Genomic DNA, 144,179 nt, shown 5'->3' with positions numbered 1-144,179 from the left:
AGCTGCTGTGAACTGAATTGAGTGCTATTGACAGCTGACATCCCAAAGCAGCTGTTGAATGGTAGCCTCTGTCATTGTTGACTTCATAGTACTTCTGACCATCTTGAATAGGCATCAACCAGAACAAGGTAGATATGCCCATTGTTTGGCCAGCAAAGTCAACATGTACTCAACTCCAAGGTCTGGTAGCCTGAGGCCATGGTTATGGATTGGTTCTGCTTGAATTCTTCGCAGTCATAGAGGACTGAGTACACTGCTTGAGTACATAGATGTGATATGCCCGGTCAGTACACAAAGCTTCTTGTCAGAGCTTTCATTCGATTGATGCCTGGCTGACCATGGTGGAACTGTTTCAGTACTTTAGATCAAAGTGTTCATGAAACACTGTTCTGTCTCCAAACATTAGGCAGGTGTCCACAGTTGAGGGTGAAGGGTGTGACATCTTCCTCAACCTTAACTAGCCATCCGTCAACGAAGCATCTGGAGATGCGGTGAAGAGGATGTGCAGCCATTTCTGCTCTGATTGTGTTGACTGTGACTGGAAGACCTTCAGCATCCAATACAATCCAGCAGACTTTGCAACCAATTGAAATTGCAGCCACAACTGTGTTCATTTTCAGTAACCCACTGACTCATAAATCTGGACAAGGCATCTGCCTAACCAAATGCCTGGGTTGATGTGGACTTGATTTCAAAATCGTAGGCTATTAACATCATCGCCCACTTTTGCAGACAGGGGTAAACATGGAATGCCTTAGACCCAAGTAGGACAACAGTGGCTTGTGATCAGTAAGAAGAGGGAGGCATCTGCCAGAGAGCATCTTGTGGAATTCCTTCACAGCAAAGATGACTCCCCAAGGCTTCCTTCCGGGTTTGTCCATAGTTCCTTTCTGCTGTGGTCAATGATCTGACTGCACACATAACAAATTTTTCAGAACCATCTGGGAAGATGGAGGATTTGACTGCTCCCTCCCTGTTGTTGGATGCATCTATCATGATGCTGATTGGCACCCCTGGGTTGAAATGTGACCCAGATCAAAAGCCTCTTGGCATTGTTCAGACCATTTTCATGTAGCACCCTTGTTGAGAAGGGCATTGAATAGCTCCCTGAGCCAGTGCAGTGCTGGGAGAAATGCTGAATAATGGCTGATCATGTCCAAAAATGATCGTGAAGTTCAGATATGAGGGTAGAGGCATCTTTAAGATAACAGTGATGTTTTTGGGATCTGGGCAATGACCATGATCACCTATGATGAATCCCAAGTGCTTGATTGAAGATATCAGGAAGCTGCATTTTTCTGTCTGAAGGTGCAATCCAAAATCTTGAGGTTTGTTCAAAATGTGTTGACATAGTTCTGTCTGCTCCATACCCATCACAAAGATACTGTCAAGGTAAGCAGCAGCACAATCAATAACTCAGTCCATAAGATGTTAGAAAATCGAAGGAGTTGCCTTTATCCTAAAAAGACAGACAGAGGAAGAAAAACAAACCCTTGTATGTTGTAATGGTGAGAAACTCCTGTGAGCTTCCCAACATTTCTATATGGAGGTAGGTTCCAGCAAAGTCCAACTTTGCAAAGTAACGACTACTCGTCAATTTTGTGATGAGATCTGCTGGTAGCGTCATGGGTACTGGTGTGTCTCCGGAGCTGCACTGAAACCAGTTGAAAATCTACACACAAGCTCACTGTACCATTGACTTTCTTGATAATGATGATTGGAGCTGCTTAACATGAGTAGTTGACATCTTTGGCCACACCAGTTTGTTGCAGAAAATCTAGCTTTTGCTCCATGATTAGTAAGGCTTTGTATAAAATCCATCCTTTGGGACAGAGGAATGGCTGTGTCTGAATAGAGAAGCAGTTTTTCTTGCAGTTTGGTTCAGCAACTTAAACCTCCTTCAAACATTCCTGTATTGTACTGTTGCAGTTGGTGTATGATCTCACATATTGATGGTGGTGTGGTGTCAACTGACATGGTTTCAACAGCTAAATCTTTTGTATTGATCTCACCCAGAGGAATGCTCCAGAAATCCAGTTTGTCTATCCAGTCAATGCCAAGGACATTCAGATCTGGCTCGCCCATTAGGAAACACGCACTATTGACTTGGTTACTGTTCAACTCCACCATACAGTGCAGTTCTCCAATCATCTGGAGTCTTCCATCTTACATACTGCAGGTGGAGTGATGAGTTGATTTGACTGTTGGGGGACCCAAGTGCCCACCACATGCATTTGGAGATGATGGTGATGTCTAATGCCATATCAAGTTGTAACTTGACTAACTGATTGTTGATAAGTACATTGACGTACCTTCTGGAAGTGAAGTCAACTTTGAGCATAAGCATTAAACTCCTTGTAGATTTTGATGGACTTTGAAACTTTTGTCTTTTGTGTTCCACTGGCCTTGAACACAGTGAAGGATGGTAAAAGCCTCCTTAGTGAAAACTATTTGCATTTGCTGCAAGTAGCTTCTTGTATTGGCAATTTAATACACCACAGTTCTTACAAGCTGTATTTGGCCACTTGGAGACCTGCTAAGTAATATCTGGGCCACTCAAAACTGCCTTGACTTGATTCTGTTTTACCAGTTTGGAATCGTGTTTCGGGTTGATCAAGTGCTGACATTCTGGAGTGACAGTTTGTAGAATCATATCAGGGTCTTGTTTCAGTCCAGTCAGGAGCCATTTGCAAACATCTGCATTGCCTGGTGTCTAAAGCCCACAAATAAAAGTCAGACATTTTAACTGGAATTAAGTTATGTAACCCAACTTGAACTTTTCACATTCGCAATTGATGAAACCAGCATATGTGGTGAAGTCATTGGCATCATGTTTAACATGCTTTAGGCAATGGTAGCTAACACTGGAGGGAGATGATTGCTCTCCAAAAATGCTATTTAGCTGTAGGATAGTTCCATCAGTGATAAGTCACATGGGTTCTTGGGCAGAATGAAGTTGAAATAATGTTAATGTTCAGCATTACCGAATTTTCAGAGCAAAGTGCATGACTTGAGTCATTTTCACAGGCAAACTTTATCTGGAATATATCTTAACGTTTGAATGTTAAGATAAGTGGCACAGTATTGAAAGTTGTTAACAGATGCAACAGCTGTACCTTCAAAACATTAACCTAATTCAAAGGAAGACGCAAGAGTCCGAAATGCAAGTCTAACTTCGAATTTACTTTAAGTGAGGCACGTACGTATTTGTAGTAACCCGTAATGAATTAAACTAACAAGAATGCTTAATCAACCTATATATATATTATACACAAAATTACTCATACTATTGAAGTATTAAATGCACAGCAACTAACTCGCATGAATTCTGCGCAGTGTTTAACACCGATGTCGTTTCACTCACTGATGACCTGATGGTAAAGGTTTTGATTAACTTCAGCTAAACCACCTCAACTTGAGCTTGCTGCTGTTATAAGATTGCACATTAAGCCTTCTGCTGAAATTGCCACATCAATACAATACACCACCTCACAGCCAATTTGTTGTTTGCTCGCCCGTAACGACTGAAGAGACCTGAAGCCAGGAAAAAGAACAGAGCTGGAACTTGAAATAAGCCTTTATTCAGGAAAACCATGCAACCGCAAAGATCTCAAAACTCAACAGCAGATCCCAAAGCACGACAATTTACATGGTCAAGAACATTCATGGTCAGTACTCCAAAGGGTCTCGGCATGAAGCATTGACTGCTTACTCTTTTCCATACAAGCTGCCTGGCCTGTTGTGTTCCTCCTGCATTTTGTGTGTGTGTTGCTTGGATTTCCAGCATCTACAGAATTCCTTGTGTTTCCATTCCCAATTTCCTTATTTCCCCATACTTCTGCATTCCTCATACCTCTCACACATGTCCATCAACTCCTTGTCAATAAGCTATGCAAGGGGGCAATGGGTGATGGCCAATTAATCTACCAGCATGTCCTTGAAATGTGAGAGGAAACTAGAAAATCTGAAGTTGATCCTTATCCATGTGGTGAGTCATGACCTCAAAAATATATCAACTGCTTTGTCAAATGTTATTTCCCTTTCATAAAGTAATTTGACTCTGCCCAATCCTATTTTACCATTCTCTTGTTAACAGTGAGGCCAAACTTGATAAATAGCTTATATAATCAATATGCATGTTATTCAAACTCATTGACAATATGATTTGAATCATTTTTGGCAATATTTCTGAGGATGTTCTACCAGTCTGGGGTGGCCAGTGCGATCACGTTTGCTGTTGTGTGCTGGGGCAGCAGGCTGAGGGTAGCAGACACCAACAGAATCAACAAACTCATTCGTAAGGCCAGTGACGTTGTGGGGATGGAATTGGACTCTCTGACGGTGGTGTCTGAAAAGAGGATGCTGTCCAAGTTGCATGCCATCTTGGACAATGTCTCCCATCCACTACATAATGCACTGGTTAGGCACAGGAGTACATTCAGCCAGAGACTCATTCCATCGAAATGCAGCACAGAGCATCATAGGAAGTCATTCCTGCCTGTGGCCATCAAACTTTATAACTCCTCCCTTGGAGGGTCAGACACCCTGAGCCAATAGGCTGGTCCTGGACTTATTCCTGGCATAATTTACATATTACTATTTAACTATTTATGGTTTTATTACTATTTATGGTGCAACTGTAATGAAAACCAATTTCCCTGGGGATCAATAAAGTATGACTATGACTTCCAGATATATAATCATTAATGAATCTACTGAAATTTTCTGGAATAGATTTGTGCATCCCTCTGAAAATCATTGTGTCTAACTGGGTTGAGTTGTTCTCCGATCTTGGCAATTTACTGGCCAACATTTCATCACCATGCGAGGAGACATTGTCGGTGCACTGTCAAACAACAGCACACTGACGATGTCCCCTTACATGGTAGTAAAATGTTTGCAAGTCAATTGCCAGGATGGGAGAACAACTCAGCTCAACTATCAACCACCGGATCTATACATCTTCAAACTGTTTCCTCTCGTGTGGAATTTTCTCACAGGAGTATATTTTAAAGAATGTTGCAGGGAAGAGAACTGGCAGAAGCTGACAAGTTAACACACTGTTTCATACCAAGTTTAACTAGGTTGCCCTCAGTCAGATGCATTGGGCAGGTCCCGCTGTTCTCACTTGTCGCTGACACTCTCTTGCCATGATAAAGTTAGGAATAGATTACCAGGCAGCCAGAGGAAGAGGTTCAAGTGAGTACTCGAGCCCTTCTTGTAGAAATGCAACTTTCCAACAGATTCCAGGCAAACTCTGGCTCATGGTTGCTGAAAGTGGAAAAGGAACATTGTACTAACAGAAGCCATGAGTAAATAACAGAAGGAGCAGGCCACATTACAAACAACCCATCTGCCATCTTGTCAGGTATCTCCCACCCTGTCTATGGAAGAGCATGCAGTTCCCACATTAGACTCATTGGCCACCTCAGAACTCTCAAAACCAGAGTGAAAGGAAGTTGCTCACCATTCTGAGGTACTGCCAAAGAAGGAGATTCAAATCCAATCCATAATGATCAAATATGAATATATTCCCTCTCTCTCCTTTGTGAAAGTCCCAGAAAGTTTGGGCACTCTCATCCCCTTCCAGAAAGGATGTGGATCAACTGCACAAAATTACTGCAATTCAACTAAACAGCACAAAATTGCTTGCAATTTCCCATAAATTGACAGTTAGATTGGCAATTGCACTCAGTAAGGTTAGGACTATTGCTGATGGAGGAAATGACAAAAAAATTACAGTGCTATATTAAGTATGTGCTCTTCTTGGGTTGAGGTTAAACTACATTACTGAAACATTATTGAAGGAGATTTAGAGCGCATTAAGCCATGTTATTTATAACCTGAGTGAGTGTGAGGTCAAAAATGAAATTTTTCTATTTCTCAATACTGAGAAATCTCTAACAATCCTTGACTACCCTTTCAAATAAAATATTGATTGTGGAGTTTTGCTAAAGAATTAGAAAACCACATGAATTGCAAATACTAAAGGACTAAAAATAGTTTAAGAAAAAGCTATAAACAATTCAATTGCAGAAATGTAAAATACTATTTATCATGATGTACATCCTAACTTCATAGCCATCTTCCATAAAACATTATGTATTGTTCTGTTGTATGGTACATGTGTTCTCTTTATAGTTGATTATTGAATTTTCCATGTGCATGTTGATTCTCACCTGCAATAAAAGCCTAATACAAAATGCAATGATATAAAACAGTAATATAGTTCAATTATTTTGTATACCCTCTGCTAAAACATAGGAAATGTTTATAAATCCAGATACTTGTACACATTTGCATAGCTCAATCAAGTGGCAGATTGCATATTTGCTTTATGATGTTTTACTGATAGAACCTCTAAAGCATGTCAAACAGAGAAAGGAGATTTTATATTGATCAGTCACATCATTAAATACCAGTAGACCTTGTACAAATTTCAGTCTTAAGTGCAACATTTTTATTTGTGATAGTAATAAAGCATTAACTTATTTTAAGTTCTCCCTGCCTCCCCCTTCCTCTATTCTCCACTCTGACCTTTTACCTCTTCTCACCAGCCCATTGCTTCCCCCTGGGTCACCCCCCCCTTCCCTTTCTCCTGTGGTCCACTCTTCTCTCCTTTCAGATTCCTTCTCCAGCCCTTGATCTTCCCACCCACCTGGCTTCCCCTATCACCTTCCAGCTAGACTCCTTCCCCTCCCCAAACGCTTCTATTCTGGCATCCTCCCTCCCCCTTCCTTCACAGTTTTGAAGAAGGGTCTGAACTCAAAACGTCAATTATCTATTCATTTCCATAGATGCTGCCTGACCTGCTGAGTTCCTCCAGTGTTTTGTCTGTGTTACTTTGGATTTCCAGAATCTGCAGACTTTCCTATGTTTACAACATATATTAAGTTTGATTTCTGTTTCATCCTATTTTTATTGCTGATTTTTAACAAAACAAAGATCAAAATATTGTTCTCTATTTTGTTGATATTGTTAAATTGCTACTTGGCTCTCTCCAGCTATAGAGCACATCTACCATTCAATTGTGTGATGCATAGCCGTGGATTATTTTAAGAAGGGGGTAATTGTGGGACACTAATTGAAAAATCAAAAGCAAACCTGCAAAAACTGGAAATCAGAAATAAAAACAGTTCCAGCCTATTGTGTCTTCATTTCACAGGATCACTGCCTGGCTTCATCTTTGCCTGAGCTCTATTAAACTCTACTGCTAAATTTCATGAAGATCTCAGCATAGCGTTTGAAACAAACTTGAACTGCCTATATTTTCAATTAGTGGGTAAAGTTGTCAGGCAAATGGAGCTCATCAGCTATGGTTGACAGCTCGTCTAAGAGAGGGAAAATTCTGATCTCAAGCCTTCACTGCCTTGTGGCTATACCCACTCATGGTGAAAGCCTCAGAAATAGAACCAAAGGAAAAATCCAGAGCTGGTGTCTCTAAGGCAGTCCTACATTGAGTTCAACACTGACTGGAACTGCTGTGACACTGCTAGTGCCAAACTGTATCGGTCTCTGCCATTCCTTTGGGTGCGTTGGCTGTGTGGAGAAGGGGCAACAGTTTGCTCTCCATAATGTACTGCCCTGGCTTTCGTACTGGCTGGCTTATCACATATATAGCTAGGACGCAATAGCCATGGTTGACCTCACCCAACGGGGGGCCTCCTCCTCCTGAGGTAAGAACAAGAATATAAGAAATAAGAGCAGGAATAGGCCATCTGACCCATTGAGCCTGCTTCACCATTCAATGAGATAATGGCTGATCTGATCATGGAATTATCTCCACCTACCTGCCTTTTCCCTATAACCCTTAATTCCCCTACTATGCAAAAATCTATCCAACCTTGTCTTAAATATACTCCCTGAGGTAGCCTCCACTGCTTCATTGGGCAGAGAATTCCACAGATTTACCATTCTTTGGGAAAAACAATTCCTCCTTTATCTCCATCCTAAATCTACTCCCCTGAATCTTGAGGCCCGTAGTTCTAGTCTCATCTACTAGTGGAAACAATTTTCCAGCCTCTATCTTATCTATCCCTTTTGTAATTTTATGTTTCTATATAAAATTATATAGAAATTCTTCTGAATTCCAATGATTCATAAATAATTTTTTTGAATGTTAATTGTTCATGCAATGTTGTACTGACTATAATTCCTGACTCCAAAAGATACCAAGGTGACAGTGAGGTGGAAAATTCAAAAGGTTAGTAAAGCAGATTGGGAATAAAAGTGGTAAATGTAATATAATCCTAATGTATTGGCAGAGTACACAATAAATCGGGGGATGTGGATTGGTGAGAGGACAAAAACTCATTGGAGATTGAGTGCAGAGCCTTAAAGGTAGAAGGATAATGTGGTTCAAAACGTATTTAACAGTGTAGCAGTTGGCAGGACGCTGTTACAGTTTGGAGTTTAATCCCAGTGTCCTTGGTGAGGAGTTTGTATGTCCTCCCCGTGGAATGTGTGCTCTCCAGTTTCCTCCCACAGCTAAAGACATGCTGGTTAGTAGGTTAATTGCTCCTTACAAATTGTCCACTGATTAGGCTGGGGTTAAATCAATGGTTGCTGGACAGCGTGGCTCAAAAGGCCAGAAGGACGTATTCCACGATGTATCTCTGAATTAAATAAAATAATTGTATATGTCCCTAGTTGTACTGGAGCTCGATTACTTTGTACAGTTGAGATCATAGGGAGAGAGTGAGAGAGAGAGTATTAATTCAAGATGCTGTAAAATTTCAAATCAGGTAAACATAAAGCTAGAACTGGGACAAGGTGGAAATTTGCTCCTTCCCATTTTGTATCCAAGGCACATGCATTCCAATAACACAAAGGAGATACTGATTTGCTGCAGCGTCTGTAAATGTATTATGTGCTTTAGAGACTGTGCAGGCAAAGTTAAGTAATCAAATCACAGATGCCACTTTGTTTGGGGCTATCTTAGTTAGCTTGCCAGTGCAAGTACATTGAGGTGAAGTCTAACTGAGAACTGGTTTCAGCAGATAGTGTCAGTGAGTTGGGTGAGAGGGGGTGCCAGGCATGGTTTAACTGCAAGGCTGCCTTTAAATGATCTCTTGGGTTTACCACCTGATTATATTGGGAAGAGAAGACTTGCCAACTTGCTGCTAGTATTGTTTTACAAGTCATTGAGGGTCTATTAAAAACACCAGTGTCCCTCCAGATAGAAAGTGTAATTCATTCAATTTTTTGTAGTGTCCACTGAAAATGTGTCATATGTAAGTGAACTGAGTGCTCCCTGGAAATCAAGGTTGGAGAGATGAGGGCAAAGTGAACATACAACAGTTTAGCATAGGAACTGGCTTTTCAGCCTCCTATGTCTGCCCCAGCCATAATGCCAAACTAATTTAATCTGCCCATACACGGTCCATGTTCCTCTACTCCCTGTCTGTTCATGTGTCCACCTAACTGCCTCTCAAACATTGCTACTACATCTTCCATTATCACCTCCCCAGACAGGGCATTTCAGATACCTACCTCTTTCTTTGTAAAAGACTTGCCTCACAAATCTCATTTAAACTTGCCCCTTCTCAGCGATAAGCTATGCCTTCTAGTATTTCACATTTCCATTCCTCAGAAAAGACTGACTAACATCTCCTTATCCATTATTGGCAGAAGACTGAGGTAGGTGGATGGTAACTGGGCCTAGCGGTGAAGATTTGATGGGCCGAATAGCCTAATTCTCCTCCTGTGCCTTGCGGTCTTAAGATTACCATCTCCTGCTGGACTTGAGTCCAAAGCAGGAAATATTTCAAAGTCTCAAGGAGTGCTAACAATGTGTATATGTTTTAAACTTTACCAGTCTCGCAGCAGTAGATCTTGCAACAGACCTATCTTTCCTAGTACTGATCAAAATCAGGTTTAATATCACAGGCATGAAATTTGCTGTCTGGTGGCAGCTGTACATTGCAATACATAATACAAATTATAAATTACAGTAAGTATACTGTATACACAGTATAAAAAAGTAAATTAAATAAGTAATGCAAAAAGAGAGAACAGAATACTGAGGTAGTGTTTATGGGTTCATTGAGCATTCAGAAATCTGATGGCGGAGGGGAAGAAGCCGTTCCTGAAAGGTTGAGTGTGGGTCTTCAGGCTCCTGTACCTCCTCCGGGATGGTAGCATTCAGAAGAGGGCGTGTCCTTAATGATTCCACCTGACATCCTTCTTCAACCATCACGTGATATAGTGCACCCACATATAATTCATATATATGGTCACCTCTTGCTTGTTGCCTTCGCAGTAACTGTGGTAGAAGAAATTTCTCTGGTGATTCATTCCTTACTTTACAGTCCATCCCTTGCTCAACAACTCCACTCCTCCTTCAATGATTGTCTTCCTCTCACCTAGTGAAATACATGTGCCCATATGCAGGGTCTCTCCTTTTTAAAATGAACTCATAACCCACTCTATATAAGAGCTTTCACCCCCAGTTTTCCAATGCCATACAGGATTTGGGTACTGGACTGCCCCTTGACCTTGAAAGCTCTTGGAAGGTCACTGGCCCCCTTGGAAGGTCACTGGAAGCTCTTGGAAGGTCACTGGAAGCTCTTGGAAGGTCACTGGACTGCCCCTTGACCTTGAAAGCTCTTGAAAGCTCCTCTAGCTTATAGTGATTTTGGACCGCCACACTACTCCTCTGTTCTTACTCCTCTCCTTTGCACTGTGTGCTATTTTCTCCAGCAGGCAGTACTTTTTTCTCTTATAGAGAGTGGGTTATGAGTTCATGACTTCCTATGACGCTCTGTGTTGCATCTTGGTGGAATGAGTCTCTGGCTGAATGTACTCCTGTGCCCACCCAGTACATTATGTAGTGGATGGGAGACATTGTCCAAGATGGCATGCAACTTGGACAGCATCCTCTTTTCAGACACCACCGTCAGAGAGTCCAGTTCCATCCCCGCAACATCACTGGCCGTACGAATGAGTTTGTTAATTCTGTTGGTGTCTGCTACCCTCAGCCTGCTGCCCCAGCGCACAACAGCAAACATGAAAGCACTGGCCACCACAGACTCGTAGAACATCCTCAGCATCGTCCGGCAGATGTTAAAGGACCTCAGTCTCCTCAGGAAATAGAGACGGCTCTGACCCTTCTTGTAGACAGCCTCAGTGTTCTTTGACCAGTCCAGTTTATTGTCAATTCGTATCCCCAGGAATCTTCAAGTATTCATGGACCCTTCAGTCATCTGATGGTGTAGGGGAATGTGTTGAGTGTGTCTTCAGGACTCTGTACCTTCTCCCTGATGGTAGTAATGAGAAGAGAGCATGCTATATGAAATGAACTCTTAACGTTTAGCTCCCACATGCATCCCGCAGAGTAGTGGTTGAGTTCATCTTTTTCAGAATGGCTCTTAACAAAGGCCTTTCAGGTTGACATTTGCCTGTGAGGAGAATTCAAGGCAAAAACACTTTGCTATTAAATGAAAAGTCTTAATATACTGTGTGTGCTAATAATGTTATGTGTTTTATAGAAGTTTATGTTTATTTTTAAATGTAGTTCATCCAAAGTTGGCTAAATTCTTTAAAACTAGGCAATGGGACTGGTGATGTGGTTAATGTGAGTGAGTAGTATGAAGGATTCTGAAATATTACAGTAATGGCAGTGAAGAGCTTTCTCGGGTACTGGTGTCCAGGGCTTCTGAATCAATAAGCCCATTTTTTTGCAGTATATTCCGATACTTCTCCTTCACCTTCATCTAACTTTGTCATGTGCATTAGATATACTTCCAGTTATTTTACCTTCTCCAACTGCAGTCTTTTCAAACCAACCACACTGGAATAGACTGCTCACTAAGTAACTTTGTGGAGCATTTTGTAGGGAAACCCCAGGCCTATTGGGTGATTGAACCTTTGCTTGCAAGGCAAGCTATGTGGATGGTGCAGTTCCCTTGATTCCTTTATCATTATACTTCCTGTGTTATTGAAAAGCATTTTGTCACGGTAAGCACTGGCAACGACTGAACCCAGATATGGAAGAGTGACGGAGACACATCTAGAGATGGAAATAAGAGCTTATACAGAGGAATTGTCTATTGTCTACTGAATTCCAACAGAACATCAGCGGCACGACTGTGCAACACTGCGAGATGAATTATTCTCAATGCACAAGGACCCTGTGATGAGCACTAATCGGAAGTTTGCTTTAAATAATCAGAGGATGTGGAAAACCCATGCCAGTCACAATTAACTTGACAAGATTAAACAGAAGGCACAAGGGCTTAACAACTCTTTTTCAGATAACAATTAGTAAATACAGGTGCTCGAGAAACCGAGAAGGCAAACAGCTTGCCACAGGTGCCCGCAGGGCTTATGATACATGTGGTCATGGGCCCCAAGTAGCAATCTCCTTACGTTTTGAAAACCTGAAATGATGATAATAATTTCATTGTGACAACTACCTGAAAAACTATAGAAACCTGTGTGATCTTTCTGTGGAGTGACAGAACCTCCAGATGAATTAAGTTACTACATCCATAATTGGAAGCTTGAAGGCAGTATTAGTTCTATTGTGCTGAATGTGAGGGAAGCTAGCAAAGAATTTTGGAGTTTGCATCTATGGAATCACTCCAAAAGGAGACTATTTGCAACTTGCATTAAATAATTGAGCAATGAAGTAGGTGAAATACCCTCAAACAGTTTTGAAGTAACTTGAAGCAAGAACGTTTACAGCAAACTAAGACACCAATGGTTACAGGTAAAGATTTGCTACCTGGCATTGGTTGTTAGATTGTGTTGACATGGTCAGCAAAGGTTTTTCTGGTGCTCTTTAATCATGACTCCAGAGATTTGAAAACGTATCTAGATCAAAGATGAGGGTTAGCTTTATTTGTTTCATGTTCATTGAAGCATACAGTGAAACGCATTGTTTGTGCCAAATCAAATCAGTCGCCACACCACTGCTGCCAACATAGCAATCTCGCAACTCACTGACCCTAACCTGTATGACTTTGGAAAGTAGGAGGAAACCAAAACACCTAGAGCAAGCCCAGGTTGCCTCAGGAAGAGCATACAGACGACTCTGTATTGAACCTTGATCTTGCAGCAGGCAATGCAATAGTGTTACGCTAAGAGAAGTTAAATGAGAGGACTATTACTGCAGATTAGTACTGATGGGGATCTGCACTGTCAGAGGCTGTGACTTTTGGATGGAATGTTTAAATTGAGACTCCATCTGATGGTAAAATGTCCCTTGCTGCTACGTGAAGAAGAGCAGTTAAGTACTACTGGCATCCTCACTTGCATTCATCTTCTATCTGACATCGCACCAAAACAGATTATCTGGTTAATTGGTTCTTTGCTGTAATTGTGACTTGTTGAGCACAAATAAACATGCAATACAATACTTTGAAATGACTGTATTAATTTTGAAAGGATTTTGGAATATCCTGCACTTGTAAGAAAATGCATTTTCTTTTTTTCTTGGTAATCACGCAGAGTGCTTGTACCAAAGCCATATCAGCTCATCTTTCCCAGTCATCCTCGCTCTCTCTCTCTCGATGGTGAGTGGGAGCCTGCTGGACCTTCACTGGGGGAGCTCGGGCAAGCGATGATGCACATTGAAGCAGCGAGCTGTTGGTCTCCCCTCTGGCTGTTGCAGGAGCGATATCTCTCTCTCTCCCACACTAGTGAGAGCGAGCGCCTGTCTGAGATGTCAAATGTTGGGATGGACAGTAGTTTTTGTTGGACTCTGGATCATGATCTCTGAGGGCTTTGTTATTGCTTGCGTGGTTGGTGGTGGAGGGTTGATGCTTTTGCTAGAGCAAGTGGGGGTAGAGTTGATGCTTTTGCTGCTGCATCTGTGTGGGAGGGGAGAAGGGGGTTATAGTCATAGTCATGGTCATACTTTATTGATCCCGGGAGAAATCGGTTTTCGTTACAGTTGCACCATAAATAATAGTAATAAAACCATAAATAGTTAAATAGTAATATGTAAATTATGCCAGTAAATCATGAAATAAGTCCAGGACCAGCCTATTGGCTCAGGATGTCTGACCATCCGAGGGAGGAGTTGTAAAGTTTGATGGCCACAGGCAGGAATGACTTCCTATGATGCTCAGTGTTGCATCTTGGTGGAATGAGTCTCTGGCTGAATGTACTCCTGTGCCCAACCAGCACATTATGTAGTGGATGGGAGACATTGTCCAAGATGGCATGCAACTTGGACACCATCCTCTTTTCAGACACCACCGTCAGAGAGTCCAGTTCCATCCCCACAACATCGCTGGCCTTACGAATGAGTTTGTTGATTCTGTTGGTGTCTGCTACCCTCAGCCTGCTGCCCCAGCACACAACAGCAAACATGATAGCACTGGCCACCACAGACTCGTAAAACATCCTCAGCATCGTCCGGCAGATGTTAAAGGACCTCAGTCTCCTCAGGAAATAGAGACGGCTCTGACCCTTCTTGTAGACAGCCTCAGTGTTCTCTGACCAGTCCAATTTATTGTCAATTCATATCCTCAGGTATTTGTAATCCTCCACCATGTCCACACTGACTCCCTGGATGGAAACAGGGGTCCGCGGTACCTTAGCTCTCCTCAGGTCTACCACCAGCTCCTTAGTCTTTTTCACATTAAGCTGCAGATAATTCTGCTCACACCATGTGACAAAGTTTCCTACCATAGCCCTGTACTCAGCCTCATCTCCCTTGCTGATGCATCCAACTATGGCAGAGTCATCCGAAAACCTCTGAAGATGACAAGACTCTGTGCAGTAGTTGAAGTCTGAGGTGTAAATGGTGAAGAGAAAGGAAGACAAGACAGTCCCCTGTGGAGCCCCAGTGCTGCTGATCACTCTGTCGGACACAGTGTTGCAAGCACACGTACTGTGGTCTGCCAGTCAGGTAATCAAGAATCCATGACACCAGGAAAGCATCCACCTGCATCGCTGTCAGCTTCTCCCCCAGCAGAGCAGGGCGGATGGTGTTGAACGCACTGGAGAAGTCAAAAAAACATGACCCTCACAGTGCTCGCTGGCTTGTCCAAGTGGGCGTAGACACGGTTCAGCAGGTAGACGATGGCATCCTCAACTCCTAGTCATGGCTAGTAGGCGAACTGGAGGGGATCTAAGTGTGGCCTGACCATAGGCCGGAGCATCTCCAGAACAAGTCTCTCCAGGGTCTTCATGATGTGGGAGGTCAATGCCACCGGTCTGTGGTCATTGAGGCCGCTGGGGCGCGGCGTCTTCGGCACAGGGACAAGGGAGGATGTCTTCCACAGTACAGGAACCCTCTGGAGCCTCAGGCTCAGGTTGAATCCATGGTGAAGTACTCCACATAGCTGAGGGGCAGACTATCATTTGAGGTTCTAACATTTCCTGTCATTCATTCCTTGGGGTTTTTTTTTCTGTTTCGAGGATGTCTGTGAAGAGTAAGAATTTCAGGTTGTATACTGTATGCATTCGCTGATATTAAATGGGACGGTTGAAAAGTTGTGCGTAGAGCTTCATATGTTATTCAGCACAATCTAGAGCAGGGGTTCCCAACCTGGGGTTCACGGACCCCTTGATCAACGGTATTGATCCATGGCATAAAAAAAAGGTTGGGACCCCTGATCCAGAGCATTTTGTCATTCTTTTCTACAGAGGGTGAATTTCATTCCCTTAGTTTGGGTTCTGCTAAGAGTCTTTTGTTTGTCTACAGCTGGAAGAGGTAAGAGCTCATTTATGTATAACTATGTGAATATAGCTGCAGGCTGTCAACCAGTTGTAAAAATGCCAGTCAGAAGATTTATGTGATGACTATACTTTCTGCTGCTATTAGTTAAAAAATACTGAAAATAAGAAGCAGATTACATTGTACTGCTGAGGTAAAAGCTGAAATTTGTGAGAAACAGCTGTTCAAATGGCAGCAGCTATTTCAAAGTTAAACTGGATGAATAGCTGGAAGTTGATGCCGGAAATACTGTTCATTAACTTGGTCACCTCTGTAAAATTGCCTGAGAATTGTATTGTTACAAGAGGTGCTCTGGAACCTTCAGTAGTAGAAATTTTGAAGGCTTGAGATCTGGACAGGAAGGAATTAAGTTATTTTACAAGCTTCCACAGTTCTTTTAGATTGGGAGCTGAATTTGTGTTTGATCTCAATAATATGAATAAAACAAGTAATGAAATGATGATTATAAAGGTTTTGGGGTGAAATTGTTTGTGGTAGCTGTGAGTTTGTGTTTGATCTCATATGAATAAAACAGGTAATGAAACAATGATTAATAAGGTTTTAGGGTAAGATTGTCTGTTTATGTGGAGATGACATTTTTGTGTACAAAGAGCTTACATAACATATTTTGGTAGGATTTCCCTTTATTTTTCTACCCATTAACTTTAATGAATGTTGTATGTTAGCGGAAAGCCTGCCTAAACTTAGATAGTTTAGGGGAATGGGCAAAGAAGTGGCAAATGAAATACAATGTTGGAAAGTGTATGGTCATACACTTTGGTGGAAGAAATAAATGGGCAGACTATCATTTCGATGGGGAGAGAATTCAAAATGCAGAGATGCAAAGGAACTTGGGAGTCCTTGTGCAGGATACCCTAAAGGTTATCCTCCAGGTTGAGTCAGTGGTGAAGAAGGCAAATGCAATGTTGGCATTCATTTCTAGAGGTATAGAATAAAAAAGCAGGAAGGTGATGTTGAGGCTCTATAAGGCAGTCGTGAGATCACACTTGGAGTATTGTGTGCAGTTTTGGACTCCTTATTTTAGAAAGGGTATATTGACATTGGAGAAGGTTCAAAGAAGATTCACGAGAATGATTCCAGGAATGAAAGGGTTACTGTATGTGGCAGCTCTTGGGCTGTATTCCCTGGAGTTCAGGAGAATGAGGGGGGATCTCATAGAAACATTCCAAATGTTAAAAGGTCTGAACAGATTAGATATGGCAAAGGTATTTCCCATGGTAGGGGAGTCTAGGACAAGAGGGCACGACTTCAGGATTGAAGGACGTCCATTTAGAGCAGAGATGCAGAGAAGTTAGTCAGAGGGTGGTGAATCTGTGGAGCGGCTGTGGAGGCAAGTCACTGGGTGGATTTAAGGCAGAGATGGATAGGTTCTTGGTTAGCCAGGGCATCAAAGGGTATGGGGAGAAGGCAGGGGAGTGGGGATGACTGGAAGAATTGGATCAGTGCATGATTGAATGGCGGAGCAGATACAATGGGCCGAATGGCCTACTTCTGCTCCTATATCTTATGGTCTTATGGTCTTAATTGCTAATATATTCCCTTATCATAAAACACAGCGGATTAGAAATGTTGAAGAAAAGTATTAGTTCCTGATGAAGGCTCTTGGCCTGAAACGTCGACTGTAGTGTCCTGACGAAGGGTCTCAGCCCGAAACGTCGACTGTACCTCTTCCTAGAGATGCTGCCTGGCCTGCTGCGTTCACCAGCAACTTTGATGTGTGTTGCTATTAGTTCCTGTGTTTCTTAGTCTAAAAACACCATTGTATGAGAGACAATGAAGGTATTTAAATGTAGTAACTGTTACTGCATGTGAAACCTAATAACTGATTTCAGTTGTTTTAAAGCTTGTCTCTGTTGCAGTGTGAAACCATTGTGCTGGTACTAATATCTAACTCAAAATGGGATAATGAGATATTTATAGTCATAGAAATTAGTTTATCCAAGAACACTAGACTCACCTACCAGAACATTACGTCTCTAATCATACTTGTTGGGTTTTACGGCAGAGTTGGTCTCTTTTACATGTCTATATTTAGTTTTGAATATTTCATGTTGGTTGTTCTATTCCACGATCTTCCAACAAACTACCCACAGAAGTGTACATTTGTCAAAGCCCTCTTCAAAATCTATATTTATTTGGTCTATAATATATAATATTCTATATGATATTTATGATACATTGTATATTAAATGTGATCGAGCACAGTCCACTTGAATTGCCACTTCTGCTGGTTGATCAATCGCAACACCTCCTGTCGAGAACCATAATATAAGTTCTTTATTGAGTTTCTTAGAGCATTTTCTGGAGTTGGGGTGTATAGTAAAATATTAACTTCAACAACCAAACTTTAGACCTGAACACGGACTGCAGATTACATTTGAAATGCAGTTCTGGACAATAGGTTTCTGGATCTGTGAACAACAGTTAATTGAAAATCCAGAGAAATGTTGATTAAAATTCACTTTGGGTGTCTGAAGTGTGGGTACGAAGAAGGAGGTGTGAAAGTTGTATGTAATTCAAAGGAAGCATTGTAGGTACATTGTAACTATAGAATTTCCCTTTGATCTTCAGCATATAAAATATCATACAATGTTGAGTCAAACAGGACTCTTCCTCCAAGAGGATCTCAATTCGATGCCTGCTGCTCATTTTTGTTGAATAAACCACTTTATATCCACTAGCTTCAGTGTCTCCCCAGTGATTCTGTTCACATTACAACAGAGTTGTATTACCACTGTGAAGACCAGCACAAAACATGGCTGTGTCAATTCCCCGGCACTCTCCTCAGTCTTCCACACCATAATGTTGCACTTTGTCTCCAACAAACTGCCCGTAGAGATAGAACTAATATTCAGAATTAATAACGACAAGGTCACCCAGATTTCAGAAGCTGAGCTCCAGTATGCAGAAGTTACATATGTTTGTGACACTTGGAGGCTGAGATTCAAGTCATCATCACCTGGTTAACTGATACATACAAGATGATGGGGCTTAAACTCAATATCCACATGTTACAGGTCCTCCTGCTTTTAAAAATATTTTAACTCAAGGTGGTTTAATGTCATTTCCTGTACACAAGTACAAAGGAGAATGTAATGATTGTTACTCTGGATCCAATGTATCACAAATAAAAACATAAAAGATAAACAATACAATAATATGAGGAGTGATTGATAAGTTCGTGGCCTACGGTAGAAGCAGTCAATTTTAGAAAACCAAGCACATTTATTTTTCAACATAGTCCCCTCCTACATTTACACACGTAGTCCAGAGGTCGTGGAGCATACAGATCCCTTCTTTGTAGAGGTCAGCGTCTTGGACCTCCAGAAAGTGGTCCACAGCAGGGGTGATTGATAAGTTCGTGACCTAGAGTAGAAGCATATGAGTTATACATCTCTCGTTACATGCACGTGCAGTTCAACTCTGAGTGATTATGCAGAAAGTTTGAAGTTAATAACTCATCTCCTTCTACCTTAGGCCACGAACTTATCAATCACCCCTTGTACAAAAGCACTAAATATAAATGCATCAAATAGATTTTATATGTCAATTGATTACATATCCGTAAGGTGATGGTGATGCTAGGCTGTACATTAGGTGACTGACAGGAAATAATAAAGTAGTGTTGGGGTGGGTTGGTGGGTGGAGGTGATGACCGGCCTTACTGCTTGGGAAAAGTAACTGCTTTTGAGTCTGGGGGTACTGGTGTGGGAGCTATGTAGCCTCCTCCCTGATGGAACTAGGGCAAATAATTTGTGAGCAGGGTGGGTGGGATTCCTCATGATGTTACTGGCACTTTTCTGTGTGTACGTATCCTTGCTGGCAAGTAGGAGAGTGCCACTGCTGTGTTGGGCAGTTTTCATTACCTGTTGTGGAGCCTTCCTGTCTGTCCCAGTGCAGTTTCTGTACCAAGCAATAATGCAACTTGTTAGGAAGCTCTCTACTGCACATCTGTAGAATGATTTGAATATTTTATCCATTAAAAAAACCAATGATAGAACTTAACACACCACAGGCAACATTATCATGAAGAGCCATGGTAAATCCGTTACTTGAGATTTTCAGATCATTCTCTTCGCAACCTTAAAGCAAATAATTCATAAGGTTCTAATACAGACTTCATGTACGTTGTCAGGAGGCTTCTCACCTGCAGCTTCAGCACGTACCTCAGCACTCAGTTGTGACCCTCGAGTCATGCCCATTTGCAGCACTCAGTTGTGGACAACACGTTGCTCTGGGTCAGCAGTGAGTTTTGGACAGACCTTAAGAGTGTTTTTCAGGGCATTGATGTTTCTCAGTGACAATTGGTATTTGTCCCAGAGTGTGGCTTGAGGCCAACATACAGAGTAACCAATATGACAATCATACATGAAGTATCTGGTAGGAGGACCTTTCTCATCACCAGCCAGACACATTCTGGTTGTTTGAAAAAATGTCAGATAGCCAACTAGGAGATTCACGCCATATTGTCCACGGTCTCATTTTCTTCAGACTTCTGACTATCGATTGTTTTGATTGTCAATGGGGTAGAGGTGTCATTTCTCATCCGCACAGATTGTTAAGGAATTTGAGGATCCAGTTGCAGAGGGAGGTACAGAGGCCCAAGCTTTGGAGCTTTTTGATCAGAACTGTAGGAATGATGGTGCTGAACACTGAGCTGTAGTCAATACACAGCATCCTGACACGGGTATTTATATTGTCCAAGTGATCTGAGGTTGTGTGAACAGCCAATCTGCCATAGGCCTCTTGTGGTGATTGGCAAATTGCAGTGGATCTAGGTCCTTGCTGAGACAATAATTAATTCTAGCCATAACCAACCTCTCGAAGCATGTCGTCGTCATAGATGTGATTGCTACTGGATGACAGTCATGAAGGCTATCCTCCCTGCTCTTCTTGGGCACTGGTACGACTCTTACTCTTTTAAAGCAGATGGGAACTTCCAACTGTAGCAGTAAGAGATCGAAAATGTCTCTGGACACTCCCATGAATTGATTGATACAGGTTTTCAGAGCCCCATCAGATACTCCATCAGGGCCTGTCGCCTTGCGAGGGTTCACCCTCCTGAAAGACAGTCTGACATCGGCCTCTGAGACGGAGATTGCAAGGTCACCGGGTGCTGCAGGAGTTGCTATTCTTACTGACTGCAGTCAAGGATCTAGTTACAAAGGGAAGTGTTGAGTCTCGTCTAGGAGTTTAGAGATGAGTTTTCTTGGAGTTGCATTCAATACACAATAGTATGACTCGATTTTGGCCTTTGCTCTCCAGATGCTCCAGAGATGAATGTAGGACCAGAGAGATGATATTCACCGTAGACCTGTTTCAGCAGTAGTTGCAGTGGGTCAAGGTTGTCTAGGAGGCTGGAGTTAACGCATGCCATGGCCGCCTACTTGAAGCACTTCATGACAGCAGCTGTCATCGCCACTCGGTGGTTGTCATTATGGCACATTTCCTTGCGTTTCCTAGGTACCAGGATGATAGTGGTCTTCTTAAGGCAGGTGGGTACCTCAGAATGAAGCAGGAAGAGTTTAAAGATGTCTGCAAATACCCCTGCCAGCTGATCTGCAATGGATCTAAGGACATGACCAAGGACGTCATTTGGGCCAGATGGTTTCTATAGGTCCGCTCTCTGGAAGACTCCAGAAGTCCACAATGGTGACAATGGGCTCAGATGCACTGGATGTTCTCAGGGTGTGCAGTGACATTCCAATCCCTTTCTGTTCAAAGCGTGATGAGAATCCGTTACACTCATTGGGAAGGGATGTGCTGTTGTTGATGATGCTGCCTGACATTGTTTAGTAGCCTATGATAGCACGTAAGCCCTGCCACAATAGACGACTGGTCTGGGACCCAATTTTGGACTAGTGTCGTCTCTTGGCATCCCTGATATCTTCACAGAGGTCAAATCTTGATTTCTTGTAAAAGTCAAGGTCACACGATTGAATGCTGCAATCCTGAAGTTCAGCAGAGAGAACTTCCAAGTTTGTCCATGTTGTTTGGTTTTGAAACACCTGAATTATCCTCTTTGGTACACAGCCCCTAACACACTTCCTGATGGTATGGTGGTGGCACACTCATCAGGCTGGCTGCTGAATCTTTCAACATGGACCAGTGTGCCAGCTCAAAGTAATTGTGTAGAAGCTCATCTACTATTTCAGAGCAGCACTCTACTGCAGGACTTTCTGTACTGGATCCACACCTTTTAGTTTGTGCTTGTTTGCAGGGAGGAAGAGTTCAGCCTAGTGGTCCAATTTACCAATGCGTGCGTCTGTAGGCATTCTGCTTTATGTTACATGGAGCTCCAGGATTTTTATTCCTACTCTGAAGGTTGTGTTCCTCAATTTCATAATTGCTGTGAAATTGGAGATTAGTCATTTTACATTATGGACAATATTTTTCCCCATAAGATGACTGAAACATAATACTGGTTTATTTCATTAGATTTATTCTAGTGTTTTGGGGGCTGTGTTCTTTTCAGTTTCCCATGGAAACTAGGAAACCAGGAATGTTTTTGTTTCCTAAGCCTGTTTTTTTTTCCTGTAAGAATGGAAATTGGTTTTTGAAGGATCTTATAATCCTCTATTGGTGGAAAGTAAATTAATTTGTCAAATCTGAACTTCTGATGCAGAATTTCAATGATTTGTAATCAGTTTGTTGAAGCAAAAAGCCAAATACATTCATACTTTCCAAAATGAATCTCAAAGTCCAGATCACAGTCAAGCTGATAATTTCTGTAGTTGTTCCCAAAACTATTTTAATATATCTCTTAATATTATTTGCAGTCAACATGCTTTGTTTACAAATTATAGCTCTAGAGGCCTTTAAAAGTAGGTGATTTTGATAAATCCAAATTATTATGTTACACAGTGCAGATGGATTACCTTCTGACTTGGTTAAAGGCATTTTCAATTTTGTTATATTTTTCATATAAGAAAGAAAAGGCTATATAACGAACATTCCTACATGTCATTTTAATTAATCAGTAACAGAAAGTTCAAGAACAAGAAAACTGGGGAAATTTTGACATTTGAAGGCAACCTTACATGCTCCCGTATATATAACATAAGAATTGAATGCAATGTATTAATTTGAGCTGGTAAGAATGGGGCTAAATGTGCTGTGAGGTTTCTCTTATCAAGAAACAATGAAAGAAAATGGTGCCAGATGTTAATCATTAGAATTTAATAAAAGCTGGAGGGGATGGAACTAGGCTGAAACACTATCAAATTATGGATATCTATTTTAAGAGTACAAGGCAAACAGCAGTGGTTAACTTGGGAGGAAAAAAACCTGCAAAGCTTTAAACCTAAAATAAAAGCAGAAAAGTGCTCAACATGAAACGTTACCTCAACTTATTCTAAAATACCACCTGACTAGCACATTATTTTCAGCATTTTCTGTGGTTAACTTTATTTTTGTCTCAGAAGTTAAATTATAGAATTATAATACAAAATTAAAATGTACCAAATAATGACTTTAAAATGTTTTACTATTAATACAATCTGTTTAAGGTAGTACCATTGTATTTCCAACTGCATTTAAAATCACTAGCTTTTGCTTGTTGTAAAATCAGGAGGAGTAGAGAACCAGGGATAGGTATTTGTTAATGACCTGAGTTATTTTGCTGATGTTAAACATTCAGTGAAACTTAACAACGTCAATAAATAAAACTCCCACATCAGACAAGCTAAGTGGAAATCCAGACTGCTGACATGTGATTTATATTTTGGTATTTTCTTAATGACCTACAGGAAAGAAACAGGCTCTCAGAGCAGATGGCCCCTTAATTTCAGTATGCAATTGCAGTTTGCACAGTCAAATAATGAGCCACAATTATTTACTATTTATCCTCACTTATCTAAGATATTCTTAAATACGATTTCTAATAAAGATGTAACTGTGTGCAACAGGTGCTGATATTTTGTACAGTGATCTTCAGTACCACAAGGTGAGAGTTCACAAAATTTGCACATTTTCTCATGACATCAGGTTAATGGCAGCTCAGAGAAAAATCCAATTTCCCCAGTAATTTTCCCCATAACCTACTCTCCACACATTCCCAATAGTTCTTCTATCCACTTAGGGACAAATTATGACAATTAACCTCTGAAACATATGTTTGAGTTCTGGGAGGAAACCTAAATGCTTGGAGCAAATCCGCTTGATGACAGAAGTAACTGCACAACTGTACCTGCCCCATTAACTTGGTCTCATGTCCAGTGCCTCACGGCGGCCGCAAAGTCACGTAGACAATGAAAATTATATGATAATTCATTTTCCTGAAGATCCTGCACCACCTGCTACAATGGTGGAAGGAATTATTCACTGATGTTTAGTCAGAGTATTGCCCCTTCAGTCACTGTGAGATGAGACAAATATGGAAAAGCAGTAGATCAAAAAATTCATTATTGAATATGCCTGGTTGACTAGCATATGTTGGTTAGATGATTGTATTTACTTATTGTATAAGTCTGATCAACGGGAATCTTCTAAATATCTCTTAAAGTGATGATCAGCATCCGTCATCAGGGACCCCGCCACACAGGTTGTGTTCTCTTCTCACTGCCGCCATAGGGAGGAAGGTATCGAAGCACCAGGACTCACACCACCAGATTCAGGAACGGTTATTAACCCCTCAACCATCAGGCTCTTGAATCTAAGGGGACACTGTCACTCAAATTCACTTGCCCATTCATTGAAATGTTCCCACAACCTTTGGGCTCACTTTCAAGGACTCTTCATCTCATGTTATCAATATTTATTGTTTATTTATTATTATTATTATTTGATTGTTTTTGTATTTTGCACAGTTTTTTGGCTTTTGCACACTAGCTGAATGCCCAGGTTGGTCGGATCTTTCATTGATTCTATAGTGACTATTATGGATTTACTGAGTATGCTCACAAGAAAATGTATCTCAGGGATGTAAACGGTGACATATGTGGACTTGGATAATAAATTTACATTGAATCCTGCTCTGAGTTGCTCTTTAAAATGCATTGGTGTGTGCTGCCATCTAGTGGAGACCTGTGGCAATTATTAACTGCATTTCGAAATTCTGTTTGTATTTTAATATCTTAATTTTTCATTTTATATATTTATTTGTTTCATAATACAAATAAGGATGGTGAAGGAAAGATGGTAAGTGATTGATAAAGGAATAAAAAGGGAGCAATAACCTTTGAAACTTGGAGATCAGAATCAGGTTTAATATCATTGACATTGTCATTATATTTGTTTTGTGGCAGAAGTACAGCGTAATACATACTATAAATTACAATGAGAAATATATATTAAAATGTTTTAATCAAATAATTAGTGCAAAAAGAGAGCAAAAGTAGTGAAAGTGGGGTTCATTGTCGATTCAGAAATCTGATGGAGGAGGGGAAAGAGCTGTTCCTAAAACATTGAGTGTGTCTTCCAGTTCCTGTACCTCTCTAATGACTGTAATAAGAAGAGGATGTGCTGGGTGATTAGGGTCCTTAATGATGGATGCCACTCTTTTGAGATACCTGTATCGTCTTTCAAAGATATCCTGAATGCTGGGGAGGCAAGTGCCCATGGTGCAGCTGGAGTTGGCTGTGTTTGCAACCATCCGCAGCTTTTTTCCAGTCCCGGGCAGTAGCCCCTCCATACCAGACACTACTGCAACTATTTAAAATTCTCTCTGCGGTCCAACTGTAGAAATGTATTAGAGGTTTTGGTGGTGTATCAAATCACCTTAAATGAAAAATACCTGCTGAACCATCTTCTTAATAATTACCTCCCACATGGATGAAAGAAAAATGGGGGGTCTACATGGGTGGGAAAGGCTAGGTTGATCTTAGAATGCGTTAAAAAGTTGGCATAACATTGTGGGCTGAAGGGCCTGTACTGTTCTGCAGTGTTCTATGTTAGCACCCTCTGTGGATGCTATGAGTCACCTGAAGTTTCAAAATGACTTTCAGTTTTCCTGTGCATGTTATGTAGAATGCCACATAAATAGTTGCAGTGACATGCATAATGGATATCCTCTGTAGATATGCAGAGGAGGGAGGTGTCAATCAGCGCATGACAATGTTTTGATACCTGTGCATCTACTTTATGGATCAGTAGATTCATTAGGTTCAGGAACAGTTATTACCCCTCAGCCACTAGGCTCTTGAACCAAAGGGAATGGGGCAAAATGAATTTGCCCCATCATTAAACTGTTCCCACAACCTATGGACTCACTTTCAAGAACTCTTCATCTTGTGTTCTTGATATTTATTGCTTATTTATTTATTATTATTATTTCTTTCTTTTTATATTTGCACAGTTTGTTGTCGTTTGCTCACTGGTTGAATGCCCAAGTTGGTGCAGTCTTTCATTGATTCTGTTCTGGTTATTATTCTATTATGGATTTATTGAGTATGCCCACAAGAAAATGAATCCCATGGTTGTGTATGGTGACATATATGTACTTTGATGATAAATTTACTTTGAACTTTTAGTGCTCTATTGATATCCTTTCTTAACCTTACACATCTGAACACACAAGGAAGAACTGATCACCTGCCATCTGAGGTCTCTGTCAGTCATGATCTACCATGGATCTTGTGTCCTGGCTGTCTAGATATGCAAGCCTGGGCAGTGCAATATGAAGAGCAAGTTGTTGGCCATGTAGCAGGCTCCAGGCATCTGATGAACCCAGAGGATTGGCAGAAACCCCCGATACAGTTTGGCACCAGCAGCGTTGCAGGAGCTGCCTGTCACAGTTGAACTCACGTAGGGCCTCAGGGACCCCAGCTCCATACTTTTCCCTGGGGATTTACTCCTGAAACCTTCCTCATGAGTTGGTACAGCTGCAAGGCAGCAGAAGTTTGAGATCAGAGTTTTCCTTCTCTTAGATGAGCTGCCAGCCACAGCTGATGAGTCCCATTTGCCCAAAGAGACTGTTTTTAAGATGCCAGTAACCCTCATGTGCTCATTCTCCTGACCGTAGAAATGGTTCCACTGTGCTTAGTAGCTAAGCCACAAATGAAGGTCAGGAGCTGGACTTGGTTGTCAGAGGCTATTTGAGGTGCACACCATTGGGAACATTTATCACCTCTCAAGCAACCTTGAGGAACCAACTATCTATAAAGGTACCTACTATCTATAAAGTAATAATCCACAGTTTGAGTTGGTTGGCTGTTGAATTCTGGATGAGCTGTGATGTTGATCGAGCAGCATCTTTAAGCCTCAATGAGGAAAAAGTGTAGACATCATCTGTGCAACAATAAGGACACCCTCGATAAAATGCCTCCTGCTACAGGCAGCCTTAAGAACCGTATTACTAAGATCAACCAAAGTGGGTAATGCCTGACTCCTTCCAAGTCAAAAACTGAGATATTTGTAACAATTCCCAATTTGAAAATTTTTGAGGTGTTTAAATGACATCAAGGTTTCATTTTTGCCAGAGAGATGCAGGAAAAGGGAGAATATGAAGTTCCAGCATTGCTAGCTTCACTGTGTTGGCATGAGTGTCACCTTCACCTCTTCTGAACCATCCACTCCATGTATATTGTCAGACGTTAACTTGACCTGCAAGGTTAAAAGAGTGTAGATTTAGAAAAAATAAATATTGGGATAATTGCTACCATTGTATTCAGACCCATCCTAAGGGTGAACGCTGGTATGGCTCCACCAGTCTTGACCTTGGTGCTGTCTCTGGAGAGCTTTCTCTCTGTGACTACTGAGGTTTCTTTGGATGTTCCAAATTCCTTACGCAATCCAAAGACACAGTGGTAGGTTGGTGGTTAGTTGGCAAGTATCGCAAAGTGGCAAAAGAATCAAAGGGATAGTGTTGGGCACATGAGGTAGGATAAGTGGCAAGTTAACAGGGGAATGAGACAGCTGGGATTTACATGAATCTGCACTGCAGATTCTACCTTCTACACTGTACTAAGTAAACAATTCCACTTCCCACTCATAAACCCTATCCTTCTCCTTTGCTAGCATGCAAACTGAACCCAGAAAGTACAGGGTAAGCTGCCTCAAATATTATCGCCTAGCAGCATTCTTATTTGCTGTGATGAAATGCTTTGAGAGGTCTGACATGACTAAAATTAACTTCTGCTTCAGCAAGGTTCTGGGCCTGCTGTAATTTGCCTATCGCCACCACAAGTTTGCAGTGGATGCAACTTGACTGACTCTCTGGTTGGTTTCAGACCACACAGACAACAGTAATACCTACATCAGGCTGCTGTTTATTGAAATAAAGCTCATCCCTTCGGTATTAATCAATAACCTTCATAACCTGGGCCTCTGTACCTCACTCTGCAGCTGGATCCTTGACTCATTGGGTCATTGACATATCTAAATCCTCGCTGACAATCAAAATCGGTGCACCACATAGATGGGCACCTAGCCCACTGTTCTAATCCCTCTACATTCATGACTGTGTAGATAGGTACAACTCAAAATTCCATCTATAAAGCTGCCAATGACACCACGGTTGTTGGCAGAATCTCAGATGGTGACAAGGAGGCATGCAGGAGTGAGGTAGATCAGCAGGTTGAGAGGTGCCACAATAACAATCTTCACTCAACATCAGTAGGACCAAAATATTGATCATGGACCGGGAAGGGGGAGTCGGGAGAACACACATCGTCCCCATCAAGGGATCAGCAGTGGAAAGAGTGAACAGCTTCAAGTTCCTGAACATTGACGTATCAGACCTAAACCAGCTATGAGAAGCAAGCTGTGTGATTAACCTGTGGCTTTTGACTAATTTTCAGAATGACAGCTATTTTTGTGCTGCCTGCTTGCAATAGTAGACACTGTACAGCAAGCACTACAATGCTGACTACTGGCAGCACGTATCAGAGGGGATCCAAAGATTGTCATCCCTAGCGGAATGATAGCTAGTGACTGAAACATTGCTGGCTTAACGTTATGCAAAGAGTGAATCCAACCTGAGCTGAAGGGAAGAATGCCACAATGGGGGAGGAAGTAGATGAAGTGGTTTTTTTAAGATTCAGCACTAGAAGATTAAAAAGTATGAGTGATATACACAAGGATTGGGCCCAACATATTGATGCAATCACAAAGCAGATATGCAAGTGGCTATACTTTCATTGAGAGTTGGTACGTCACCAGACTTGAGCAAATTTTTACACATGTGCCTTGGAGAGCATTCTGTCTGGTTGCATCACAGGGTCATAAGGGACTTTAGAGGGATGTAGACTCAGGCAGTTCCGTCAATGGTACGCCTTCCCACCATGAGGACAGCATCCAGCAGCAACGCCTCAGGAAGGCAGCATCCATCATTGAGGACCCTCACTATCCGGGACATACCTTCTTATTATTATATCATACCATCAGAGAGGAGTTACAGGAGCCTGTAGATGCGTATTCAATGTTTTAGGAACAACTAGATTTCTGAATAGTACATGAATCCACAAACCCTCCCTCACTATTCCTCTTTCGCACTATTTATTTGTTATTTTAACTTGATAATACTTTTTAAAATCTTGTACTGCAATGCTGTCACAGAATAATAAATTTCACAGCATATGTCAGCGATAATAAAACTGATTTTGATTGTTTTGCAACTTTGATATCACATATGAACCCAAATTGGACATATTCCTGCACCACCATTAATACTGCCTGCTAACATCATCATAACATTTTTCAAGTCCATCTTTTCTTCATCTTGTCATGCATACATTTGTTACCTCTAGAGTTAACTAACCCATTTCATTGCTGTTCTATTTTTCTCATTCCACTTGTTATAAATTGAGTTACCAATCCCTTCTTCAATGATTTAACTCCCAGAAACTTCCAAGTCATCTGCCAAAACTACACTCCCTGAATTCCATTTAAGCATTTTATCTTGTTTCAATTTCCTCAAATCTCAGACCCTCTCCATATCCATGTAATCCTCTTCAGGCCTATAACTCACGTAGATATCTTCACCCATCTAATTCTGTTTTACTTTCTCTCTATGTTCTATTCCACTACTGGCAGTGGTGCCTTTAGCTCTGTTACATATCGTAACTCCAAAACATAAAACAAGAGAGTCTGGAATGTATGTCTTAGATTTGTTTTTACTTTATTGCAATACACATGTATGATGTTGTGGCATGATGATATCTGCCATGCATGTACTTTTACATATAACCTATAACGAATAATTTAAAAGAACAAGAATACTTAATCAAACAATATATTTACAATATTACTCAAAATTACTGATATATTGTGTTACACAATACTTCTCCCTGCTTAGCTGTAAACTCCAATGCAGCTTAGAATGTATCTCACATTATATACATATATAACATATGTGTACATATATGTATACTGTATATATACAACCTCTATATAGACAACCGCAGCACAGGGAATTTTGAATTGTCCCATTCAAGCCTAAAGATTTAATTGCTGTGGAGGATTTATCAGTCTTTCTTTCCTACCAAGGGGAGTCATTCTGCTTGGCAGGTGAGACTTGTTGCTATGGAACAATCTCAGGCTCTGAGGCCTCCTCCATTGTGGTTATAGAGGTTGATTCTGGGACTGCAGGAAGTGGTTATGACAGCTCTGAACACCTTTCTTCTGGATGTTTTGGCATCCCGAACAGTGCATAGCAAGCCTCACTGGATAACATGGCTCATAAAATGTGAGTAGAATGTCTGACATCACCATTTCCTTTTGCCTTTTGGAAAGCCACTTCACACCACATTGTCCATTGCAATTTTTTCCCAATTTCTTCCTGAATTTGAACTAGGAATTGTAAAGTCAATGAATTTTAGCAATGGAAATGTTATTGAAGATAACGTAGTATCTGCAAATGCCCTTGATGTCTAAGGATAGAGATCTTTGTTTAGGCAGAATGGTATTCAGGAATATCTTGTCACTAGGAAATGAAGCAATTGATGAAAGAAATCACTTTTTGTTTTCAAAATATACAGCCATGCAGTAATTGTTGTTCATAGATGATGTGAGATTTTACCTTCTCATATCATGGTCATGATGTGAAATGGAAAATTCCAATTCATATCATGCAATGTAAAGGAATAAACAGGGTGTACATTGGAAGGTGTGCATCCTTGAGGGAAAATTAGAGCTGTTGAAATTCCTGTGACTTCACGCCTCCTGTGTAACTGCAATGTAGTGATCAAAGGAAGGCAGATGATATCAATACAACCTTAATTGAACAAATTGCCCTGATCTTACGAATTTCAGTCAAGCTGATTCAAGGATGGGTACTGCATCCAGTGCTGGGGACTAATCAAGTCAGTTATACGAACTGGTAATAATATTGAGGTTGTTGAGAGCCTATGCGGTTATATCACCTAGATGTAACTTGAATATTCCATCACAGCTTGGGATGCAATTACTTAATTATAAGCTTTCAGGAATGAGATTGTAAATTGGGTAGTTATTTAATGAGCTCAGTTCAACCACAGTACAAGTAACAAATCACTCGATTAGGAGGATGAATGAACACACTAAGAACTTAGTCTTATTTTTGTGGAATGCCCTGGTTAAGGTTTCTACTGTTATGCTGTGGGGTATTTCATTTTAGTAGTTTTGCTTCAGGTATGATAGAATCGGAGGGACAAGAGGGGGAGGTGTTGCATTGCTCGTCAGAGAAAATATTACAGTGGTGCTCTAGCAGGATAGATTAGAGGGCTCATTTAGGGAGGCTATTAGGGTGGAATTGAGGAATGGGAAAGATGTCTTATAGGGGTGTATTATAGACCACCAAATGGGGATCAAGAATTGGAGGAGCAAATTTGTAAGGAGATAGCAAATATTTGTAGTAAGCACAAGTTTGTGATTGTGGGAGATTTTAATTTTCCACACATAGACTGGGAAGCCCATACTGTAAAAGGGCTGGATGGTTTGGAGTTTGTAAAATGTGTGCAGGATAGTTTTTTGCAGCAATACATAGAGATACCAACTAGAGAAGGGGCAGTGTTGGATCTCCTGTTAGGGAATGAGATAGGTCAGGTGACGGAGGTTTGTGTTGGGGAGCACTTCAGATCCAATGATCACAATGCCATTAGTTTCAATATAATTATGGAGAAGGGTAGGTCTGGACCTAGGATTGAGATTTTTGATTGGAGAAAGGCTCACTTTAGGAGATGCAAAAGGATTTAGAAGGAGTAGATTGGGACAATTTGTTTTATGGGAAGGATGTAATAAAGAAATGGAGGTCATTTAAAGGTGAAATTTCAAGGGTACAGAATCTTTATGTTCCTGTTAAGTTGAAAGGAAAGGTTAAAAGTTTGGGAGAGCCATGGTTTTCAAGGGATATTGGAAACTTGGTTCGGAAAAAGAGAGATATCTACAATAAATATAGGCAGCATGGAGTAAATGAGGTGCTCGAGGAATATAAAGAATGTAAAAAGTATCTTAAGAAAGAAATTAGAAAAGCTAAAAGTAGATACGAGTTTGCTTCGGCAAGTAAGGTGAAAATAAATCCAAAGGGTTTCTACAGTTATATTAATAGCAAAAGGATAGTGGGGGATAAAATTGGTCCCTTAGAAAATCAGAGTGGATAGCTATGTGTGGAGCCAAAAGAGATGGGGGAGATTTTAAACAATTTCTTTTCTTCGGTATTCACTAAGGAGAAGGATATTGAATTGTGTAAGTTAAGGGAAATAGATAGGGAAGTTATGGAAACTATGATGATTAAAGAAGAGCAAGTACTGGCGCTTTTAAGGAATATAAAAGTGGATAAGTCTCCAGGTCCTGACAGGATATTCCCTAGGACCTTGAGGAAAGTTAGTGTGGAACTAGCAGGGACTTTGACAGAAATATTTCAAATGTCATTAGAAACGGGGATGGTGCTGGAGGATTGGCATATTGCTCATGTTGTTCCATTGTTTAAAAAGGGTTCTAAGAGTAAACCTAGCAATTATTGGCCTGTGAGTTTGACGTCAGTGGTGGGTAAATTGATGGAAGGTATTCTTAGAGATGGTATATATAATTATCTGGATAGACAGGGTCTGATTAGGAACAGTCAACATGGATTTGTGCGTGGAAGTTCATGTTTGACAAATCTTATTGAATTTTTTGAAGAGGTTACAAGGAAAGTTGACGAGGGTAAAGCAGTGGATGTTGTCTATATGGACTCCAGTAAGGCCTTTGGCAAGGTTCCACGCGGAAGATTAGTTAGGATGGTTCAATCGTTAGGTATTAATATCGAAGTGGTAAAATGAATTCAGCAGTGGCTGGATGGGAGATGCCAGAGAGTAGTGGTGGATAACTGTTTGTCAGATTGGAGGCCGGTGACTAGTGGTGTGCCTCAGGGATCTGTACTGGGTCCAATGTTGTTTGTCATATACATTAATGATCTGGATGATGGGGTGGTAAATTGGATGAGTAAGTATGCAGATGATGCACTTTGGAAGGACAAACTCCAAGACAGAGTACAAAGTAAATGGCAGGCTACCTGATAGTGTGGAGGAGCAGAGAGATCTGGGGGTACATGTCCACAGATCACTGAAAGTTGCCTCACAGGTAGATAGGGTAGTTAAGAAAGCTTATGGGGTGTTAGCTTTCAAAAGTCGAGGGATAGAATTTAAGAGTCATGATGTAATGATGTAGCTCTATAAAACTCTGGTTAGGCCACACTTCGAGTACTGTGTCCAGTTCTGGTCACCTCACTAAAGGAAGGATGTGGAAGAATTGGAAAGGGTACAGGGGAGATTTAACAGGATGCTGCCTGGTTTAGAGAGTACGCATTATGATCAGAAATTAAGGGAGCTAGGGCCTTACTCTTTGGAGAGAAGGAGGATGAGAGGAGACATGATAGAGGTGTATACAAGATATTAAGAGGAATAGATAGTGGATAGCCAGTGCCTCTTCCCCAGGGCACCACTGCTCAATACAAGAGGACATGGCTTTAAGATAAGGGGTGGAAAGTTCAAGGGGGATATTAGAGGAAGTTTTTTTACTCAGAGAGTGGTTGGTGCGTGGAATGCACAGCCTGAGTCAGTGGTGGAGGCAGATACACTAGTAAAGTTTAAGAGACTACTAGACATTTAAGGGGGGAATTTAAGGTGGGGGGTTATATGGGAGGCAGGGTTTGATGGTCGGCACAACGTTGTGGGCTGAAGGGCCTGTAATGTGCAGTACTATTCTATGTTCTATGATACTAAGATAGGTGGAGTTGTGGATAATGAAGTAGGTTTTCAAAGGTTTTCAGAGAGATTTAGGCCAGTTAGAAGAGTGGGCTGAAAGATGGCAGATGGAGTTTAATGCTGATAAATGTGAGGTGCTACATTTTAGTAGGACTAATCAAAATAGGACATACATGGTAAATGGTAGGCCATTGAAGAATGCAGTAGAACAGAGGGATCTAGGAATAATGATGCATAGTTCCCTGAAAGTGGAATCTCATGTGGATAGGGTGGTGAAGAAATCAGAGCATTGAGTATGGGAGTTGGGATGTAATGTTAAAATTGTACAAGGCATTGGTAAGGCCAAATTTGGAGTATTGTGTAGAGTTGTGGTTACCGAATTATAGGAAAGATATCAACAAAATAGAGAGAGTGCAGAGAAGACTTACTAGAATGTTACTTGGGTTTCATCACCTAAGTTACAGAGAAAGGTTGGACAAGTTGGGTCTTTATTCTTTGGAGCATAGAAGGTTGAGAGGGGACTTAAAATTATGAGGGGGATAGATAGAGTTGACGTGGATAGGCTTTTTCCATTGAGAGTGGGGGAGATTCAAACAAGAGGACGTGAGTTGATAGTTAAAGGGCAAAAGTTTAAGGGTAACATGAGGGGGATCTTCTTTACTCAGAGTGGTAGCTGTGTGGAACGAGATTCCAGCAGAAGTGGTTGAGGCAGGTCCGATGTTGTCATTTTAAGTTAAGTTGGATAGCTATATGGACAGGAAAGGAATGGAGGGTTATTGGCTGAGTGCAGGTCAGTGGGACTAGGTGAGAGTAAGCATTCGACACGGACTAGAAGGGCCGAGATGGCCTGTTTCTGTGCTGTAATTGTTATATGGTTAGTTTTCTGTAAAAGCAATGTGTCCTGTTGGTAGAACGTTTTGGTTTTGGCTAAAGATAAGAAGGCATGTTGTTCAACTTAGGAATGTGGTGTCACCCAGTTGGTATGGTTGAATTGCGAGAAGCTTCTAGAGAGAGCTGGAAGAACAGAGATTTGTGACATACACTGGTGGGGTTCGTGGTCTTTTGAAGGGAGATGTGGAGAAGAGAAGGTTGGGAGAGGTGGCCATAGGATTTCATCCAGCAGGAAAACACGACTGCAAGGAGTGCTTCACAGACGAAGGAGTCCAAGGTGGGAAGACCTACTGGTGATTGGTGATTAGAATTCAGTACCATGTGTAATGGTTATACCCAGCTTTTGGAAGAGTTGAGCTCCAACAGTCATGTACACACGTAGAATGTTCTAACTGTAATAGGCCCTTTTATTTCTTTTTTTTTCTTTTTCTTGATAACTATTTGATAAAGCTGGAAAAGGAAAAAAATATACTTTCTTTATCATTTTATATGGTGTATGATCTGTTGGTTCTTGCGACCGATAATTGCATTTGGGCAGTATTTACACAGCATTCGCTCAAATCGGGGTTCTGTTAATCTGAACATCCTACCTTTCCTGTTTGGTTGAACCCCAAATCATACTGACCCTAGACGTATATTGCATACGAGCCCGGTGAGAGAGTTACATTTGGTGTATGTGTTATAATAATATTCCTTCCAAAATAAAGATGTATCAAAAGTTTGTAGTGCTGGGAATTGCAAAGGAGTTTTTATAGCTACTTTTATTGAGACAAAGTGATACTATTCTGCATATGGCTGTAAAATCCTAAACCCATAATTGCTGGATTGAGAACTCTGCATAACGTAGTGTAGAGTATCAAGGTTACTAGAGATGGAAAGGCTTTTGTTATTTGCTTCCTACTCCATAGCTTTGTGGCCACTAAGTAATGAAAAATATTAGCATGCATCTGTCAGTTAATTAATAGACCATAAAAGTAATGGATCTTTAATGGACCAGAGCATTTTAAATATAAAAGCTGAATTTGCAGATTATCCTATCAGTGAATAAATATTGCACGTACACACAGTGCGGAGATACTTCCAAATCAGCCCTACAGCAGTTAATCCAGCATTTATCGTATTATGTTAATTTACTTTTCCTCCTTTGGAACAACCATGTGAAGGTGATAAAAGTCATTGCAATATGCATGACTGTAGATCCTGTCAAAAAAGAGCAAATCAAAGGACAAATATGTTTTGATGTTTGCGGTAAAACCAAGCCATACACATTACAAATAATATTAACTCCTACCAATGGTCGTTAACAGAACCAAATAACTGAGCTATGCAAATCTAGACACTATTGGGTTCAGCAAGTAATTTGTATTGAATTAGTTGGAGTCAGAGAAGGTTGTTATGATTATCTGGGTAAAAATCCACAAAGTGTCCACAGTTTCTAACCTGTGTCTCTGCTGATAACTTTTGTATGGTATCAGTAATGCAATGCCTTCTTTGACTCCTTCCTGTTGTCATATGTAACTAGTGGGAAAGATAGGAAATGCAAAATATCCTTTAGCAATAATAAGAGACATGCCCTCTTCTCATTGCTACCAGGAACCTGAAGGCACACACTCAAGGATTCAGGAACAGCCATCAGATTTCTGATGGACATTGAACCCATGAACACTGCCTCAGTCCTTCTTTTATATATAGATACACACTTCTTAATTAATATACACACTTCTCAATTAGTTAACTTTTAGCTTGTGTGTGTATTGTCTGTACTATTCTATGTTCTATGTTACTCTGTTATGTTGATTGGTGGAGGAAAACAGGGAGTTTGAGGGAGGGACATGCTTCCTTCCTGCAAGTAATTTATGACCAGAAATAATTCAAAAATCTATGTCACGCTGGGGACTAGATATAGGGCCATACATACACTGCAAGTATGGTAACAGACAAAGTGGTATATCTGAGTTTCAAAACCCACTGAAGATTCCAGCTCCAAGGTTCATTATGTGTCAGAGATCTGCATTATGTAAATAAAGAACAAAACATCATAACAATGTCTTATGGTCCAGCTTCCCTGATTTTCAAGGGAATGCACAAAAATCTATAATTCCTGTAATTGGCTGGATTGTTCAGACCCAAACTAGTCTAGTGTTCAGGGGATGTGGTAATAAATGTAGAAGCACGACAAAGTAATTTAAGTAATTTATTATCATAAAATTTTAAGCACGAATAAACCACATAAAATACCACGTGGCAAGTCACAAAGATTTCAGGACTCACAATTCTTGTTCACCACTTGATTATTGCTGCTCTTAGCGGAAACTCCAAATTCTGGCTTACTCATGAATCCACCTCTGGGTCCTCAGTTAAAGCCCAACAAAAGCGGGGAAAGGCACTCCAATAAATACTAGTTTCACAAGCATAGAGAAATCATAGGACAGACAAAATCTTTGATCTTTTATCCTCATGCCATTAACTCAGCCTGGTTTCTTTCATTCAAACAACACTTGTGTCCATCACCGTGTTCAGCACACCCTCATAAATCAATTGGACACTTTAATAGACTCTCCTCATCCATTAGTCCACCAATGTTTTGGACACAACATTCCTCAGACTTACAAAAGAACATTGATATTACATGTAAGTGAAAAGACTGAATCCAAAAACAAATCTGTCAAGCCAACTTGACAGCCATTCATATTTTAATGGTGCCTGGGGCTACGAAATAATCCAGCTGCTGTCAGCAAAAATTCTATAGACATTAAATGTAGACACTCTGCAAATATTACCCACTAAGAGACATATGCACCCCACCTGCTAATGGTTCAGAAAGAATAAATTATTATTTGAAACATTCATCCAATATTTTACAAAATTTAATAGCATAGTACCTCATAATCCCAAAGGATCAAATGGCTAATTCTTACTGTTTTTATCTTCTATATTTCTACATTTCTAAGGTGTAGTGAAGTCACTATACATCGTTTTAGTACTTCATAAATTCAATTAAGTCCATTTTATAGTCATTAGTGAATACTGTATATTGTACATTGCTTTTTTGATTGCTTCAGTATTTTTACTTAATTGGACATGAACCTGATTTCCTTATTCCACAGGGAAAGAAGTTTAGAATTATAATAATTTTAATACCACTGCTGACATGATGATAGTCTTCCCTTTTTCCCTGTCTTTGTGTTAAGGGAGCTCAATCCACTGGTGATCTGATGAGGCATGATTTCTATTAACTGTTGGGATTGCCTTTCCTTCAGAGCTGTGTTTAAAGTAAAACCCCTTTAAGCATGAACAGTAGATTCATAGAGTTGTGTAGCATAAAAGCAGTCCCTTCAGCCCACACTGTCTATGCCAATCATCATATCCATCTCATTTCTCTCACAACCAGGAGTTCCCAACTTGGGATCCACAGACCCGTCCATTAATTGTAGGGGTCTATGGCATAAAAAAATTTGGGAAGCCCTGCTCTACTCCTGGCTCATTGTATTACCTGTCCAGATGCCTCATAAGCTATTACTATTCCTGCTTCCTTCACATCCTGAGGCAGTTCATTCCAGATACCAATCCCTTCTAGGTGAAAAATTTACCCCTCAGATCCTCTTTATACCTCCTCCCAGTCTCTTCCTCATGCTCACTATAATTGTTGATTCCCCTTTAACACAAGTTTTGTATTCTGTCTACCCTTCTGGCCTGAACTTAGCTCTCTACTGTCTAGTATCTGCTTCAGCTGTTTGGTATAATAGAGTCACAGAGAAGTACAGCGCAGAAACAGGCCATTTGGCCCATCCAGTCCATACCGAAAACCATTTAAACTGCCTAATCCCAACAACCAGCACCATGATCATAGCCCTCCATATCCCTACTATCCATGTACCTATCCAAATTTCTCTTAAACATTGAAATTAAGCTTGCATGGACCACTTGTCCTGACAGCTCATTCCACACTCTCGCGAGCTTCTGAGTAAACAAGTTTCCCCTCATATTCCTCTTAAGCTTCCCACCTTTCGCCCTTAACCCATGTAGTCCCAGCCTACCTCAGTGGGAAAGCCTGCTTGCATTTACCTTATCTATGACCCTCAAAATTTTGTATACCTCTATCAAATCTCTTCAATTAAATCATCTTCAATGTTACAAAATCATACTCATGAATGATATTCCAGGTGGTTGAGCACAACTTCAATACTGTAGTTAAAATACATTATACTTTTCACTTTAGCAGTGTTTCTGATGAGAAATCAATTTCAATGAAATTCAATATTTACAATAGAGTTGCATTTCTAGTCTGTAGCTGCATGTTTTAAAGCTTCTCCACTTGTATCCCCTCACTGAAATTAGCTACATGCATATTGACATGAAATGTCATGTGCTAACAAAATTCCTTGAGATACACTGTGGGAGCTTCCAACTGTAGTCTCTGGATTATTTGGATAGGTAGAGGATAACACAGGTAGAAAATATGGAGTAGTTACTATGTCTAAAGTCTTCTTAGGACAGATATACAAGGCCTATGTTATTGCCATATTGTGCATATTATAATCCTGCAGATAATCAAAAAACCAGTCACAGTCATAGAAGGAAAGACAAACTTAAAGTTCAGCTTCAGTTTTTTTTGTTCCTCTCACCTACTTAATTTTTTGTCCTCATAACTTGTTACGAAAGAGTCATTGGTTCTATTATAACATGTTGTGATATTATACTTTTGGTTGGTTTCCAGATTTGCAAGTCATGTTCTGGCTCCATTAATGTATATACAGTCAGCCACTCTTTTTATATGTAGAAGAGAGATTGGGAAGTAAATGCAAATCTAAATTGGCATGACTACAATAGAGAATGCATAATTTCACTGTATATATTTTGGCAGTGCATTTATATGCATTTCCTGTTAATGCAGTGTCGGATCTCTGTTTAATTTTTGATGCTTAGGGTTCTTCCAGGAGTCAGGAATGACAAACAGACTTAGTTGCAATAGTTCAGTTTATTTGAGAGTACAAACAAAGATACAAATACTAAGCAAACTAAATAAAGAGCTCAGAAACAATGCTGAGAGGTGAATATAGATAGCACTTCTGAAAAATCTATCACTTTTATAGATAAGATAAAGAAAATTCCTTAGATGGAACTGAATTAGTGAATAGGCCACTTAATTAAAACAATTACATCACGTAGGTAATGTGCTAGTACTTAACCAGTGAAAAATGAGGAAGGAAATAAACTATTAGTTTAGCCACTATACTGCTTTCTGCCAGTGAGTGTGAAAGATACATGAGTTTGTTAAAAAGTACAAATCTTATTAAAAGTATTATTCTTAAAAAGTTGTTTCCAACAGTAGCAATATCCAAAAGTGAAATAAGTACCAATAGAGATCTTCAAGCAGTTATTTTGGAAGGATCCTTGTGCGATAGAACTTTTTATCAGAAGAAAGGAGAGGACGTTGAGTGATCCCTAAAATCTCCAGCGGAATTCTGTATAAAGAATTATTTTTTCCAAACCACATTATATCAGTAGGATTCTGAGACCATGCCCTATGTGAACTCTCCCTCGGAATCTTGGGATAACGCCTGAAGTTAGGGTGTTCTGTATCTTGGTTTCCCTTGTAAGATGCCTGATATATGGTAATACCAGATCCACTATTCATTTCAGAAGCTTTCCCAGGGTCCCAAAACTCAACGGTATGGGCAGTCTGCTTTGTTGTAGAGACCTTTTTCTGCCCTAGTCCCTATGAGTGAAAATATAACACAGAATTCAAAAGCAGAGAGCAATGTAATCAGATAAAAATAAATCCATTATTTCCTCAGACAGACCATTATTTCATCACATACAGACCATCAGAAAAGGCCAGAAGCCACCTGAATTTCAAGTTGTCTGCAATGCATGAGTCTAAACACTTAATAATAGCTCCATTTCTCACAGCTGGTCATTCATTATCTTTTATTTTACTATGCTTGATCAAATTAATCAACATTTATATTTAGGAATTCTGAAACAATCTTTTGAAATAAAAAGCAACATACACAAAATGCTGGAGGATCTCAGCAGATCAGGTAGTAACTAGAAAAATGAAAAAATAGTCAATGTTTTGGGCCAAAACCCTGCATGAGGACCAGGCTCATTAAGTTCCGTAATATTTACCATGCATGAAAACTGTTGTAGTTTTCAAACAGCGTGTGCACCACCATGGTTTATGCACTATTTTTGGAGTCCCTCACAGAAGAAAATTTATTTTTATTATTTACTTATTGAGATACTGCATGGAATAGGCTGTTCCAGCCCTTTGAGCCGCATTGCCCAGACGTCCCCGATTTAACCCTAGCCTAATCACAGGACAAGTTACAATGACTAATTAACCTACCAACCACTATGTCTTTGGACTGTGGGAGGAAACGGGAACACCTACAGGAAACCCATATGGCCATGCGGAGAACGTTCAAACTCCTTATAGGCAGCAGCGGGAATTGAACCTGGGTCACCAGTAATGTAAAGTGTTGTGCTACCACAATGCTACCTGTGCTACAATTTGATTCTAGTCAAAGGCTTTCTAGTTTGTAACCTCCAGTAGGTTTAAATCACAACTGAAGCTCTACCCAATTCACATGTGGGGAATGCTGAAATAATGTCTGCTATCAAATGGGGTATATGATTTTTAATATAATAACATAGAGGTCTTTGCATTGTTTTCATTAACATTACGGGGTTATTAGCTACCAAAGAAACATGTTCAAATGAACAAAACCAATTGGGGAAAGATATGTTCTCACATAAAGCAATAAAGCAATTAGTGTTATAAATAGCGTTAGAGAGTGGGGAATCTGTGGAATTCTTTGTTGCAGGCAGCTGTGGAGGCCAAGTCTTTATGTATATTTAAGGCAGAGGTTGATAGATTCTTGACTGGTCAGGGCACGAAGGGATATTGGGACAAGGCAGGAGATTGGAGCTGAGAGGAAAATTGGATCATCCATGATGAAATGGCGGAGCAGATGCGATGGGCCAAATGGCCTAATTCTGCTCCTATATCTTACGGTCTTATGGTCTTAAATGAATAAGTACTCACCAGGTACAAGAAGCAAATCAGCACCTTGGGAGGTCAACATTATAGCAAAATTTTCATTCTTATGAAGAGTAGACAAGCAGAAACAATGGGGAAATTTAAAAATATTTAGCAACAACATCAAATATTTAAATATTTAGAAAAATTAAAACTGTGCTGTTCCATTGCTATAGAAAGTAGGCAATGCTGGACATGGAGGAAGTGATTATATCATTTTATGGTAGAAAACATTACATTGATGGACTGTGTACATATCGAAATTTATTTTAATGCCTTATGAAGATCAATTGCAAACACATATTTAGTGCACTTTACACACTAAGAGACCATAGTATACATCCTATCCCTCAGTATCCTCTCTAGCTTTCTTACCACTTACATGAGGCTCACTAAACTATAATTACCTGGATTTCCCTTTTAGAACAAAGGCACAACTTTTGTTACTGTCCAGTCCTCTGGGACTGTGTCTGTTGCTAGTGAGCACACAAAGATTCTTGGTAAAACCCTAGCAATCTCTTTGTTTGTTACTTTCAATATTCTGGGATATACACTTTCAGACCCTGGGGAATTATGCACCTTAATGCTTTTTTCCAGAAGACCCAGCCCTACCTCCTCCTCAATCTCAAAATATCCCAGCAAATTAGCATGTCCCACTGGTCTCACTCTCCTCCAATTTCTTCTCTTCAGTAAATACCAATGCATAGTTCTCATTGAGTAGCACAACCACTCACTCTGACACCAAGATCAAATCCCCTCTTTTATCCTTGAGTGGAACTACCCTCTCCTTAGTTATCCTCCTTTTCTTAATATAAGATGCCTTGGGATTATCCTTGATATTCATTGCCTCTTTTGATCTTTCTAATCACTGGCTTGAGTACTTTCCTGCTATCTTTATATTCCACAAGGGCCCAGTCTGATTTTAGCTTCCTCAACCTTATGTATGCATTATTTTCCTTCCGGACTAAATTTAGGACATCTGCAGCCATCCTTACCATCTTTGTCCTCACTCCATACTGGAACATGCTGATCCTGATCAGTGGTCTTTAAATAACTCCCACACGTCAGACGCAAACAGCAACCGATCCAAAACAATGTCACTTAGCTCCTGTCTTCATCTGCCCTCCCCAATTTGGTGCCATCCCACAAGATACAATTATAACCAGCTCATAACACTGTTAAAGCATAAGGAGTTGTGTCACTATTCTCAAAATATTCACCCTTTATTAGGTCTGTCATTTGCCCTGGCTCATTTCCCAAAACCAGGTCCAGTACGTTCTCTCCTCTAGATGAACTCTCCACATATTGTTTCGAGAATTCTTCTTAGATACACTAAAGAAATCCTGCCCACCTATTCATCTTGCATTACAGAAGTTCCAATCAATGCTGGGGCAGTTAAAGTCCTCCTCTCTGACAACCTGGTTGTTTCTGTGGCTGGGTTGTCCAGAATTATCTATCTGAATATTTTCACTTAGTCTTCTTGCTCAGAAGGTGAATATGCACAGTAGTCTGGGATCAAAACTGTGGCATGGACTGAAAACAGCAGCTTGGATTCTGTAATAATAACAGCACCAAACTATTAGTATTCTCTGCAACACACACAACGTGCTGGAGGAACTCAGCAGAGCAGGCAGCATCTATAGAAATGAATAAATAGTCTTCTTTTCAGGCCAAAACCCTTCATCAGGACCAGAAGGGAAGGGGGAAGATGCCAGGAAAAGAAGGTGGGGGAAGGAAAGGAGTACAGACCAGAAGGTGATAGACGAAGCCAGGTGGCTGGGAGATGGGGGGATGAAGTAAGAAGATGGGAGGTGATAGGTGGAAAAGGTAAAGATAAAGAGGAGAGTTGACTGTGGGAGAAAGGTAAGAAGGAGGGGCACCAGGGGGAGGTGATGGGTGGGTGAGGAGAAGAGGTAAGAAGGGAGTGAGAGTTGAATTAAAGAGGGAAGGGGAGGGGGTAAAAACTACCGGAAGTTCGAGAGATTGATGGTCATGCCATCAGGTTGGAGGCTACCCAGATAGAATGAGGTGCTGCTCCTCCAACCTGAGAGTGGCCTCACCGTGACAGTATGGAGGCCATGGACTGACATGGCAGAATGGGGATTGGAATTTAGAAGGTTGGCCACCAGGAAATCCTGTCTTTTGTAGATGGAGCAAAGGTGCTCAACAAAGCGGTCGCCCAATCTATGTTGGGCATCTCCTTAGTCCTTGTTACTGATTACTACCCGTTTTTGTTACCTATCAATTCTCAGCTTCTTACATCACCTGCCCCCCCTGCCCTCCTGGCTTCACCTATCACCTTCCAGCTTATACTCCTTCCCCTCCCCTCCCCCACCTTCTTATTCTGGCTTCTTCCCCCTTCCTTTCCAGTCTTGATGAACGGTCTCAGCCTGAAATGTTGACTGCTTATTCATTTCCATAGATGCTGCCTGACCTGCTGAGTTCCTCCAGCATTTTGTGTGTGTGTTGCTCTGGATTTCCGGCATCTGCAGAAACTCTGTGTTTAGACCATAAGACAAAGGAGCAGAAGTAGGCCATTTGGCCCATCGAGTCTGCTCCGCCATTTTATCATGAGCTGATCCATTTTCCTATTTAGTCCCACTCCCCCACCTTCTCACCATAACCTTTGATGCCCTGGCTACTCAGATACCTATCAATCTCTGCCTTAAATACACCCAATGACTTGGCCTCCACTGCCACCCGTGGCAACAAATTCCATAGATTCACCATCCTCTGACTAAAAAAACTTCTTCGCATTTCTGTTCTGAAAGGGCGCCCTTCAATCCTTAAGTCATGCCCTCTCGTACTAGACTCCCCCATCATGGGAAACAACTTTGCCACATCCACTCTGTCCAAGCCGTTTAACATTCGAAATGTTTCTATGAGGTCTCCCCTCATTCTTCTAAACTCCAAGGAATACAGTCCAAGAGCGGACAAACGTTCCTTATATGTTAACCCTCTCATTCCTGTAATCATTCTAGTGAATCTTCTCCGTACCCTCTCCAACGTCAGCACATCCTTTCTTAAATAAGGACTTAATACTTGTATTCTCTGCCAGTATTCTGTGAAACTGAAAGCAATAACATTTCTGCACCAGTAGAGTTTAAAATGGGAATCCTCAAATTGGAGTCAGCAATTCAGATCATCTCTTTCAATTAAACACAAGAAAGTCCGCAGATACTGGAAGTCTAAAGGAACATATACAAAACTCAGCAAATTAGGCAGCATCTTTGGAAAAATGAATAAACAGTCGACATTTCGGGCTAAGACCCTTCTTCAGGACTGGAAGGAAGGGGGATGATGCCAGAATAAAAAGGTGGGTGCAGGGGAAGGAGGATAACTAGAAGGTGTTCTGTGAAGCCAGGTGGGTTGGAGGGAAAGGAATCTGATGGGAGAGGAGAGTGGTCCATCAGAGAAAGGGAAGTTGGGGGGGATCCCGGGGTGGGAGGGGGTGAGAAGCAGGTCTTCTTTGATTAATGCTTAGGGTAGGAGGCAACACAAATTTAATGCTAAATTGCCAGCATTTCTTCAGGTTAGTGTCAGTAAGTTTGGAATCCCTATAAATGTATGCATGAGTGAAGAATCCTGAAATCACACCCCACAGTTCAGCTGAAATTTCCTTTTATGCTCTGATGAGACTGCTCATAAAGTCAAGGGTGGTTAAGTGTGTACGTTATAACCACTCCCTGTCTCAGGAGATCTGCACTAGGTAGCTACAGTCAGTGCACTGGACAGTAGATTGAGTGTCAGTGTGGAAGCTTGATATTGATTTTTCTAGTTCAAAAGATCAGACAGCTTCAGAGAGGAAATGACAGAGCTACTGCATCCAAGTCTCTCTCTAGAAAAGGAAGATAATAGTTCAGAGACTTGGCATAGTGGTGTAACTAGTAGAGATGCTCTGCTAGAGATACTCGCAGAACCTGAGGCTGGGGTTCAATCCTGACATTGTGTTCTGTCTGTGTAAAGTTTTCATGTTCTCCTCTGGCCACTTGGGTTTCCTCTGAGTTTGCTCTGGTTTTCCCCTACATCCTGAAGATTTGTGGGTTGGTAGCTTCATTGGTCATTGTAACTTGCCCCTTTTTGTCTAAGTGAGTCATATGGAGGTGGGATGTAATGTTGAAAAGACTGGAAGAAAAGAACATAGGACTGGTGTAGGATAATGAAAATGGGTAATGGGTAATTGGTACTTGGTCGGCTGAGGAGCTTGTTTCCACACTGTATCTCTCTCCTTATGAGAGGCAAAAACACAATTGAAGAGAGCAGAATTCAAACGGCTTTAGATGGCAATGAGAAGAAGAGGGGCTGATGCTGATTTCTACAGATGAATCAAAGGCAACGTTAATGAAGTTAATTTTGCTTTAAACAAGTCTTAATTGGTTTTAACAAGCTTAATATAAAAATAAAGTCCCCAGTAATTTCAGATCTAGTTTGAGGCGAAATTGGCAACTTCATTTCCATTATTATCTCCATTTTCACTGTTCTCTGAAAATGCAATAAAATTATCAGGGAGGACAGAGTCTTTAATCATCGCAGGGGTGGCCCCAGAATTTCATAAGATGAGCAATTAGAGATCAGCATTTGCCTTTAAACATAAACAAATTTTGAAATTTCATATAAGGTTCAATTTAATCATTCTTCTGTACATCAAGTCAGAGAAAAACTCAGCACAGAAACAGGCCCTTCAGCCCATCTAGTCTGTGCTGAACCATTTAAACTGTCTACTCCCATCGATCTTCTGCCAGACCATAACCTTCCATACCCCTACCTATCCAAACTTCTCAAACATTACAATCAAGCTTACATGGGATGCACCTCTTGTGCTGGCAGCTCGTTCCATACTCCCATGGCTCTCTGAGTGAAAAGTTTCCCCTCATGTTCCCCTTGAACTTTTCACCTTTCATCCTTAACCCATGATCTCTAGAGGCAGTCCCATCCAATCTCAGTGGAAAACACCTACTTGCATTTACCCTATCTATACCCTTCATAATTTTGCATACCTCTATCAAATCTCTTCTGAATCTCCTACATTCCAAGGTCCTAACCTATTCAATCTTTCCACTCAGGTCCTCCAGACCAAGCAACATCCTTGTAATTTGTCTCTGTACTCTTTCAACCTTATTTACTGTACATCTTTCCTTCATGTAGGTGATCAAACTGCACACAATACTCCAAATTTGGCTTCACATGTTGAAGGTAATTACACTGCCTCATCAATATTGGTAATAATATTCTATTCCATGCATGAATAATATTTCTTAAATGGAATGGTTTGTCAGGAGTCAACAAATTAAAGTCCAGTACTTACGAAGGTAAGATGCTCGCCTGTGTGCCTCAAACTGTATTTATTGTCATGAGCTGAAAATGGAAATTTCCCCTGCAATAGATTCTGACAAAATATAAAATGTTTCAGTAATGGATAACATTTACATCAATCAAATGTGATGGAAAAAATACAGTTTAATTCACAATGAAGGTTATGGGTTCAAACCATTTCCTGGACTTCAATGAGTCATAGCTTCATCACTGCACTTAATACCTTTAAATGCAATGCCAAACTGAGGTCAAAACCACTCTTCAGGTGAACAATCAAGATTCAATGACACCACTCAAGTAGCAGAAAGAATCAAAAAAACTATATAAAAAACTATAAAACTACAAAAAAAAACTATAAAAAATGACTTCATATATCTGATATTTCTGTGGGGATGCTGAGCCCTGTATTTGCCAACAGGGAAACATTGCAGTTTTCATAAGTTGTAAATAATTTAGGATGCCTTGAAACCTTAGAGAAAGTTATAAATCTAGATTATGTGTTCACTTTTTCTGCAGCTAAAATTTAACAAAGCTGCAAATCCATCCTGTTTCTGAATTTTAAGAATTACCATCATCGAACTTAAATGCCAGTTTAATCTCTACTAAAGTTGTAAAGTACACAATGCCATTGCTAATCTTTGAGAAGCTATTGTTTTCATAGCCTGAAATATGAAACTAGCTTATCTTGTTTGATGTTGGTAGTCTTTAAACTTTGCCAATTTAATAGTTTTCACTTGAAAACTAAAGAAAGAAAAGGAACGTAGTCTTATTCTAATTTTAAGCTTGTGACTCAGTAATGAAGTTGAAATTTGTACTGGCACACGAAATATATAACATATACTGACAGAAACTCTGTTCCCTAACCAATACTATTCCTCGTTCTGGCAACTATCTTCAGCTTGTAGCAAGCTGCTCACAGACTTGGCATCATTCTTGATCCCTGAAGTGAGAACAACTTAAATGAGTAATCAAGAAACAGTGGATGCTGCAGGCCTGAAGTTATAAAATGGAGACATTCGGCAAGGCAGGCAACATCTGTAGGAAGAGAACCAGGGTTAACAGTACACTTTAGTTCTAATGAACTAAATATGTAATTTTTATTCAATTTTCTCTCCACAGATGCTGTTTGACCTACTGTGCATTTTCAGAATTTTACATTTTCTTCTCAAATTCATAACATCACTACATGATTTGTTTTCACCTATGTAACATCACTCCTCTGCTGCTGATAACTTCATCTACATTTCTGCTACCTGTAGAATAGACATACTCCTGGAGATTGATACGTTCTTGATTAATTAGAGCATCAGCAGTTAGGGGGAGAAGGCAGGAAAATGGGGTTGAGGGGAATAATAAATCAGCCATGATGGTATGGTGGAGCAGAATTGATTGGCCAAATGGCCTAATTCTGCTCCTAGGTCTAATGGTCTTCCATATTCTACCTTCCAGAAATATAGTCATCTAAAATTAAGCAGTCTGTGTCCTGACTAATTACTAATTCTGTTCATCCATTGTTTTCTGCTGCGTGCATTACCCTATGTTCATCTCCTGGTTAAGTAACCTGTCGATTTCATCGATGTAATTTCCTCCAGCATTATAAACCTCATAGAGATCTTCACTCCTCTGATTCTGAAGTCTTGAGCAACTGTTATTTTAATTGTCTCACCAATGGCAAAGTTCTTTGTTCTGGAAATTTAACATTAGACCTTTCTGCGTCTGTTTGCCCCTTTGAAGATGTTTGACAAAATTTTCATCTTCTGCATAATTATCTTCATATGCAGCTGGGGGTAACTTTTGTTCCTATACACAGTTGCAAACTGATGGGATGATACACTGCATAAAAGTGACTAATCAATATGTTATTTTTGGTATAGCAAAAATGTTCTCAACAATGAGTTGAGGAAAACTAAATTTTAAAGCATAAATAAATGGGACCTCAATCAATAAATTGTGCATTTGAAAAGATGAGAAGTGTTGGATAGAATCCTGCATTATTTTCCATATATAACTATTGGTGAGAGAACTTCCTGCTGTCTGATTTAGCACAATATCCATAAGTTTCAGTCCACTTGAGATTTGATTTTCAAAACTAACTTCTGCTGATGACAGCATTATTACAAAATAATTTAAGGAATTGCCCTGATGTGCAGCATTAGTTCAAATGTAAAACAGTTCATTGCTCTACCTGGGCCCTGACACACCAGCGGACTTAATCAATTAGGGGGATGTAAATAGGGGAAACCTCTAAGTTATTGACTAAGCATCATCAATCTTGTACAGCTGATATTTCAGTACTTATTCATGCAGAATTCCACTTGAAAGAAGAACATATAGTAGGAAAAACACTGAATGTAATCCTTGTTAAGTTCTTCAATATTCTATAAAGCAACTTTTGCTTTGTTTCTGGAAATAGAGAATCCATTTTGAGTGTGTACTTCCCATTGTCACAATTTGCCAAATAAACCATTTAGGTATATTAACCATGCAACAGAAAGCATGAAATTTGACATTAATATTGATAATCAAAGCCAAATTTTAGAACACATTTATCCTGTCTGGAAAGGAAAAGAAATATTCTCCATTTTGACACACCAGCTGTTATGCCACCAAAAACAGCAGGGGTGTCAAGAACTAGCACATTTGTTGGATTGGACCATAATTAAATTGGAGATATTGTGAATTGTAAATATTTGATTTAATCATGTTTTAAATTCAAAGCCCAATTAACAAAATTGGAATACTTTCCCCTTCATATTACGTGGCAATGCATTAGTTTTTGGCAGAACCAACAATAACTGGGCAAATGTCATCTGAAATGGTCTCTTTTGAACAGAGAGCACAAATAGATTTGCAGAAAAAAAAGCTAGTTCTGGAATGTAAATTAATTATATAATTCTAATGGAAAAGTTTCTAATGCTATGATCTTCATAAGCTTACCTCCTTACCTTCTCATGCACTTTGAACAATAATGGTAAACTATCATTTAACTTGCTTGGAGAAAAAATACTTTCATGTGTTGTAATGTATTCAACTTTTGTGGATTTAGAAACAGTAGCAAATGGAGATTCTTGCACATCTGAATGGGGAAACTGAAAGAACAGGACAGGACTGAATCCGATCACTGGTTTGCCGTATCAAAATGCAACACCTCACATTTCTCTGAATGAAGCTCCATATGTCATTCTTAGTCCCACTGGCCCACATTATCGAGATCCTACTATCATCTTGGACAACACACACAAAATGCTGGAGGAACTCAGCAGGTCAGGCAGCATCCATGGAACAAAGTAAACAATCGACATTTCAGGCTGAGGCCCTTCATGAGTTCTGAACCACCAGGTTCAAGAACAGTTACTATCCCTCAACCATCAGGCTCTTGAACAAAAGGGGATAACTGCAATCATTCTATTTCTGGTGTTCCCACAACTGATAGTCTCACTTTAAGGACTCTTTACCTTATTATTTCATACTTGTTATTTATTGCATAGCTTGTTGTTCATTGATCCTGTTTACAGTTACTGTTCTATAGATTTGCTAAGTATGCCCACAGGAAAAAACAACTTCAAGGTTGGTATGTGGTGACATGAATATACTCTGATAGTAAATTTTACTTTGAACTTTGAACCAAGACTTGTGATAAACACCAGCTGTTCATATGACTATCCACCATCTGCCCCCATGGCTTCATGAGACACTGATCAGGGGGCTAAGCAGGTGCTACACCTTGCCAAAGGGTGACCTGTAGGCTAGCAGAGGGAAGGAGTACCTTACACCTCCTCTGGTAGAAACGTATCTCCACTCCACCTTCTGGCTTTATAAATACAGGTCTTCATTTCCTATTTTACTTGCAGTTCCCCAGTTTGATTCTTCCTCTTGGATTATTGTATAGATTTTGTATAGATTATTGTATAGATTTTGAATTAATCTCAAAAGAGATGGCAATGTCACGTAAAACTATCCAATGGGCGTTCCCACCAAATGAACCAAGAGATGCCTCGGAATCTAGAAGTAAATCATCCATGTTTGAGCACAAACTTCTGATAAGCTATTGGCAAAAAATAATTCTGTGTTGTCTTGGTGTTTCATATTTAAGGCAGAAATTGACAGATTCTTGATTGCTCAGGACATGAAGGGATATGGGGAGAAGACAGGAGACTGGGGCTGAGAGCGAAAATGGATCAACCATGATGAAATGACAGAGTAGACTTGATGTGCCAAATGGCCTAATTCTGCTTCTATATTTTACGGTCTTCATGAGTTGAGGCTGATGCCTTATGGGTATAGCCTTACATATTTTGCATTTCTGAAGTGCTTTGGTCTATAAACTCAGTACTACGTATCTTGCTCTGTATAAGGCAATTAAGCACATCAAGTGTAAGCAGTTAAGCAACACTCACAAAATGCTGGAGGAACTCAGCGTGTCAGGCAGCATCAATGGAGGGAAATAAACAGTGAGCATCTCAGGCCGAGACCCTTCGTCGGGACTGGAAGGGAAGGGGACAAAAAGCAGAATGAGAAGGGGTGGGGAGGAATACAAGATGGCAGGTGGTAGGACTCGGTAAAGAGGTGGGAGGAGGAGGAGTGATAAACAGAAGCTAGCAGGTGAAGGGCTAAGGAAGAAGGAATTTGATAGAAGAGGACAGTGCATTAAAGGGAAGGGGGATGTGAATCGGAGGGAGGTGATGGGGAGAAGAAGTGGAAAGGATGAGATGGCCAGCAGATTAGGGGAAAAACAAAAATAAAAGGATGGGAGGGAACGGAAATCAGCGATTATCAGAGACTAGAGAAATCAATGTTCCTGCTATCAAGTTGGAGACTACCCAGGTGAAATATAAGGTGTTACTTCTCCAAAAAGTGTTTGGCCTCATCATAAAGGTAGAGAAGGCCATGGACAGATATACTTGTGTGGGAATGGGAAGTAGAACTGAAGAAAGTGGTCGCCAGGAGATCCTACATTTTGCAACTGACAGATCAAAGTTGCTTGAAGCAGTCCCCCAATTTGCCTTTGGTCTCACTGACATAGGAACATCCAAACCATGAACACTGGATTCAATAGACCCTGTCAGACTCACAGGTGAGGGGTTATTTGAGGGCCTGAATGGTGGTGAGGGAGGAACTGAAGGGGCAGGTGTGGCACCTATTGTGGTTACAGGAATAAGTGCCAAGAGGAAGATCTGTTGGGGGGGGGGGGGCAAGGAGTGGACAAATAATTTTCTAACTTATGGTTTTCCAACCTGATGGCATTAACATTGATTCTTCCAGCTTCCAGTAATCTCCTTCCTCTGTTTCCCCTCATGCCCTTTTTGTTTCTACGGCCCTCTCATCCCTTCTTTTCCCCACCCCAGTCAGCTCCCTCAGGCTCACCCGCCATCGTCGTCGTTAGGTCGCATCTGGAATTTCCAGTTGGCGGACGATTTCCCTCCACGCCGCTCTGACACATTGGGAAATCGTGTACTCGGCAGGTTATAGCAGTGGTCTGCCTTTGCCTACTGCCGGGTGAGCTTAACGAGATCACCACCTCTTGCGGTGGATGACCAGGAGGGTCATTACGTTCTCTTTATTCCACTGCACTCTCCTATCCTTCTTCTTCAGTCTTTTACCTTTTCCACATATCACTTCCCAACTTCTCACCTCATCCTCTCTCCCCCACCCACTCACCTTCCCCTTACCTGATCTCACCTTTCACCTGCTAGCTTGTACTTCTTCCCCTCCTTTTTACTCTGGCTTCTTCCTTCCTTCCTTTTCGAGCCCAGATGAAGGTTCACAGCCCAAAACATTGACTGTTTATTTCCCTCCACTGATGCTGCCTGAGCTGCTGAGTCCCTCAAGAATTTTGGGTGTATTGATCAAGATTTCCAGCATCTGCAGAATCTCCTTTCTTTGAAGTGTGACAGTTATTGATCATTAGTTTTCTTACAGCTCTTAGAAATGTCTTTTCCTGCATTCCACTCGCAGGCATCAGCTAGATGAAACCACAGTATTATATCCCAAGGAGAGAAAACTGAATCAATCTCAGACAATATAAATTTATCCTGCATCAGGACTTTTCTGTGATCTTAAGAAAAAGTTGAGAAAGTCAATACATGGCATAAAGCATGTGAATAACCAGATGATGTTGCAAATCTATTGTGGCAGACATGTCTTGGTGATCTCTTGTACGATAAATGTGAAATTGAAGTTTACTTAAATGAAGAGCAACACATACAAAATGCTGGAGGAACACAGCAGGTCAGGCTGTATCTATGGAAAGGAATAAACAGTCCATGTTTCAGGCCAAAATCCTTCATTGCCCCCTATCTGGAATGAAAGGTTTATCAAATGCAGTGTTTGATGGCTCTGGCCTGTACTTGCTGGAATTCAGAAGAATTGGGGATGGGGGGAAGAGGGTATTTCATTGAAACCTATTGGATGTTGAAAGGCCTAGATAAACCGGATGAGGAGAAGATTTTCCTATAGTGGAGGGCATCTAGGACCAGAGGGCACAATCTCAAAATAGAATGGAGATAAGGAGGAATTTCTTTAGCCAGATGGTGATGAATCTGTGGAATTTGTTGCCACAGGCAGTGGTGAAGGCCAGGTCTTTGGGTGTATTTAAAGTGGAGTTTGATAGATTCTTGATAAATCAGGGTGTGAAAGGTTACAGGGAGAAGGCAGGAGAATGGGGTTGAGAGGGAAATGGATCAGGCATGATCAAATTGCAGAGCAGACTTGATAGGTCAAATGGCCTACTTCTACTCCTATGTCTTGTGTTTTTATGATCAGAAATCAGGACCCTTCATCATTATTTAAATGAAAACCAATTTTTCTGAACAAAAACTCGGATAAATTGTTTATCTTATATGTATTAATGTTTTAGCTAGATTTACTCCAATCTGCTAAATATGATGGGCAGCATCCATCATTAAGGACCCCCATCACCCAGGACATGTCCTCTTTTCATTGCTGCCATCAAGAGGGGTTACAGGAGCCTGAACACACTCACTCAACAATTCAGGAACAGCTTCTTCCTCTCTGCCACCAGGTTTGTGAATTTATGGACATTGAACCAATGAACCCTGCCTTGCTGCTCCCCGCCCCCCCCCCGCCTTTCTGCACTACTTATTAGACTCTTTAAAAATATATACTTACTGTAACTTACAGATGTTTAATTGTATATTGCAATATACTGCTGCTGCATTACAACACATTTCACTACATATGCCAGTGATATTAAACCTAATTCTGATTATTTATTCACTTAAAAGGCTTAAATTGTGACTCTGCTCCGTAACTGAAATGCGTATAATGGAAAACATCAGTTACTGAAACCTATAAAGTTGACTTTTGCTAAAAGTGTGCTGGTAATGAAATTTATACTGGCTCAAAACGTTTAATCAAACTATTGTATTACAAGAGGTACTGACGTATAACATACAGTTACGAACAAAATTTATCATGTTGTTTTGGATTTTTGCCACTTTTATGTAGAGTTTTCAAAAACAAGTTTTGGATGAACGTTTTGTTTCTTGGAAATTGAATTGAATTGACGTTATTACTTACATATTTCATATACATGAGGAGTAAAAATCTTTACCTTACCTGTCCGTCTAAATGTGCAATGTGCAATTCGTTAGAAATACTAAATCAATTTAGGCGAATTTAAATAAACTGGGTCATTACTACTTTTTCATCCACTGTTTAATAAAATTATGAAATACTAAATTATCAACGCATTTTGTTTCTATTCATTATCTTACCCATCGACCTTCGTTTAGTGAGCACGGGTTGTATTTCCTTCCTTTTGGCATTCTATCCCAAGGCTGCGGAGAAAGGATTCAGATTGATTCCTTGGTGCTAGCACTTCAACTCTTCAAACAATAGTAAATAAATATTCGACAAGATGAATAGTAATGTGGAATGAGTTGAAACTAGTGTTCAGGGGCTCACTCTGCGAAGTCCTGCCTGTTACTCGGATGGATCCCCGTTGTTGAGCTTGAATAGTTTACGGAAACCATAGGAACGCAAAACACACCCTTCACAGCGACACACCCTTCACAGCGGACAATAATCCGGATCCAAAAGCAAGAGAATGTTGTAAATATCCAGAAACTACAACAAGAAACGTATCAAGAGATAAAGTTTTTCTTATACTACTAGAGGCCATCTCCAACCCAAAAATATACCTCACTGAACTGCGGCATTGTTCTAAATTTGTTTTGCCGTTTTATTGGTTCTAGGTGGGCTTTACGACTTATCTATCCTGCCCCCCACGACACAAACAGTCCTCTCCAGCAGCAAAGACATCTTCAAGAAGCAGTGCCTTAATAAGGACCATTCATTGAGACCCTCGCCGTTTGGGCCATGCCCTCTTGGATGGGGTTATAACCAGAGTTCATAGGTTAAGGGTGAAAGGTGAAAAGTTGAAAGGGAACATGAGGGGAAACTTCTTTGCTCAGAGGGTCCTGAGAGTGTGGAACGAACTGCCACCAGAAGTGCATGCGAGCACAATTTCAACGTTTGAGCGGTTTGGATAGGTACATGGATGGTATGGGTACGGAGGGCTATGGTCCGGGTTCAGGTCGTTGGGAGTACGCAGTTTAAATGACTCCGCACGGACTAAATGGGTCGAAGGGCCTGCTTCTGCGCTGTACTTTTCTAAGACTCTATCGGGGAGGAAGTACAGGAGCCCAAAGACGCACAGTGTTTTACGAACAGCTTTTTCTCCTTCATCGCCAAATTTCTGCAGAGTTCATGATTGCTACCTTGTTATTCCTTTATTTTACAGTTTTTTTTTGTAATTTGTAGTTCTTATCCATCAAACAACTTTCATGTAATATGTCAGTGAAAATAAATGCGATCCTGATTAAACTAATTCAGTTTGCCTGCTCATGATTCGCGTAAAAGCCTCTTGAACACATCAGCTTCCACCATCACTCCTGGCAGCCCAATCCACACACCCACCACACCGAACATCTGCTCTCCAGTTTTCAACGCATTTCCAGTGGTGGGATCTTGTAGCGTGCAAACTGGCTGCTGTACTTCCCAGAGCAGTAACCACGCTTAGTTCACTAAGCAAAGTATTCTGAGACACCATGAGAAGCTGCTAAGACAAAAACTGGTTTTGGTGCAGCCGTCGATGTGCGGACGGGCGAGGGGAATCCAGAACAGGTGGAAGAGAGAGACAGTAAAGAAGTTACTTTGGTACCCAAAAGTACCAAAATAGGAAACTGTCTTGCTGCAGTATCACATTAGACACACAACGTTCACAAAAAAATACAAATTATACGAACTCTTACAAGAAACAACAGAATCAGAATAAAGGAAAACAGCGTCTGCTGTGATACAGGTCCCAAAAGAAAAGTCCTTTTAAATAGTGGCGGACACGCAATTTCGACTGCGGCATCCGACACTCCGAGAGGGGCAGACCGGAGGTGACGTCATGGTGGGCGGGGCGCAGCCGGCGGGCCGGGCCGGGCTGGGCTCGTGCGGGAGAAGTTTCTAGTGACAGCTCGACATTCCGGTGTGTGGGCGGGTGGGGAGCGGAGCGGAGCGGGGCCCGGAACCGTGTGGGGGGGTAGCGGGGAGGAAAGGTAGGGCCGGGACGGGGGGAAATAAACGGCCTCTGGCCCTCTTGCGAGCCGTGCCCTAAGCGTCGTTTATTATCCGCGTGTGTGTAAATATTTCCAGAAGGTTCTGGCTTAGTTTGATGGTTCCCTCCAGGAAGTTGACTCTTTCCCCGCAGCTTACGGCACCGAGCGAGGAACGATGGAGGCTAGGGAGCACCGGGAGTGTGCAGCGGTAGCTGGCGGCTCTCCCCCTCGGACCGCCGCCAACCACAGCGACAGGGAGGATGGTGACTTCAAACAGGTAGCGTTTCCCTTGCTCCATCTCAAACTTTTGAAGCCCGTCTACTTATTTATGTCCAACGAAAGATCACGTAATGTTCGGGGGGACATGGGGACCCTTGTCCGCTGTTAGACTGCGATTAAATGTTGCATTGTTGTGTCCGCGTTCCGTTCAAGACATGTCCACGTTAAGTCTCTTTATTTCGAAAGTATGCCGCTGCATTGAAGCTGTTAGGTGAATTGGGACTTCCCCCTATGTTAAAGGGTGTTTTTATACTAAAAATGTGATAGTAAGAGCAGAATACTAAAGAAAGAGTGAGGTGTGTTGAGCTTGTTCTCTTGCGATCAAAACACGGAAGTGACTCGCACGTGGTCCTGTTTAACACACTTTTCCCCTCATCTACCCCTAGTGGGATTCCCATCTGCAGTCCAGAGGGTTTTTAAGGACACGTAGACGAATTGCACATAAAACCCGTTGTGCAGATGCTGTTTCAACTGCAGTGTGTGTGTGCTTCCTTGGTGTTTATTTCAAATTTCCAACAATTGTATTAGGTTTATTTGATTCTTCTCTTCTCCACCCCCCACCCCACCACCATGATTAAATTTCAAATATTTCCCTCACTCCATTGAAAGGAAAACAAGGAACAAACTTGGGTAACGGATACTTTGGGTTAAGCAATTTCAGTTTAGGTAAGCCTTGTCAATGTTCTTTATGCAGTTTTAATTTGACTGATATGGCAATGTTGCCTAATACATTTATTGCTTGCATTCTTCTGGAAGATAGGAGACTAAGTTACAAATTGTACATCCGACTTGTAAGCATGGGTAATGTGCGCAATGTTGACTGAGAAATGCAGTGCCTCTTTTTTGGGGTGTTTGTTACAAGATGAAAAATTGTGTCCACTTTTTGGCTCTGTGCACTTTATGTTCTTGAGCTGCTTGCTGGTTATTTGATAAAATGATGTGTGCAGGTTGAATATCCCAATCATTAATTAATGGAAACATTATGTGGCGAGGGAGTTTGACAATATGATCAGCTACATTTTTGTATAGTATTCACAGTAAGGCTATAGATTTGATGGCTATTGTGTTCAGTTTTGGTCTCCAAATTTGAGGAAGGACATTCTTGCTATTGAGGGAGTGCAGTGGAGGTTCACGAGGTTAATTCCAGGATGGTGGGACTGTCATATGTTGAAAGATTGGAGTGACTGGGCTTGTATACACTGGAATTTAGAAGGATGAGAGGGGATCTGATTGAAACATATAAGATTATTAAGGGATTGGACATGCTAGAGGCAGGAAACATGTTCCCGATGTTGGGGGAGTCCAGAACCAGAGGCCACAATTTGAGAATAAGGGGTAGGCCATTTAGAATGGAGTTGAGGAAAAACTTTTTCACCCAGAGAGTTGTGGATCTATGGAATACTCTGCCTCAGAAGGCAGTGGAGGCCAATTCTCTGGATGCTTTCAAGAAAAAGTTAGATAGAGCTCTTAATGATAGCAGAGTCAAGGGATATGGGGAGAAGGCAGGAATGGGGTACTGATTGTGGATGATCAGCCATGATCACAGTGAATGGTGGTGCTGGCTTGAACCTATTGTCTATTGGCTTGATTCCAATATAATCTTGCCTGCCTGTAGAAATATGTTAGATCTTGCACAAGGATTCACTTGCTCTTTTATTGAAATGGGTAAATGACTGAGCTTTGACGAAACAAGGACCATTTTGTGACAGATTAAACCAGGTCAGTTTTAGTACTTTGATTCCTAGAAAGCACTCCAACTAGAATGAGATCGGAGTCTGAGATGGTTGTTGGACCAAGGAGGGATAAGCAGGTTGTACTGAGGAAGGTAGGTGGAAGACACTGGCGTATGAATAATAGATGGAAGTAGACAGAAGAAACATCATTCTACTTGTATTATGGTGTTTCAGCTGCATTCACTACACCAACAAACAAATTGCTGATAGACATCACTTTGGGAAAGTTTATATTTTTTTACTGGTGCCAAGCTGTATCTGCACTTGCCCTTCCCTTGGACTACATCAGTGAGGTGGAGAGAGGGAACCTGCTGCATGGGCAGCAGCTGGTTCTTCAAATCTTCCCACCCAGGCTTACACCCTGGAAAGGACACAGTCCACCAGAGACGCAAACCCACGATCCCCTGGGATAGACAGCAGCCTACTATTTTTTACTGATGGATCGCCCTTCTAACAGCCTGAAGAACTACTGCATTCTTACTACTTTGACAGTGCCTTGTTCTGTTATGTCCTTTTGAGAGCTATTTCTTTCATTGTTACACTCAGCTTAATTTTGGCAAAGTAAGGTGGCAACAGAATTACTACATTGGGAAACTTGTAGAAACATTAGAAATGAACAGTTTTCAGATCAAACAGTCATATGCATTTGGCTAAGGTTTATAGCTTACAAGAAGACTGTTGGAAAGTGTGGAAAAGTGGCAATGGAAGGATAAGCAGCAGTAGCAGACTTGGAGAGGCAAACAACTCAACAGCATAGTGTGGAAACACACACACACACACACACACACACACACACACACACACACACACACACACACAATGCTGGAGGAACTCAGCAGGCCAGGTAGCATCTATGGAAAAAAAAGTACAGTCGTTTTAGGCCGAGACCCTTCATCTGATGAAGTGAGGATTGTTCACTCTTTTACGTAGATACTACCTGGCCTGCTGAGTTCCTCCAGCATATTTGTGTGTAGCACTTTGGATTTCTAGCATCTGTAGATTTCCACGTTGCACAAGAAACAAACCCTTTGGCCCAATTGGTCCATACTGACCATGATTCCCATTTAAGATAGACCTATTTTCACATGTTTGGCCCATATCCCTCTAATTTTCCTATCAATTCAAGACAGTGAAGTGTGTACTAACTAGTATGCAATTAAATAAGATGTCTTAAAAAGATCGAAGCCCTAAGGTGGATACCAAAGCAGTTTCCCTCAGTGATTGTAACATTATTAACGATCCTCTGAATTCTTTGTTTGATGAAAGAAATATTAAGAGATGTATGTAAATTACATAAATTAACATTCACCCATCATGTCCATTGTGAATGAAAACAAAGCCAGCCAGATCAATTCCAATTACAGTTCACAGAACATTGCTCTGTTATTGTACATCAACTACTCAGCCAGTGCTTTTCAAATAGTAAAGAGTTAATGCCGTCTATCATTTCAAGTAATAAACTCTAGGTTCTCATCACATCCTGTGCAAAGATAATTTTGCTTGGGCTCTGTTAATCCTTCAACCATTTTTAATTAATGCCCTTATTATTTGCTGACAGCTATTGAATGCAGATGGATGACATACGTTGAGCTAAAGGAGTTGATAAGTGAACTTTATAATTTGTGCTCTTTATAATTTGTTACTTATGTTTTAGTGATAAACTGTCTAGTTAACCAGAGATGCTGTTGATTAAAACTTTTGTCATGTATAACAATAGACCGCATTTGATGTTCACATACTGTCATCCAATCACATGCATTAATCCTCAATTTTCAAGTTGGAGCTTCCAATATCAATTGGTTCCATCCAATTTTTATTTACTCCCCAAATTAATATGACACTTGTGTCAAAGCAGGATAAACTAAATATTTTGCACCAAGAAGAATTATGAAAAGACATGGTTTAGGTTACTGGCCTCTACCTCAGACTGACTAACAAAATAGCAGATAATACTTAATACCTTTTGATCCCAAATATTTTGCTTCAATCTATGTTGGAGATCCACACTGTCTAACAACAAGAATTGAATGGTGCAAAATATGCTGTATATTTTACTGCATTCTTATACACATCATTAAAACAGATCAAACAGATGTGTTTCTAGGCATTTTAGTTTTGATCGGTCGACAGTGTTGTGAAAGAGAATAGATTACAGAGATAAGATGTTAAAGACATGGAATTGGTTTGTTAGCCAGCATAAACTTAATGAGCTGAATGGCCTTGTCATATGGAAATTCAAGAATTAATAGAGAATACCAGAAACCAATCTACAGGTTTTATGGTTATGTTCTCAAAATGAGGTTGATTGTTGGTGAAAGTATAAACGATGTTTTCATTTTGATAAGCCTTAAAAACTTTTTGTAGCTATCATAAGATGTTCCAATGTCTATAAAGCCCTTAGCGTACAAGCATAGTACATAGCTAAAGAAGAGACTTAGGAGAGCTAGAAGAAGACATGAGAAGGCCTTGGCTAGCAGGAAAACTCTAAGGTGTTCTACACATACTTGAAGAACAAAGGATGATTAGAGTAGGTGTAGGACTGATCAAAGATAAAAGCAACGTGTGTGGAGTTTGAGGAGGTAGTGGAGGTCCTTATTTTGCTTCAGGCTTCACTGGCGACAGGGACCTTGGTCAGAGTAGAACAGACTAATGTGGTGGAAAATCTCAACATTGAGACAGAGGATTGCTAGAGCTTTTGGAAAAAAAACATTATAGATAAATCCCCAGGGTTGGATGGGATCTACCCCAGGTTACTAGAGGAATTGAGGGAAGAGATTGCTGTGCTTTTGGCAATGATCTTTGCATCCTCGCAGATCACTGGAGTAGTACCAGAGGATTAGAGGGTGGTAAATGTTTTTCCTTTGTACAAGAAAGGTAATATGGGTAATCCTGGGAATCATAGACCGGTGAGTTTTGCATCAATGGTAGGCAAACCATTGAACAGAATTCTTAATGGCAGGATTTATGAGCATTTGGAGGAGAATAGTCTGATTTGGGATAATTAGAATGGTTCTGTTAGGGGCAGGTGAGTCTAATTGAAAACCACTGGAATGTCACAAAAACAGTGGTTGGTGTGTGTATATAGCTTTTAGTAAGGCATTTGACAAGGTTCCTCATGGTAAGCTCATTCAGAAAGTCGGGAGGCATGGGAAACTTGGCTATGTGGATTCAGACTAGGCTGCCCACTGAAGGTGGAGGTTGTAGATGGAGCACTTTCTCCCTAGAGATCTGTAGCTAGAGGTATTCTGCGGAGATCTGTTCTGGGACTTCTGCAGGGGCTAGCGTGGTGTTATTACAGCTGGGAGCATCCCTGTGTTCGGAGTTCAGAATCTGGTTTAATATAACTGGTATGCAGCATGTCGGTGAAATTTATTTTGAGGCAGCATTACATTGCAATAAATAATAAAAATTATAAATTGCGATAAGTATAGATAATTGCAATAAGTATATATTTAAAAAAAAGTTAATTTAAATAGGTAGTGCAAAAAGAAGGGAAAATACTGAGGTAATGTTCATGTTTTCATTGTCTGTTCAGAAACCTGATGGAGGGGAAGAAGCTGTTCCTGAAACACTGAGTGTGTCTTCAGGCTACTGTACCACCTCATGGTAGTAAAGAGAAGAGGGTATGCCCTGGGTGATGTGGGTTTTTAATGATGGATGCTGCCTTTTTGAGGCATCACCTTTTGAAGATACCCTAGATGCAGCAGAGGCTAATGCATGCAATAGAACTGGCTGAGTTTATAACTTTCTGCAGCTTTTTCTGATCCTATGTAGTAGTCCCTCCATACCAGATGTTGATGCAACCAGTTAGAATTCCGGCACCATCTGTAAGAAGTTTGTACCTTCTCTGCATGACTGTATGGATTTCCTGTGGGTGTTCTAATTTTCTTCCTTCCAAACACGTAAGCTAATCGGCCATTATAAATTTTCCTTTGATTAGGGTAGTTTTAAATAGGTGGATGGTGAGGCTCATTGGGCCAGAAAGGCCTGTTCTGCAGTGTATCTCAATAAATAAACTAAATAATTCTTTATAAACCTCTTGGATGAGGAACTGGAAGAATGGGTTAGTAAGTCTGCAGATGCCATAAAGATCGGTGGAGTTGTGGATAGTGTAGAAGGCAGTCATAGGTTGCAAAGGGACAGAGCTGATGGAGTTCAATGCAGAAAACTGTGAAGTGATACACTTTGGAAGTCCGAATTTAAAGGAAGAGTAAGTACAAGGTTAATAGCAGGGTTCTTAGCAGTGTGGAAGAACAGAGGAATCTTGGGGTCTATGTCCATAGACCCCTCAAAGTTGCTGTGCAAGTTGATAGGGTGGTTAAGAAGGTGGATGGTGCGTTGGCCTTCATTAGCTGTGGAATTAGTTCAAGAGCCGCAAGGTAATATTGCAGCTCTGTAAAACTCCTGTTAGATCACAGTTGCAGTATTGAGTTCTGGATACCTCATTAGAGGAAAGATGGAGAAGCTTGGAGATTTACCAGGATGCCTGGATTAGAGATTGTCTCATGAGGAAAGGTTGAACAAGCTAGGCTTTTCTCTTTGGAGTGAAGTATGAGAGGTGACTTGATTGAGCTGTATAAGATAAGAAAAATATGATAGATAGCTGGTGCCTTTTCTGAAATAGACAGATACATTGCCAGGGTGGTAATGAATGGCTAGTATGAGAGGGCACTCTTTTAAGGTGATTGCAGGAACGTATAGGGTGGATGTCAGAGGTAGATTTTTTAAAAACAGAGTGGTAAATGTATGTGATGCTCTCCCACCTGTGGTGATAGAGACTGATACATTAGGGAACCTTTAGAAGATTCTGAGATAGGCACATGGATGAAAGAAAAATGGAATGCACTTTGGGAGAGAAGTGTTAGATTGATCTAGGAGTAGGTTAAGAGGTCAGCATAACATCATGGACCCAAGGTTCTGTACTGTGCTGCAGGGTGTTCTGTGTTCCGTGTAAGCGTAATACATATCTGCTTTTTTGTTGGTAACATTGTGAGTCTTGAGATGGAAAGTAGAGGTATTGGTTCCTCTATGTTGCTCTTCAATCTTCAATTTTCTTTATTTTTATAAAGCAAAAGGTCTACTCAGTTAACCATTCTATTGCATCGCATTGCTCCACTGTAGGATATACATTTTTTTCTTTTTAAATGTGCATTTCACTTCTTTCGGATATTACAAAATACTTCACTGTTGATGAATTACTGACTTCACTCTTATGATAGGTAACACCGCAGATAATTTGAGTAAAGTATGATAAATTAACCTGGTTAATTTTCAAGGTGTGCTTGAAGCACAAATACTGACTAAAATTCCAACTCTCTGTTCTTCTATAGCTCATTCTATGATCATTGATCAGTATCATACTTGAATATGCGCTGTATATAATTAGGCAATTAAAAACTCAGAATGAAGTCTTTTGACTATAATTCAAAGCAATATTCTGTAGTGCTGTTTTCATTGGAAAAATGCTTCATTTTAAAACAGGAAAGCATTGTTGGAGGTAATGAAGTGAAGAGTACAGCAGTGGTAAAGTATTCGGCCGTCCCACCTCCTGCTGCTTATGCACGACTTCAAGAAAAAACTGACCTGAAATTGCCACCTGCAAATTGGTTGCGTGGAATTAGTCAGCTTGGACAAATGGGTGCAACCTCTCTTGGTACCAGCAAAAAGAGCAAGCCATTTTCCAGGTTCGAATTATGTTTTTAAAGACTGCAGATTTACCTGTGAATAATTATGCTTATTGAAGAATGAGAGCTTATTTTTTGTTGTATAAAAATGTAATTATTTTATAAATTAACTGAATTGCTATCAAAAGGCTAATTCATGCAATTACACAATTTACAATGCAATGAAAAATGTTCACGAATGGAATAATTCCACCTGGAACAGTTCCAAATACAATCTTAATTAGGTTGCACAAACCAGCTAGTCTGTCTAAAGATTTTGAAATTACTTTGAATCATTATTCTTTCAATCTCCTACAATTTTCAACTCTTTCCATACATTTTGAATGAGTGAACACATTCATTTTTCTCCAATTCTGATGGTAGTAGTTTGAAGTGGAGGGGTAGTAAGGTAATGTCTGTTGTAATCTATGGTGATCAGAATCGCAACTGAACCCAGGGGGAGTGGTTAACTTTTGTGAAAGGAAGTTGTGTTTGGTTTACTTCCTTAACCTTTAATTCATTGGAAGATGCTGGCAACTAGCATTCATCTGAATTGTGTTGTTTAACCATTTGGAAATAGAGTGGATTCTGGTTAATTGGTCCATTTGGACAGCCACTTATTTGGAACTCTTAAAGAACAAACACTAATCAAGAAAATAGCTGAGGTTCCCTTCATTTATTTGGGACACTATGCTGCTTAATTAGGACAGAAGACTGTTGCCCAACAGTTGCGAACTAGCATCATTCACGTGAACCTGTGTGGCCAGTAGACACCACACAATGCTTAGAGCAAAATAGTTTTTAAAAAGTGTCAAAAGTGTGTTTCTGTTGAAAAGCAATGATTTTTGTTACTGATAGTTGACGAGAAATAGGCAATGAGACGAAATAGAATTGCTCATTGCAGTTTCAAGCACTCAGACTTGGAGATGCCAGAAACAGCCAGGAGTGAAAATGAAATGATTTCAGCACTTCACGCTAAGAACTACAAAGAATTTGAAGATATCAACAATCATCTTGAATGTTACAATATAAATAAAGATTTGGAGGATGCAGTCGTCGAAAGCATTGTATGATGGCAGTCCATTATCTGTCTTGCTAATTTTTTTCATTTACAGTCAATCAGAAGAACACACCATGTCGATTGTCCATCATATCCGACGATGACAGTGAAGACTGCGCAGGAGAATTTTTTAAATGGGAAAGCTGTTGCACTGGGGCAGTTCCACTCTCTCGACCTCAGAAGTCTGGGTCATCACAAAGCAGGGTCTTCCTTGGTTGCAGTGCATAACCATGATGACTTTTGTGCCTTATGCTCTTCACTCTCCATGAAGCTTTGCAGAACCGCCTTCCTGACTGTTGAATCTGTGTTGATCTTATCTGTCCAGCCTACTGCAGTTCACTTCAAATGCTAGGATGGACATGTCCCTATTTCTCACGGGTATGAGACCTCCTGGCTCCCCTCATCTTGTTTAGCCTGCCTGTCAAAGCGATGTTCCAGCGTGTGGCCGCTTTGCATACAAAGAGCTACTTGGAATCACAGGTGAGGACTGGGTGTCTGATGGGTACGAAAGGTTAGTGAGCTGCCCCAGAATGGACACAACAAGCCCCTTCAACTATGCATCCATGGACACCCCATATATGGTAGTGTACACTGGATGAATTCCTCTGTTGATAACTATTGGGAACTAATGCAGTTTTATCATACTGTTGTAGCATTGGTAGTGTTGTAATTTGTTCTGTATTTCATTTAAGTACATAATTTGTTACTCAATTAAAAGATAGTTTGCCTTTTTTTTTAATATGTTTTTAACTGTTCCATGTAACGTTGGATAGTTGGGGCAGCCGCTTAATGGTCCAAATTGTACTGGTCCCAATGTGTTCCAATTGACAAGAATCCACTGTACTAGAGTTCAAGGTAAATTTATTGAATTAGATATATGTCAGCTTGTACAACCCTGAAATTCATTTTCTTGTGGGCATGCGCAATAAATCCATAATAGAATAATAACTGTCATAGAATCAATGAAATACTCCCCAACTTGAGCATTGTGCAAAAGACATCAAATTCTGCAAGTACAAGAAGAAAGGTATAATAATAAATAAATAAGCAATAGATATTGAGAACATAAGATGAAGAGTACTTAATAGTGAACTTGTAGGTTGTGGGAACGGTTCAGTGATAGGATGAGTGAAGTTATCCCCTTTTGTTCAAGTAGTGGATTGTTGAGGGGTAATAACTGTTCCTGAACTTGGTGGTGTGGATCCTGAGGCTCCTGTACCACCTTCCTGATGGCGACAGCAGCAAGAAGGGAGCATGACCTGGGTAGTGGGGGACCCTTATGGTCGATGCTTCTTTGCTGCAACAATACTTCGTGTAGATGTGCTCTGTGGTGGGCAGGCTTTACCCATGATGGACTGGCCCACATCCACTACTTTTTGTAGGATTTTCTGTTCAAGAGCATTGGTGTTTCCATACCAGACTATGATGTAGCCAGTCAATATACTCTCCACCACACATCTATAGACGTTTGTCAAAGTTTTAGATGTCGTGCCGAATCTTCACAAACTCCGAAGGAAGTAGAAGTGCTCCCGTGCTTACTTTGTAACTGCACTTGTGTGTTGGGCCCAGGGCAGGTCCTCTGAAATGATAACACCGAGAAATTTAAAGTTGCTGACCCTCTTCACCTCTGATCCTTCAATGAGGACTGGCCCATGGACCTCTGGTTTTCTTCTCCTGAGGTCAATAATCTGCTCCTTGGTCTTGCTGACATTGAGTAAGAGGTCAGTGGTGGTGGTCTCCTCCCTCCTATATGCTCATTCATCATGACCTTTGATTCAGCCTATGACAGCTGTGTCTTCAGCAAACGTCAATACGGCGTTGGAGCTGGGCACAAGGAGGTATTGAGGCCAAGGTCTTGGAGCTTATTGATTAGTTTAGAGGGGATGATGGCATTGAATGCAGAGCTGTAGTCAATAAAGAGAATTCTGATGTATGCATCATTGCTGTCCACGTGTTTCAAGGTTGAAGTGCCTGTGAGATGTCATCTACTGTGGACCTGTATTAGAAATGTAACTTAAAACTAATGTAAATGATAAATCCAAAACCATCTGTGGATCTAATTATCTGCAACTAATCACCTTGACTTATGAGAAGGATGCTGAATTGATGATGAGAAACAATAAGTATGGCTATTGAGAATGTGTCAGCATCTAACAATCATAAACAAAATGGAATTCTTTATAAAGTGCTGGATATGAACTGACCTTTCATGTCTTCATCTGAATTAATCTTGTTTAATTTATAGCTTTTATTTTGTGAATTTATCAGATTTATTAAACTGTTTATTTTTCCTGAAGCTTTGGAATGGCATATGACTTCATTGACTGCGTCGGCAATGATGTTGATGTTGTGTCAGATTCAGAGGTACTGTGTACATTTTAATGAGTTACATTTCTGTAAAACTCCAATATTTCTAAATGGTATATCAGTTTTAATTTTTTTCAAATATGAATTTCCCCAAGAATACTCATGAAATTTTAAAGATATTATAATTCTGTGGAAATCATCAGGAGGTTTTGGTAAAATTGCTTCAAAGAAGTAACTGAATTATTCATTTTGAAATGTATAAATGAAATCAATTCTGAAGCATCCTGCCTAACCATTTCAACATAATTTAGTTATTTGTATTCTTCTATTTTGGAGTGATAGACTGTAGTGATTCGTCGTTATTCTTATGTTTACTGTTGCTAGTTAGATTGTACATGCATTATCCAATCAAGTAATTGCATGCCAAGCTACACTTGTTAGTTGCATGATAGGTTAGATATTCTATTTGTTTTAAGTAGAATATTTCAATGCAACTTCAGTACCTGCTTATTTACACTTGGCTTTTTTTGGTAAATATTCAATTTAACATTTTTATAGTTTTTGATTTGTGTGAATGTTTGTAACATCTTTGGAGTGAAAGACAGTTGATATTTTTACTTTATTAAGAAGCACAGTAAAATGAAAAATAGACTATTTATTCATACTGTGTAAAGCACATGAAGCTTTGTTTATTCAACAGCACATACTTTAAAATTATTGTTAAACATACAAAATATTTAGTAAGGGATATTGTTAAGACTTTATTATGGAAAGCAATGCATTTCAATGTGATTTTCTGGATCATTGAGTAATTATTGTATCAAGATGGCAACATACTGTATTTAGGATAGATGAAATAGTAATTTGTCACTGTTGTGTTCTACCAATGCTCAGTTAAATTGAGTACATATTTTCATTAGATGTTATTGACAAATACCTTAATGTGACCAAAATTGTATCTCCATATTCTGTTAAAATTAGAACATTAAAAAGTTGCTGAAGATTCCATACAGCAAATCACATGTCAGCATGGGTGTTCATCGCATTGGAAGGACTCTCCTGCTTGATGAATTGGATATTCAGGAGCTTTTTGTGACGTCATCTCAGGTAAGTAAAAACTAACAAAGTGCTTAATAATTTAACTATGTATTTCCTTTATAGGTGCTTTATTACATTGGTTAATGTGAGCAAATACAAGGGTTCAAATTAACATATGTTGTCAATTATATTGGAGTCATTTCAACAGTTTGAATTAACTTTGAAGATACTTGTTCTGTTATTAGAAATATCATCATGAGATTCAAGATTTTGTTCCATTAAAAATCCTTTTTTTTCCATAAAACTTTTAAATTCTTACTTGCATGCAGGTTTGCTGCAGTCATTCCTTGGTAATTAATTCTGCAAATCTACACAAATTACTTGATAAATTTAATCCCCATCCTAACCAACCCCAGCCTTCCACCCCGCAAAACAAGTCTGTTCCAAAAGCCCATTTTTATTATGCCTTTAAGGGATCTTGTTGTAACTTTCTGATGCTAGTATGCTGAGCAGAAAGACTTCACTTAAACTGCAAGATTGTGGATTCTATGAGACTGTATCTGTGCTGCACTGTTCTTTGTTCCCACTTTTGAGTTCTCCAGTCTGTGGAGAAGATCAGATTTGTCTATGATCTTTCTGTCTTTCCTTTTTTTTCTTCTGATCCACCAACTGTTTACCTTTCTTGATAGGATCTATGGCAACTCTTTATGTAGAACAGATGGCACAGTTCAGTAATTATTTTTCCAGTGAAATGCAAATAAATTGCAATATGCCCAGGTATTGAGTTTTATTATCTGTATATGCCAGGTTTTGGCATGATCATGCCAAGAGTGATGGAGAAATCTTGGAATGGAAGCAAGAAATTATTTTCACGAAATGGGGAAGTCTATGAAATATATTATCTTCATTTCCTACTTGGCATTCTATTGGTCCGTCTTGCGGAAATTCAGCACATAGGCAGAACTCAGCATTGTTTCCTTAAAGGAAAATCCTGCCTGACAAACCTATTACAATTTTTTGAGGAAATTACAAGTAGGCTAGTCGAGGGAGATGCAGTGGGTGTTGTATATTTGGATTTTCAGAAGGCCTTTGACAAGGTGCCACACATGAGGCTGCTTAACAAGATAAGAGCCCATGGAATTACGGGAAAATTACATATGTGGATAGGGCGTTCGCTGATTGGCAGGAAACAGAGTGGGGATAAAGGGATCCCATTCTGTTTGGCTGCCGGTTACCAGTGGTGTTCCACAGGGGTCTGTGTTGGGGCTGCTTCTTTTTACATTGTACATCAACGATTTGGATTATGGAATAGATAGCTTTGTGGCTAAGTTTGCTGATGATACAAAGATAGGTAGAGGGGCCGGTAGCGCTGAGGAAACACAGTCTGCAGAGAGACTTGGATAGATTGGAAGAATGGGCAAAGAAGTGGCAAATGAAATATAATGTTGGAAAGTGTATGGTTATGCACTTCGGCAGAAAAAATAAATGGGCAGACTATTATTTAAATGGGGAGAGAATTCAAAGTTCTGCGATGCAACTGGACTTGGGAGTCCTTGTACAGGATACCCTTAAGGTTAACCTCCAGGTTGAGTCGGTAGTGAAGAAGGCGAGTGCAATGTTGGCATTCATTTCTAGAGGAATAGAGTATAGGAGCAGGGATGTGATGTTGATGCTCTATAAGGCGCTGGTGAGTCCTCGCTTGGAGTACTGTGGGCAGTTTTGGTCTCCTTATTTAAGAAAGGGTGTGCTGACGTTGGAGAGGGTACAGAGAAGATCCACTAGAATGATTCAGGAATGAGAGAGTTAGCATATGAGGAACGTTTGTCCACTCTTGGACTGTATTCTTTGGAGTTTAGAAGAATGAGAGGGGACCTCAGAAACATTTCAAATGTTGAAAGGCATGGACAGAGTGGATGTGGCAAAGTTGGTTCCCGTGATGGGGGAGTCTAGTGTGAGAGGGCATGACTTAAGGATTGAAGGGTGCCCATTCAGAACAGAGATGCAAAGAAATTTTTTTAACCAGCGGGTGGTGAATCTATCGAATTTGTTGCCACGGGCGGCAGTAGAGGCCAAATCATTGGGTGTATTTAAGACAGAGATAAATAGGTATCTGAGTAGCCAGGGCATCAAAGGTTATGGTGAGAAGGTGGGGGAGTGGGACTAAATGGGAGAATGGATCAGCTCATGATAAAATGGCGGAGCAGACTCGATGGGCCAAATGGCCGACTTCTGCTCCTTTGTCTTATGGTCTTATAAACTATTGTCAGTGCGTCAAAGGGGAAGAATTGGTTAGGGCTGTGGTTCATTCAGAAGACCAAATGCAAAGTTAGAGAGATCAGTTGCGCGGAATGAGTATGAAATTTAGAACACCTTATGAAAGTGAAATTGTGGATGCAAGTTTGGGTTTGAAATAATAAATCTGGTTGGTTTGGAGATGCTGTGAAATGGTGTGTGGTTAGCGTGTAATCAGATCATAAGGATGTTAACAAAGCAACTTGGTAAGCAAGTAGATAATAGTGGGGAAGAGGTGGAACATCAGTCATGTTTATCTAGGCCCATTGGAAGTTTCCACCTTTCTCTCATTCACCTTATCCAAGTTCAGCTGGACTATTTCCTGAAAGGTTTGGACAGCCAAGCTACCAATTGTTGAGAATGGAATACATTAAGGATTATGAAATATATTTAGTTGAAGAAGCTGCCCTCTAAGAGAAAAGATTGTCAGTCTCCCACTTAAACTGGAACAAGAACTAGATGTCAGAATGGGTTCACATTTTAAATATTTAAAGCAGCTTCTTGTCCACTTGATTAAAACATTTTTATGTCCTTTGCAGACATCTTGTGACCTTCACACTTTCCTAATGTATTCTCCTTGTGGGCCATATTCTATGATATGAGACGGAATATTCTAAATTATTTTAATTTTGACATTAACTGAGTTCCATTGCACAACATGTTTCTTTCATCCATGGGGGCAGCCAGTAATTCTGTAAGAAACTACTTTGATTATATTGGTGATGCAAATGATAGGATTTCCAGTCATAATGAGATCCTTGCTGGGATGTTTTATTAATTTTATAAGCATCGAGGAATCCTGATCCATTGGAAATGAGTATATCTCTGTTTTATTACCTCTTCATCTAAACCTTGGTTGTTTATTTATTTTAAGCTGCTTTCTTTTTTTGCAAATTAACAAGACTTGTTTTTTTTAGACAGGGGATTGGAATTGGTTAAAAGAATTATACCAAAGGTTAGTGGATCCAAAATGGCAGAGGAAAAAAAAGAGCAGAGAGCATTTTTACCAGAAAGCAATTCTGTCCAAATTTCTCTACCATAGGTAAGTATGCATTTTAACATCAGTTAATAGCTTGGAAATATCTTAACAAGTTCTATTACAAGTATATTCGTGTGAATTCAGTTACTTAAGTGGAGTGGTTTTTCTTCTGGGTCTTTCTACAGAAGTTGGACATGAGGCATTGGCTAAATCTGATTGTGTGCAGTACAAAGTGAAATGTGTTCTGGTCTGCGGATTCAGTTCTTTCCTAGCTAATATTTGACAGTTTAGAAGAAGTCAGTTAAGAAGCTTTTAGGCCTATTAAGTGATTAGCTGGAGAATTTTACTTCTGCAATTTACGAATGTGAGAAACTAAGTAAAAACCATTCAGCCTCTTCATGCCTGTTCTTTCTTTCATTAAGGCTGATCTTTTACTTCAGCTGTACTACCTTTGCATCCCTTGATCTTAAGATCCAAAGATCAATCCATCTGTCACCTACAGAACTTGGTTCTCTTTGGCAAAGAGCAAAGATTCATTATTCTCTTTGAAAAAACTTTTCATCTCAATCCTATATGGCTGGTCTTACTCTGAGTCAGACTTGTGTTTCTAGAAATTCTAGCCAGGTAGACATGATTCCTGTATCTACTGGAAGATATTTCCAGAAGATAGTTTCTTGTTCCTCTAAACATGAGAGAGTATAGGCCCAGGCTGCTTAATCTCATTTCAAAGAATAAATTCCTTGTAGCCCTTTCCTAGTCATTCCAAAAATCAATCAGTGAACTCTTTTGTGCTCACTCTATTGCAAATGTGTTCCTCCTTGGAGGCAAGTTCTCTGCAATATTTCAAGTGCTTATAGGACCTCAATAGATAGAATCCTGATCCAGTACTTGAATCCAAAATGTCAACCATCCTCTGCCTCCACAGCTGCTGCCAGGCCTGCTAAATTCCTCCAGCAGTTTACTTACTTTTATTTAGCGATACAGCGTGGAGTAAGCCGTTTGGGCCAATCGAGCCATACTGCCCTGACAAACCTGATTAACCCTAATTTAATCATGGAACAATTTATAATAACCAATTAACCTACTTGCTATGTCTTTGCATTGTGGAAACCAGAGAACATGTGGAAAACCCACGCATTCTGCGGGGAGGACGAATAGAATCCTTGCACATGGTGCTGGAATTGAACTCCAAGCTCTGGAATGTCCTGAGCTGTAATAGTGTTGTGGCACCCACTGTTTTTTTTGCAATCTACTTTCCTGTCCATTTCTAATATCCCTCAGACTTTTGACACTAAAGAAACCATTAGGCTCAACATTGAATATACTTGAAGACTTAGGCATTCATTGCTTTCGGGGATAGATGAAGTAAAGAAGCTTCTTGTTTCAGTCTTTCTTTGAATCTATGGTTTCTTCTGCTTCTTACCATCAACTCTGACAATTATTTTTTGGATTGCTGAGCATTTTTGCTGAGATTTCCAGTCATTCTTCTAACTAATGATTGCATTATGGAATTTTGTCATTTCAGTAATCAATTAGTTTGGCAAATTACCACATTATCTAAGACAAATATCCTTAATTAGAGAATAAAGACTGCACACAAGGCTTTGCTATGATCTTGCTAAAATTTATGATTGCAACAAGACTTTTATACTTTTGTATTGCAGCCTTTCTTTGAATACAACTTAAAATGCTATTTACCTTCCTAACTGCATTCTGTAACTGTTCACTTTCTACATTTTATGAACTAGCACTTCACCATATACTGTGCAACACATTTTTTGCACCAAAGAGCACAAGTTCATGGTATTTTCATATCTTCCATTTGACTGACTCATTTATTCAGTGGACAATCTCTTGCTAGATCATTTTTCTTCAGCATTTGTTTCTTATAACTTTGAATGAACCACATGGGCTGGAGTTGTAGATGTGAAGAGTCTTTGCTCAGCACCAATAAGAGACCTAGTGGGAAAATCTTGTGATAGAATGTCCCTGAACATAGAATATCTTATTGAAGTTTAAATACACGGGTAACCACAGGCTATTAAATATGTTGCAGTTGCCCAGTTTACTTCAATATTTAGTGTTGTTGAATGGTGCCATAGAAATACACATTAACAATCATCATCATCAGGTGCCATGCTCAGTTTGAGCTTTGACTGCCGTGGCCCACACACTCCTGTTTCGGGTCAAGTGGATCAATTCATCGGTATTCATTTCTAGTCCTCTGGCTGATGTCTCCATCATCATTTGTCTTTGTCTTCCTCTTGCTTTCTTCCCTTCAATCTTTCCCATAATTACCGTGCATTCTAATTCCTCTTTCCTAATCACATGTCCAATGAAGTTACGTTGCCTTTTCATGATCTCATACATTATTTCTCTTTTTATGTTTGCTCTGTTCATGACATCCTCGTTAGATATTTGTTTCATCCATGATATTCTTTGCATCCTCCTCAAAAACCACATTTCTGCTGCTACAATTCGTTTCCTCATGTTACTAGATATTGTCCCAACATTCTGAGCCATATAACATAACTGGATAAACGTAACATTTCAGTACTCTGAGGCTGGTGGTCATGCCTAGTTTAGCATTGGTAAGTATACTCTTCATTCTCGTAAAGGTGTTTTTTGCCATCCCTATTCTTTTGATGTCCAAGTTACACCTGCCATCTGATGTCACCCAGCTTCCTAAGTAGCGAAAGTTCTGTACTTGTTTTATGTCTTCCCCATTTATTCTGAGCTTGCATATAGGATTCTCCTTTTTGGATATCACCATACATTTTGTCTTTTTGCAATTGATAGACCCATTTTTGCACTTTCAACAATTATATCAATTATGTTTTGTAGTTCTTCCTTCGTACTTGCAATTAACACAGTGCCATACCCAGGACTGACACTTAAAATAGGAACATATTTTAATTCACAAGACCAATTTGGATGTGCTAAGTACCAAAGTAGCAAGTATGGATCATAACTTGATCTGTTGCAGCGAAGTAAACTATTTTGGGTTAAGATGCCTGATTTGATGCGGTCCAATTTACATAAACTTATTTTCTCTATACATTGTGCTTGGCGCATGTAGCACCATTATCATTAACAAACTTCAACCTTGTCTTTTAGGTGGAATTATTAAAATTAATCTTCTTGCCTTTTCAGTAGAATTATTAAAATTAATTTTGAAAAGCCGAGAACTTGATCTTTATCACTAAAATATTAGTAATCTGCCAAAATCATGATCTCAGGAGTAAAGTACAAGTTTTTTTTTGCTGAAAAATACTGTTATACTGTGAGCTCTGTTCCTTGGAAATTGAAGGGCTCATTGTACAGTATTTTTTTGTGTGTATAGGTAGGTGCTAATGGTGTAATTTGTGTCATTATATTGATGTTGGTCATTATATTGATATGCCTATGTGAACAAAGCAGTAAAGACTGGGAATACTGCAAAAGTATAGTCTGTTATACCCAGCACAGACATGAATCAGTTTTTTAACTAACAAATGTGGTGTAATCATGTATCAACTAATTCCTATGCTGGCATCTAGCGGCTGTTAATATGGTTTATTATCAAAGCTGAAGTGAAGTCTGTAGGTCTGAATAGTTCACAGGATGAAACCCCTAAAATGTCAAAAAAAAATGACAGTACAGAAAAATAAATCACAATTTATTCAGAATTTGTGGCATTTTCTGCTAAAGGTTTTTCAATTTTTGAAATATTTGCAAATCATTAGAGGTAATATTGTTGAAACATAATGTAATACAATACCCAGTAAAACCTGATACAGAATAATACAGTATTTCAAGAAATCTAGATTTGAGATGGGGGTGGGGGAGAAGGAAGATGGTTTGCACATTTATTTCAATTGGTTTACTGTGCTAGATTGAGTAAACTAAGATACTGTTAACATAAATATTTGAGAGTGAAGGAAAGTTTTAAGTGAACAATATAACAGAATTACAATTTTTGGATGAATGGCTGTACCACTTTATTGACACAGCTTAAATTCTCCCTTCATTAGTTCTTTTCATCACTATGTATTATAGTCTCATCTGTAATAATAGTGCAGATTTTACTTTAGGGATAATACTTCTATAAAATTTAACTTCTTGCTGGGTATTTAGATGCTGAATGTATTTTCAAAGTTAATAAATGTTCCATTTATTTGTATAGATAATGGGCCACATCATGTTGTTTTATAAGGGCATGTCACCCAAGGTGCCCAGGTTTACCTTTTTTAAATATGGAGGATGGGACACTTAATCCTGTTTATGAACAAGCATCAGCATAGTGGAGTAAATTCTGATGTCTAGACATCAGATAGTATATCCTGAGACTCGGTCCCTGGAATGCATCGACAGCATCTTAATGCCGTGAGGGAGGAATGATAGAATAGCGGTTAGTGTACAGCAGCTGCTATAGGATCATAGTTCGTGCCGCTGTCCACAAGAAGTTTGTACGGTCTGCCTGTGATCCTGAGGATTTCCTCCGGATGCTCTGGTTTCCTCTGTCATTCCAAAGATGTACAGGTTAGGGTCAGTAAGTTGTGGGCATGCTGTGTTGGTGCTGGACACATGGCGACACTTGCGGGCTACCCCCAGCTCATCCCAGACTGTGTGATCATTGACGCATATAGCACATTTCACTGTTACAATGCCTCAATGGACATGTGACAAATAAAACTAATTAATTGCTGTGATAGACTTCTGATCTATTTTTAACATATTAAAAATCTGTGAAGAAAAATTTGTAGATTTATTATTTATAATTAGAAATTATAAGATAATTAACTCATGTATTGACAAAACCTCAAAGTGAAATAAATATTTTTGTGTATTAAATGTTGTCCCTATGACTGGTGACCCAATCAAATGGGCGTAATTTGTACACCAACTAGTCCTGGCATACAGCTGCATCTGACCCTTTCTGCCAGAGCTCATTAGATTCTGTCTTGAATCCAGTAACAGAGCAGATGTTCTGATGTGCTGACATTGGCTAAGGCACTGTAGTAAAACCACCAATTTTCAGTCAGTTTAAGCTTTATTTTTGTTTAATGATTTGGGGGAAAATTGTACTTGTTGAATTTTATTTTGAATAGCAGCTGTTTATATTGTTATCAAGATTTTTGAAAGATACAATATTCATTTCAATAATTTTAGTATCAATGGAGATTGTCCAGCAGAAGCTGTTTCAACTCCAATGGCACAACCGACAGATGCGCAATCTCAGGAAAACCAAGTAGAAGTAGAGAAATCCTCGTGGCCTGCACCTTTGAGAGCCCCTGCTTCTGTCCCTGGAGATGGAAATCCTCAAAATCCTCAAGAACAGGTAGAATTATTTAAACTTTGGAAATATGTTTCCGAAAATGAAATGAAATGAAGGTATTGAGTAGGGTTTATAACATGTTACCAATTATTTATTCAGGTTAAGAATAAATATTACTAATTATTTATTCATGTTAATAATATTTACAACCCAAATTTATAATGACATTTTTGTGGACTTATTTTGGAAGTATAATCACCAGGCAGCTTATAGTAAAAGCAATAATATGAAGCAATTGTGTATTTCTTTTTAGAATTTTTCCTTAAGAGCCATTTGAATGACTTTCCTTTCCAGCTAGTATATTTCAGATAACTGTTTGTGTTCATTTGGATGGAATTGCAAATTGCATCATCAAAATGGGGGGGGGGGGGAACCTGACTATTTCTACACACTGTGATTTGAGCATAATTTAGTAGGAAGTTAATTATTAAAATCCCATTATATTTTAAAAGTACAGATGTGGTAGCTAGCATAATTTTCTTAAATTGCGTCAAAATTATTCAAAAGATTTAAAAGTCCAGACCATTTCTGCATAGTAGTCTAATATAGGCAACACTGTATTGATATTCTACATTTTCAGTTATTCAATGATTAAATAGTGTGTGTATTGGGTAAAAATATACATGCTTGCACTTTTTGCAGGGGAATGTTCCTCTGGGAGCCACATATGTGTTAGAGCAGGTGGCCTCTACCCCGAAAGAACAAAACCTGACTACTTTTTTGAATGAAGGGGAAAACAGTCAGGTATGGTGAAGATGACCATTTCCAATGAATTCACTGAACAAAGGGAACTATTATAATAGATCTTGATTGGCATTTTAATAAAATTAGTACTGTTATTTTAGTTGGCTTTGTCACAATAACTAATTCTTGCTTGGTTTGCTTTTTTTCACTTTCAAAATATTTAAATATTTTTCTTACTCCAAAGGGACTAAAAAATGACTTCGTTAGGAATATTCTGTGGACGTTTGAAGATATCCACATGCTCGTGGGTTCAAATATGCCAATCTTCGGTGGTGGAAAATATCCAGCTGTCAGTTTAAGGCTCAGGTAAAACCTAATATTGAAAGCTACTCATTTTATGAATTTTCTGTTTTCCCACTACTATAGACATTAAAATTATGTAAAATCAATTGGGGGGGAGAAACCCACATATACAAATGCCATTTATTGGTACAAACACGAGATTCTGCAAATGCCATATAACTATATATAGGTGCTGGCCTTTCTCCATGCCTTATTTGTTTATGAAGGTGAATGCAAAATATTACAAATCTTGGTGCTTGTCCACCCAGATCTGTAGAACTGAGGAAAATTGTAGTGCCTCAGCTGGAACAAGAAATGACAACATCCATTTGGTATTTGAACTGTCAACTTTCCAAGATAATTTTTTTTTTAATTGTTTTGTACTAACTTGAAATACAGGTTTCCCCCGCCATCCGAAGGTAGAGCGTTCCTATGAAACGGTTGGTAAGCCGAAATGTCGTAAAGCGAAGAAGCAATTACCATTTATTTATATGGGAAAATTTTGTGAGCATTCGCAGACCCAAAAATAACCTACCAAATCATGCCAAATAACACATAAAACCTAAAATAACAGTAACATATAGTAAAAGCAGGAATGATATGCTAAATACACAGCCTATATAAAGTAGAAATACCTTTCCACAATCATTACTGAACTGTTCTCTGGAGCGAAAATCACACGTAAGCGCCATCGGCAGAAAATCTCACGCAAGCGCTGTTGGCAAAAACACGCGCAAGCGCTCTCCAGTAACCTTTAAGCTATGAAGCTGCCAAATCATACCAAATAACACACAAAAATACACAGCCTATATAAAGTAGAAATAATGTATGTACAGTGTAGTATCACTTACCGGAATTGGTTCAGCTCAGAGCACACTGATGATGGTGTGTTAGACTGAGTCGTCGGAATTTGGGTGGTGCAGTGGTCCCCCACCTTCCAGGCCGCTGAGCGATACATTGCCGCGAAGAACGCAGGGGTCCAGCGGCAGCCGGGAGGTACACAGCACATCTTTAAGAAAAAAGCCGAAACAAACATGCTAATTAATTAGGTGCCGCCCGTAATTGTCGGCCCAGATCAGTGCCGATTTCCGATTGCGTCGTCTCTGATCTTGGCCGACAATTACGTGTCAGCGGCACCTAATTAATTAGCATGTTTATTTCGGCTTTTTCTTAAAGATGTGCTGTGTGCCTCCCGGCTACCTTTGCATTCTCCGCGAATCAGTATCTGTCCGTGGCCTCAGAGTTGGGGTGGTGGGACACTGGGGTGTCATCTCGTCGCCTGTTTCCATTAGAGCAGGCAGCTCATCTTCTTCTATCTCTGCCCGCCTCGATGTCGAAGGTCGAGGTTCGTCATCTGATGTAGAAGGCTTGCTTGACTGCTGAGCCTCACGTATTTTTCTGTCACGCAGTTCTTTAATAAGGACTCAAACCATCCTGCAAATATCTCCTAAACTGATGTACCCTTTCAAAATTAAAGTCGTACTTTATCATTACTCATTCGGTTTCGATTGTTATCCTTTTTTCTTCCAATTGCATCAGCTCTTCTTCTGTCAGTTCTTGATGATGGGAGCCAAAACCTCTTCAACATCAGCTTCGTCAACTTCCACAAGCCAAACTCACGTTGTCCTTACTTCGTTCACCACGATCAAAACACTTAATTATGTCTAGTTTTACCGTAAGTGTAACACCCTTACGAGCTCTTTCAGGCTTTTCCAATACCATAGAACTCATCTTGCAAACAGCTGCTCACAGGCTCGTGTTTAAGCAATGCCGGCGAGAATCCAGGGGAGAGCGGCTGCTTAGGGCGCACTGCCTTTTATCGCGCACTGATTTTTTCGCGTGCTGATTTTTTATCGCGCGCTGAATTTTTCTTTCGTAACAGTGAAAACACCTTCTGAAAGCGAAAATAGGGTACTAATGTAGGTCTTTCGTAACAGTGAGGTTTCATAAAGCAAACGCTCGAAAAGCGGGGGACACCTGTAGTCAGGACCTCAAATTTGGGACACCGGTACCATCTGGGGGGAATAACTCTTATAGTGATTTTTGGCAAGGTATACACCCCTAGTGCTAGAAAATACATGATAGCATTGCAGCAGTGGTAGCTTTCTGTCATCCTTGGACCATGTGAACAACATGGCCAGTGACTTGAACCAACAGAAGTTGAACAATTGCTGCAAAGTCCACTCTTAGCTGAGCTGTGAACAGACCTTCTGGAGCACCTCCGTCACAGCAATGGAGAGCTATCTATCATACATTGACATGGTAGAGAACGTAGTACTTGGATTTCTGCGCGCCTCTCGTGAGGGGGACTGGGAGTTGCACCTTCATGGTGTTTTGCCTATGATAAGATGAATTATGCCAGGTACCTGTCCCCTTACTTTGCTCGGATGATGAACCTCCCAGAGAAGAATCCTTCTGTGTATGAGGCCTTCAAGACAGGCCAATTCTCAGTGCGGCTGTCTAGTAAATAACCCCTTTGGGCAGATCCCTGTGGACCAGGCTATTGAAGCCACAGTGAACAAAGACACACAGACTCCTGGAGACACATCACGGTTTGGTCTGAATACTGGAGCTATCAAGCATTACTACGTAACAGCTGAGCACCGCAGTGCATTCCTGGGACAGTTAAGGGAGATGGTGCAAGGCAACAAATCAGAGTTTTCTCATGCAGAGCTACAGTGGCCAAGAATCCAGAAAGATGAGGAAGCAGTTTCAGCAGTGGTTAGCCTCATACATGAATGGGTCAACCCTTTTGCAGAGAAGCGGGACCTCATTAGCATCTCTATGGCAAAGGCAGCGCCCAAGGACATTGCCTCTGACCTGATGAAGGCATATGAGGTTGGTGAGCAATGCTATGCAACCTTCAAGGATGAGAGATTAGAGGAAGACCCACCAGCAAAGAAAGTCCATGACCCGATGAAAACCAACAAGCTGAAAACATTCAGTGATATGTGTAAGAAGAGAGAAGTGAAATCAAATGGGAGGGCGATCATCTTGAAAGTCTTTGTTTGGACGCATCATAGTGATGACACAAGGGTGCAGTCTACAAATGGAGGATATCCTTTCTCATCCCCTTGGACCATTGCCCTGGGCCCTGTCCACACCAGAAGGATCGCTGAGAAAGACAAATAAAACTACTTTAGCCACAACCTTGCAGAAAAATGTAGCAGTAGAAGAGCAACTCCCAGGAAACTCTGCCACAGTGGTTGATGGAATGAACTTGGTCCAAAGAGTGAAAGGTGATCAAGTTATTTTCAGAGATGTTGCCACAACAACTCTGGGTCTGGCTCTGAGGGAAGGCAGTCAGAGTAGCAGAATAGAACCATAGAACATTACAGCATAGAAACAGGCCTTTTGGTCCTTCTTGGCTGTGCCGAACCACTTTTCTGCCTAGTCCCACTGACCTGCACCTGGACCATATCCTTCCATACACCTCTCATCCATGTACCTGTCCAAGTTTTTCTTAAAAGTTAAAAGTGAGCCCACATTTACTACTTCATCTGGCAGCTCATTCCACACTCCCACCACTCTCTGTGTGAAGAAGCCCACCCCCCCCCATGTTCCCTTTAAACTTTTCCCCCTTCACCCTTAACCCATGTCCTCTGGTTTTTTCTCTCCCCTAGCCTCAGTGGAAAAAGCCTGCTTGCATTCACTGTATCTTTTCCCATCATAATTTTATATACCCCTATCAAATCTCCCCTCATTCTTCTACACCCCTGGGAATAAAGTCCTAACCTATTCAACCTTTCTCTATAACTCAGTTTCTCAAGTCCCGGCAACATCCTTGTAAACCTTCTCTGCACTCTTTCAACCTTATTAATATCCTTCCTATAATTTGGTGACCAAAACTGCACACAATACTCCAAATTCGGCCTCACCAATGCCTTATATAACCTCACCATAACATTCCAAAAAGGCCAATGTACCAAAAGCTCTCTTTACGACCCTATCTACCTGTGATGCCACTTTTAGGGAATTTTGTATCTGTATTCCCAGATCCCTCTTCTACTGCACTCCTCAGTGCCCTACCATTTACCTTGTATGTTCTACCTTGGTTTGTCCTTCCAAAGTGCAATACCTCACACTTGTCTGTATCAAACTCCATCTGCCATTTTTCAGCCCATTTTTCCAGCTGGTCCGAATCCCTCTGCAAACTTTGAAAACCTTCCTCACTGTCCACTACACCTCCAATCTCTGTATCATCAGCAAATTTGCTGATCCAATTTACCACATTATCATCCAGATCATTGATATAGATGACAAATAACAATGGACCCAGCAATGATCCCTGTGGCACACCACTAGTCACAGGCCTCCACTCAGGGAAGCAATCCTCCACTACCACTCTCTGGCTTCTTCCATTGAGCCAATGTCTAATCCAATTTACTACCTCTTCATGTATACCTAGTGACTGAATATTCCTAACTAACCTCCTATGGGGAACCTTGTCAAAGGCCTCACTTAAGTTCATGTAGACAACATCCACTGCCTTCCCTTCATCTACTTTCCTGGTAACCTCCTTGAAAAACTCTAATAGATTTGTTAAACATGACCTACCACGCACATAACCATGTTGACTCTCCCTAATAAGTCCCTGTCTATCCAAATACTTGTAGGTCCTATCTCTTAGTACTCCTTCCAATAATTTACCTACTACCGACGTCAAACTTACTGGCCTATAATTTCCTGGATTACTTTTAGAGCCTTTTTTAAACAATGGAACAACATGCGCTAACCTCCAATCCTCTGGCACCTCACCCGTAGGTACCGACGTTTTGAATATATCTTCCAGGGCCTCTGCAATTTCAACACGAGTCTCCTTCAAGGTCCGAGGGAATACCCTGTCAGGTCCTGGGGATTTATCTACTCTGATTTGCCTCAGGATAGCAAGCACCTCCTCCTTTTCAATCTGTATATGTTCCATGACCTCACTAGTTTGCCTTATTTCCATTGACTCCACGCCAGTTTCCTTAGTAAATACAGATGCAAAAAACCCATTTAAGATCTCCCCCATTTCTTTTGCTTCCATACATAGTTGTCCACTGTGATCTTCAAGAGGACCAATTTTATCCCTTACTATTGTACTGTAATTCTATATGCTACGTCCAAAGCTTAAGATTGTTTTGATTTGATACAACAATATGGAATATATCATGACATTGATAAAACTCCAGAAATCTCTCCAAATGAGGTTTTTTACCTTTTGGGGGGTGGGGTAACATTTTCTGCTGTGTTGATGTTAATATGGAATATATACAAAAAGTGATTACTTAATTGAAGTAATAAAGCTACCACTGGTGCAATGCTATCACATATTTTCTAACTGTAGAGATGTATACCTTGCCAAAAGTCACTATGAGCATTATTCCCCTCAGATGGTACCGACCAACCCTACTGGCTCACGGACTAAGAGTTTTTAAACAATCTAACAATCATAATGCTATTCCAGACAACTTGGTACAAATGTAATTGCACTCACTTGAATTCCTCAAAGTTTAAGTTTGCAAACAGAATAATTTGTTAACATGCCCATGATTGCCAGCTGAGTTTGAAATTCATACTTATGAAGTCTTGGATTTAGAGATCTTTAAACAGATACATTATGAAACTCAGACTGGGACTTCTAGAAGATGTAGTAAAATGCATGAAACAGTGTACAGTGCTGTGTATCTTGTATATAGTGCCTAAAATTTTTGAGCAGTACTGTATTTTGGTTAAAACATGAAGGTGGTTGGGAAGCAGAAATAAGAGTACATAGCTTTGCATTAGTTCAGAAATGTTAAATATTGGTTGCTAACTGGAAAGACATAATATACAGTACTGTGCAAAAGTCTTGGTCTCATACAGTATATTTGGCTGGGGTCCCTAAGACTTTTGTGCAGTACTGTATTTGTATAACAATTATTCCTCTAAAGATTATGAATTATTTTCTATTCTTTAAAAAACCTTGGTATAGAAATTTTTCTATATAAATATATCATTAATACAAATACCATGTCCATTAATGACTTGGATGTAAATGTAGGAAGTATGATTTATATATTTATTATGGATAGCAAGGTCTGTTGTCTAATGTTGCAGAACAGAACATAGAAAACCTACAGCACAATACAGGCCCTTCTGCCCACAAAACTATGTTGAACATGTCCTTACCTTAGAACTACCTAGGCTTACCATTGCCCTCTATTTTTCTAAGCTCCACGTACCTAGCCAGGGGCCTCTTAAAAGACCCTATCATTTCCGCCACTGGCAGCCCGCCCCACACACTCCCCACTCTACGGGAAAAGAAACAGCAACAACAACAACCTACCCCTGACATCTCCTCTGTACCTACTTCCAAGCACCTTAAAACTATGCCCTCTTGTGCTAGCCATTTCAACCCTGGAAAAAAACCTCTGACTATCCACACGATCAATGTCTCTCATTATCTTGTACACTTTTATCAGGTCACCTCTCGTCCTCCGTCACTCCAAGGAGAAAAGGCAGAGTTCACTCAACCTATTCTCATAAGGCATGCTCCCCAATCCAGGTAACATCTTTGTAAATCTCCTCTGCACCCTTTCTATGGATTCCACGTCCTTCCTGTAGTGAGGCAACCAGAATTGAGCACAGTACTCCAAGTGGGGTTTGACCAGGATCCTATATAGCTGCAACATTACCTCTCGGCTCTTAAACTCAATCCCACGGTTGATGAAGGCCAATGCACTGTATGCCTTCTTAACCACAGAGTCAACCTGCGTTGCAGCTTTGAGTGTCCTATGGACTCGGACCCCAAGATCCGTCTGATCCTCCACACTGCCAAGAGTCTTACCATTAATACTATATTCTGCCATCACATTTGGCCTACCAGAATGAACCACCTCACACTTTTGTGGGTTGAACTCCATCTGCCACTTCTCAACCCAGTTTTGCATCCTATCAATGTCCTGCTGTAACCTCTGAGAGCCCTCCACACTATCCACAACACCCCCAACCTCTGTGTCATCAGCAAATTTACTAACCCATCCCTCCACTTCCTCATCCAGGTCATTAATAAAAATCACAAAGATTAGGGGTTCCAGAAAAGTTCCCTGAGGCACACCACTGGTCACTGACCTCCATGCAGAATATGACCCGTCTACAACCACTCTTTGCCTTCTGTGGGCAATCCAGTTCTGGATCCACAAAGCAATGTCCCCTTGGATCCCATGCCTCCTTACTTTCTCAATAAGCCTTGCATGGGGTACCTTATCAAATGCCTTGCTGAAGTCCATATATACTACGATGATCAGTTGGAAAGTTGGGTGGGGCAATAGCAGATTAAATTTTATCCTATCATTGAGGTATTGTATTGTGAAAAGGTGGTCAAGTGTACAACTTACCTACTAAATGATGGGGCTCCATAGAGTTGATGTGTTCAACTGAAGGACCTTGGGACACAAGTACTTAAATCCCTTGAAAGTAGCAGCATAGGTAGAGAGGGTGATGAAGAAGGCATACTAAATGATGTGACAGAATGTAGGAGCTGGGACATCACAATGTAACTTTAGAAAACATTACTTGAGCCCACTTCAGTTATTGTGTGTAATTCAAGTTGTCAAATTGTAGGAAGGGTATGATTGCACTTATGTGAATGGAGAAGAGCATTACACAATTATAAAAGTTTTCTGTTGCTTTGTTTTTACTTTTCAGAGATAGCAACAAACCAATTAATATATTGACGGGGATTGACTATTGGTTGGATAATCTAATGTGCAATGTTCCAGAGCTTGTCATGTGCTTTCATGTTAATGGAATTGTACAGGTAAAACATTTTTCTTAATGGTATAATAGTCTTTACTTTTAGTCCAGTTACCATTTTTTGTATTTAAAATGATCAACTTCAGAAAGCAATGAACATTTTCATCAAATTCAGGAAAGATAAAGGTCCAGAAATTCCAGTAAATACTCTAAATATCTTTCTATCACAAATGACTTTTGTGGTCTCAGACTTTCGAAATTAACTGCAGTACTATAATGCAGATTCCAACTTTATTTCCATCACTACTAGTTGATTAACTTTTCGTTAACTTTTCCTTAACAGGGAAATTAGTCCAAACACATCTAATTTTTTTTGTTGCATTTGAACTCAGTCTTTGTCCTTGTCACTGATCTTCCTCACGGCCCCACTTCATTATTTGCCTACTTTCCATTGTAAACTTAGCAGAGGAAAGGCTAAAGAGGGTTGCTTATCTGTTGGTATGCAAGGCTTGCACTGATGAGAGACATCTTGGGCCACGTGTACAGAATTGCCCCAGCAGCTATTCATTATGTCTTGGGGGTACATGGGAATCTCTAGGCTAATATTTTCTGCTACTTGCTTCTCATTACTGCTGATGATTCCAAACTGCTAACTGGTGATGGTCATATTTGTTAATTATGCTCTAATTTATTTAAATTGATAACCAGTTTAAATGTAATTTTAATTAAACAATTTTAAATTTTCTTTCAGGTGATATTATATTCTTTTCCAATTCCAGTTTAATTAGTTTTACTCTTTTTTTTTCCATAGCGTTATGAAATGATTAAGACAGAAGACATTCCCAATTTGGATAATTCTAGCTTTTCCACAAAAGTGGTTAAGGATATCGCTCAGAATATCCTATCTTTTCTAAAGGCAAATTGTACTAAAGAAGGGCATACATATTGGCTTTTTAAAGGTGAGCGTTGAGAATTACAATAGAATCCTGGATCTTTTAGGATAATACTAAGCAAACTATACGCTCAGTGATCACTTTATTAGGTACACCTGTACACCTACTTGTAAATGCAAATATCTAATCAGCCAATCGAGTAACACCAACTCAATGCATAAAAGCATGTGGACATGGTCTATAGGTTCAGTTAGTGTTCAGAACAAATATTTGAATAAGGAAGAAGTGTGATCTAAGTGACTTGGACTGTGGAATGCTTGTTAGAGCCTGATAAGGTGGTTTGAGTATCTCAGAAACTGCTGATCTCCTGGGATTTTCATGCACAACAGTCTAGAGATTACAGAGAAAGATGCGAAAAAAAAACATCCAGTGAGCAGCAGTTCTTTGAGGGAGAGAAAAACACTTTGTTAATGAGAGGTTGGAGGAGAATGGCCGGACTGACTCGAGTTGACAGGAAGGCAACAAGAACACAAATAACCACAAGTTACAAATGGTGTGCAGAAGAGCATCTCTGAACACATACCAAATTGGTGGGCTACAGCAGCGGATGACCATGAATGTGTACTGTATTGGGTACAGGAGGTATCTGATAAAGTGACTACTGAGTGTATGTTTTTGTTTTTTCAATCATACATTATTTTATTAAGTGTACTTTCAGCAACATTGTAGATTTTCAGTTGCTTTTTATATGCATTAAATCAAACAATTGTTCTAACTTTCTGTATTTACATATCTATTCCCTATTTTAATTTGAAAACACAGTTGTTTCTGTTCCATCACACTTAACTCAAGTGGGTTGCCTTCTCACTCACCACCTGGAATAAAAGTATAATAAATCTGTCTAAAATTATTATACCTTTGTTGAAGTAGTGGGTAAGAAGGCAAAGTTCTACTGCATCTTCTTTTAACTGGTTTTATAAAAATATTTTAATATCGATGACTTAATCCACTCTTTTCCCCTTTGCCTTATATTTGTATCTTTTGTATGGAGAGGACAACTTCCAACTTCTATTTGGCTATCTTTGATTTGTTTTAAAAGTTTAATGTTTAATGTATAATGTCATTTATTTTAGGGTAGATCTCAATTTACAAAACTTTTCCCTTTTTAAAAATAAATTCCTTAATGCTGACTCTGGAGAGAAATATAATCAGTATTTGCAGACAATAGGAACCATGAATAAATAAGTAGCAATCTTTAACCTACTTCCATTGTGTCCTATAATGACATTGTAGGAGCCAATATTCCACTTTGTGATGAATGACATTTGAAATTTCAGGTGCAGTTACAGTATATCTGCAAAATTGCAATCCATGTTGCCAGCTGTACTGTTACCACAGTTGACTTGAGCAAATCATAGACACTTGACTACTGCATTCCACCTCGCGTGAACCTAACTATGGCATTGTAGGCCACTTTTTAAATTGACTGTAAAAACAGATATAGACTCAAAGGTTCACTTACTATCAAAGTATTGTCAAAAGGCAGGTAGCCAGTGCTCACCTTCCACATTCATCTCGATGTTTCAATCTCCCTCGTTGCTTTAATTGGCGAAATGGAATCGAGCATCGGCTCACTCCCCATTCCACAGCCTGCCTGCCATGAGGTTTGCGCACGCTGCCTCTGCCTCCCAAAATCTTCTTGGAGATTGCAGAGTACTGGAACACCAAAACAGTCTCCAAATAGCAAATCACAGGCTCCAACAATTCCAGAATCACACCCAAGACAAAAAAAATGTAAAAGACATAAAAGAAGTGAAATATGTTTTCATGATCTATCCAGAAGATGTCAACTGAAAGTGTTGTACACAAGTGCCATCTTGACCAGAAGTTTCCTGTAGGGAAATCTTTTGGGTCCACATTCATCTCAATGTATTATATTGTTCTATATGGTTCAAGACAGCCTAAGATCTCCTTGCTATTTTCCTTGTAGGCAATGCTGAGTTTGACTTGTTTTAAGCATCTCTTAATCCACTACTCAGGCAACATAGAAACAAAGACTTGCAGATGCTGGAATCTAGAGCAACAAACAATCTGTTGGAGGAACTTAATGAATTGAGCAACATTTGAGTGGGTTGGGGAGGAATTGGCGATGTTTTGGGTCAATATCTTGCATCCGGATCCAGGGTTTTGACTGGAAATGTCAGCAGTTCCTTTCTCCTCAGATGCTGCTTAGGCCATTGACTTCTGCCAGCAAATTAATACTCAGAAATCCTTGGGGTTTAAGTGAATATTCAAATTCCAATCTTCCAGAGATGTGATTTAAGAAAAAAAAAATCATGATCATACTGTACCTCCTAGGTCAGGTTTTTTTCCCTTCTCCCTTCAGACAGTAATTGTGTGAGCAATAACTTGATCAATAAGGTTCCACAGAGTTAACAATGCCTCTGGTTATCTGCTTAACATTGGACATCTAGTTGACAACATTTTTTATTCCCTGACACCACTTTGTTCTTGTAATCCAAGGACTAAAGTGCTGTTGCTTAATTCAAGGCTTGCAACCTGTAGCACATAATGAGGTATGTAATTTCAGTTTCAGGCAGCAGTGACAATTCAAATCTAGGAAGATCCAAGATAACCAGAGACTACATCAATTTCTCTCAGGATAATGTAAAGCTTGCAGAAATGAATAGCTTGTAAAAAGGCTTTTAGAAGTATTTTGCTACATGGAAGTATTAGGCCTATTCAGAGGTGACAATTTCAACATGGAATACACTGGATAAGCTCACACAATGGAATATACCTTAATTCAGTGTAAAGAGTTTTATTAGATAAAAAGAAGAGCTCTCTACTTGTCCACCAGTGACATTTCTAAATGTCATTCATCACCTACACAGGAAGAACTCTTGCAAACAATATTGCAGACTCTGGACTCGGATATATTAGCACCACCTCCAGCTTGCTGCCCCTACTGCCACTTGGGTTTGCAAAGCTCATCATTACCGTATAAAGCTACAAGCTAGAAGCAGGAGCTTAACTTGCCTTGTTATCTGTTCTGAAATTCAAAAACATTATAACTGATCTTACTAAAACCTGACTGAAATTTGCTTCCTTGTGCTAATTTTTTATCTCATTGTGTATCAAGAACGTATCTACCTCTGCTTTAAAAAAATTTTTCTGTTGAGGAAAATTTTTAAATGTTTAAGAAAAAATGAAGTCACTTTCATTGGTCTTGCATGAGGCTGTGTTCCTTGAATTATTATGTGTAATTTTTATTATCTTAATACAAGATGTGCTCAATATTTTATTTTTTGTCACTTTTAGCAAGTGGGAGTGATATTGTAAAACTCTATGATCTGACAACACTTTGTGAAGAAACAACTGAAGACAAATATCAAAATCCTTTCACAATGCCTGTGGCAGTTTTGCTATACAAGTAAGTTTCCATTTCCTTCTAACTATCTGAGGCTTAACTAAAAGGACCTTAATGGTTTGGGTCGTTGAAGACAGCAATTTGCCTTAAAGTTTCTATGCTAGTTGTCATTGTGTCACTTCCAATCTTTTATTCTGCATGTGATAATTATTAACTCTGGTTGCTTGCTATGTTTAGCATTTATCTTTTCACCCAATTTTGACCTTTATAGTGACAGTGGTTTGCTTGTATTGAATGGCTTTCTTTCCTTTTTACATTTGCTTTAGAAAATTCTCTTAATAATATGTACTGTATTGATCCTGAGTTGATCTTCTGTTGTATCATGACATACATTTTGCCTTAATAATTTTAAGCTGATTGATGAAAAGATATTGAGTAGGCAGCCAAGTATCCCCATAAATCTTTTGCAATACTACTACTACGTTGACTCAGGCCTAGGGGGCCGACGTTGTGCACGATGATGGACTCTCCACTTCTCCCTCTCCCTCATCAGTGTGTTCAGTTCATCTACATTAGCCGCGCCGCTGTCTTCTAGGAGTGTGTTGACCATAGTCTTGAGAGGGCGCCCAGGGTTCATCCTCCCGTGCTTGGGCTCCCATATGATGACTAGGCTGGCAGCTAGCTCGGGCTGGCGTAGACAGTGCCTCGCTAGTTGCAGTCTTCTCACCTCTATTTTAGTGGTGAGCGTCAGTAGGTCGTTGCAGAGCTCGACGTTCGTCATGTGCTGTTGCTAGCACATGTCAAGAGCCATCTGGAGCATTCGTGTATAGCAACCATCTAGAGACTTTCGCATAGTCTTGGTGAGTGTCCACATCTCGCATCTGTACGTGAGAATGGACTCTATGTCTGCTATGAAAATCCTCTTTTTAAGCCCTCTGGTCAGGTTCAACTTCCAGATTTCCTTCATATCGTTCATAGCCCTCCACACCAGCACCTTCCGTATCTTTGTGTCCTCAGAACTCATCATTCTTGACCCAAGGTACTTGTAGTCAAAGACTTTCTTAATGGTATCATTCTTAAAGGTCTTGAGAGTACCTTCGCCGCAGTTAAACGCCATGTACTCTGTCTTTTTAGCGTTTAGGTTAAGTCCAACTTTATTGCACTCAATTTCCACTTTTGTCAGTAGCTGCTGTACTTCCTCCATCTGGTCAGAGAGCAGGACTATGTCATCTGCAAAATCTAGATCTGTGAGCGTAACTGGTCTAACCCTTTTGGTTCGTCCTGGTTTTATGGTAAAACCAAGCTTGCCATGATCTTTGGTAGCTTGACGCAGAGCGTAATCAAGGACGATTATAAAGATGTAGGGTGCCAGAGTGTCTCCTTGCCGAACACCAGCTAGGAGCTCGAACACTGCTGTTTCTCCGTCTGGTGATACAACTTTCGCCATGGTTTTGGTATAGCTGGACTCTGTTGCTCTCAGTAGATGGTCTGGCACTCCGTAAGCTTTCAGGATCTTCAGCATTTTACCTCGGTGAATGGAGTCAAAAGCTTTGCGAAATCGATGTAAGTAAGCACAGCTGGTAGGTTGTTCTTCTTGACTTCCTCGATCCTACGGAGAGCAAGTATTTGCATTACTGTTGTGCGCTTCTGCCGAAAACCATTCTGATTGAATCTTAGCTTTGGATTAATGGCAGTGCGAATCCTGTTCAAGATCATCCGATTGTATAACTTTGCTAAGGTGCAGGTCAAGCTGATACCGTGGTAGTTATCTGTCTTCGTGAGGGATCCAGACTTGGGGTCTGGAATAATGTTTGAGAGTGACCACTGTTCTGGTTTGTCGCCTTATTACATATGCCGTATTACATATGTCCAGCAAGATGTCGTCCAGGTTGCAGTTCTTCAGGACGTCTGGTGGTATCCCATCTGGTCCAGCACTCCTGCCCTGTTTGAGTGCATATTTGGCCACCTTCAGTTCCTCAGTGGTGAATGGGCCGTCATCGATGTTGACTTGCGTTAGTATTGTGGGTATGTCCTCTTTGATCGTTGGAGGGCTTCCCAGCAGGTTCTTAAAGTGGGTAAACCATGTCTGGACATGGTCTTCTGCTGTTTTACCACTTATTTGACCTGATGGGGACATCTTCCATCTACTGATCTCATTGACTAGCCGCCATGCTTCTCTATGCTGCATGTCTTCATTAGCAGCCTCTATCTCTCTAATCCTCTCAGCTAGTTCCTCTTCCTTCAGTCAGTCGTAATTGGCGAAGAGATTCTTCTTTGCTGTCTTGAACTTGTCTCTTAGCTCTTCTGTTTCGCTCCTTCTAAGTTCGGCACGACAAGCATTGACCATGCTTCTTGCTGCGACGACATCAGGATGTTTTGAGATCCAGCTCTTCTTGATTCGCTTCACAGTAGGCAAACTCTTTGTTGCATCTGTGTGTGCGTCTATGTGCCGTTGATAGCCGTCGGTGGCAGTCTCTTCCTCCCCCCTTTCCGTTGGGCCGAAGTGATTTCTTACCTCCACTGTGTACTGGGCTTGAAGAATAGGTTGTGAGGAGAATGCCTTCCAGTCTACCTTCTCCTTGGGACCTGTGGCTTTGGGTTGCCGCAGGCTCAGTCTCACTTGCATTGACACTACTCTGTGGTCGGAACTGACCGAGTTGAAGGTGCTGTAGGCTTCTGTGTTGATCACACAAATACGCCATTTTGTTCTTATGAGGATGTAATCAAGCTGTTTCCTGTAGATGGAGGCTCTGTTTTCGTATGTCCACAGTTTACCAGCTGGCTTTTTGAATTGTGTGTTGGTGGCAATGAGACTGTGTTCCTGGATGAAATCAACTAGATATTGTCCATTTCTGTTGGTAAAGTCTTGGTATGAGTATGGAACATCTTCCAGTCTGACCTGGGCATTAAAATCCCCGAGCACAGCCAAGAAGTATGTGCCGGTATTGAAGTGACAGCTTCGTGAAGTTTACTGTAGAAGGCCTCCACCTCCTCCTCTTCGCTGCAGTTGTGCAGGGAGTAACAGATAATGATAGAGGTTGCCGGGTTTCCGTCGAATTCCGCAGTAAGGATTCTGTCACTGACTGAGACGATGCCCCTCAGTGCCTTCTTTGCCTTGCGGTTCAACATCAGCCCTACTCCACCTTGTGCTGATGTTGTCGGCTCTCTCCATGCAGATGAGGTGCCTTCCCTCTACCTTTGTGAACCTTATCTCTTTGTCAGGGTGTACATGACAGTGTTCTTGGATCCCCAGGATGAAGATCTCATAGCTGCTTGCCTGTGATACCAACTCTGTGCATAGAGGCAAGAGGCGCATGGTGTTTACGTTGAAGGTTGAGATGATCGTTTTTACCTTACAACGCAAAAGAGGCGCAGTTCGCTAGGCCTCCCTGTCAGACTCAACCCTCCCCGTGGAGTTTGAGGTTGCATCTTCACACTGCCTCTCTCGGCCAGAGTCTGGGCTTTCTGCAGAGTTCCTGAGCACTCCCGGCTCTAGAAGTATAGGGTTTGTTGACTTGTCTGTCATAATGCCTAACAAGGCTTGAAACGAAAGACTGTGTGGCACGCTACTCCTCACACAGACAGTAGGTGGCCGTTGACTCACAAAGAGTTCATCCGCCCTTTGACAGGTTTTATTTTTAGTCCTGCTGGGTGCCTACACACCCTCCTCTCTGGTTAACAGAAGTGCACCAGGGGGTGTGCCAGTTGAGTCGCCGACAACCCAACCCAAGACAGGTAGTTCTAGGCTACGTGGTACCAGTAGCAAGGCAAGGCCCTGACCTGACACAGAAATAATGCAATACCAGTGCATTAATCTCCTTTGCAGGTTGGTATGTTTTCACATTGCATTGTAATTATTTTATTATAATCAGTTTCTTAGTTTTCATAAACTTCCATTTAAACTTAATTATGTAACTTAGATATTTGAGTCTATGTGTTTAAATCTTTAAACCCAGCTAAATGTTGAATGACTGTTCTGCATTTCATCATAGAAAATTTAATTATAGCCAATTACACACTTGATCTCACGATGAAAATTCTCTTTATGACTTTCGACAGCAATTCTATTAAATATCTTTAATTTTGATGATAAGTATGCATTTTTGTGTTTTGTTGTGGTTTTTACTTCTGAAAGTCTAGACAGCAATCTAGCTGAGATAATTTAAATTATGGATGGACATAATTGTCATTCTAATTTCAATATTGTTTGCAAAAGCCTACCTGAAAATGTCAGTAAAATAAAAATGGACAAATTGAAGATGAATGAGTGGTTTGTATTTGCATGTACAGTGCCTATGAGAAGTATTCACCCCCTTGGAAGTTTTCATGTTTTATTGCTTTACAACATTTAAATTACAGTGAATTTGGCTTTTTTGAAACCGATCAACAGAAAGACTCTTTCTTGTCAAAGTGAAAACAGATTTCTACAAAGTGATCTAAATTAATTACATAATTAAACACAAAATAATTGATCGCATAAGTATTCACCACCTTAATATGACACAACAAATCATCATTGGTGGAAGCCAATTAGTTTTAGGAGTTATATGAATGAGTTAAATGGAGATCACCATGTGCAGTCAAAGTGATTCAATTGATTGTAGTAAAAATACATCTATATCTGAAAGGTCCAGCTGCTGGTGAGTCAGTATCCTGGCAAAATCTACACTATGAAGACAAAAGAATACTTCAAGCAACTCTGCGAAAAAGTTATTGAAAAGCACAAGTCCCGTTGCTACTTAACACCTTTAATTGGATCTTGCAGAGAAGAGAAACTCCACCTTCCTGGAGAAAAGCGATTATTTCAGTTATTCCTAAAGAGGGTAAAGATAAACTAGAATGTGACAATTATCGGCCAATTAGTGTTCTTAATTTAGATTACAAACTATTTACATCTATATTAGCGCGCAGATTGGAAAAGCTCTTACTTGGCCTAATCCACTTAGACCAGACTGGATTTATTCAACAAAGACAAACACAGGACAACATAAGGAGAACTCTACACATATTAGAACAGGTTAATAAGAACGAGACAGAGACAACGGTAGTAGGATTAGACGCTGAGAAAGCTTTTGATTCGGTTAGTTGGGCATTCCTATACAGAGTGTTAGGAAGATTCGGCTTTCAAGAAAAGTTTATCAAAGTAATTCAGACTCTATATGACAGCCCTACAGCTCGAATTAAGATAAATGGGGACCTCTCTGACTCCTTTATTTTAGAGAAAGGCACTAGACAGGGATGCCCAATTTCTCCTCTCCTTTTCGCGCTATATATTGAACCGCTTGCCCAACTAATAAGACAGAGCGAAATCCTAAGAGGTATCAGGGTGGCAGGGATTGAACAGAAAGTGGCATTATTCGCAGATGATGTTTTAGTCTATCTGAGAGAACGAGAAAAATCATTTACAGGATTGTTTACGCTGTTGGATGACTTTGGGAAAATATAAGGTTATAAAATAAATGTAAAGAAAACACAGGTTATGTCCCTAAATTATACACCATCCAAAAAATTGCAGGATACATATGATCTTAAGTGGGAAGCTAAATCATTAAAGTATTTAGGAATAACTCTGCCGAAGGATCTTTCAACACTGTCACAGGTAAATTATGGGCCATTAATCCCAGGGATAAAAGCAGGTATGCATAGATGGAATCTTATCCCCTTTTTAAGTTTAAATTCAAGGATAAATACTATAAAAATGAATATTCTTCCTCGGTTACTGTATCTTTTCCGTACTTTACCTGTGGAGGTGGATGATAATCAATTCAGGGAATGGGACAAATGGATTTCCCGCTTCATTTGGCAAGGAAAGAAACCTAGAATTCGATATAACACCTTACAGTTAGGGAAGGAAGGAGGAGGTATGGTTCTTCCTTGCCTGAGAAATTATTTTTATGCCTCACAGATAACCCCTCTGTTATATTGGTGTAATAGGGAATATAAGGCTAGATGGAAGGAAATAGAATTTGGATTGGTTGACAGTTTTCCTCTACAGGCCTCAATAGCTGACAAAGGATTGATGGCCCAATTGGAAAAATTTAAAAACAGTTGGATAAATCTTACATTAAAAGTATGGCAGAAGGTGGTTAATTCATGTGGAATTAATAACATGTTAAAACTCTTCAGATGGTGTGCATATGATACCGAATTCCTTCCCAACAGAGGAGATAAAAGATTTGAACTATGGATAAAGAAAGGTCTTACAATCTACCTCTCATTTATACATAAAAGAGTATTACAAAGTTTCCAAATTCTGCAGGACAAACATGGCCTAGAACACAATGACTTTTTTAGGTACCTTCAAGTACGAAATTATGTTAACCAGAGTTGCAGATATACAGACCTATCAACAGTAGAATTAGAATTTTTCAACATTCTTAATTCGGCTTGCGGTTCAATGCCTAGTAAATCAGTTTCTCGATTATATAATGCACTCTCCCATGCTAAAAATGTAAACACATTGTATATTAAAGAGAAGTGGGAGAAAGAAGCGGGGTTGGTCCTTTCAGAGGAGGCTTGAGGGAAAATATACAGCTTTCAGTGGTCTTCAACTAATTCTTTGACTTGGAGAGAACATTGTTGGAAAAATATTATAAGATACTTCAAGACCCCATATCAGGAAAAATATAAAGATACAAACGTGACGTGTTGGAGAAGGTGTGGCTCCAAGGAGGCAAATCATTTCCATATTTTCTGGAATTGTCCTAAATTAAGTCTATATTGGGAAGGTATTCATAGAACATTAGTTAAGATACTTAGGACCCAGATACCTCTGAACTTTGAGACACTCTATTTGGGGCATGTATTGTTTCTTGAACAGAGGAAGATATAAAGTTGCTGCAGGCCCGTTTAGCGGTAAGTAAGAAATCAATCACTAGAAAGTGGCTAAATCCAAAACCACCTACATTAGAAGATTGGCACGAAATTATCTTGGAAATATTTAAAATGGAAAAGTTGACTTACTCCCTGAGAATTCAAAAAGAAAAATTTTATCAAATCTGGAATAAATGGATTGAATATATAACCCCAATGCGAGCAGACTTTAGATGACTCTCCTAATGATTTATACTGCTCTGCTCATCAAATCAGTAATATTGCTAACGTAAGCACCCCTAGTCTAAATATTTACTGTTTTTGTTTTTTGGAAAATAGAGAATTAATGCAAGTAAAGGAAAAGATTTGGGTAAGGGATTAAAAAATGATTAAAATTAAGTAAATAAGTACATAGGGATTGGATAATTATGTTTGGGGGCAGGAGCAAGCATGAACAAGTTAGGATATAAACACCTACAGTGGTTGTTACATAGGCTTACATACAATATTTTGGACCAGAAGATATGTTCCAGAAGAGATATATGGAAACTATTACTAATCCACTATTATTACTATTTTTCTTAATAATTAATACCATTACTTAACCTAATAGATTAGAATTTCCACTGTACATGATTATCTATTTAAGTGTCTAATTTCTTTTTATATCATCTCAATGTGTACTTAAGAATGTATAAATAATTATAGTTTTATACATATTAAAAAAATGGAAAAGGTTATACATGTGAAAAAAGTACATGATACTTGTGAATTCCTTATCCAAATAAAAATAAAATTTAATAAAAAAAAAGAGAAGCACAAGTCAGGAGATGGATGCAAGAAAATTTCCAAGTCAGTGAATATCCTCTGGAGTACAGTTAAGTCAATCATCGAGAAATGGAAAGAATATGGTCTGTAAATCTGCCTAGAGCAGGCCGTCCTCAAAAACTGAATGACTGCAAGAAGGGACCAAGTGATGGGGGCCACCAAGAGATCTATATCTGGAGGAGTTATAAGCTTCAGTGGTTGAGATGGGAGAGACTGCGTACAACTGTTGCCCAAGTGCTTCACCAGTCACAGCTTTATGGGAGAGTAGCAAAGAGAAAGCCACTATTGGAGAAAAAAAACTCATATGAAAAATTAGCTAGAATTTGCCAGAAGGCATGTAGGAGACTCTGAAGTCAGCTGGAAAAAGATTCCATGGTCTGATGAAACCAAAATTGAGCCTTTTGGCCATCAGAATAAACACTATATTTGACATAAGCCAAACACCACACATCATCAAAAACACGCCATCCCTATCGTGAAGCATGGTGGTGGCTGCGTCATGTTTTGGGGATGCTTCACTGCAGCAGGCTCTGGAAGGCTTGTGAAGGTGAGGGTAAAATGAATGCGACAAAATACAGGAAATTCCTGGAGGAACACTGATGTAGTCTGCAAGAAAACTGCAACTTGGGAGAAGATCTGTTTTCCAGACAGATAACCCCAAGTATAAAGCCAAAGCTACACAGGAATGCCTTAAAAGCAGCAAGTCCTGGAGTGGCCGAATCAGAGTCCAGACCTCGATCCAACTGAGAATTTGTGGCTAGACTTGAAAAGGATTGTTCACTCACAATCCCCATGCAGTCTGACAGAACTTGAGCAGTTTTGTAAAGAAGAATGGGGAAAAATTGCAGCATCCAGATATGCAAAGCTGATTGAGAACTATCCACACAGACTCAAGGTGCATCTACTAAATGATGACTTGAATGAGGTGAATACTTGTGCAATCAATCATTTTGTGTATTTTATTTGTAATTAATTTAGATCACTTTGACACAAAAGAGTATTTTTCAGTTGATCAGTGTGAATAAAAGCCAAACTAAATCCACTGTTTCAATGTTGTAAAACGAATAAATTATGAAAATTTTCAAGGGGGTGTATACTTTTTACAGGCACTGTATATATTATATTACATATAGCATGTAATATAAATTTGTGTGTATGTATATTTACACTTTCTGTATAATTTGTATATCTACACTTTCTGAGGAGATTGAGCTGTACAAGGCTCCCTGCCCCCACTCTAAAGGAGCACCATCAAGAGTGACCTGCCTGTCTGCATTATTGTGTGGTACAGAAGCTCCAAGGCATTAGGCCGTGAAAACCTACTGAGGACAATTTAAAAACCACTGAGGATCACTGGGTCTCCCTTCCATCCCCTCTTCCTTCCCCCCCCCCCCATTTGTGATATTTACCAGGGAAGTTGCATATAAAGGGTCCCTTTGTTACCATTGTTGAAGATCCCTACCACCCATCCCATAATCTCTTTGACCCACTATCGTCAGGAAGGAGATACAGAAGCAGCAAGGCTAGAACTATCAGATCTGGTAACAGCTTCTTCTCGCAGACTTTGAGACTAATGAATACCCTGCTACCATCAAGGTCTTGTCACCAGGACAGCAAGCTGTTTACTATTTACCTGTCCTGTATTTACTGGATGCATTTTGGATTATATTTTATCTTATTTATAGTTAATATTTTGCTCTACATGCTGTGCGTGATGCATGTTGTGTGGGTGCTCTATGGTCTGGAGGAATGTTGTTTCATTTGGTTGCATATGTGTATGATATAATGGCAGTTAAGTTGATCTTGAAAATGGCTTTGGTAATTGAATAAGATAGTTTATTGTTTAAATAGATGGTTCATAGGAGAACAGGTGGTGTGAGATAACAAATGATATTGCTGTGATAACAAGAAATGAAATGGAGATGAGCAGTGTCAGAATAGAGCTCTTGAGATTGTGGACCACATCTTCCCAACACTTCCTTCCAAAGAAACTTTGCTGCTTCTAAGTTGTAGGTCTATTTCTGCAATATGTTATCCATCTACCACCCTTCCACAGTAAAATGAAAGAAATGTAAAAGAATAAGCATTAAGGTCAGTCATAATATCCAATATATTACACACAGTACAGAACTGTGAAACTTGCTCTTTGTTGAATAGCTGTTCAGCTTTGCAAATGCACATTAACCAAGACTTTGCATGAACATGTGTTACGGTTTACAGGGTTGCTAGCAACATGATGATGAAGAAAGTTCAGAACAGAAAACATTACGGGATCATAAGGATGCTCTTGTTAAATTGCATTAAATTACTGGACAAAGAAAAGCATCCCCAGGTATATTTTTTCGTTTGTTGGTCTTTGTAGACTCTGAAATTATTTTTAAAATTCTGCCATCAAAGTAATTAGTACACTGACCTATTTTTAAACATTTATGCTGCTTTAAACTGAAGCCATAAATGCCTGTGTGCAAAAATACTCATTAAGCCACATCTCAGGTTTGTGCATGTTGTCTTCCATTGTTTAATTGCTTATTGTAAATGAGGTTAGTAGAGCAGGAAATCCCGGCATTGCTGGTAATTGAATAACAGAATCATGTACATGGCAGGTGAGTCAAAGGATAAGGGTTTGCTGGCTGTCAGAGCTGCTGAGGGACAGATTAGGCACTTAATAGCACAAAGTGTGTTTGTTACTAGTAGTGTTTGATCATGGAACGATATGATTCTAAGAAAACCAAGAAAAATTTTGTACCATACATTAAGGATAGTTGAAGGACTGAGCTTTGGTTTCCAGAAATGTGGCTTTCCTGTAATATTTATGTTTGCAAGTTCTAAAATGTATCAATTATTGGATGCTTTACACTTTGGAGTGTTGCAGCGTGGCCAAGTGGTTAAGGCGTTAGTCTAGTGATCTGAAGGTTGCTAGTTCAAGCCTCAGCTGAGGCAGCATGTTGTGTCCTTGAGCAAGATACTTAACCACACATTGCTGTGCGACGACACTGGTGCCAAGCTGTATCGGCCTTAGTGCCTGTCCCTTGGACAACGTTGGTGGCATGGAGAGGGGAGACTTGCAGCATAGACAACTGCCGGTCTTCCATACAACCTTGCCCAGGCCTGCACCTTGGAAACCTTCCAAGGTGCAAATCCATGGTCTCACGAGACTAACGATGCCTAATTAAATTACACTTTAGATGAAACTTTTCTCCTAGCATCATGGGTAGTGTACACAATTGTTTGTATTTTTATAGTACCTTTCTTGAATTTGGGATATTCTAAAGCACTTTACAGATAGTGGAATGGTTTGATGTGGAGATCTTCATCAAATTAGATTTCTGCAGTTAATAACTTTATGATGCACCATTGTCCAAACCTTAATTGTAAAAATTAAACATTTTATTGTTCAAGGTTTGAGCAGAATTAAATGAGGAAACGCATTCCGGTTTAACTGTTATTTCAACTAAAATTTCAGTTTGTGCAGATTATTGCTTCAGCCAATTATATGATCTCAGAACTTTTTCAACTGAATGAGCCACCAAAACCAGATGAAAATGGATCAACCCTGAATGAAAATTCTGATGATAGTTATAGTGAAGATGAGGATCTTCCAGAGGACAGTGATGAAAATGGTTCACTCAGCAATGGCTCTGATCCTTCAGATGATAGCAAAGCTGTTGCTGTCATTAGATCTGTTGGCGAGTTGTCTGTTCCTGAAAAGTACAAATCGACACACCAGATAAGGGTATGAGCAAATTTTTAATGTTTGTTGCAAGGAAATGTATATTCCAAACTTCATGAATACTAATTAGAAGTGTATATTATACTCAAAAGTACAGTAATAGAACACATTTATTACTTGTCCATCTTAAGTAAATAAATTCTTGAAACAGATTTGCTTGCATTAGAGACAAATAATATAGCCTTTTGAATAATTAGTTTCAAAACTAATGAGATTGATTTTAAGTTGAAAATATCTTTACCCTTAATTTTTGTTTTTAAGTCCAGCTATGCCTTTCCGGTTTGCCATGACATGGAGGAGCGATGTAGAGTTGTTCTCAATTATGTTCTTGAGGTAATTTAAACAGTTACTTTGTGTAAATGCCTCTCTGCTTTTCTGAATTGGCTTTACAAATGTGCACATTACAGATAGTTGCTGAATGGTGCAAGGCTTACCATGATGACACACAAATATGGTAAACTAGGTTTGCCATGCTTGTTAATGGCCCTATATCAACAGTAGAACCTGGATTTCATTTAAAATCTCATTTTCAAAGTTCCATTTTTCTTGGGCAAAAAAATTCTCTAATTTTATTTGGGAATTGAGTAATACCTATCACTCCAGGAGCCTATCTATCCAGCTCATAATTCTCTGTAATCGCTGCCATCTACAATAGGATCCTACTACTAAGCAAGTCTTTCTCTCCTCCTTCCCTTTCTTCAGTGGTCCACAGTCCCCTCCTATTAGATTGCTTTTTCTTCAGCCCTTTACCTTTTCCACCTCAACTCCCAGCTTCTTAATTCATCTGTCCTCTCTCACCCACCTACTTACCCCTCACTTGGTGTCACCTATCACTTCACAGGTTGTACTTCTCCCCCTTCCCCATTATTTTGGCTTTTGCCCCTTCCTTTCCTGCCCTGATGAAGGGTCTTGGCCGAAGCATGGACTGTTTATTCCCTTCCATAGATGCTGCCTTACTTTCTGAGTTCCTTCAGCACTTTGGATGTGTTGCTGCCAATCGAGTTTTAATTGATAATGTAAATGTTAAGTATATTTACAAAGTCAGGTTTATTATCACCAGCATATGACGTGAAATTTGTTAACTTAAGCAGCAGCAGTTCAATGTAATACATAATCTAGGAGAGAAAAATAAAAAAGATAATAAATAAACAAGTAAACCAATTACAGTGTGCGTATATTGAATAGATTTAAAAACGTGCAAAAAACAAATGCTGTATATTTATTTAAAAAAAAAGTGAGGTATTGTCCAAGAATTCAATGTCCATTTAGGAATTGGATGGCAGAGGGGAAGAAGCTGTTCCTAAATCGTTGAGTATGTGCCTTCAGGCTTCTGTACCTCCTACCTAATGGTAACAGTGAGAAAAGGGCTTGCCCTGGGTGCTGGAGGTCCTTAATAATGGACACTGCCTTTCTGAGATACCGCTCCCTAAAAATGTCCTGGGTACTTTGTAGGCTAGTACCCAAGATGGAGCTGACTAGATTTACAACCCTCTGCAGCTTCTTTCAGTCCTGTGCAGTAGCCCCCCACCACCCCCCCCCCATACCAGACAGTGATGCAGCCTGTCAGAATGCTCTCCATGGTACAACTATAGAAGTTTTTTAGTGTATTTGTTGACATGCCAAATCGCTTCAAACTCCTAATGAAGTATAGCCGCTGTCTTGCCTTCTGCATAACTACGTCGCTATGTTGGGACCAGGTTAGATCCCCAGAGATCTTGACACTGAGGAACTTGAAACTGCTCACTCTCTCCACTTATGATCCTTTTATGAGGATTGGTATGTGTTCCTTCGTCTTACCCTTCCTGAAGTCCACAATCAGCTCTTTCGTCTTACTGATGTTGAATGCCAGGTTGTTGCTGTGGCACCACTCCACTAGTTGGTATATCTCACTCCTGTATGTCCTCTCGTCACTGCCTGAGATTCTACCAACAATGGTTGTCACATTTAGGAAATTGTATAACAGATGTAATGGTAGATGCAACACTGAGTGTAGAGATCAAATTGCGCAGCCTTTCTCATTTATGTTCACTTTGAAGACTGGTTTTTCTAATCTTAATTAAGCTGATTATTTATAGGGACTGAAAGCTGTTGATGGGAGTATTAAAAAGGAGAGCGATCTCCCAGCTGCTGATCCAAGTATTCCAATCCCTCTGAAGTATGCAGATGAATCAGAATGCACAGGTCACAAAGCTCTTCAAAAACAAATTGCTCTGTTTCTAGATAAAGGTAAAAAAAAATCATCTTGACTACCTCATAATTCATTTTGCTACATTATAATTTCTATTTACTCTTGTACTTTTTAATACTATGATACCAAAAGGTACTATTTCATAACTATTTGGATTTTTTTTTGTAAATATGAGGCTGCAGATCAAAGCAAGTTAATATTTTATTGAGGTTGCAAGGTTTCAACCCAAGACATTGATGACTCCTTTTCCCACTAAATATGCTGTTCCAGTAGATTAGTCTAATTCCAGCATTACACGAGGAATTCTGCAGATGCTGGAAATTCAAGCAACACACATCAAAGTTGCTGGTCGTCCTGACGAAGAGTCTCGGCCTGAAACGTCGACTGTACCTCTTGCTAGAGATGCTGCCTGGCCTGCTGCGTTCACCAACGACTTTGATGTGTGTTGCTCTAATTCTAGCATTTGTAGTTTCTTGCATTGAATCATTTAGACGTATTGTCTCTTTAATTCCAAGCTTGTTTTTAGATGCAAACATACAGTGCTTGAATATGCTAAAACTGCATTTAATATTGTATTTAGACTTTCTATATGCTTTGTTCATTTGCAGACATTGCAATTTATGTTCTCAATTTTTATCTTCATTTTCTAAATTTCTTGCGGTCACAACGTTTGTTCAAATTTAAAATAAAATCAAAGTTAAATTTTAATTTTGTCACAGACTGTCATCTCCCTACTTAAGATTACTTTGTCTGAAAACCATGTTAAACTTCTGAGCTGTTAAGTATATTAGCAGTTATTTTAATTTTAAAATTCTTAATTTCTGACAAGTGCACAAAGTTTTATTTTTTGTTTTTTACTACTCTATTTGACAGTGGGTCCGGTTCATGATACAGTTAAGCTTCCTAGTCAGTCTGGAATGATACCAAACACGTGGCAGTATCAAATGAAATTAAATCTCATCTTCAAAGCTTCAAGAGCTTATTTTGTTCTATCAGATGCAGCTACTGCTCTGCAAAAGTATGGTAGAGCTTTAAGATACATTAAACTTGCTTTACAGTCACTTGGTAAGTAGGTGGCTATATGGTTAATGTCATACTCTTATGAAAATGTAGTGTGGATTTAAAATGGTAAATGGCTTATTGTTCACTCATCTGGCAAATTTTATGGAGGGATATTAACTAGTTAGAAAATAATTATCATTTTTTAATTATAGCTTTTTACCAGTTATTGTCACTGATTTCAGCTAAATAGAATTGAAACTACAGATAATGGCATAGTTAACTACAGAAAATTTAATGGGATCTTTGATTATTATCTATCTTAAAAGCTGCTAATTTTATAAAATAACTTGTATTAATCTTTCAATTTTCAAAGAACATAAGAGCTCTGAAAGCTGTATAATCAGTAGTTAATGCCAGATAGTTGATTTTAAATCCATGTTTGCAATTTATAATAAAAGATTTGAAGTGTGGTTGAGTAAGTATACATGGTTTCATAATGGCTCAACCATAATTTTGTTAAATGGCTGTACCAACTCAGTTTGTTCCCAAGGTCACCTATCAGTCCTTGGCTGTGGGAAGTAGTCTATTTATGATGTAGAGTGGACATTCAACAATAAGCAAGCCTTTTGCAGCAGCAATAACCTAACTTAAGCTGAAGTTCCACAGTTGGAAATTTTGTTGAAAATTTTGGACCTTAGAGCTAAGAAAAATGTGCTAAGGAATGGTGGTTTTATTTGTCAGCTGTTCCAGTTTTGACAAATGATGTAAGGCTGCTTTTAATGTTATGCTTTAGTAAATTTATAATGTTACAATAGTGGGGAAATAGCAGAAAATGGAGGAAATGAACGATATTTTCTGTACAGCAGTATGCAGGTGCTGAACCATCTGAGTACTGCAACAGAGAAATTATTGGGATATATGATGTCTTGGATCCATGTATTATGTGTTAACATTTACTTTGTATTTCTTTTGATAGATGCCTACTGCTGCCTTATTAGTAACTTGTCACCTGAGGTCTTATTCTTTCTCAGTCAGTGCTTGACACTTAATGGTGACATTCAATTAATGTTAGCGCAAAATGCAAGTAATAGAGCAGCATATCAGGAGGAATATAACTACCAATCCAAAGAGGATCAGGAAATTTTGCATAGTCTCCACAGAGAGTCTAGTTGCCAAGGTTGGTTTTCATCTTTTATATTTGTGCAAAATTAAAGACTGAAACTGTATAATTAAAATAAATATAACTCCATACATTTCTTTCAGCTAGAGCAGCAGAGAATGCTTTAATAATATCTGTAACTTGAAAGCACTTCAATTCCAATGTTTACTCCTTTGCATAGTGTGATCAATAGTGGAATGCCAATGATGTCATGTCTTTAGATTGTCATTCCACAGATAATCAGGCATTCAGACCCTTTTGAATTGATCTTAAGGCCAGATCTTGCTCCTAGGATAAATGAATTGCAAAATTTGAGTAAGTTTGGATGATTATAGGTATTTTGCTTCATCTGGAGTGAATTGGTACTTCCAGATTTGCTTAAAATCATATTCATGGTTATGAGTAAACAATGTGGACAGCAGGAAGACGCTAGATTATGTCCCTGGTCTTTGCTGGCCTTGCCCTCAATGGTGAACTACTATGGGTCCTGATGTAGAATGATCTGATTATCATCCACTGACCTGTCTTCAGTGTAATTGAACTTGGCCATTGTACGTACGTGTGTGCAAATTCTAAACTTGCTGGCTAATCATTGTCAGCTTTTCCCTGGACTGCACTAACATCAAGTTTCTCTTTGCTAGCAATGAATTGTGAAGTTCAAGTATTTCCTCGGCAATTATTCTAGAGTATTTGACCAGAACTGTGTTACGTTCTGATAATGGAACATTAATTTCTTCCCATCAGCTGCCATCTGACTTCTGGTTTTAGCTGCGCTGGATTAGACCTGGTGCAATATTAGGGACTCATTTGAATGGAGGGGCACAGCTTCAAGATAAAAGTTGCTCTGAATTAATTCCTTAATGCAATTGTTTTCAATTGCTTTACTGGAATCTTTTATATAAATAAAATAAAATAAATCTTGGGACATCCAGTAGGTACTGGATTTAACCTGATGATATATTTAATTTTCTAAACATAGTTCAAAATTATACATGTGTGTATCACACTTGAAAAGACTCTATAACTGGGAATAACTTGATACATTAATTGAGTTATATTCACCACCAAGTAGATGTTTGCAGTTAAAACATGAAAAATGTAATTTTGAAAACTGTATGAAATATATAACTTGAAACCGTTTAATGAAAAATTTTCAAGTAAAATATTTCAAGTCTATATAATTTTCTTGAAGTTGCCTTTTTCCTTTCAACTAAGTAGAGTGCCAAGTACTGCACTGGTCTAACCTCAAATTTATAAATGTACTTGACTGTTTTGACAACCAGCTGTCTTTTCATCACATTTCTGGATAGGACTAACTTTACAGTTCTACTCCCCAAATTACTTGTATGTGGATGACTTTGGATGAGAAGTTTATGCCAGTAAATTCATCATTGCTATAAGCTATTATGGAGTACAATAAATTCTGGGTCACTGTTTCTAGCATCTCTAATTGACTATTTTTAATCTATGGTTTTGCATTTTCTCCCACTGATTTGAATTGTAATATTCTCATTATTCCAGCTTTCAGCTGGGCTACAGAGCTTTATATGGATCTGGAATACCAACTTTCAGTTAGCTGCAAATGCTATGAATCAGCAAATGAGCTACTGCGTTCCTGTGATCAGAAAGTTCACGTTGTGGAGCAACATATGCAAGTGTTAAAAAGATTAGGCAATAGCAGAAATGAAATCGGAGTTTACTACATGAATCAGGCTGCTGCTATTCAAACTGAAGGAGCAGGTAAAAATGCTTAAGTTAATTATCATTTTAGACCACACACTTGTTGTTTGTGGCTTTCAGGTTAGCAGAAAACTCTTCAAAATCATGTTGCTGTTTTCTGATATTGGAAAATACAATTTTTTAAAAATTGGAAAAATTAATGTATTTGGTACATGTGTTAAATATGATTGCAATTAATAAAATGCTTATCGCATTAATATTTTATCCAATTCAGCAAGCAAAAGCATCACAGCATTAGAACAAGAACTTTGGAAGAAAAGCTTTTCCTATTTTGAAAAGGGAATTCAAGATTTTGAGACCATAGAGGATGCAACCAATACCGCTTTATTGCTCTGCAATACTGGAAGATTGATGCGACTTTGTGCACAGGCACATGCAAGTACTGGAAGCAATTTGAAACGAGGAGAATTTTCACCTGAGGAAGCCTTGTATTATAACAAAGTATGTCTTAAATGGTTTACCTTACCTTACTTTATTTGTCTATTTTTGAAGTATTGAGTCATATTTTCAGAATTACACAAGTTAAGTTCAGATCTGGCTATTGGAGTTTTATCACATAGGGGAGATTAGTTAAAAGCACATACAAAAAAGGTACAATCATGCCTCCCAGTTTAGTTTAAACCCTTTTTTAAAAAAAAAATTCAGAGACTTCGGAAATCCTTAAACATTAATGACACTTACAATCAAAATGAAACTTTAACTTTTAAGTATTTAAATTTTCAAATTGGCAAGTCTTAGATTTTTTAATTACTTCAAATTACCACACAAAGGTTTTAAATTAAAAGCTATGAAGCAAATTGTTTGCAACCTTTCTTTAAAAACTTAAAGCATTCTTCGTACCTCATGAAAATTGGTGCTGAGTGTTTTTGACTTCCCTCCACAAGTGGCAGTCCTATATTTCACATGACTCATTTTGAGCTCCATGATGTTGTTCTCCTTGTATGCTTGTGTAAAGCAATCCATTCAGCTGGGCTCATAGCAGGCTCCTTTACTTCACACATTGTCTAAGCGTGCAGTAATCCTAAAGTCATGCTCACTTTCATGATGTGAAGGGTAGTGGTTTTTCCAACTCGTCATAGCCCTCAAACTTAGCCACATTAATTTTTAACTGTTTAAATTTTGAAGAAGAAATGCTGTTTTGAGAGGTTGTTGGTACATATGATTGATAAAACAAGCTAGAAGTATTTTCCCCATCCACTTTAATGGTGTTAAATGTGAAAGTCAGGAAATTGCTCGCCAAATAACTTGCCATTCAAATGCATGAAGATACAAATCCATTTATATTGTAAATAAGGCAGGTAAAATTCTGATGTGCAATTTAATGTGTAAATTTATCCGTAATTGATATGGTCAGGCCCAGTCTACTACTGAAAAGTGAGACTTATTCCTTTTGAATTTAGTTTACTGTTGAATATTTTAAATGTCAACTTATTCTAACCATTTTTCACTTGGTTTATCTCATAGGCTAACAAAAGTGGTATTTTTAATTTGCTAGCTTTTGAAGGGACTGTACAGAGTAGAATTAAATATTCTACTTTACACTTGCTGATGCAGATTCTGTATGTGTCTCAGTAAAGATTTGTCTGTTTAATTATTTAAGGATGTATGTCAAAGATTGCACTTTTTACACAATTCCCACAATTCATTTGAGAGAACACTTGTACTCATTTACTTTCCAATGGTGCCAAGCTGCAGTCAAAGCCCAAAGAGTTGATGGACTAATGGAATTAGACTATTTTTGTTTGCTGCATATAATAATTTTTTTATGATCTTTTAACACGTTCCCCATGTATATCTGAAAGGGAATCTGAATTATAGATGTCCACAAATGTATTTTGAAAAGGAAAACAGACATTTCCTTTAAAGGTCTGAATGAGAATCCAGGACCAGTTATAATGTGGATGTGCTTTCCATCTCAATTACTGAGGCATCATTAAGATTTTGTATTAATCAGGGCAATGAAAGGTATATTCTTTAAAAATTTAATGACAGGATGTTTAACATTGATAATGTTACATTTACTGACCTTTTCCATTTACATAGAAGAGCATAAAATATGGTCATATCATTGTTTCCCAGCAAAAATTGTTTTTTTTAATTCTTTTCACTTTATATCTTTACATAATTGCTTGTTAAAACAAGAATAGTTTTTGAAATCTATAAATGTCTCATGTTCCATAAATTTTATTCTTTCTGTTTTTCAAATGATGTTACGCTTGAGTCATAGCGAGGATGTAGTTATAAAAGCCAATCTAATAATATCCTGGCCAAGACTTGTGAACCTGCAAGGATCAGGGCAAATTGTAACATGAGGTCTTTTTCTATTACCACAGTGGGTGTTAGTTAATTTAATAGAGAACAAGTCTTAAGTCTAAGACTCATCACCTCTTTGTAGTCCTGCAGCTACCCTGTGACCATTTGAACAAGTGATATAAATCTAAATATTAAAATTATGAATAGGAAAGTTTTTATTTGTAAAATAAGATTACATTAATCACATAATGAAAATATTAATTAAATGTGCTATCAGGTGCTCTGCTCAAAGTTAAAATAAAACCCTGGAATGAAAATGTTATATAACTGAGATTGTCACTGACTTCCAAATATCTGTCTTCATTCGTTTGAGTTAACATCTAAGAATGCTATATAATTTACATTTTTGATTAATGGATCTTGCCTGAAAATTCTTATTTTACTTTTAGGCTGTGGATTATTATCTAAGAGCAATGCGATCACTCACTAGGTGGGAGAACCATCCAGCTGTTTGGGATTCTGTGAAATGGGAGCTGTCAACAACTTATTTTACAATGGCAACACTAGAACAAGATTATGCTCCATTGTCAAGAAAAGCTCAGGAACAGGTATTGGGGGCGGGGGGGAATGCATTTTGTGGCTTTGTAATCTACTGCTACCTGTTTTCAATCTGTTTCATTAGTTGCAATATAAAAGTATTAATGTCACCATATACAACCCTGGGATTCATTTTCTTGCGGCTATATTTTAACCATTGTTTATTTTTCTTCCAAATGTACTATTCTATGACTGCATGATTTCTGGAAGTATTACCTTTTGTTGCTCATATAGCCAAGTTTTACTTTAATCCAATATTTGAAAATAGTTATTATTATGAAATGACAACCAGTAACAATGCTGTCCGCACAATGCTTGCCACCACAGATTGCTGCAGAGAAGCAGGTCCCAAATGATTTTCCTTTTGAAAAAAATCTTCATTCTATTTTATTTTAGTTGTAACGCCCCTTCTGCAACGCTGATGGCATAGTGTTTCTGGTTTTGAAGCCAGACGAGTGCAGGGATGTCTGGCGCATCGTGACGTAGCATATGTTGGCAGAAATTTAGTAAAGTATTTGGCAGAGATTTTATGGATACTGACTTGATCATTAAAATGGTTAAATCCCTGTGTATAAAGCCATGGATTAAAGTTTCAGTCGCCTTATAATTTTTCTGTAACCATGCAAAACAACTAATCTAGAATGATTAATTGCAGCAAATAAGATAAAATGAAAATAATACACCTTAACTATTGATTCATTTACTTAAAACAACAATTTTAGTGCACATTGTTATTAATGTAACTGATCAAGCAATTTGTGACAAGGCAGAATTGCATCTTAAGTTCTGAATTGTCTGTTTATGGAACACCTGTGCCGCATTTAAGTGTACCTGCCCACCTAAAATCTCCATGTGTTTCAAGAAATATTTACAATAAATATTCATTACATATAGAAATGTTAACCTGATTAATACCCTTTAAATCAGGGGTCCCCAACCTTTATTGCACCACGGACCAGTTTAATATTGACAATATTCTTGCGGACCGGCCGATTGGCCCAGGGCGGGGGTGGGGGGGAGGTTGTTCAAGTAGGGTTGCCAACTTTCTCACTCCCAAATAAGGGATAAGGGACAAAAGTAGCAGTCAAATACGGGACACTTGTGTTTGACCCAAGAAAGACTACCATAACCATGAAGCCTTGCGCGGGCACCTGTGTGTGCATGCGTGTACGTGCCAATTTTTATTTCTCTCCAAATCGGTTTTGGCTTAATCTTCCCGAATCTGTTAACTGGAACTACACTGTACATACATTATTTCTACTTTATACAGGCTGTGTATTTATCATATCGTTCCTGCTTTTACTATAGGTTAGTGTTATTTTAGGTTTCATGTGTTATTTGGTATGATTTGGTAGGTTATTTTTTGGGCCTGGGAACGCTCAAAAATTTTTCCCGTATAAATTAATGGTAATTGCTTCTTCGCTTTACGCCATTTCGGCTTACGAACGGTTTCATAGGAGCGCTGTACCTTAGCGGGGAAAATACGGGTCAAACCAATTTAGCCCAATATGCGTGATGTCCTGGCTAATACAGGACAGTTGGCAACCCTATGTTCAAGTTCAACAATGCGTGACAAGGAATGAGGAAAGGTGCAGCTGACTCATATTGTTTCATATCACCAAATCATATCGTGTCCTCGCGGCCCGGTAGCACATGCTTTGCGACATGGTGCTTGGGGGCCACTGCTTTAAATAATGGAATTTGCTTCTACAAATCTATTCAACTCTAGCTGTGTGGAAGAGTGGAATAATGAGAACTAAAACTGACTTGATTAGAAGTTGAAATTCCTTCATAGACATAGAATAGTACAGCACAGTACAGGCCCTTCGGCCCACACTGTTGTGCCGACCCTCAAACCCCGCCTCCCATATAAGCCCCCACCTTAAATTCCTCCATATACCTGTCTAGTAGTCTCTTAAACTTCACTAGTGTATCTGCCTCCACCACTGACTCAGGCAGTGCATTCCACGCACCAATCACTCTCTGAGTAAAAACCTTCCTCTAATATCCCCCTTGAACTTCCCACCCCTTACCTTAAAGCCATGTCCTCTTGTATTGAGCAGTGGTGCCCTGGGGAAGAGGCGCTGGCTATCCACTTTATCTATTCCTCTTCAGGTTAATTAAATTTTACCTTTGTTTATTTTGGTCTTCCCTCTCTACAATCCATCCCCTGTTGTTTTGTTCTTCATCTAATTTCACTGTTCTTGATATTTTTCTGGCACTATCCCATTAAGTTAGGGGAGAGCTGACACAATTCACTCCATTTTATGTGTGGTAATGGAGAAAGGAGCAGCTATTAGCATGAACTGAGTTTCAAGCCTGATTGGAGCTTGAAATTTCAAGACTTAATGATAGATTCTTAATAGATTTTTGGGTTTAATTTTGTAATTATTTTTAATCACATCAGTTTTAGTACTTTTTAAAAATTATCTGTTGTTTATTTAAAAAAAACTCTTCGCTTCCTTTTTTTAAAAAAAAAATTGACAGAAGACAAGGTACTGTCAGCTATATCCCAGCTTCTGTCAAAGCCAATCAGCATTTTGTGATAAAAGCTTCAGGACTACTGAGAGTTCTCTACATTTTACTGATTGCTTCCAGGTTTCTGTTAACAAATTAAGATTCCACCTATGCCTAATACATGATGGATACCACTGTGGGAAGAGGACAGGTGGTGATTCTGAGATGGGGTGGTGGGTCCTAGAAGATTTAATCCTCTCAAGAACTACCAGATGTCAGCATCCACCAAAGTCCCTGAAACCCTTCACAGGACTTTTTTTATGTTGCACTTTAAAGGCCCATTTTCTGTGAAAAGTTATTTGCTTAATACGGAACGAAGACTTTTAAATTAAGAGCAAGATTCTTTGCTCTAACAAATTTTGGCTAAATTGACTAAAGCAGGGGTACTCAACCTTTTTTGCACCGCAGACCGGTTTAATATTGGCAATATTCTTGCGGACTGGCCGACCGGGGTGGGGGGTGGTGTTCAAGTAGGGTTAAACTCACTTCAACATGTCTTTTACAGTTAGGGTTGCCAACTTTCACACTCCCAAATAAGGGACAAAAGTAGCGGTCAAATCCCGGGACACTTGTGTTTACCCCAAAAAGACTACCATGACCATGAAGCTTGTGCGGGCACCTGTGTACCATACGCGTACATGCCGATTTTTTTTTTCACAAATCGGTTTTGGCTTAATCTTCCCAACTGCACTGTATATACATTATTTCTACTTTATATAGGCTGTATATTTATCATATCATTCCTGCTTTTACTATATGTTAGAGTTATTTTAGGTTTTATATGTTATTTGGCATGATTTGGTAGGCTATTTTTTGGGTCTGGGAACACTCAAATTTTTTCCCATATAAATTAATGGTAATTGCCTCTTCACTTTACGAAAGGTTTCATAGGAACGCTGTACCTTAGCGGGGGAAATACGGGATAAGGGCGGTCCCATATGGGAGAAATCAATTTAGCCCAATATACGGGATGTCCTGGCAAATATGGGACAGTTGGCAACCCATGTTCAAGTTCAACAGTGCGTGACAGAGAATGAGGAAAGGTGCAGCTGACTCATATCATTTCCTCGCGGCCCGGTAGCACATGCTTTGCAGCCCGTTACCGGTCCGCAGCCCGGTGGTTGGGGACTGCTGGACTGAAGTGCAGATGTAACAATTTAGAACTGAAAAGGCAAAAATTCATTGGATAATATAGCTGTGTGTGTTCCTTTTAAAAATACCAAATTATATCTTGTGTAATGTTCTCATTAGACCATAAGCATTTCAGAACAAAACTGCAAATTATCAAAATTAGCATTTAGTAGTGAACTGTAAGGAGAGAAAATTGGTTTAAGAAAAAAAGTTGCATTCCACGTATTTCTTTTGATTATTGCTGTCTTTTCGGCTGTGAAGGTAATTGTGTTATAATGGTTGGATCAATATAATAATTTCTTTAACAAAATCAATTTGTGACTTGAAATAACAACAAATTTCATGACATGTGCCAGTGATATTAAACCTGATTCTGATAGGTCAAAGTTGCTGGGTTTTTTTAATCCCCCTATATGATTTAACTTGTGCTGACTGCCTTTTAGTAACCCTGCTTCTCTGATCTGTAGTTGGAATCTTGATCAATAATGTGGGCGGTTTCTTACCATTTTACAGATTGAAAGAGAAGTTGCTGATTTCATGATGAAGTCTCTTAAGTACTGTGATATACATACAGAATCTGTAAGACAACCTTTATGTCAATATCGGGCTGCAACTATTCATCATAGACTTGCTTCCATGTACCATAATTCCCTCAGAAACCAGGTAATTTGCAATTTTAATGTAAGTATATTTTCAATCATAGTAAGTTTTAGTTTGTAACTCAATTAAAGCTTTATTTCCTGAAATACCTACAGATAGATTTTAAACCTGTAAACAGAGATCGACAAAGACCGTAAGACATAATGGAGCTGAATTAGGCTATTCGGCTCATTGAGTCTACTCCACTATTCCATCATGGCTATTATCTCTCAAAGCACCAATCTCCTGTGTTCTCTCTGTAACCTTTGCCCTTACTAATCAAGAACTTAACACCCTCTGCTTTAAATATACCTAAATGACTTGGCCTCCAAAACCACCTGTGGCTATGAATTCCGTAGATTCACTACCCTCTGGCTAAAGAAATCCCTCCTCATCTCCATTCTAAAGGGATATCCTTTTATTCTGAGGCTGTGCTGTCTGCTCACAATACTCTGTATGGTCAACCAGTACTTTATAAAGCCTCAGTATTACATCTTGGCTTTTGTATTCTCAACCTCTCAAAATGAATGCTAGCATTGCATTTGCCTTCCTTACCACCGAGTCAACTTGCAAGGTAACCGTAAGAGAATCCTGCACGAGGACTCCCAAGTCCCTTTGCAACTCTGATTTCTGATTTTCTTCTCATTTAGAAAATAATCTACACCTTTATTCCTGCTGCCTAAGTGTATCAGCAAACACTAATCATTTGCTATTTATTTGGCCATTCTCCTAATCTACATCCTTCTACAGACCTTGCTTACTCAGCATTACCTGCACTTCCACCTATCTTCATACCATACGCAAATCTAGCCGCAAAGACATCAATTCTGTCAAGCGGCACCACTAGTCACTGGCAGCCAACCAGAAAAGGGCCCTTTATTCCTACCCTTCCTTCTAATCAGCCAGTTTTCTGTCCTTGAGATTTTCTTTCCTGTAATGCCATGGGCTCCTATCTTGTTCAGCAGCCTCATGTGCAGCACCTTGATAAAGGCCTTCTGAAAATCCAAGTAAACTTCTACTGACCCTTCTTTGTCTGTCTTGGATGTTATTTCCACAAAGAATTCCAACAGATTATATGCAAGATTTCCACCAGAGGAAACCATTACAGTACCCCTTATCTGAAAATCCAAAATCCCCAAACCCCTGAAATGTGAAGTTTTTCTTTTGGCGCTGACATGATGTCACAAGTGGGGAATTCCAGAATGCAATGCACAGATATATTTTAAAATAAGCTACAGTACAAGGAAGGTAGAGGGAGGGAGCAGCAGAGATATTCTGAGAACCTTTCCACCCCCACTCGGTATTTAATGAATCTGGCAAAAAGGGTTCTTATTGGTTTAAACAAACTATCCTCCATGAAAACATAAATGTTTTAACTGACTATGTGCTATCATATTTTGTTATAAACAAAAATTAAATACAGGTTGGCGATGATCATTTCCGTAAGCAGTACCGCAGTTTGGCTGAGCTCCATTACAACAAGGCTGTAAAATTGTTTCATTTGCTGAAAGATGCACCTTGTGAGCTTCTGCGAGTTCAGTTGGAACGGGTTGCATTTTCAGAGTTTCAAATGGCAAGTAAGTAAATACAAAGTTCTCCGACAGCTGAATATTAATGTTTTAAAAAAAGTTATTCCATAATTAGTGGGTAGAGTTCTTGAGCAGGGATTCCCAACCTCTGATCCACGGACCCTTTGGTTAATAGTAAGGCTCCATGGCATAATATAGTGAAGGTGAGCTTAAAATGAATAACTGATAAACCATAGATCGTCTTTGTATTGACTAGCTGTCCCACATTAATGCATGCATCCTAGTCCTCCAATGCATGCATTTCCATAACATGTTTGAGGTGTAATATTGATTGAGATCTTGGTTTATTAGATAACCAGTATTAGAAAACTATTCAGAGGTTGGGAAGCAGTGTTCAGGGTCATCTGCTGATGTTCATCCTTGGTTAATTAGAATTTATAACTTGAAAGCATATCTACTGTTGTATATGACTGTAATAATGTAATATGTGGAATGGTGCAGGAGTAAGTGGCAGGATCAACGTTATTGTCTTTGTACTTGATGCGCAATTTTATCATGTTTAAGGAATGAACAGCTAATATAATTTTATGGAATCCTGGAAAGATTTAAAGTAGAGTAATAATTGTATAAGGTTTTCTTTTTTTTTTTGCAGAGCTGCCAATTTGAGGTGCATTATCTTAGGCTAGTTTTGCTGAAAGCAATTTGAATTTAACCAGCACACAGATATTCCACACAGTTAAAGCCATATTCTAGTGTGGGGGGAGGAGAAATGATGCCCAAAAAAGACCATTTTAGTTTCCTGCTACAGGCTTGACTGACATAGATTATTTAAAAACTTCTCAACGTTCAGATGTTCAAACTAAGGTTATTGTCAAAGTATACATGTCTCCATGTACAACCTTGAGATTCTTTTTCTAGTGGGCATTTACAATAATTATAAGAAACACAATAGATTCAATGAAAGACATCAGTCAACAGGATGGGTGGACAACCAGTGTGTAAAAGGCAAACTGCAAATACAAAATGAAAGAAACAAAAATAAATAATAACATTATATAATAATTAAGCAATAAAATCAAGAATATGAGATGAAAAGTCCTTGAAAGTGGGTCTGTAGATTGTGGGAACAGTTCAGTGAAAGGGCAACTTTGGATTATAATCAATTTCACCCAACATTCTCCCAATCTTTTTTTTTTGATGAGTAGAATAACTTGTTTTCACTTGGAGAGAATAATTTTTGTTCATTACTTTCAACCAGCAAGCAGTTTTGTTAATAAAATTCAGGTACAAATTGCTTCCTTTTAAATAATTGTTTTTAGAAATTAAAGCATTTATTTAATTTAATTTTAAATTAAAAGCAGATATATTTATCTATAATTTGTCTTTGTGTTAGTATCCTTTATTTTTTAAAAGAATGCCCATATGCCATTGTAGTGAAGTTTTCTTTTCTCCATTTGCAGATCAGAATAGCAATACATCAAAGTTAAAGACACTCTCAGGAGCATTGGATATAATTGTTAATTCAGAATATCCATTTCAACTGATCCAAAGTGAACTTTCATGTGCTCAAGAACGGGTAACTATTTTTAAATAACTTTAGTGGAGCAAGTGTGGGGAAAAAAACTGGGTAATGCAGGAAGCTAGTGCATCTTTTTTTCGTGAGGTCAAATCCATGACTGAAATGCAGAAATACTGACAAAAGAGACCTAAGATAGACTGTGCCTAAAATCCTGCACTTATTAAAGCAAGCAACATTTATTTATGAACAGTGCATTCCAATTAATTGGGACACATCAGGATCAGTACATTTTGGCCCAATTAGGAAGCTGTCCCAATTAGATGAAGTTGCATGGAAATAGTTAAAAACATAAAAAAAGACAAACTACTGTTTAACTGAATAACAAATTATGTATTGAAATGAAATACAATGCAGTAGAATGCAAACAATACTATTACAGTTCTACCAAACCGTAGTCCCTAATAGTTATCGACGGAGAATTTCATCCAGTGTAAACTGCCGTGTTTTTTGATTATAAATTAAAAAATCAGCACAGGCGCCTAGTGCATATGATGAGCCACGTCCATACAATGGTTTCAACAATTGCATCCTTTGACTTTTTCATTGTAACATTCATGATGATACCTTAATTCTTCATTTTTTTTTAACTTGAAGTAGTGAAATTGTTTCATTTTCACTACCAGTCATTTCTGGTATTTCTGAGCTTGAATGTTTGAAACCACAGTAAGCAAAACTATTCTAAATTATCTTGCTGCTTATTTCTCGCCAGCTATCCGTGACAAAAATCACTGTTTTTGAACATAAACACACGCAACTGATACTACTTAACTGTTCACTGTAAGCATTGTGTAGTGTTTAACTGACACTAGTTAGAAACATAGAAAACATAGAAAATAGGTGCAGGAGTAGGCCATTCGGCCCTTCGAGCCTGCACCGCCATTCAGTATGATCATGGCTGATCATCCAACTCAGAACCCTGTACCAGCCTTCCCTCCATACCCCCTGATCCCTTTAGCCACAAGGGCCATATCTAACTCCCTCTTAAATATAGCCAATGAACTGGCCTCAACTGTTTCCTGTGGCAGAGAATTCCACAGATTCACCACTCTCTGTGTGAAGAAGTTTTTCCTAATCTCGGTCCTAAAAGGCTTCCCCTTTATCCTCAAACTGTGACCCCTCGTTCTGGACTTCCCCAACATCAGGAACAACCTTCCTGCATCTAGCCTGTCCAATCCCTTTAGGATTTTATACGTTTCAATCAGATCCCCCCCTCAATCTTCTAAATTCCAACGAGTATAAGCCTAGTCATCCAGTCTTTCATCATATGAAAGTCCTGCCATCCCAGGAATCAATCTGGTGAACCTTCTTTGTACTCCCTCTATGGCAAGGATGTCTTTCCTCAGATTAGGGGACCAAAACTGCACACAATACTCCAGGTGTGGTCTCACCAAGGCCTTGTTCAATTGCAGTAGTACCTCCCTGCTCCTGTACTCGAATCCTCTCACTATAAATGCCAGCATACCATTCGCCTTTTTCACCGCCTGCTGTACCTGCATGCCCACTTTCAATGACTGGTGTACAATGACACCCAGGTCTCGTTGCACCTCCCCTTTTCCTAATCAGCCACCATTCAGATATTAATCTGTTTTCCTGTTTTTGCCACCAAAGTGGATAACTTGACATTTATCCACATTAAATTGCATCTGCCATGAATTTGCCCACTCACCTAACCTATCCAAGTCACCCTGCATCCTCTTAGCGTCCTCCTCACAGCTAACACTGCCGCCCAGCTTCGTGTCATCCGCAAACTTGGAGATGCTGCATTTAATTCCCTCATCCAAGTCACTAATATATATTGTAAACAACTGGGGTCCCAGCACTGAGCCTTGCGGTACCCCACTAGTCACCGCCTGCCATTCTGAAAAGGTCCGGTTTATTCCCACACTTTGCTTCCTGTCTGCCAACCAATTCTCTATCCACATCAATACCTTACCCCCAATACCGTGTGCTTTAAGTTTGCACACTAATCTCCTGTGTGGGACCTTGTCAAAAGCCTTTTGAAAATCCAAATATACCACATCCACTGGTTCTCCCCTATCCACTCTACTAGTTACATCCCCAAAAAATTCTATGAGATTCGTCAGACATGATTTTCCTTTCACAAATCCATGCTGACTTTGTCCGATGATTTCACCGCTTTCCGAATGTGCTGTTATCACATCTTTGATAACTGACTCTAGCAGTTTCCCCACCACCGATGTTAGGCTAACCGGTCTATAATTCCCTGGTTTCTCTCTCCCACCTTTTTTAAAAAGTGGGGTTACATTAGCCACCCTCCAATCCTCAGGAACTAGTCCAGAATCTAAAGAGTTTTGAAAAATTATCACTAATGTATCCACTATTTCTTGGGCTACTTTCTTAAGCACTCTGGAATGCAGACCATCTGGCCCTGGGGATTTATCTGCCTTCAATCCCTTCAATTTACCTAACACCACTTCCCTACTAACATGTATTTCGCTCAGTTCCTCCATCTCACTGGACCCTCTGTCCACTACTATTTCCAGAAGATTATTTATGTCCTCCTTAGTGAAGACAGAACCAAAGTAATTATTCAATTGGTCTGCCATGTCCTTGCTCCCCATAATCAATTCACCTGTTTCTGTCTGTAGGGGACCTACATTTGTCTTAACCAATCTTTTTCTTTTCACATATCTATAAAAGCTTTTACAGTCAGTCTTTAGTTTTCAGTCTTTAACCATTCTCACTTCAAAAATGACATCCTTGATGCTTGTGGTAATGTCTGATTAGCAGACTGGTGCGTGGTGCTTGCCCAGACTGATGATTGTGTGAGGTACCTGTTCAGTGAATTGTGCTGTCTTAATAATGTACTCCAACTCGGGACAGCCCTCAGAGTCAAGAATGGGACAAAGTTCATGCCCCCCACTGTCTTCTCCATGATCCTCTGGAAGGTGGCAGGGACTCCCGATATGCCCTGGGGCATCCTTTCGAACTGGAAAAATCCCAGAGGGCAAATAAATGCCATCTTCTCTTTATCATCGTCACTCATCAGGATCTGGTAGTATTTACTCCTCAGATCCAGCACACTAAACCACTTTGCCCCGCTCAGTCAGGCCAGCATGTCTTCGACCCTTGGGACTGCATACTGGTCGGGGACAGTGCACCGGTTCAGAGTCCTATAGTCCACACACATACATACCTTTCCGTTCTTCTTCCAGGCCACTACTATTGGAGATGCATAAGGGCTTCGGGATTCAGAGATGATCCCAACTTCCTTTAACTTATGCAGGTGCTGCGCGCACATCTGCAGGAGCCAGTCACCGCAACCTCTCTCTGAACAGGGTGTCCTCAGTCACCCAGATGGTGTGGCGAGTGCTCGGAACAACCCACATCGAACTCGCTAAAGGAAAAAACATCTTCCAGCTTCAACATCTTCTCCACCAGCCTTTTCTTCCAACCCAGTGGCACCGGCGAGTCCCCAAAGTTAAAGGCCTCAGCAGTCAGTTCCCTCTGTTTTCCAGTCATCTCTTCTCCCCCCCCCCCAAGCAGGCCTCACGGGAGCGCTCGACATTACAGTCACCCGGAACAAATGCGCCAGCGGCATCCCTCTCTTAAAGGTGATTTCTCTTGTTGTGGTGTTCCTGACAATCACAGTCATCCTGTTCGCCTGTACCACCGAGGGCCTCAGCACTTCGTGGCCTCACCAGCACTCCAGCCAGAAATCATGACTCCCCCTCGAAGTCTTCTGGGGCGTCCACTAAAAGGGCCTCACCATCAAGCATTCCGGGAAATCTGGGGGTTCCCATCACCCTTGCTACTTCCCCGGGCCTCATTACCTTTGGCTTCGACTGGGTGCACTACACAGTCCCTCACTTACATTCAGTATCCAACCCAGGGTGGCTCCACACTGCTTCAAAAGCAGCTTGAAACATTGGGTGCACAGCCCGGGTCTCCAAAAAGTTCTCACCTGCCCTTTCCTGGCAGGAGTACTCTGTTGAGCAACCATGTCACATTAGAGGACTTGCACCAATGGTCGGTCTTCGGTTATCTTCCTAGAGAGGAAATCACCACTGTCTAAGTCAGCTACCACGTCATGCACCTTTGCCTCTGCTAAGGCAGCCTCAGCTTCACACTCCTCCTTGAGCACAATCAATGTAGCTTCTATCTGAACTTTCTCCATGCTTACACAAGCTTTTCAATTAGCATTTCAGCTTTGTGCTCATCATACACTGCTCTTATTCTTTCTGCTTCAGCTGTAGCGTGAGCTGACACTGCAGCAATACCAAGCATGATCAGTATGAGTTTAATAGTGACTAATGATAAACATATACTTCTGTCAAAGTACATCTAAATGTTTACCAACATTAAGAAATCTTAATACTCCCAGATATTGCTGTTCCAAGGCTAAATGGAGATGGATGTCTTTCTACCATCTGTGTTTGGAGTCAAAATCCGAATTAACCATGCAGGAAATGATGTAAAACAGCCTGCAAACAGGAAGTGATGTTTGATGAAATGAACTGCGCTTCTAAAGGCAGAGTAAAGTGTGATTAGTAATTTTGCAGATGGCATGACCATTGGAGTTGGTAATGAGAACCAGAACCTTAGGTTACAAGATGATAAGGTGGTGGGATGGACTGAGAAATGAATTGGAATTTACTTGTGGCTAAGTATGAGGTGATTTTGGAGAACTAAGGACAGGACTAAGTAAATGAGTGGTTGAACCTAAAGAAAGATTGAGGAACATCCAAGCTTCCATGAAGGTGGCGACACAGGTAAATTAAATGCTGGAGCGTCGCAAGGGGATTATGACAGAACTTTAAGGCTCAGCTGGAGTACTGTGTACATTTCTGGTCATACCACTATAGGAAGGACATTGTTGCTTTGGATAAAGTGCAGAAGAGACAATCAGGATGTATTTCAATTTTGGGGAGAGACCAGATGGATTTATTTTCCTTGCAGGAAAGGAGGCTGAGAATGGACATGACATGGGTATGCAAGATAATAAGGCATGGAAAAGACTGATACAGTAAAAGTCTGATAACTTGTTATTCTATCATTTGCGAATCTTAATCCCTTTGTATTCAGGGTAATATCCAATAATTGTTAAAAAATCAACATCTGGCACCACTAAAGCCATGGAGGTGTCAAATTATCAGTTTCTTTTTTTTTTCCTTCAGTAAAGGTGTATGAAACTAGAGGGCATAGGCTTAGAATAAAGACTAAAATATCTAGTGTAATTCTGAGGAGAAATTTTTTACCTAGAGAGTGGTTGGAATCTGGAAAGCTCTGCACAAGGGGTTTATAGAGGAAGGTGAACTCAACTTTAAGAAATATTTAGATGACTTTTGTATTGCCAAGGCATGGAAGGTCATGAACCGAGTGCTGTTAAAATGAGAGAGTGTGATTGGGTGCTTGTCATTTAGCATGGACATGGTGGGTCACAGAGCTGCTTATATTTCCTATGTGACTCTGTGACATCCATCATGAGTATTTGGAAGAAAAGTTGAGCTAACATTTTCTGTTTGTATCCATTCATCCAGAAACATGGTGGCCATGAACATCAGGAGGGAAATGCGTCTGAAAGCAATTCCTCCAGCCTTAATGAAGAAGAGGTTTTGAAACTTGTCAACATGTTTGAAACTCGCCTCTCCTTTCTTTTGTTTCAACTTATCAAATTGTTAACTTCAAAAAGAAAGAGCAGGTAAAGCAAATTTGATTTCAGCCTATTTTGGATTGTTTTTTTTTCCTGAACATTTGCAAATGTTTGTGCAGGATATTTAACTTTGTTTAAAAATATAGTTTAAATTTCTGCCTGTGCTGAACTCTGAAACTACTTTTGAGATAGATTCCCACCCACCTTTAATTTTGTAACTCTGGTGGGATTGAAACCCATAAAATTTTGTTCCCATGTCTTGTCCAGTTCTGTAGTCTTCTTGGAGGCAAGATCTAACTTGATGCCTTTTATTGTCGTCTCAAGCTATTTCTGTTATCCAGCCACATGAAAAACCTGGAACAACAACAAGCTATTAAAACAATTGTAAATCATTCAGCGTCTTCCCTAATCAGAGGCTGTAGATGAACGATGAGATCCGCTGTCTGCTGAGGGCCAAATCAGAGGCATTCAAATCTGGTGATCAAGAAAGTGACAAGAGGTCCAGGTATGATCTCCAGAAAGCCATCTCACAGACGAAGTGACAATTCCGGACTAACCTTGAATCAAGAAAGGATGCTCAGCAGTTGTGGCAAGGCTTAAATACTATCACCTCTTATAAAGTTAAATTGATCAACATAGGCGACAACAAGCTCAATGCCTTCTGTGCTTGCTTTGACTGTAAAAACATGGAGAAACCATCATGAACTCCCACAGCCCCCAGTGATCCTGTGGTTTTATGCTCTGATGCCAATGTATGAGCAGTCTTCAGGAGTGTGAACCCACAAGAAGCATCTGGCCCAGGCAGGGTACTTGGCTAAACACTTAAAACCTGTGCTGATCAACTGGCTAAAGTGTTCACTGAATCTTTAACCTCTTGCATCAGCAGTCTGAAGTACCTACCTGCTTCAAGCAGCTTTCAATTATACTAGTGCTTCAGAGAATGTGGCACCTGCCTCAATGACTGTCATCCAGTAGTACTTGTATCCACAGTGATGAACTGTTTTGAGAGGTTGGAGATTCGATGTATCAACTCCTGCCTGAGTTGACTTGGATCCACTCCCTTTTCCCTACTAGAGCAACAAGTCCACAGCAGAAGCCATCTCATTGGCTCTTCACTCAACCCTGGAACATCTGGATACCAAAGATACATACATCGGGATGCCCTTTATTGACTTCAGCTCAGCATTCCATGCCATCATCCCCTTAAAACTAATCAATAAACTCCAAGACCTTGGCCTCAATACTTCCTTGTGTAATTGGATCCTCATTTGCAGACCCCAATCAGTTTGGATTGGCACCAGTATTTCCTCCATGATCTCAATCAGCACAGGTTCACCCAAGGTTGTGTGCTTAGCCCCCCCCCCCCCCATTCTACTCACTTTAACTCACTTTACACTTACAGATGTGTGGCTAAGCACAGTTCCAATGCCATATTCAAGTTTACTGACAGCACCACCGTCTTAGGCTGAATCAAAGGTGGTGATGAATCAGCAAGTAAGACCATAAGACATAGGAGCAGAATTAGGCCATTTAGCCCATTGAGTCTGCTCTGCCATTCAATCATGACTGATCCTTTTTACCCCTCCTTGGCTCCACTCCCCAGCCTTCTCCCCATAACCTTTGAAGCCATGTCCAATCAAGCTTAGTCTTAAATACAGTCAATGACCTAGTCTCCACAGTTGCTAATGGTAATAAATTCCACAAGTTCACCACCCTCTGGTTTAAGAAATTTCTCTGCATCTGTTTTAAATGGACACCCCTCTATCCTGAGGCTGTGCCCTCTTGTCCTAGACTCCCCCACCATGGGAAGCATCTTTTCCACATCTACTCTGTCTAGGCCTTTCAACATTCAAAAAGCTTCAATGAGATCTCTCCACCCCCACCCCACCCCCCCCAATTCTTCTAAATTTCAGCAAATACAGACCTAGAGACATCAAACGTTCCTTGTATGATAAACCTTTCATTCCCAGAATCATCCTTGTGGACCTCCTCTGATCCCTCTCCAATGCTAGCACATCTTTTCTTAGATGAGGAGCCCAAGACTCTGCACAGTACTCAAGGTGAGGCCTCACCGGTGTCTTAAAGCCTCAACATCACATCCCTGCTCTTGTATTCTAGAACTCTTGAGATGAATGTTAACATTGCAATTGCTTTCCTGACCTCTGTCTCTTCTTGCAAGTTAACCTTTAGGGTGTTCTGCACAAGGATTCCCAAGTCCCTTTGCTTCTCAGATTTTTGGATTTTCTCCCTGTTTAGAAAATAGTCCGCACATTTATTTCTTTTACTAAAGTGCATGACCATGCATTTTCCAACATTGTATTTCATTTAGGAGGGGGATTGAAAATCATTGTATTTCGTGTAGGAGGGAGATTGAAAATCTGGCTGAGTCGTGCCATGACTACAACCTCTGACTCAATGTCAGCAACACCAAAGAGCTAATTATTGATTCCAGGAGAAGAAAATCAAGGGTACTTGAGCCAGTCCTCATCAGAGGATCAGAGGTGGAGAGGGTCAGAATCTTTAAATTCCTTGGCGTGATCATTTCAGAGGACCTGTCCTGGGCACAGCATGTAAGACCAATTATGAAGAAAGCATGGCAGCGCCTCCTAGTTCCTTGGGAGTTTGTGAAGATTCGGCATGACATGTAAAACTTTGACAAACTTCTGTAGATGTGTGGTGGAGAATATATTGACTGGCTACATCACAACCTGATATGGAAACACCAATGCCTTTTGAACGTAAAATCCTACAAAAAGTAGTGGATACAGCCCAGTCTGCCATAGATAAAGCCCTCCCCACTATTGAGCACATCTGCACAAAATGCTGTCGCAGGAAAGCAGCATCCTTCATCAGGAACCCCATCAACGAAGCTGTGCTCTTTTCTCACTGCTGCCATCAGGAAGAAGGAACAGGAGCCTGAGGACTCACCAACAGGTTCAGCAACAGTTGTTAGTCCTTAGCTATAAGGAATGCAGGTCAGATACAGCAAATACTGTTTAATTTGTGAATGGGACAGCTGTACTAAAGAATCTCATTACATTAAAAAGGATTGGCCACTCAGTTGGTTCCAAGGCAGATAAGTGTGGCACATAAGCCACTTGGAGATACAACAAAGATAGCTTTGCATCCTCATCATATAAAATTGGGGCTTATGAAAAATGTTATGAGAGAGATGAACAACAAAGGTAAAACCATTCAGTATTTGAAATAGATGTTTCCCAAAATAACTGATGCCAAGATTAAGGAAGGCATTTTTGCTGGTCCACTAATCAAACATGTCATCAATAACAGGCAATTGGGACTGGAGAAAATCACATGGAAGGCATTCAAGGATGTTGGAAAATTTTCTTGGCAAATACAGAGCACCAAAGTACATGCAGCTGGGTGACAATATGCTTGAAGCATACAAAACCATGAAGTACAACATGAAACTAAAGATTCATTTTCTGCATTCCTATTTAAACTTCTTTCCTACAAATCTTGGCACAGTCAGTGACGAGCATGGTGAAAGGTTTCACCGGGACATTGAGATCATGGAGGAGCGGTATCAGGGCAACTGGAATCCATCAATGCTGGCTGATTATTGTTGGACACTTCAGCGAAAAGCCTCAGACACTGAGTACAAATGAAAATATGAACAAAACATTTTTAGCTTGAACTTTTACAAGCATCATTGCCATTAGGCAATTAAGTGCATTATATTCAATAAAAGTTAATTTCTTGTTTCTCCAAATTCCTACATGATACAAGTAGTCAGAAATTATATTTGTGTTCATCTTCAAGCAGTCTATCATAAACAACAAAAATTCTGAGGAAGCGACACTTCAAAAAAAAAATGCTGTCCAGTATTGTTATTCTGTGGATTTATTGAGTATGCCTGCAAGAAAATGTATCTCAGGTTTGTATATGGCGACATATAGGTACTTTAATAAATTTACTTTGGATTTTGAAATTAACTTGTATCAATAGTGTTCCTGTTTTGTTGTGGGAACCACAGTGATGGAGCACAGTCACAGTGCTCCATCTAGGTGGAAAAAATGTTAAATGGGATTTAACATTTAATTTGGATTCTATCATTTTGGATTATTAAACTAATATTTTGTTTTTTTTTTATAGTGGAATTATGGATGATGAAATAACTTTGAAAGACTACAAGCATGCCTATTCTACATTACTGCGGGCAACAGCAGATAAGGACAGTACCTTACTACAAAGAGTGGAAATGATGCTGAGTTTATTAAAACAATTATCATCTAGTTAATGGCAAGATTTTTTCTGACTGTTACTATATTTTGTTCATCTTTGTTGACATTAGAATGATGCTCAAGACTATATTTGAACAGTCAGTAATGTAACCTTTCAAAGATGATGCAGCAACCTGTCAAGGGCTTCTTTGATCTATAGAGATATAATCATATGGCATTATCAGTCTGGATACTACTAGCAACAAGTATGTATCACCAATTTAAAGTTAATTACTTGAAGCAATACTGTAATCTACCATTTGCTGCTGTAGTGAAATTATCATTGGGAATCTGGGAACTTAGTCTGCATGAGAAATCTAGTTTCAAGCAAATTGGTAGTTATGGTGCTACAGTCAGCCATTCCATTCCTGAATTAAGGAGTGAGGTGAATGATTAATATTCCCCTCTATTGATGATTTTTTCATGTCAGCTGAGTGTAAGATTAGATCTGACAATGGTATCTTTTTCAATAGTTTCTTGAAATCTACTACCTCAAACCTTCCATATGAATAAGGTATTTGGTGAGAAACTGAGATCAGTATCCCAACACGAGACACAAAAAAGGAGGAAAATGGTAACAATAACTAATTCCAAGCTTAATTATGTTTTTCTAATTGTAATTATATCCAGCAAGGATACAAATATATTTCAAAATATATCAGTGACTTGCTGTCTGAAATGTAAATCTTATTATTACAGGCACATGAACGGCTCTAGCTAAATTGTGTAGAACAAAAAAGGTGCCGTAATAAAACTCTGCCCACTAAATCACTTTGCAAGACCACCTTCAGTGTCATAAACTGGTATTTGGAATATTTTGTAAATTACATAACTATAATATGTGAATGTTAAACTGCTTTTAAACCATGAGTGAATGCTATGTTGGAAAAGTAAGCAAAATGTTATGGTTTCAGTTCAAAATGAAGGGACCTGTGGTGACTTATCAGGATCTTAGTATAAAGATTTTTTTTTCTTAGAATTTGTGTTTCAGGAAGCAGGATTTATTCCTTAGCCATGTTTAACTTTGAGAGGGTTTTCTATAATCTGTAGTTTGTGCTCCACTATTACATTAGCTAGGACTCTGAACCAGCAGCAAGGGAATAGTAACATACTATATGTATAGGCTAATAAGTTGGCAGGATTGATTTCCAAGCAATTCTTAAGTAAAATAATGAATTTTACAAATTATGAAGGAACATTTAGATTTTCTGTAAACCATTTGATGCATATTGTGTGACCAGAGGTAGAGTGGTATATTTTAAGCTACAGGTGATGCGCTCCGTTCAGAAAAGATTTTTTAAATTGCATAGCTTACAAGTTGGGACTGATATTAAGAGTTCCAAAGGCATAACTGTAAAACTCTTTGAAGTATTCTACCATCATGAAAAATGCTATATAGAAGTTATATTTTGTATGTTGCATATTGTGTTCAACATGTTAAATATCTGCAGTTTCATAATTGTTTTAATAAAGAGTATTCAATAGTGTGATCTTGAGATTTTCAAGGTTTATATTGTGCATCTTGTATAATAATGGAACTTTGCTAACAAGTTGTAAAGTTTGTAATTAACTGTAGATAATTTAAAACGATGTGCAATGATCACCAATGGGCAAATTTGAATGCAAAAATTGTAAATCAGGGCTCAATATTTATATTGTAACTTTAATGTACAATTTGAATGCATAACAAGCATGTATTTGTAATTTGGAATGACTAACTATCTTCTAATTAGTATGTCTATGAAAATTATGGTATGTTATTCTGTTATGTTATTCATAGTTTTATTTCCTTGTCCTTATGAGCTATTGTTTTTTTTGTTGTTTGGATGAGTGAATTTTATTTAAGGAAAAGTCTGAATTCATCAAGAGATTTCAGGTGATTTGTAAAAACTTATGCAGATGGAGCTCAGAGGGAACATTACAGAACTAATTTTGAGTGGAAAAACCTGATTGTTTATAGTTTATCATAATTCTTTTTCATGATTGTAAACTTTTATAATTAGGAGTCTGGTTGTCATCAAACCTGGATGACATCGTGGCATTTAAATATTCAAATATATTTGGGGGGAGGAGTTCGCCCTGTTCCCAATAGCTAGATATATAATACCATGTCACATTTTAAAATAAATATATTTAATAAAAAAGAAATTTCTTGTCCTTTACATTGGTGTACTGTACAAGTATCTACCCTGAAACAGTCGGTTGACAATCAGTGAAAAATTATAACCATCTTTGCAGTAGATTTTTTAGAAAAACAATTTAAGCATCCTTTTTATTACATCTATCCATGGTGTTTACATGTAGAATAATACATATTAAGTTTGACACATTTAAAGATTCTTTTAACCAAGTTTTAAAAATAATTAGGTGTGACATTTTGTCTCAGACATCAATGCTTATACTTAAAACGTTCTTTTGTCCTTTAAGGTTTGGAAACTTTTTGGTATAAATCTAAAGGATTACATTTAAAAGCAGGCTAACAATACATTTGCAATTCAAAATGGCCTTTGTCATGTTTTAATTCCTATAATTTGTATTTAAGTTTCTGATGGAGGTGTACTCAGTTCAACAACTAGTTTAGCAAAGAATAATGAACATTACAAATATCAAACCACTGTTCTGAAATATTTCTTTTGGGCAATAATCCATTCATTGGCAATACTGGGTTCTGCCTTTTATCCCAATTATCAACTACTTTCCAAAAGAAATTGTCTTTGAAGAAAAAGATTGATTGGTAGTAATAAGAGTAGTATACAGCATTGAGGTTTTCAATAGGATGATCATTCAGCATTACAGGTGGGAATACATCAATGATTCTTTTTGGATATCCGTTAACTTGGTTGGTATTCACATTGAAAGTAGTCACCTGTAAAGAAAATGTATGTTATTAAATACAGGAAGTGGTAATTTCCTTTAAAATATACCTGTCATAATTAGATATCTAAAAAGACTAACATCTCATGACTGTAACGACAGCCATTCATGTCAACTCCAAAAAAAAAACCAGTTTGGCCTTTTACATGTTTCACAAAACACTAGTTACCTTTATCATAGCTATCACTATAATTTCCCTAAGTAAAATTGGTGTTAACTTTAAAATCAGAGTTAAGGTCTTTGTTATAACCATGTTTAACAAATGTAATCCCCTTAAAAACTTTAATGTCTTACAACCTTACAGTATTAGAATTTGATGCAAACATTGATGCATCTTTTTGACTTTTCTTAATTTCAGTTATTAGTTTTTGGTAAAGCAAGTATAGAAAAAAAAAATCTCATCCCAAAGAAGTGAAATGTATCAGAAAAATACAAGCATTATCAATAGTTGGATGTCTTTTGAAAGTTCATATTACGTAAATTGTTTTATTGTTCCTGAGACTTGAGCAAGAACTTGATCATGTCAGTCAAACGCAATTTGCCTTGGCTTTCCATACCTAGCATGATTTTATAAGTGCTAATAGATTTTTTTCTAACTAATTATTGTCTATAAGTGTCTTCTCAGCAACAGTGGAGAATCAACCCACCTGTCTCGTTTCTTGCACGCTATTCCTATCGCATTATGCTTAATACCCTCAGGAGTGAAAATGCTTTGCATCTGTCATGTGCAGCCCCAGTACACTTGGCGGGTGGGGGGAACTTACATTTGGCCCTTTAAAGAAATATATATGTTGGTCTCTTCTGTCATAAAAAGCTGCATCAATTGGTCCTTTCACACCTGGAAAGCCTTCAGAAATTAACATGGGATATCTGTTTCCCTCTGCATCCATTGTGAATGTTTGATCATTTTCATTATCATATCTCCAATACTGGGTACCTGTGTAAGAGCACAAATTAGCATTGATAGCAACTTGCATGAATAAATGGTTTTTAACTCTTTTGATTATTACATCACCTTTAAAGAAATAGATGGCATCCTTTGTCCACGTCCATACATGTACGATAGCATCAATTCCACTACTTGGGATTCCTTGCCATCCAACTGAGATTGCGATGGGATCTCCATAACGTGTTCGATTATTCCGATTTTCATAAAGCCAATACAATTCATTTCTGAAGAAGTATGTGTTAAATTGAAATATCAACTCTCCATACTGATTTTTCTCCTTGTGAATCCAGTCAAATGCAGTGTCAAAAGGACTTTCACATATACCTAATGAGAATAAAGGATGTAAATCTGTCATTTTTTATAATGTTTGCTCAAGAACAGCTGTTAGATGCGAGCCTTAAAATACTGTTGTGATAAGAAGCAGTTATGTGTATTGCAACAGCAGTATTGTGTAATAGTGTTTTGTAGGATTTTTCAAAGCATATTCTGTACTTTTAGCTTTTTCTTTCCTGCACCCTCGCCATCTCCGATTCTAGGTTGTTTATCAAATACTTTCATTTGGATCACTCATTAAAGGATGAAAGTTTGCTTTCGACTAGAAAACTTATGAAGAATTCTTTATGGAGAGAATTTAAGAATATGTCTGTTACAGAACACACCGAAGCTAGATATTAGATGATGGGCATTTTCCACCAATAGAATATACATTTGGAATCTTGCTAGAACAATGATTTTCAATGCAATTCTGTCAATCTTCAGTATCATTACAAATTGCAGGGAATTCTTGATCAGCTGAGTAAGTGGGCCAAGGAATGGCAAATGGAGTTCAATTTGGAAAGTCAAATCAATGTAGGATTATCCTGGTGAATATAAGGACCCTAGGGCATCTTGAGGAACAGAGGGACCTAGGAGTTCAAAGTGCATGGTTCCCTGAAAGTGGAGTCACAGGTAAACGGTGGTGAAGGAAGACAGGCCAGAAGTCAGGGTAAGTGTGAAAGCTGGAAGGTCATGGTGCAGTTGTACAAGTTGCTGATGAGGCCACAGTTAAAGGGTATTATGTACAACTTTTGTTATCCTGCTGTAGGAAAGATGTTATTAAATTAGAATGTAGAAAAGATTTACAAGGATGTTGCAAATACTTGAGGGAAAATGCATGGTCATGCACTTTGGTAGCAGAAATAAATGTACGGACTATTTTCTAAACGGGGAGAAAATCCAGGAATCTAAGATGCAGAAGGACTTAGGAGTCCTTGTGCAGAACACCCTGAAGGTTAACTTGCAGGTTGAGTTGGTGGTGAGGAAGGCAAATGTCATGTTAGCATTCATTTCAAGAGATCTAGAATATAAGAAAAGTGATGTGATGCCGAGGCTTTGCAAGGCACTGGTGAGGCCTCATCTTGAGTACTGTGAAGATGTGCTGGCACTGGAAAGGGTCCAGAAGAGATTCCCAAGGATGATTCCAGGAATGAAAGGGTTATCATATGAGGAATGTTTGATGACTGGGTCTGCACTCACTGGAATTCAGAAGGATGAGGGGGGATCTCACTGAAACCTTTCAAGTATTGAAAGGCCTAGATAGAGTAGATGTAGAAAGGATGTTTCTCATGGTGGGAGAGTCTAGGACAAGAGGGCACAGCCTCAGGATAGAGGAATGTCCTTTCAAAACGGATGCAGAGAAATTTCTTTAGCCAGAGGGTGGTGAATTTGGAATGTGTGCCACATGCAGCTGTGGATGCCAGGTTGTTGGGTGTATTTAAGACAGAGATTGATGGGTTCTTGATTGGACATGGCATCAAAGGTTACGGGGAGAAGGCCAAGAAAAAAAGGATCAGCCATGATTGAATGGCGGAGCAGACTTGATGGGCCAGGTGGCCTAATTCTGTTCTTATGTCGTATGGTCTTTTAGGGGAGAAGGTGGGTAAGTTGGAGTGTAGGAGACAGGTAATCTTAGATCATATATATATAGTAAATCTATACATATATTAGTGTAATCATATACAAAATCATGAGGGGCATAGATAAAGTGAATGGACTTTTTCTCCTCCAGCATTGTGGAATCAAGACAGTTTAAGGAGAGAAAGGTTTAATAGGAACTTCACGAGCATTTTTTATATACACACAGTATGTATGTGAAATGAGCTGTCAGAGGAAGAGGTTGAAGCAGGAACCATAATACTTAAAAGTCAATTAGAGGAGGTACATGGAGCAAAAGGAGTTTGAAGGTTATGAGCCAAATATTGGACAGCATGGTAGAGTAGCAACTAGTGCATCACTTTACAGGACTAGCTGTAAGATTGGGGTTCGATTCCTGCCATTGTCTAAGAAATTTGTCCCTTCTGCCCCTGACCGCTTAAGTTTCCTCCAGGTACTTTGGTTTCCTCCTACATTCCAAAAATGTACAGTTACAGTTAATGAGTTCTGGGCATGTATGTTGTCACCAGAAGCATGGTGACACTTGAAGCTACCCAGTACAATCCTCACTGTTGTGATTTGATGCAAATGACACATTTTACCATATGTTTTAATGTTCATGTAACAAAGCTAATGTTTTCTCTTCATCTTTAAATGGGATTAGCTTGGATGGACTTGGTCAGCATAGACCAATTGGGCTGAAGGGCCTGTTTTAGTGGTATATTACGCTTATGACTCTACACTGCATCATCGGTTTGTGATACGCATGTCTGGCTGTGATGTGGTATGTTTTTCCAAACTAGTGAAATATTTGAAGACAATATTGCCTAGCCACGAGTTCGACTTTTGCTGGGGCCTTAAATCATATTATCATGGTGGTACTTGTTACAGGCTGCTACCAGGACAAGTCTTAATTCTGTACCACCATATGGCAAGCATCCAGGTAAATGGGTAACCTTTCAAGGCAAACCTTCTCCACTACCACCTGCAACAAACCTACACTTGTTCCTCCGCAATTTCTTTCCCCAGTTCCTAACATTTGCAGCCACTTCCAGCACTATTCCTTCTTTGGAGTACATAATATTACATATAGTTGTGTTGTAACCTTACGATTACATTTTGTATCCCAGCTGATGCCTTCAGAAATCCATGGACATTCACAATATTTCAATCCTCAGTGCTTTTGAGAAGCCTACCATTTATTTTGTGAGTCTTAATATTCTCTCACCAATGCTGAAGACATGGTAACAGCATTGTTTCAGAAAAGTGGATAATGACCATTAGGCAAAACAGTAGACATAAGCAGGTAATGCAGGAGGGTCATGTGGCCATTCCCTTCTCAAAATGATACTATGATTGATACATTTTGGAATTACTGTCCATAACATTGTTGATGGAAGGATAGTCTTCGGTTACATAAAGTTATTGATCAACTGAGCAATGGCTGATAATTTCTGAAAACTGGGGTCATTAATTTTAGACTTGCACAGCACAGAAACATGATCTTTGACTACCATGAACAGACTGAACATCAAGTAACCATCTATATTTATCCTATTTACTAACATCTTTACTGTCACCTTTGTTGCCTTCGTGATTTATGTTTTTGTCCAGACACTTAATGATTGTTCTAAGAGTACCTGCCTTTACCACCACCCCAGGCTGTTTGTTCCAGACTGCTACTACCTGGTGAAAAGAAGAATCCTCTAGTGTCTTCTAATCCTCATACTACTCATCCTAAATCTATGTCCTCTGTTTTTGGAAATCTGTTGTTGGTAAGTTTCTCACTGTCCACCTTCTCCTCATAATCATAAATATCTCAATCAATACCATCTTGGTTTCCACTCCAATGAAAACAAATCCACCTTATCTCCTGCACCTATTTTCTATGTTTCTATCTAATCTCCCCTCATAACTGGTAGGTTCCACCTAGTCTGGATGCAGTGGAAATTTATTAGGATATTGTTTCTTTGTTCCAAACCATCCATTGACATTTCCATGCATTTTGTTAATATAGACTTGTGTTCTGAAGACTATAACTTAAATCAGATCTTTTATTCAGATGCCTTATTCGAAACCAAACTGAGCATACATCTTCACATCCATTAAATAGCTGAGGAAGTTCTACTTTTACAAAGTTCTGTGTTTCCCTAATTAGACCGTGGAAAGACTGAGCTACAACTATCTTGTATTTGGCCAAGCTCTTCTTTAAAAAAAACTCACATTCCAATGTCTGATAAACTTTGCTTCCTATGTTTTCCTCTCTGTCCCACTGATACACCTCTGGCCCTCCCATCCTGGTTCCCTTTCCAACAACCAATTTTCATTTCTGTCTCTCTCCTAGTTGCATTCACATATTATCCACACACTTTACCCACTGAATACCCTCCTCCATCTAGCTCCATCTGCCCTTCAGCTTTTCTTAATGGTTCCCATTAACACTTATATTTATCATATTCCAGCACTCTCAGCCTTTGCACATCTCCTTACAGCATTTTTCTCTACCTTCACTCCCTCCTCCCTCACCTGGCTCCATCTGCCTTTTCTCCTTGTCTATTCCACCCATTACCCACCTACCTATCCCCCAACTTCCCCCACTTAGTTCACATTCACCCTATGACCCCTGTTTTAACCCTTTCCCTCTCCTCTTTATGCAGGGTTTCCACCTGAAATATTGATAATTCCTTCCATACATACCACCTGTCAACACATAGACTGACAATCTGAGTTCTTCCAATATCACAAAATGCTGCAGGATCTCAGCAGATCCGGCAGCACCTATGGAGGAGAATAAACATTTTATGCTTTGGGCGAAGACCCTTCATCAGGACAGGAATGGGCAGAAGCTAGAATAAGTGGGGAGAAGGGGATGGGTTACCTCTCTCTGAATCCCCAGCTTTTTCCTGTTATTCCACTGTCCAATGTCCTCTCTTATTAGATTCTGTCTTGTTCATCCCAGTACATCTGCACATAACCTTCCAACTTCTTACATCATTTCCCCATCCCATCCACCCACCTTGCCCTTCATATTGATGATGCCTGACCTGAGATCCTCCAGCATTTTATGTGTATTGATCAAGATTTCCAGCTTCTCTAGATCTCTTGTGCCGAAGAGTTCCTCAGTAATAGTGTTTCATTTCTAAATGCTTAAAGTTTCCTGTATTTTGTAGTTGCTTCTTGCTTACTAGCTCCACAAACTAATGAAAATATCTTGAATGTTTCAATTATATAACCATCTTTGGTCAGAATTTAAATTTGAATTACATGCTCTTACCATAGAGTTGCTGAATGGCTTTTCTGTCAAGCCAGTCCAGTTCAAAAGTTGAATCCTGTGGGATATAGCTGGGTTGCATTATTGAACCCGTCCTGTAGCTATGAGGCAAACCCAGTACGTGACCTAGTTCATGGACAGCCACCTGTATATTGGACAGATTGGAATATTTCATGAATTTAATTAATCAAAAGACTTTTTTTTTACACATAGGGAATGTTTCCTTTGGAATTTCAATCCTAGATAAATTTATAAATTAAAATATTGAAGATAATTGCCTTCAGGGTTGTTTTCATAAATGTGCATCAAAGCCCAGTCGGGTTGTGTGAAGAGGTGCACAATCTATATACGCAATCTGGAATGGTCTTGATACCACAATTAGTTCTAATTTCCTGGAGGAAGGGAAGAATCCTTTGTCCCATGGCCATCTATTGATCTTCTCAAATGGTAAATACAACTAAATGTAAAATAAGTTTGGCGGTCTGCTCGTTACATTGTTTGTTTCTGCATTGTGTAGATAACCTTGTAGGTCCCTTATCCATAGCTAGCTCTCTTTTAAAAATTATTTGTGGAATCTATTTCTGCCACCTTTTCAGCTTAGGCAATCACAAACTTTGAGTAATTTATCTCTCCTCCTGAAGTTCTTCCTTGTTGGAATTTTCCTCCCAATTTTTAACTGCGGAAATTATAAAGCAATAATTAAAGGCCACCAGTATCACTGTATTGTTCTTGCACATTTAAAATCAGGCAACTAATTTGCTAAATTATTTTCTTTCCATTGTTTAATGGGAAGAAAATAGAGGAAATTATTGCTGCCATCGCACTATACAATAAACCTCACACCCATGTCATAGCACTTCTGATTCATAACTCAAAGTAAATAATCCATGTTCCAGAAAAACCTAACTGACCTATTCTACTTAGCATTAAAAGTCATGATGGAGTTCTGTTACGCCCTACTTCTTTTAACTTATTATTCCTAATTAAGCACTTGTCCCTGGCTTTGTTTGATTCTGTTAACACAGCCATATCACGATCCAATGTGGCAATCTATGAAACTTACTGCACTTACATTGCATATATTAAACTCCATGAATTAATGTGACCTTTGGTTCCATAAGGTTGTTATAGCTGGGAGTGGTAATGGGAACAAGTCCCAATACTTACTAATAGTTCCAATGATCTGCACCTCAAATAGTCTCTGACAACCAAGTACAGTTCCTGAACTTCACATGTGGCTTAGCTACAATTCCATTGACAGAAGAAGGGGCAAAGGTGGGTTACAAGTGCCTTAAAACCAGTCGCTTTGGGCAAATGGGGCTCATCAGCCAGGGTTGGCAGCTCATCTAGGAGAAGGAAAACAATTATCCCAAACCTCCATTGCCTTGCAGCTATACCGAATCATGGGGAAGGCTTCAGGAGTAACCCCCGAGGGAAAATGCCGGAACTAGAGTCTCTAAGGCAGTCCTGTGTTGAGTTCAACGCTGACTAGCAACTCCAGTGATATTGCTGATCCCAAACAATCTTTCCTTTTTATCTTTCTGTTGTTTCTTTAGGTTCATCAGATGCATGGAGAGGGGGGAGCTTGCTACATGGGTAACAGCTTGTTCTCCATATCGTACTGCCCTGGCTTGCATATCTAGACAGGTGGAATGCAACATCTATGGTCAACCCTGACTAACGAAGCCAATGTGACCTTTGTCATTTTAGCTATCTTCTCAATGTTACCTGTGATCTTCTGTATATTTCAATAACCCATGGAGTATGGACATTGCCTTTTTTCCTGATCCTATGTGTGTATTAGAGCACAATTCTCTACGCTGCCTGTTTGGCATCCAATTTCAGAATATGCACTGTCAAGTAACTGCAACTTATAACAATACCATCTGCTTTGATTGATTCTGTGAAAGCACAGTGTATCTGCACAAGTCACTGGTTTGTGGAGGTGAGAGAAGTCAATTCACTTTACAGATAATAGGCAGTTCCAATCCAAGTTTCTTCAGCAAATAATTTTAGGAGCATCTAATTGAAGTTGCAAGAAATCAGTGAAAGGCAGAAATAAATGAGGGGTAAAAATACTGGGGGAAAACTTACTTTCAGTAAGCTAATTCCATTCCTGTTGCTTGGAGTAGTAAAATGATCGTCATCATCAAAGTGAATATCACCTAATTGCCATGCATGAGCAAACTCCTGCCCATTGCCATCAAATGCCCGTGTGCAGCCCATATGGCGACCTACAGTGAATGAAAATGGATTTTCATGTTAGCTAATCATTATTCAGACTATTACATTAAACGGCTTGTACAAAATGCTTGAATGTAAAACAAAATCACAATTTTTATGGTAAAATATTCCACTTATTGAGTTTATTCATTACTATGCTCAGTTAGTAACATAGCAATCTATTTTGTTCATGCTTTAGTAAATGACATTATGACTAATACATGCGTTTAAAAAGCCATCTACGTTACCTTTTCCAAAGCCAAGTTTGATGTCGACCATTGAGGCAGGAAGGTCAGTATTCTCTTCAAACTCTAAAGGGATAACTTCACTCCACATCCTAAAAGCCATTTTCAGCACACGTTTCTGGTCTTCAACAGATAGCTGATTGCTATAACCTTCACCCATCAAACGCCATGTTAGCTTTGATTTAGAAAAGGCCATTTTCGCTGCCTTACTATCCATGTCGGAGTCGACTGACAATACTTTATGTGTAGGAGAAAATAACAATTGCAAAAAACGCTTCTTGCGTCCCTTGGAGCCTACAGTTCTGTCAGTAGTGTCACTGTTATCAGGTGCAGTGTTGTTGAAACCAACAGTCTGGTTAGCAGTGGATGTCTCATTGTCTAATGTGATATCATTGGACAGGACTTTATCTGGGACCCCACAGCGTGGTTTGTTCATAGCTCCTTTAGTGGCTTTATCTAGTTCTCCAGTCACAGGTATGCCATTGGCCTTCTGGAACTGTTTTAAAGCTTCTGTATATGCAATACTTTTATTGGGATCAGCCCTAGATTCTTCTCTTTGTTTAGAAATAGATGACCCTTCTTCAATAAGATCCAGTAAGTCTTTCGGAGCTGGATGCTCATCTGCAATATTCTTCTGGTACTTGATACTGTCCCAGTTTACTTGCTGAGTCCATCCATATTTGGACAGGTATTGCTTAAAAAGTATATTTTACAAGATTCAGGAAATGCACCACACATTAAACAATAAGAAATTAAACTGATCAATAAATATGCAGACAAAAAACTTAAGGATAATGTGACGAGTATTTTGATCCGGGACAGAATGCTTTAAAACCAAAATATAACTATTTGAAGTCAATTTTTTACTTTATTGAAATACTGCACAGAATAGGCCCTTCTGTCCCTTCGAGCCACACTGCCCAGCAATCCCCCAATTTGATCCTAGCCTAATCACGGGACAGTTCTCAATAACCAATTGATCTACCAACCAGTACAGCTTTGGACCGTGGAGGAAACCAGAGCACCCGGAGGAAATCCACGCAGTCATGGGGAGAACATACAAATGCCTTACAGACAGCAACAGGAACTGTACCGATCGCTGTTCCTGTAAACAGTTATACTAACCACTACGCTACCATACCGTGCCCTAGTCCTCATTATTTTTCATGCTTAGCCACTGCTCAGTTACGGAGAATAATAATGACAGGTGAAATGCACAGAGGCAAGAGGTACCGCTGTTGTCTACCAGCTCCAGTGGCCTCAATTTGATCCCAAACTTCAGCACTGTCTGTGTAGAAACTTGCATGTTCTCCCTTTGGCAATGTGAGTTTTTGTCATGCTTTCCTCCCACACCCCAAAGATGTGCTGGTTCATAACTTAATTAGCTACTGCAAGTTGCTAAATGGGAGGTGGAAGGATCAGAAGGGAGTGGATGTGGGAGAGAATAGGTTAAGAGATCTGGCATGGATTCTATAGGCTAAATGGCCTCATTCTTACCTTGTGCAAAAAATATGAAATACAAATTCAAACTTGTTTGGCCCAGAGTCTTAGCCTTTAAGTTGGTATTTCATATCTTTAAAGTATCAAAATCAGGTTTCATATCACTGGCATATATGACGAAATGTGTTAGCTTTGTGGCAGCAGTACAATGCAATATATAGAAATACTGTGAATTACAGTAATATATATGTGTATACACAGTATATATTGGTTGTTAAATAAGTAGCGCAAAAAAAGTAGTAAAAAGTAGTGAGACAGTGTTCATGGATTCAATGCCCATTCAGAAATCGATGGCAGAGGGAAAGAAGCCATTCCTGAATCACTGAATGTGTGTCTTCAGGCTTCTGAACCTCCTTCCTGACGGTAGCAGTGAGAAGAGGGCATGTGCTGGGTGATGGGGGTCCTTAACAAAAGACACCATCTCTGTGAAGCACCGCTCTTTGAAGATGTCCTAGATACTACGGAGGCTGGGGCCCATATGATGAGCTGACTAATTTTACAAATTTCTGCAGCTTATTTTGATCCTGTGCAGTGGCACCCCTCACCCTTCCTCACCATAACAGATGGTGATTCAGCCAGTTAGAATGCTCTCCACACTGCATCCGTATAAATCTCCTCAAGCCAAATTTAGAAGAAAAACTTTTCCTCTAAAAACAAGAATAATTTGGGACACAAGCAGGGAGAATAGTTGCAAAGCTGGAAAACATTGGTGCAATAGCCACAGCTCTACACACCATCCTTACACATCTGGAGAAGATGGATGCTTATATGAGAATGCTGTTCATGGACTACAGTTTAGCGTCCAATGCCATAATAATCCTCCAGGCTCGACAAGAAGCTCAGAGACCTCGGCCCTCACCCTGCCTTGTGTAGCTGGATCCTAGTCTTCCTGTCAGATCGCCGGCAGGTGGTAAGAGTGGGCTCCCTCACCTCTGCCCCTCTCACCCTCAACACAGGTGCCCCTCAGGGCTGTATCCTAAGCCCCCTTCTTTACTTTCTGTATACCTGTGACTGCGCCGCCACCCAAAACTCCAATCTGCTAATTAAATTTGCTGATGATACTACATTGATTGGCCTTATCTCAAATAATAATGAGGAAGCCTACAGAGAAGAAGTCATTACCCTGACACTTTACCCTCAATGTCACAAAAACAAAGGAGCTGGCTGTGGACTACAGGAGGAATGGAGACAGGCTAACCTCTATTGACATCAATGGATCTGGAATTGAGAGGGTGAACAGCTTGATGTTCCTCAGCATCTATCCACATCACTGAGGATCTCACGTAGTCCGGCTGTGTGGTGAAAAAGGCACAACAGTGTCTCTTTCACCTCAGACAGTTGAAGAAGTTTTGTATGGGCCCCCAAATCCTAAGAACTTTCCACAGGGGCACAATTGAGAGCATCCTGACTGGCTGCATCACTGTCTGGTATGGGAACTGTACTTCCGTCAATCGCAGGACTCTGCAGAAAGTGGTGCGGACAGCCCAGCGCATCTGTAGATGTGAAATTGTAGATTCACTATTCAGGACATTTACAAAGACAGGTGTGTAAAAAGGGCCCGAAGGATCACTGGGGACCCGAGCGACCCCAACCACAAACTGATCCAGCCGCTACCATCGGGATAAAAGCAGCATAAAAGCCAGGACCAATAAGCTCCGGTACAGCTTCTTCCACCCGGCCATCAGACTGATTAATTCATGCTGACACATTAGTATTTCTATGTTATGTTAGCTGTCCTGTTGTACATACTATTTGTTATAAATTACTATAAATTGCACATTGCACACTTAGACAGAGACATAACGTAAAGATTTTTACTCATATATATGAAGGATGTAAGTAATACAGTTAACTCATTTCAATAACGACTCAGCAAATGTGGCAATATCACCACAAAAACGACCTGAGTAATCCGTTGTCTGTTTGGGAAGCCTGAACTCAGCATAGAGTGAGCATCCTATGATGTAAACCAAATGGCTCATTCATTGAATAAAGCCACCCTTTTCCACATCTAAGGTATGGTCTGCTGTTGATCAATGGCTCCTCTGTACTTGAGTACAACACAATCAACTTTAGAAAGCTTATTGTGTGACTAGGGGGAAAAATCATTTCGCTTCTGATATTACTGTCAATTAGTAATTAACAGGTAACGACGTCTGCACTGCAACAGAAATGGTAATTAATTCTCCTTTTGGGTTATGTTATCTTTCGGTGAGATTGCTTCCATTTTGCGATTTGTAGTTGTTAAATACGATTGTGAGCTTGTGAATAAGTTTCGTTTCGTTTATTTTCAACAATTATGATTCAGGATTTCCAGTTGTGTTCTTCAGCAGATGAAGGGAATTGAAATTAATAGAAAAACACTGTTAACGTGTTAAAAAACTGTTAGGGGATGCGTAAGGATTTCTGAAAGGTCCAAACTGTAGATAAATTCCACAGGACTACGTTTAACTGACGGGCTGTTTATCAAAGCACCAAGCCCAAAATTGCAACCTCCTCCACTTCGGCAGATGGAGGAAATGAAGAAATTAATCGCTGAAGAGGATTTCAGTGCGTTAGGTTGAGCTAAGGCGACACAAACTGAGGGGCGTGCTCACTTACCTCTGCGGCCACCTGGTCGAGGATGAGAGGTGCCCAGCGTTGCAAGGATGGCGCCATGTCCGAGCGGTCGCGGTTGTGGAAAGGTTTCTCGCAGCTGGTCCGGACGATGGCGGAAACCGACAGCAAGCCCAGCTGCAGAGCCACCCACATTGCTGATGGCCTCGCAAATGTCTACTCTTGCACTGGCCACCGTGCGAGGAGCCTGAATTTATGTACCACAAGCTCTTTGACCCAACCCCCCCTCAAACAATTCTTAATCTTAAATAACTTCTTTAAGGCAACGAATCTCTTCAGTCCTTGGTGATTTATTAGCCCATCAATGATACACTTACTCGAATATTATTTTGTAAATTAAACACCAAGCTGTTGCGCCCTTTTTTGTTCTGCATTTGCAAGGGTGACATGCTGAGATTTGTCACCAAGATGAGGTCAATTTCTCCTCTACACTTGTGTTTTTAGTAAACAACATATTTAAGGAATGTAAATTTGACCCCTGTCGTTGTCTTGAGTTATCAGAGTGTTGAGCCGAATTGGAGAACTTTAATTCAATTGCATTTTCGTGTTTTCCAGCTTAGTTAACTTTTGTGACTTTGTTTTGCATTTTAAATAGCCTTTCTTTTCAAAACAAAAATCATCCCCTCGATTAAAAAGGACAACGGCACATCGGAAGGAACGGAGTTTGCGAACTTTTCAGTAAATATTCACTCGGGGCTGAACAAAGCTGTCGGCGGTTTCAGGACGCTGATAGAAGCAAACTGT

The 144,179-nt window shown here is 39.6% G+C and overlaps 3 protein-coding genes across 5 annotated transcripts; 1 reads left to right on the top strand and 2 right to left on the bottom strand.

The window, feature by feature from the left end:
- Positions 1–39,729: 39,729 nt before the first annotated feature.
- On the bottom strand, positions 39,730–56,383 carry LOC140185969 (testis-expressed protein 36-like). Its single transcript, XM_072239781.1, has 5 exons — positions 56,314–56,383; positions 54,775–54,837; positions 49,984–50,127; positions 47,031–47,111; positions 39,730–40,399 (listed from the first exon to the last, which is right to left on the bottom strand). The coding sequence occupies exons 2-5, from the start codon at positions 54,823–54,825 to the stop codon at positions 40,058–40,060; spliced, it is 618 nt and encodes a 205-aa protein (XP_072095882.1). The 5' UTR covers positions 54,826–54,837; positions 56,314–56,383; the 3' UTR covers positions 39,730–40,057.
- A 94-nt stretch (positions 56,384–56,477) lies between these two features.
- edrf1 (erythroid differentiation regulatory factor 1) lies at positions 56,478–129,994 on the top strand. 3 transcript variants are annotated; one of them, XM_072239419.1, is made up of 26 exons: positions 56,478–56,537; positions 56,760–56,884; positions 64,101–64,303; positions 67,640–67,706; positions 68,631–68,756; positions 71,897–72,021; positions 77,110–77,278; positions 77,918–78,019; positions 78,204–78,325; positions 85,973–86,084; positions 86,832–86,979; positions 90,235–90,346; positions 100,145–100,256; positions 101,388–101,657; positions 101,916–101,987; positions 103,730–103,880; positions 104,716–104,907; positions 105,821–106,021; positions 107,525–107,743; positions 107,958–108,184; positions 110,446–110,604; positions 114,755–114,904; positions 116,304–116,457; positions 117,870–117,985; positions 123,490–123,650; positions 127,719–129,994. In XM_072239419.1, the coding sequence occupies exons 2-26, from the start codon at positions 56,783–56,785 to the stop codon at positions 127,861–127,863; spliced, it is 3,717 nt and encodes a 1,238-aa protein (XP_072095520.1). In that variant the 5' UTR covers positions 56,478–56,537; positions 56,760–56,782; the 3' UTR covers positions 127,864–129,994. The 3 variants fall into 3 exon arrangements, with proteins under 3 accessions (XP_072095520.1, XP_072095522.1, XP_072095523.1); XM_072239421.1 differs by lacking the exon at positions 56,478–56,537 and having other exon boundaries at positions 56,602–56,884; positions 71,897–71,934; XM_072239422.1 differs by lacking the exons at positions 56,478–56,537; positions 77,918–78,019 and having other exon boundaries at positions 56,602–56,884.
- Positions 129,995–130,355: 361 nt separating this feature from the next.
- mmp21 (matrix metallopeptidase 21) lies at positions 130,356–143,583 on the bottom strand. The gene is made up of 7 exons (XM_072239414.1): positions 143,421–143,583; positions 139,323–140,013; positions 138,946–139,085; positions 136,855–136,996; positions 131,736–131,993; positions 131,485–131,657; positions 130,356–130,712 (listed from the first exon to the last, which is right to left on the bottom strand). Exons 1-7 carry the CDS (start codon positions 143,568–143,570, stop codon positions 130,419–130,421), a joined length of 1,848 nt encoding a protein of 615 aa, XP_072095515.1. The 5' UTR covers positions 143,571–143,583; the 3' UTR covers positions 130,356–130,418.
- Between the last annotated feature and the right edge of the window lie 596 nt (positions 143,584–144,179).

Source organism: Mobula birostris, chromosome 21, assembly GCF_030028105.1.
Source record: "Mobula birostris isolate sMobBir1 chromosome 21, sMobBir1.hap1, whole genome shotgun sequence".
Lineage (NCBI taxonomy): Eukaryota > Metazoa > Chordata > Chondrichthyes > Myliobatiformes > Myliobatidae > Mobula > Mobula birostris.
This window is presented reverse-complemented; position numbering and strand designations above follow the sequence as displayed.

Bases quoted from the DNA above. Each gene is read 5' to 3' on its own strand.
- edrf1 (XM_072239419.1), top strand. From the start codon at position 56,783: ATGGAGGCTAGGGAGCACCGGGAGTGTGCAGCGGTAGCTGGCGGCTCT. The intron at 77,279-77,917 runs GTAGAATTATTT...CACTTTTTGCAG, and splicing joins CTCAAAATCCTCAAGAACAG to GGGAATGTTCCTCTGGGAGC. The intron at 107,744-107,957 runs GTAAAAATGCTT...TATCCAATTCAG, and splicing joins TATTCAAACTGAAGGAGCAG to CAAGCAAAAGCATCACAGCA.
- mmp21 (XM_072239414.1), bottom strand. From the start codon at position 143,570: ATGTGGGTGGCTCTGCAGCTGGGCTTGCTGTCGGTTTCCGCCATCGTC. The intron at 131,658-131,735 runs GTGATGTAATAA...GCTCTTACACAG, and splicing joins TGCCATCTATTTCTTTAAAG to GTACCCAGTATTGGAGATAT. The intron at 130,713-131,484 runs GTAAGTTCCCCC...TTTTCTTTACAG, and splicing joins ATTTCTTTAAAGGGCCAAAT to GTGACTACTTTCAATGTGAA.
- LOC140185969 (XM_072239781.1), bottom strand. From the start codon at position 54,825: ATGCCAAAAGGAAGGAAATACAACCCGTGCTCACTAAACGAAGGTCGA. The intron at 50,128-54,774 runs GTAAGATAATGA...CTGTTCTTTCAG, and splicing joins CACTAAACGAAGGTCGATGG to TTTCCCCATTCAGATGTGCA. The intron at 40,400-47,030 runs GTAAGTACTGGA...TTTCACTCATAG, and splicing joins CAGGCGAGCATCTTACCTTC to GGACTAGGGCAGAAAAAGGT.